The 121,896-nt window shown below is 39.3% G+C and overlaps 4 protein-coding genes and 1 long non-coding RNA gene across 6 annotated transcripts; 4 read left to right on the top strand and 1 right to left on the bottom strand.

Annotated features, from left to right (window-relative positions):
• Nucleotides 1-12,814: 12,814 nt before the first annotated feature.
• On the bottom strand, nucleotides 12,815-36,077 carry UBASH3A (ubiquitin associated and SH3 domain containing A). The gene is made up of 14 exons (XM_081952655.1): nucleotides 35,962-36,077; nucleotides 31,371-31,424; nucleotides 28,276-28,462; nucleotides 27,267-27,465; nucleotides 26,749-26,918; nucleotides 25,413-25,621; nucleotides 22,762-22,879; nucleotides 21,130-21,238; nucleotides 20,664-20,786; nucleotides 19,921-20,013; nucleotides 19,057-19,201; nucleotides 15,640-15,746; nucleotides 14,658-14,764; nucleotides 12,815-13,221 (listed from the first exon to the last, which is right to left on the bottom strand). The coding sequence occupies exons 1-14, from the start codon at nucleotides 36,072-36,074 to the stop codon at nucleotides 13,084-13,086; spliced, it is 1,872 nt and encodes a 623-aa protein (XP_081808781.1). The 5' UTR covers nucleotides 36,075-36,077; the 3' UTR covers nucleotides 12,815-13,083.
• A 2,851-nt stretch (nucleotides 36,078-38,928) lies between these two features.
• TMPRSS3 (transmembrane serine protease 3) lies at nucleotides 38,929-58,042 on the top strand (the record flags this gene model as incomplete). The annotated part of the gene is made up of 12 exons (XM_081953170.1): nucleotides 38,929-38,946; nucleotides 40,348-40,492; nucleotides 42,016-42,123; nucleotides 43,348-43,464; nucleotides 44,301-44,424; nucleotides 44,978-45,103; nucleotides 47,052-47,095; nucleotides 47,507-47,672; nucleotides 49,966-50,135; nucleotides 53,618-53,713; nucleotides 56,646-56,788; nucleotides 57,755-58,042. 12 exons carry the CDS (start codon nucleotides 38,929-38,931, stop codon nucleotides 58,040-58,042), a joined length of 1,545 nt encoding a protein of 514 aa, XP_081809296.1.
• Nucleotides 58,043-72,383: 14,341 nt separating this feature from the next.
• On the top strand, nucleotides 72,384-76,217 carry LOC309390832. Its single transcript, XR_014175183.1, has 3 exons — nucleotides 72,384-72,623; nucleotides 72,977-73,123; nucleotides 75,899-76,217. It is a non-coding gene; the product is annotated as an uncharacterized lncRNA (long non-coding RNA).
• A 3,850-nt stretch (nucleotides 76,218-80,067) lies between these two features.
• On the top strand, nucleotides 80,068-88,647 carry TFF2 (trefoil factor 2). 2 transcript variants are annotated; one of them, XM_081950167.1, is made up of 6 exons: nucleotides 80,068-80,215; nucleotides 80,339-80,453; nucleotides 83,650-83,802; nucleotides 86,215-86,370; nucleotides 87,119-87,265; nucleotides 88,159-88,647. In XM_081950167.1, the coding sequence occupies exons 2-6, from the start codon at nucleotides 80,372-80,374 to the stop codon at nucleotides 88,329-88,331; spliced, it is 711 nt and encodes a 236-aa protein (XP_081806293.1). In that variant the 5' UTR covers nucleotides 80,068-80,215; nucleotides 80,339-80,371; the 3' UTR covers nucleotides 88,332-88,647. The 2 variants fall into 2 exon arrangements, with proteins under 2 accessions (XP_081806293.1, XP_081806294.1); XM_081950168.1 differs by having other exon boundaries at nucleotides 88,098-88,647.
• Nucleotides 88,648-100,914: 12,267 nt separating this feature from the next.
• LOC309391854 (trefoil factor 3-like) lies at nucleotides 100,915-106,985 on the top strand. Its single transcript, XM_081952654.1, has 4 exons — nucleotides 100,915-100,945; nucleotides 104,583-104,764; nucleotides 106,068-106,200; nucleotides 106,611-106,985. Exons 2-4 carry the CDS (start codon nucleotides 104,647-104,649, stop codon nucleotides 106,612-106,614), a joined length of 255 nt encoding a protein of 84 aa, XP_081808780.1. The 5' UTR covers nucleotides 100,915-100,945; nucleotides 104,583-104,646; the 3' UTR covers nucleotides 106,615-106,985.
• Nucleotides 106,986-121,896: the final 14,911 nt, after the last annotated feature.

Genomic DNA, 121,896 nt, shown 5'->3' with positions numbered 1-121,896 from the left:
TGGAACTCAGACATGAGCAAACATGAGGATTCAATTGAAACGGGCCTGTAGCAATCTTCCAAAATAGCCCATATTTCTTGGGCAGTTGCATCAGGTGGAAAGATACCTTGGATCTCAATTTCCATTGACATGAGTAAAGTCGTGATTGCTCTGTTTTCGAGATCTCTTATCGCAGGTGTCCAGGGTTGACGGGGAGGATTAAAAACCATGGAATATGTGCCTTCTCTTCGAAGCAAGAGCGCAATTTCACTGACCCAGGCTTTATAATTCTCTCCTGACTCCTTTAATTTGGACTCACCAGTCAAGGGGGTGACTGTGAATACCTGCTGAGGAACAATTTGTTGCTCTGGTTGCAAAGCTGGTTGTTGAACCAGGGGATGCTGGGGTTGCATCATTGGCCTTTGCGTGGCAACATCAAATTGGCTTCCTTGAATTCGCCTTTGGCTTTGCCTTTTTCCATCTAGGGAGAATTCCGCACCGCCAGGGGGTGTTGAAGACTTAACCTTTGATGGCAAAGTTTGGGCTTCTGTAAAACTCATAGATAGATCTCTAAAAATCTGGTCCAATTGCTTTATCTTTTGTTGTAATAATTTTTCTCCGCCAGCAGATGGCAGTGCAGCTTCACTTTTTGGCTGCCTCTCCTTTCTATACGTATGCGGAAGTTCAATGGGCTCAAAGGGACCACGTGACCTCGGTGACGTGTACATGTCTCTTTGTTCTAATTGACCAATGAACTCTGTGGGGTGTGTCTTAGGCTGTTGTTTTGAAGACAAGATGGCGTCCTCAGACATTTTGGGAGTGGGGGAGCTTCTCCTACTTCGCCTTATCTCTTCAAAACACGCTCTCGCCTCCCTAGCATATTTTTCAAACAGCTTTATTTGATCAAGATAGCTTTGCATTTCTTGCTCATCATCTGGGGGAATTTCATAAAATCTGCTTTCTGCGTGGGAGGATTTTTCCTGTGCCGGCAGTTGCCATTCATCAATCGTTTGATAATCTGCGAGGGTCTGGGAATGGAGTGGCTCTGGCAGAGTGGGAAGTTTTGGCTTGGCCCCCAAAAATTCATAATCTCCTGGAGATATTTTAGAAGGAGGAACCACTGACCTCGTTTCGTGGATGTCGCGTCCTGTAGCTCCTTCTCCCATATTTGGCTCGGCACCTGAAGGAATTTGTTGTTCCTGAAGCACGTTTTGATCTTGCTTCTCTGTGTCCGAGGGAGCCTCCTTGTCAGAGGAAGCTGATCCATCTGTGCTCGCCCCGTCTTTCTTTTTCTTTTTTTTCGACATTGCTAATTAGGCTTAGTCGGTTATCTTTAGATAGCATGAAGGGAAAATACAGCCATAAATTGTAACCATCTCAGCTGGTATCATCAAAACCATCCTCTGCTACCAAGTTGTCAGGGGAAAAACAACCTGTTGGAGATCAATGGACCGTGGCTTATTCCCTTCCGCATATCTTTTGAGATATTGAGAAAAAATAAGTCTTTTAAAAATTCTAATTAATAAACAAACTTTAATAATAAAATAATAAAAGTAAATGAAACAGAAAATAACTAATTGGTTACATTTTGATAATGAAAGCTACGTTTGCCAAAGTTGGCTGCCGAACAAAGAAGAGAGGAATTTGGAATGTGTAACGCGTGCGCAATAAATCACTTTCAGATAAGAACCTTTTTTGTTTTATGACCTGCGCAATAAAGCTTTCTTAGTTTAACTCTTGAATGTCAGTTTAGGCAGTTCAGGCTTAGCAAACTTTTTAACATCGTGACACGGAGTGATGGTGATCACATAACAAGGAAGCAGAGAGAGAAAGCAGTTGAAATCGAGACATCTGTTATTATCATTGACAACCCAAAGAAAAGGAGAACAACGCGAAATTGACAGAGAGGGTGAGCTGGAAAGAAAGAGGTTCTGTGACGGAGAATGTTTTTGCAGTCCAGATTTTTGCCCCAAAGTAGTGAGAGCTGAGACACTGAGTTAGAATTGACAGCGTGAATAACTTGAACGGAAGTGGCCACAGTGAAAACTAAAACCCAGTGTGGACAACAGGAGTGGGATATAGTAGCTGCTGAGAAGACTTGGAAAGTACACAAAGGATTGTATAACAGTCGGGTTGGTTGTTGGTTTTTTTCCTGCTCTTCCTTCTACTCTTTTGTCTTTCCAAAGAATAGCTGAACTTTGAGTTTGAACAGTTTCAACCATGAACAATAAACTCAGGTAACGAAGGGAGCAAGTGCTCTTTTTCTTTTTGGAGGGGATACCTTATAAATATATAGCAAAACTGGCTCAAAATAAAAAAAAAACCACTATGTGAAAATCAGAACTGGCTATCACCGACAGAAAGGACGATCCATCCAAATTTTATAGATATGAATAAAATGCTAGGATACAGAGACTTAATTGATGGACAGGGAAATTTAAAAACAATTGAAGAATTGGTAGAACAAAACATGAAAGTTGACTAGCTAACCTACTTGCAAATCAAAACTAAACACAATAATGATACTAAATTATATGACATCGAAACAGAACCACATGAATTGGATCAAATAATTCAAAGCTCAGATAGAAAGATGATAGGGAGAATATACAAATTTCTCCTGAAGCATAAAATGGAAGAGGAAATCATGAAAGAATAAATGATAAAATGGGCACAGAACCTTGGCTATAATATTGAATTAGATAATGTTTTACAGATGGCACCTGGCACCAACAAGGTTAGCTAAAATCTCAACAAATACCTCCCCAAAATGTTGGAAATGTGAATCAATACATGGAACATACTACCACTTATGGTGGATCTGTGAGGAGGCTAAATTTTTTTGGAAAAGGATCAAAAAGTGGCTATAGGCAATAAGAGGTGTCAAATAGAATAGAAACCTGAAGTTTTTTTTTATTAGGAATAATGACTGCGAAATACAAAAAAGAAATCCAGTATTTAATATTACATATAATTACGGCGGCGAGAATTGCCTTTGCCCAGAAATGGAAAAACAAATTAATTCCAAGCAAAGATGAAATAATAAGAAAAGTTATGGACTGTGCTGAAATGGACAAATTAACAAAAGAAATCCAGGGAAAATAAGAAACAAAATATTACCAGATATGGGATAAAAGGTATACAGTAGGTGGATGGAGGAAAGAAACAAGGATCAATGAAGGAAGACAACAAAGCCCAAAAATAATAGTTAAGGAGAATTAACATATATATATATATATATATATATATATATATATATATGTATGTATGTATGTATGTATGTATGTATGTATGTATGTATATATGTATGTATATATGTATGTATATGTATGTATATGTATGTATATGTATGTATATGTATGTATATGTATGTATATGTATGTATATGTATATGTATATGTATATGTATATGTATATGTATATATGTATCCAAGTGGTTTAAATTTGCTAGAGGTAATCAGCCAATATAGCAGACAGATGAGTAAGATAAGAGGGTTAAGAATGATGAAATGCAAATGAAATATAATAGAAGGGGAAATAATATAAGGTGACAGATATCGATTGGCAATTGCTACTAGAAAGATCAGGAAGTTCCTGTTCGTATTGTATTGTGTAAATGTGGTGTACGTCTAAGTTTTGTGTCTGTGTATTTTACATATTTGTAAATAAAAAAATAATTTAAAAACCCCCACTAGATGTCACCCAAGACTGTTGTACTGCTATTACATTAGAACATTGGGAAGATAAAAATGGAAGCAAATTTAAAACTTACCTGCATTTTCTTTTATTCAACAATTATATTTATTTAAAAACTGAATTTTGGGAGTGTATACATGTGATATTCCCTTATTTCATTTGTAACACTCTAGTTCTCCATCTCTCCCTTCCTCTTCTTTTTTTTTAAAAAAACTGATAAGGCAAGGGTGGGGAACTTGGCCATGCTGGCTCAGGAATTCTGGGAGTTGAAGTCCATAAGTCATAAAGGGACTATTGTTTTGCACTTCTATCTTAAGGAGACAAATGCATAAAATCTTTTATTTGTAGTCCTAGAAAGCTTCAGACTGGAAGGACTTCTTTCCTAAAGCATTTCTCTACAGTCCTTCTTTTATACAGATTCCTCCAATCATCCAAGGAGGATAAATGTATATAAATTGCATTGTTATGATAGCCATACTCTATTTATCTTTTTATCAAGGCTGACCACTGTTGCTGCTCTTACAAATCTAACATAGGATGAATTAATAAAAATAATATGTGCGTTCCCCTGGTTTTGTCCCTTTAAAAAGGAGTTGTCTCAATGGTTCAAGAGTAATAGTAAATTGGTGTCACTCTCCCCTCCCCATAAGAACTGGGTTTTTTGTACCATGCATTGATTACTAATTGAAGCTGTTGATTTTGACCTCTAAAGCCCTTCATGGCTTGGCACCCAACCGTCTACAGATAGTTTTGCTCTAAGCAATTAGATTTAGGATGGAGAAACTGAATCCCATACTTTCAAGGTATTGGGGTGGGGGTGGGGAGCTGAGGCCAGGATAGCGCTATCATTGTTAGTTTTCTGCAAACCTTATGTGAGCCCGCTGAGAATCATTTTTTATTGCTCTGCAGTATAGAATACGTTTATTTACTGCATTTTTATGTCACCCATCTCCTCTATAAGATGACTCTGAGTGGCAAGCAAACAAACAAACAATAGAAAAAAAAAGGTCAATGAAACTCTGACTTGTAAAAGTGTCGGAAGAAATGTCCTTCTGGGTTCGGTTCCAAGTGGGGAAAAAAGACACTGGAGACATGGAGGGCTGCTTGGAAGGATGGTTTAATGGTGAACAGGACCACATGGCTTGAGTCCTGAACAGAAAAAGTGATCACAGGCTTCAATGCTGGTGGAGAAGAAGAGAAGGAAGGGCTGAAATGCTGAAAGTCCCTGGTTTTATGCCCTCTCTGGCCTTTGATCTTGAGCTTGCATTCTGATTGGTTATCAGACTCCCATGGGGCCATGCAGGGGCAACTCTCTAGGCCCGTGATGGCGAACCTATGGCACGCGTGCCACAAGTGGCACGCGGAGCCATTTGTCAGGGCACGCGAGGCGCTGCCCTGTCAGCTGGCCAGCGCGCATGTGCGCGCTGGCCAGCTGAGTTCACCATTTTTAAAAGCTATTTTTCGCCTTCCCCAGGCTCCAGAGGCTTTATAGGAGCCTGGGGAGGGCGAAAAGAGCCCCCCCCAGAGGCTTCAGGGACCATCCCTGAAGCCTTCGGAACGCTTAAAACCACGGTCCGAGCAACCCGGAAGTCACTTCCGGGTTACTCGGAGGGTCGTTTTAAGCGTTCCAAAGGCTTCAGGGACCGTCCGAGGCTTCCCTAACGCCTTCAGAGCGCTTAAAACCACGCACTGAGCAACCCGGAAGTCACTTCCGGTTTGCTCGGAGCGTGGTTTTAAGCGCTCAGAGGGAGAGAGAGAGAGAGAAGAAAACAAGAAAGAAAAAGCGCCGCAAAGAAAGACAAAAAGACGAGGGGTGAAAATGCCCAGGCCGCTACGAATCCCAGAGCGCCCTGTTTCTTCAAAGGATCCCACCGGCGGAGGGGGCAAGGGGGAGGCTCGGCTCGGCTCAGCCAGTTGCCGTGGCGGTGAGAGATGAAGCTGAGCCGCAATGGGGAGGTACAGGATGACAGCTGCCGCCGCTACCGAGCTTGTCCTGGGGGCTTCGATCGGACATTGGTGCTGCAGTCGGCTGCCGAGAGGCGGCTGGGTTGTCTGTGACTTGGTTCCCCCGCTTTTTCGCGCACATGTAGGCGCACACACACACACACACGCCTGCTCACGGACCTACATACATACACACACACAGACCCACACAGCCAGGATGGAAAGCACAAGGCGCCCCCTCTACCGGATCCCGCTGGATCACGGGATCCGCTTGGCTGGGAACTGACGAGGGGCTCGAGGAGAATTCACAATCATCCCCAGTTTAGCAGCACCCAGCCCGGCTCACTGCAGCTGGCCGTGATGTCAGAGGCACCACTCTTAAAGGGACCAACAGCCCAGCTGGCGGCCGCAGGTTTGCCCGCTCAGCCTGTGTCTGACTTGGTGTGTGTGTGTGCTCTGGTTCACATTCGCGCCTGCACGTGGAATTGGGGCGCGTGTTGGAACGCGAGTGGCGTTGGGAAGGGATGTAAAACGAGAGGGAAACGCAGACGACAGAGTGGCGTGGGGAGGGGAAAGAGATGAGAGCGGAGATCCCAAACTGAGAGAATCTCACCAGGTTTTGCCCAGCGACTTTCACGCTCGTTTTATGTATGCGTGTCTGCTCAGCTGGGTGGTTCAAGAACTACGCCGCCCCGAGTCCTACTTGGAAAGGGAGCGGCTAATAAATCCAAATTTATTATTATTATTATTATTATTATTACTGTTGTGGAAATGTAAACATCCGGGGATTCTGAATTATGCATATTATAGACTTCGTGCCTGTGTGTATTTGTGTCCTAGCTTGTCAGTCTCCGGAGGGCCTCCGGGGGGGGCGGGGAGGCTCTTTTCGCCCTCCCCAGGCTCCTATAAAGCCCCTGGAGCCTGGGAAGGGCAAAAAAAAGCATGTAAAAATGGGGGGGTCGCACGTTGTGCGCGCATGCGCACTGGGGGGGTCGCGCATTGCATTATGGGTGTGGCACGACCGCACTCGACCCCCCTGCGCTCCCCCCTTATGGCACGGGAGCAAAAAAAGGTTCGCCATCACTGCTCTAGGCTGTGTTTTGAATCCAGGTTTGGTTGAGTTCTCAGATGCTATGTGGTGAGTGGGTAAAGGCTAATCATGCCTTAATCCCATCCCCCTGGAGCTGAAGGGGAGAACTCTTTATTATGTAAAGGGACTGGTTTGGGCATCTTAATGGCCCATTGACAAAGGGGGTGGGCAGGAAGAGGGAGCTACTCTGTCTTTAAAACATGTTTCTTCCTTTTCACATTCAGGGAAATATTCTGCCTTTTCAATATTTCCTAGGATATTTCAATTTTCTGGGAGAGGGCTGGACGATAACTTCCTACAATAGCACACAAAAAGGTAACTTGATTTTTGGAATGACTAGCAACCCAAAGAAAGCAGAATTGAATCACCTTGTGATAATTCACCTAGGATTAGTGGTCTCTTCAGGGATTTCTTACATCAGCTTCAAGCCAATAGTTGCTGAGCAGTTCTCAGATTCTAAACTATTTGATTTTTTTAATGGTCAGCTAATTGTATATTATTTTCATAGTAATATATTATGAGCACTGTTCCCTTTAAAGTGTGCGCTGCGCGCCCGCGCAGGTGGCAAGAAAACACCGGGCAGCAGTTTCCAACTGCCGCGCAGTGTTTTGTACGGTCACAGGCGCCGGAGGCTGGGGAGGTCCTTTGCAGATGGCTAGAACTGGCCACCCGCAAAGGACCTCCCCGGACTTGTTTTGATAAGCGCGGGGCGACTGAGTTCAGGAAAGCAAGCCTGGGGAGGTCCTTTGTGGGCGGCCAATCCTAGCTGCTTGCGCCCGGCGCTGCAGCTAAAATAAACCCCCAAAGCCTTTTCAAAGCTCCCGCCGGCGCCCCCGCCCGTGGCAGCGGCGCCTCCCCCTCTGTTCGGAGCATCTGAGCTGAGCCTTGCGTTACCCCTGCTGCCCCCTCCTCCTCTGCTGTGCTTTTGAGGAGCCATGAGGCCACGGGAGCCAGTAGGAAGGCGGCGGAGGGGGGAGGGCGGGAGCAGGGGAAAAAAGCCTCATGGCTTCTCAAAAGCACGGCAGCGGAGGAGAAGGCAGCGGTGCCCAGCTCAGGTGCTCCGAGTGAAGGGGGGCGCCAGCGGGAGCTTTGGCAGCTTCACTCCAAATGTGGTGGTGCCGTTTGAGGAGGAGGAGGAGGAAGAGGCAGCTGTTATTCTATTCTGTTATTCGTTTGAGGAGGAGGAGGAGGGGCTCGTCGGCATCTTCAGCGGCAGCCCTCCCCCTGTGAAAAAAGCCGAAGATGGAGCAGATCCACGCAGATGATGTCGCCGCAACATGACTGGAGGAGGAATTCTGGGAGTTGAAGTCCACAAGTCTTCAAGCTGTCAGGTTTGAAGACCCTGGGTTTTTTTCCCCCCTAAAGGGTTAGTGGTGCCAGGATCTTGCAACTTGACAGCTTTAAGACTTGCATGCTTCAATAATAATAATAATAATAATAATAATAATAATAATAATAATAATAATAATAATAATAATAATAATAATAATAATAATAATAATAATAATAATAAATATTTATTTCTTAGCCGCACCCTCTCCCGAAGGACTCGGGGCGGCGTACAACAAAACATAGGAAATAAATATATCGACATATATATAACAAAACATATACCAAGACATATATACGACATATACAAGGAGGAGGTGAACTGATAGATAAAAACAAGTAAAAACACAATGTTTAAAAACCCCTAAATAAATTGAATGCAATTAAAATACCCCAAATAAAAAACCCGTCAGGAGCGATATAGTTGGATCAAAGTTGAGCCAGGCCAGCAACTTGAAAAAGGTGGGTCTTGAGCTTTACACGAAAGGAGCGGAGGTCAGAGGTATTCCTAATATCCGGGGGGAGGTCATTCCACAGGGCTGGGCCCGCCACAGAGAAGGCTCTACTCCTAGGCGCCGCCCCTCGACACTGTCTGGTGGACGGCACCTGGAGGAGGCCCTCTCTGTGCGAGCGGATTGGTCGCAGGGACGTATGGGGCAGAATACGATCCCGCAAGTAACTAGGTCCTAAGCCATGGAGCGCTTTAAAGATTGTTATCAAAACCTTGAAACGCACCCGATAGACCACAGGAAGCCAGTGCAGCTCGCGCAGGAATGGTGTCACATGGGAGTACCTAGTACTCCCCATAATTACCCGCGCGGCTGCGTTCTGGACCAACTGTAGCCTCCGGGTGCATTTCAAGGGAAGCCCCATGTAGAGAGCGTTACAGTAGTCCAAGCGAGACATCACCAGCGCATGAGTGACTGTGCGTAAGGCGTCCCGGTCCAGTAGGGGGCGCAATTGGCGCACCAGGCGAACCTGGTGGAACACCCCCCTTGCCACGGCTGTCACATGGTCATCCATGGACAGCCGGGCATCCAGGAGGACGCCCAAATTGCGCGCCCGCTCCACGGGGGCAAGTTGAATGCCCCCGATGGCCAATGATGGAATTAATTGGCTGAACCGGGGAGCCGGTACCCACAGCCACTCCGTCTTGGAGGGGTTGAGTTTGAGTCGGTTGTCATCCATCCAGATCCGTACGGCTTCCACACACCGGGACATCACTTCGATGGCCTCGTTGGGGTGGTTCGGGGTGGAAAAGTACAGCTGAGTATCATCAGCGTACAGATGGTATCCCACCCCGAAACCACGGATGATCTCACCCAGCGGCTTCATATATGTGTTGAACAGGAGTGGCGAGAGGACCGACCCCTGTGGCACCCCACAAGTAAGGGGGCGTAGGGTCGACCTCTCCTCCCCTGCCAACACACGCTGCGTCCAGCCAGAAAGGTAGGAGCCGAACCACCGCAAAACGGTGCCCCGGACCCCCAACCCCTCCAGCCGGCGCAGCAGGATACCATGGTCGATGGTATCAAAAGCCGCCGAGAGGTCTAATAGGACCAGGATAGAGGAACAACCTCTATCTCTGGCCCTCCAGAGATCATCCACCAACGCGACCAAGGCCGTCTCCGTGCTGTGACCGGGGCGGAAGCCGGACTGGCGCGGGTCTAGATAATCATTTTCCTCCAGATGCCGTGGAAACTGGTAGGCCACCACACTCTCTACAACCTTCGCCAAAAAGGGAAGGTTGGAGACAGGACGATAATTGGCCAGCTCCAAAGGATCCAGGGAAGGCTTCTTGAGCAAGGGTCTCACCACCGCCTCTTTCAAGGCGGCCGGGAGAGACCCCTCGCTCAGCGAGGCGTTCACTAGGTCCAGGAGCCAGTCTCGTGTAACCTCCCAGGATGCCAGTACAAGCCAGGAGGGGCACGGGTCCAATAAACATGTGGTGGGTCGCAGTCGTCCACGCATTCTGTCCAAATCCTCGATGGCAACCAAGTCAAACTCCTCCCAGGTCGATTCCTCAAGACTCGCCACGGACGTCTCCATTGGACCACTAACAGGGACCCAATCCTTCCGAATTTGAGCGATTTTATCCTGCAGATATTTCCCAAATTCCTCTGCTCTGCCCTGTAGAGGGGCCTCCCGCGGCCTCTGAAACAAGAGGGAGCGGGACACCCGAAACAGGGCGGCAGGGCGGTTCTCTGCGGATGCAATGAGAGTGGCACAATATTGGCGTTTGGCCACTCTCAATGCCACAAGGTACGTCCTTAAATGGGCTCGTGCCTGTGTTCGATCAAGTTCGGAACGAGAGGATCTCCAACGACTCTCTAGACGTCTCTTGCGGCATTTCATCACCCTCAGCTCCTCGGTAAACCAAGGGGCCAGGGTGGATCGTTGCCGCCGGAGAGGCCGCAAAGGCGCCACCCGGTTCAAGGCCCCGGAAGTCGTATTATTCCACGCGACCACCAGGTCCTCTACCCGGGGGCGGGTCAAGGTTACAGGAGGTGGCCCAAGCTCCGTCTGGAACCTATCTGGTTCCATCAGGCGCCTGGGGCGGAACCATCTAGTGCTTTCCGGTTCCGCCTCCCCGCAGCGGGAGGTAGCACCAGGGAAGTCAAGACGAAGGAGTGAGTGATCTGACCATGACAGGGGAGTGATGGTTAAGTCCCCTCCTCCCAGATCACTCAACCACTGGCCAGAGACAAAAACGAGGTCCAGAGTGTGTCCTCCCTCGTGTGTCGGGCCCTGAATCATTTGAGTCAGGTCCATGGCTGTCATGGAAGCCATGAACTCCCGAACCCCCTCTGATGCTTCTCCCATCGATGGCAGGTTAAAATCCCCCATCACTAAAAGTTTGGGGGTCTCAACCGCCACCGATGCGATCAGCTCGAGGAGTTCAGGCAGGGCCGCTGATGTATAGCGAGGAGCCAGGTATACTATCAGCAGGCCCAACTGTCTCCCAGGGCCCCATTTCACAACAAGGGATTCACATCCGGACGTCTGTGGCGCAGTAGACTCCCTCGCCTCTAAGTCCTCCCGAATAATTACTGCCACCCCACCGCCCCTTCCCTGGGCCCGGGGCTGATGCCAGAGTTCCTGAGCTAACATGACTGGAGGAGGAATTCTGGGAGTTGAAGTCCAGAAGTCTTAAAGCTGTCAAGTTTGAAGACCCCTTGGGTTTTTTTTTCCTAAAGGGTTAGGAAAATGCAAGGATCTTGTAACTTGACAGCTTTAAGACTTGCGTGCTTAAAATGCCAGAGTTTCTGACCCAACATTTTGGTTGCTAAGCAGGAGCGTTGTTAAGTGATACTATATAACACTTTTAATTAAGTGGGTACCTTGAATAAACATAACTTTGAGTTTCAAATAATACTGATTTTGTTGTTGTCTTAGGTGACACCTGTGAAAAAAATTCAGGTGCTGCTCAGGCATAAAAATGTGCCGCTCAAACACTATACTTTTCTGCTCACACTGAAAAAAAATTAGAGGGAACATTGATTATGAGCAGCTCAGAGTCAGGTGATGACTAAATTGAATTAAATAAATAAATCAAGGAAGCATTATAGATTATGTGAATAGCAGAAACTACTTTGTTAGAAGAGGGGAAAACTATATAAATTGGAACAGTTAGACAACTTTAAACTGCTTCAGTTGTGAGTAAGACCAAGGTTTACAAAGACACATCCTTTTAAAAACAGCTGGACAACTTTGTGCTATAGTAAGAAGGATGTGAAAATGACCCCTGGGCTAGTGGTATAACTACAAACTTTTATTGCAAATTTGACTATTGGCCTGTCTGAATCCTTATTTTTTCTTCCACAATGCAATGGATGTTGTGGCCAAAATCCATCCAGCTACAATTTGCTTTTTACAAAATATTTCAGAAAATTAATTGGTAAATCCACAAGAGAACAATTATTCTAGTACAAAAGAAGAACAATTTGTTTACTATGTACGCCGTTGGTATCTTAAGAAAATGAATGAGTAACATTTTAGACTGGAATTTGAAAATGCTGCTGTTGCCAAGGTTATGCATACTTATTCCCTGACCATCTAGAAAACGGTTTCAAATGTGTCAAGATCCAAAAAAGCTTGTCTGAATAGTGAGAGTTGTGTACATTAATCAAAAACACGTACATGTATTTTAAGTGCGTTTCCACTCATTTCCCTGCCAGTTTTCACCTACAGCAATCACTCCACCAGAGGGCGGTGTCCCGCTTCATTTAAGCTTTGCAGAAAGTCCAACTCCATTTGGCTCTCCCTTCCAAGTTTTCAATCCAGATGGACTGTATACTTTTACAACTACTGTACTGCCTGAATTTTCAGTTATTCATAAAAGGTTTTTAAAAGAGATTGGATAACCATTTGTCTGAAATGGTATAGGGTTTCCCACCTAAGTAGGGGATTGGACTAGAAGACCTCCAAGGTCCCTTCCAACTCTGATCCTATCCTATCCTATTCTGCTTTTGGCTAGAAAATTGTATGCAGGGATTTTCTTGTTTTTAGTTATGGTATGTAAATTAAATTATTGTAGGTGTCATATGAATTCCTATCACATCGGGAAATCTCCAGCAAATATTATATATCAGCTGAATTTTTATCAGGATCATGGATTTTAGAACAACAAAACAGTAAACAGTCATTGTTCAATTGTACTGCAAAATACTAACAACTTATCATTACTAAAATTATCTAGTTGAAACTAAGCCAATTAAAATGATATAAGCATCATTCTTCATTAATTCCAGACAACTTTATTTTATATTCATTATAGTTAAAAATGTGCATTCTAAACTTTAATTTAAAGTTCAAATATAGTTAAAAAGTAGATTTCATCCTTGTCAAGGAATTATTTTAAAAAGAATGGAAAAATCCTGTCAACATGGTTTACTTGAAGTTCCAAACAAAAATCTTAGTGAGGCCTTTTCTTTCTATTAAAGTCAGTTCCTGAGTTCAGAACAGATTTAGCTCTTAGCCCAAGAAAACAGACTGCAATGCAGTCTTTTTGGCTATGAGTCTCCAGATATACATTCAATCATTGTCTAATTGTCCAAAATGATGTGTTTCCAGTTAAATGCAATATTGGCTCCATGAGTTAACATTTCAACTGGTGGATTAACCATCTGCCACCTTTTCTCCTCTTTCATCTCTCTGCAGAAACACATGGCTAGAGATGGTACCTAATAAAATAGAAAATTCAAAATGTGCATGAGAAGGGATACAATAATTTGAAGAGAAACAAAAAGAAGCTCTATAGATGGCAACATCATAAGACATGGTATTCAGCCAGTTCGGACCGGTTCGCATGGGCATGGGCCTACCCCCTCGCCCTGGAGCTATGCCATCCTATTTAACTAAGTTTTTCAGACCGGGCGCATGTACAGAAGATGTGTGCATAAGCAAAGAGCATGTGTGGATGGACGGGCGCATGCACGGAAGGTGTACACATGTGTGAAGCTTATGTTCACGCTCGGGGCGAACCGGTAGTAAAAAAAGTGAAACCCACCACTGAACATCATAATACAATCAAGTAGTTTTCATTATTTTTCCATTTGAGTTAAGGATTAGGCTCTTGAGACTTTTTAAGGACCCCTGGAAGGAAGAGAGAAACTATAACCTTGTTTCTTGCCCAATAGTTAGGAAGAAGATTGAAAACAAGAAATTCAGAGTCCTCTGAGGTCTACACATGGATCATCAATGTGAAAAAGCAGCATCTGAGTGATTTGAGCCGATTACTCTCTCTCAGCACAATTCACCTTACAAGATCATTGTGGGGAAAATAGGAGGAGGAAGGAATATTAGGTTTGTTTTTCAACCTTGAGTTATTTATAAAAAAAACAAAGGAAGATTAAAAATAAGTAAATACATTTGAAAAACATGAACCAGGAACCTATGCCACCAATATAAGGCAGATCTGATCTTATACACTGGTCTCCTTGGTTTATTTTCATATGTAGCACTGTATTAAAGATGCTGCTAGCCAGCTTATTTTATTTCTACCCCCTTAACAAAAAGGGACTCTTTACTTCAGAAATTGCCAAGTGTAATGCCTGATATTTCCTAAAAGGTAAGATAAGACATCACAAGAAAAGCTCTACCTGAAATCCTTGAAATTTCTTGCAGGATGGGTAGGTACCCCAGTATAGTGCAAAGCAGTTGTTCATAATTTGAAAAATAAACAGATACACTGAAGTTCTCTTAGGCCTGGTTAAGGCACCAGGTTAGAAAGCAAGAGATCATTAATTCAAGTCCTGCCTTAGCCATAAAAGCCAGCTGGGTGACCTTGGGCTAGTCATTCTCTCTCACCCAAGCCATCTAACAGGGCTGTTGTGGAGGAGAAGGAACGTGTGTTGGATATGTGTCTCGCCCTCCCCCCCCCCCAATTGAGCTATTTGTAAAAATAATAAAGTTGGGATAGAAATAAATATGAACCTCTAGACTCCACGGGTATTAAGACTAGGAATGATGCAAACTCGAATAGTTCAAAACCTTTGAATGGTGCCTAGTTGGTGAAGTCAGAATAATAGATATAAAAAGGTTTGACTGACAATTATGAAGAACCAAGAAAAGGCAAAACTAAATAAGGCAGTTATAATGGCAATGTACAATGTCTTACCCTTTGAACAAACTTAGCAAATTCACTGCTTTCCCTGGCAGGCAAACCCAGTAATGGCCGAGGAAGGGAATCCAGAGAGGAGCAATGAGCAATAATCAGAATGGTGCCTGTAGACAGAAATGAGATTTCTTGAAGTGTCGTATTAAGGTACTGGATATGAACTCTTCTAGACCTGTTTTCTCCAATCTGTGGTGTAGAAAAATATTGGGTGTCTTGGCTAGACAATTTTGAAGTCCCTAATTCTGATACATTTACACCATTTTGGCAACCAAGGGTCATATTTATTTTTCAACGGCTGGAGGTTTAAATAGTGCAGTATCAGCCCCACTGAGCAGACTGGACTAGGGAATCAACTCAAGGAAGGCGAAACTACTTTTATTCAGATTGGCTGTAAAAGCAGAATCTTGCAAGTCTGATTGTGTTGCACCTCATCCCTTTCTTATACTCCTAGTGCAGTGCTGTCAAACTCACGGTCCACGGACCGGATGCATCACGCACTGGCCGCGCCCATGCCCAGTTTAGCGAAGGGGGAAAAAGCAATACATCACATGACACCACCATGATGATGTGAGTTTGACACCCCTGCTCTAGTGAATCAGGGTGAATGAAGTCTGCCTGGCCTACCGTTGAATGTTATCTTATTCTAGACCTTAAAAATGCTCCAGCCGCCCTATCTACAGGCAATGACTTAATGGGGCTTGTGAAAACTTGGAGGATTTTAACTCCTTTCTTTCTTGTTCTTGTTTTCTTTCTTCGTAGATATAGATATGTCAAGCTTATCATTCCAGCATTTCTTTCATTTTCTCCTATTAAAACTAGGAGGAAAACACACTGCTATCATTGAGGTAAACCAAATTTCAGTGGTGCCCAAAATTGAGCCACAGGAAATCAGAGATAGTTGCCTACCCCAACAAAGGAGAATTTCCTATAGCAAAGGTTTGCTTTCATTTTAATCACTGACTGAAGAATAATGAAGGTTTACCTTTTGATGAACAAGTATCAGTAATCTGTTTTATAGTTGAAGAGCATCTGTTAATATAGTCCTCATAGCTTTCAGACGGCATCAAAGTAGAAGAAGGAAAGTGACATCTGTTAAAAAACAATTATGTTAATAATTTAAGTGTAGTTGAAGTCTCGCATTATTACTATGTTTTTTCTTACTTGAAAGTTTTTAATCTGATTCAGAAGGATATTGTTCAGGTCTTTTGCTTGGATTGTTTATACCCTACAAATATATCTTTATATCTTCCTTCCCTATATTCTTACTCAAATGCTCCAACTATACCTTTTGTGCTCATAATTCTGAATCTCAAAAATTATGTGCACTTCCTTCATATATAAGGCTACTCTTTCTCCTCTTTTATCCAATCTATTCTTTTGATTAGTTATACACTTCATTCCTTACTTTTCATTCATGGGTTTGATATCTATTATGTGCCGGTTGCCTTTAGCCTCTTCACCCAGAGTAACAATCAGCCAAACCTTACAACATGTATAGTTCTTGTCTTGTATGTGCTGTCCTGCATTAAGATTCCCAGTTATTCCTGATATAAGTTGACATTTTCCTTATTATTCTTTACATGCTCATTATTGGGTGCCTCCACACTTTGCATAGGCCTCCCAGTTCCATTCCAAGTATTTGGTGTCATACTATTTTCAGAACTTTCTTCTTCCATCCCCAAGAATTCAGTTTAAAATCCTTTAGATTGTTTTGCAAATCACCTTCCAAATACGTTTTTTTTCTCTTCTTGTGAGGTGTAGTCCATCTCTTTTGAACCTCAACTGCCATCTCAGAAAGGATCTAAACCATTCTAATTGGCATCTTCTGACAAGCCATTTGTTCAGTTTGAATATTTTCTCTCCGGCTTGGTCATGTCCTTGCACAGGAAGGAGTAAAAAAAAAAAAAGCAATTGTATCACCTGTCACTTTTCTGCCCAGAGCTTCATAGGCTCTTGCAATATCCCCAATTGCCTTGTATTTGTTTCCAAATGGATCAATAGAAAGGACTATTTGATGAGCTTTGGGAATCTTTTTGATACACTGCAAATTGTCTGTTCCAGGAAGGAAGCAGGTTCCTTTTGATGGATTATCTTGCCAACAGATTGTGGCTTCAGCCTTTCTGAGCAGGGAGTCTCTGATTATTGCCATCCATTACTCCCTATTTCGGGTTTAGGGCAGGAATCCTTCCCTTTTCAAGCTTCTATTTTCAGTCCCTCAGGTCTGTGGCAGCTGCTCTTCATCCATGCATTCATAAACGTCATCAACAGGGAAGTCCTGAAAATTATCCTGAACCTCCAAAGTGTAAGAGCACTTCCTGACAGCTTTGAACCTTTCTGTCATGTTCCTCCATTTCTGTTACTTTCTCTATTTTCCTGGAGGTGTCTTGGTGTTCTTGTCTGTATAGAAGTGCCTCCTGTCTAATCCAAGAATTATCCATCTTCCTTGATAAACTAGGAGGTGAATCCTGTTGCCTTTAGCCTCTTCACCCTATCTCCAGAGTAACAATCAGCCAAACCTTACAACATGTATAGTTCTTGTCTTCAGGAAGGTTACAAAAGCAATTTCCTCCATCTCTAAGTTCCTGGGATGAACAACAAGAAGACAGATTCCTCCCCCTTGATCTCCCTTGCCAAATAGCTATTGAGCAAAAACACAACCAGCATGTAAACAATTAACACACAGTTTCGCTCTACAAAACATTATTGTAATACTTAAAAATTGCATATTTATAGATATATTTGGGGTGTGTGTGTTGAATATGTGACTGCTATGTGATTTAATATGTAGATGTTTTAAAAAAACAACGTGAAACCTTCCATTATTGGTTGCAATCATGATAAATATTTATTCACTGATACCTGCATATGCTTTGCAAGAAATATCCAATTGGTACATTAAAAAAAAACTACAAAGGAAATACAAGTATACTTTTAATGTCATGTATAAATTTGGCACTGAATTTTCAATGCTAATGACAAATTTCAAGAGAAGGTAACATTATTTTCAACGGTATCCTGTCTATTTCACATCCCTTATTTAATTTCAGAAGATCTAAAGATTATTGCAGAAAACATTTCAGGTGGTATCATTGTTAAAATACGATTTTGACCAAAATAAAAGCAAAATGATTCTGCTAACAACCTTGCTGAGGATCATAATTCATTGCAGAAGTTGTCTTTCCTTTGCAATGCACGTTTAAACCAACAAAACCTCAAGTCACTTCTGTCACCTAAGCATTTTTCACAATTTCAGCATCAATATAACAGATATTTCAAAATCTGAACTGTGCTTTGCTGCAATCAGTCAACCGCTAACATCACTTCCTGTTCTGTTTGTGGATTTGCAAATGTTAAAAAACTGTTCTGAACCACAGAACTAAGTTGCTATGGAAAATAAGGAAACCGTATGGCTAGAGTTGTAGAAAGCAAATAATTTCTGGCTGTCCATATCAACATATATGATAATGAGTTATTATTTATTTGAAAGTGTCTTAAACATAGAAGTTGTGTGATTTTCAACTTAAAAAATCTTGTTGCATTGTTCAGTGTGGCTCTCGGTTTTACTCCCAAAGTTGCTTCTTAATTGGTTTTAAAAAAAAATCCTCACAGAGACTACCCAAAATAGTGTAATAGTTTTGTATGCCCCAATGAGAATTATTGGCACGTGCCATTTTCAAATTGAACTTTGATTTAGGAACAATGCCATTCATTCCCTTGCACAAAGCAATTGCTTGCTTATCCAAATCATTGGCACTGCTGCTTTACCAGGAAGGCATTGCATTGGCTATTAGAATAAAAACTGTACGCATGGGAGTAGCATATATAAGCTCCAGAATCTAAGATTTGAGAGTTCAGATCAAATGCATTTTTTTACATAGCATCTGTTTCTAGCTATAACCAGTGCAATGCTTTCAAGAAACATGTAAGTAAGATATAAGGCCAGCCGCCTTCTTGTTTAACAGTTTACCCCTAACCTTCAGTTGCATAGAAACTAGGGATAATTCTGTCATTACCTTTTATACTTAAATACACAATCAGCAAAACTAGACTGGACTCAGCTTCTAATCAATGTTGTAACCATGACTGGTCAGGACATAAAACCAGGAAAATCCACTAAGGCGTCTCCCAGTTACTGACCATGACTGGCAGCTGATCAGAAGATTAGCAGGGCATCATTGTTCTAGAGGGCGGTGAGGATAAGCCAAGAGATAGCATTTAAAGTTAAATGTAAGATTTAGCTATTTGGATTTGTAACTCACCATAAGTAAAGTGACCCCACCCTGATTAGTTTTATTTGACAAGACTTCCGTAACTTTGGGTGGGTAATTTCCATTTAGTTACTCCCCATTACATTGACATAGCCAGCATATGAGAAACGTATTTGAACGGCAACACCTACTTGTATGTGGTATCTATACTGTAACCAAGCTCATTCAGTTCTTCTTCTGACGTAAAAGAGGGAGCAGTTGTGCTTGCCTCCCACTTAGTCCATTCAAACAGTCCAGGTTCTATCCGAATTTTAGCTTTCTGTTCTATCCGAAGCCCTGTAATTGGAAAACATTAAAAAAAAATAAGGAAGACCACTGTTCAGATCTGATTCCTTCATTCAATAAATATCTAGGCTTTTTAAGCTTCTAAATTCAAATTAAAAACAAACAAAGTAAACAGATGAAATCTAAGAAGGAAAGAAAATCATAGATGAGTATGAGACTTAAAAGGTGTAGACTTGACCTAAAATGGATTTTCTCTGAAGCAATAGAAAATAAAGCAAGACAGTTTTGAAAGTTCCTTTTTACTCAGAAAGGCAGGGAAAATTAGAAATAACTAGTGAAAAAGGATATACTTCTGTCCCCTTCCCCTCCCCAATAAAAGGAAAAGGGGAAAGGAGAAGGCGTAGTTTAAAGGCATTACAATGATTAATTGTAATCGTTGTAATTGTAATTAATTGATACAATTACAATGACTAGGAGGAGAAATGTTTAAATGATGTATCTAGAATGCTCTTTTATAAGCTGCTTTTATTGGCAGCCATATTATTGAAAGAGTAATGTGAATTTCTTGTCCAAACCAGAGGAATAATTTCCTTGAATTCCAATCCTTTGAATCCCAACATTAATATCTTTGGAGATGGCTGGGATGGTGGTACTTAAATTATGCTAGGTAGGAAAAAAGGAAATTATCTTGTAGAAACAGGAACAGAAAATTGGTAGGACAGTAAACCTGTGCTACTCAATAAACAACTGTTCATACTGAAAAGCCTTACCTTCTAATAGATGATAAGCTGTTTGAATACAGTGTAATGCTGGAGAAGAGTATACACAGCCAACAAACATTTCTTTTTCTAGCAAGGCTTCTCCTATTAGTAGAAAATATTACTTTTTCTTTTTTCCTCACAAAAAAGGGAATGGGTGCAAATTAATACATTTTCATGAATATCAGTTGAAATTTTTTCAAACAATCAAACTGGAAACATTTAAATGAGTTCTGTACAGTTTTAATGTGGTCTCTTTGTGGATTCCATCCTCTCCTTATATACAAACACCTTGATTCCCACAAGCACACCTCCATAACCCCTTTCAAAATGACAAGAAGCTATTGATAATTTGGATTTAATAAGAAGATCATTAAAATGTTGTACAGTGTAAAAATTAATTCATTACTTATATCTATGGAATATGAGCTTGATATAAAATCATGATGCCTTTACATTGTTTCTAAGGATGCTCCTAATGCTGTTCAGTCATTATTCTCCCAGAGCTAACTAAATATAGCATTAAAATACATTTCCCCAAAATATAATGACTTTTATGACCCAGTCTTTTCTCTAAGACTTAATGTCAGGTGCATCCAGTTTAAAGAGGCTTGCAATTATGATGTACTTGTTTAAAAAATACATTTGAATGTAAATTTGTATGGGTGTTATATCAAGAAAAGCCAAATAAGAATTTCTTTTAAAACTCCTCATTTTTCTTCCTCAGTTGCTGACTAATATACTAAAAATCTTACCAGTCAGTCTAGATTGAAATGTGCCACAGCATGATAAAGGAGGATCGTATTTATAGCGTTTAATATAATCATCTTGATTTGGTAAACTGGAGGGGAAATTGAGGTCTCGTCGATAATATTTTCCTGAAACAAGATGATATTAATCTTATTTAATTTAATTTTGTTAATTACCCATCTGATCTTAATATGCTGCTCTGGCTAATAAGATTATTGCTTAGTTTCTCTTCAGAATTATAATCCCAATCTTTTCTCCCAATGTAAACTATCATGAAAATCTCCTGGTGAGTGGATGTTTTATTTATTTACATGAAAACCATTTTAAATTCCCAGTACATTTGGGAACTGATGTCTCTTCTTTTAATGTAATACAAAATAGACGAGTCATTGTTCTTTTGTTCATTTCTGTTCACATAACCCACCGCTTTAGATCACACCTCCAATATCGGATCTCCAAACCTTTACTTACCATCTGGTCCAAAACATTGCTGTATCCAAGATTTCCCAAACACCTGGTCTACTCTTTCTCCATGGCAAATTACCAACATGTCTCTCTGGGTTGTGGTTTGTGCTGACAGCTGAAAGAAATTATTTTACAACTCTGCTTATTGAAATTATTGAAAGATTAGTAGTTCAGATGAACAAAAGTGAATTCATATAGCAACTAAATTGATGAGATCTGATCAGCCTTTTTCAACCTTTGCAACTTTGCTGGTTGGGGAATTTGGGGAGTTGAAATTCACACATCTTAAAGTTATCATGATTGAAGAATGCTGCATTTGACTGTATTATCATTTTATATTTATGCAGCAAATTTGTGAAACTTGTAATGTAGCACGTTTCATGAAGCAAAAACATTTGCTTGAATAAAGTCTATCAATAATAGCTTTCTGTCTCAAGAAAAAATGTTGCTTTGAGAAACTCATGAGTAGGATGTGATGTTTGGTTGTAGCTTCTACAAAGGGGCATCTACAGCAGGCTACAAAGGAGAGCAAGTGAAGAAGTCAGCCTCATGGCATTGCAATATTTGGTTACAAAGGGCAACTCTCCTTTGCGACAGATCATCTGCAGATACACTGAAGATTTAGGTAATATATTACATAGTTATTGAATATTTAAACATTCATTCACTATAATTAAACCATTAAGAATACAGTGTAGACTATCTTCTCCAAAATGCTGTCCCCCAAAAATATTAGATTACAGTATCCATCATTTTCAAACAAAGTACTATGCTATGTGGAAATGATGAGAATTAAAGGCAAATGCCTCTAGGAACATAAAAATCTAAAACCAGAAATATTTCTGTTGGGTATTTATATCAGAAAAATATAATAAAGAGACTATGTATTTAATATTACATGTATTAACAGCGGCTAGAATTGTATTTGTACAACATTGGAAAAGTGTGGAGATACCTACAGAAGAGAAGATAATAAAAAGATACTACAATGTACCAAAATTGATAGATTAACACTTGAAATTAAAAAGAAGGAAGACACAGAATTTTTAAAAGTATGGGATTCATTGATCAATGGTTAACTAACAGAAACAGAACTGAGAACGTTTAAAATTATTAGAGAAGGACTAATTTTACTATGAGGGCTTATTACAATATGTTTATTATTAATATGAATTAGTATTAATAATTAATAAGTATTAGTATTATGATGAGAAAACACTGTTATTATATGACCACTACTAAGGAACATTATTACTATCATGATTGCTCAAGCTAATTGTAACCAGACAATACACTGTTCATGTAGATGTTGAAATTGTTGCTCTTTCTTTATATAGCAAAAAAAACACACACACAAAAAATCTTTCTCAGAAGAATAGCAGGAAGAATTTACTTATGTGGATGCTGTAGATAGAATGAAATCTTTAGGGTAACTTTTTAAAAAGTTGGTTGACTTCTGAAAATAGATGTCATTGCCCTTTGGCAATTTTGATAATGTTACTCTTTCATCTAGAAATCCTGAACTAAAATGTGAAAACTGGATAAATGTTTTCTGTATCTAAATGTTTAATACCTAACTTGTCTTCCCCTTCATTCTTACACATATTCCATAGATCGAGATCCCTGAATTTCAGTTACCTGATGAGCAAGCATTTTGGCTACATTCCTTGGCACTGGACTTGGAATCTTTGTTTTAAAGCATGTTTTGATTTGGTTCTTAGGATGTTGGCCTGCATCTGCAGAGAAAATATATTCTCTGAAACATAAATAGCAAAGAACAAAACGGAAAACAGTGAGAACATTTGGAATCTCATATATCTTTGGACTGAATGTAAGACAACACATCACAGAAGAGTAATTTCCCTCATAAATGGAACACAGTGTTCTTACCAAGAAACCTGAGCCTACACAAAACTCTCTCCTGTGACTAAAGTGGGAAGTAGGAATTCTAGTACTCTCCAGATAATTGCAATGTTCATAACTCAGTATATAGTGAATAATGGGAGTTGTTTCTGAAATACCTTGGTGTTGGCAATAAGGAAATAAAAAGAAGGAGAATTATGGGCTCAATGTACTAATCAGTGAAACTGAACTATTTAGTGACAAATGAGCAATACTCCATTTTCTTAGCATTCCTTACTGGTATAATTAAACCTGCATTTTATGTAGAGTAAATGGCATTTTTCCCCTTCAGAGCACATCTATCTATTTTTGATGCTTTCTAGCATCTACAACCCAAAAATGCCTCCATAGCTATTTTAAGCAAAAACCATTTTTTAAAAAAAACATCCTTAGCTGTCAAAGACACAGAAACAGTTGTAAGATTATCTCTCAATTTAATGGCCATGACAATATATTCATTTTCATTCTGATTCCATGAGTCTGCCTTGCAATGCTAAAATAACAGATAGAAAGCTGAGACCCAATTCCATTCATTGGCTGGGTTACTCATATTCCTTGACGTGGAATGGGATATATCTTTTGGCTGTTATATGATTTCATGTTAAATTGCATTTAGATAGGGATAGCACTGGTAAAGGTCTCTCTCTCCTCTCTCTCTCACACACAAGCATGCACACATAAGTACACAAAGCTTTTAATTTAGCACGGGGAAGCCTTCACCCTATGAGCTGATCACCAGGCTAATCACTTGTGTTGCTGCAAGTGAGGTCCTGTCCAGTGGTGGGTTTCAAATTTTTTTACTACCTATTCTGTGGGGATGGCCTCTTTGTGGGTGTGGCTTAGCAGTCATGTGACCAGGTGGGCATGGCCAACTTATAAAATATGGTGAAACTCATTTAACAACGCTCTTGCTTAGCAACCAAAATTTTGGGCTCAATTGTGATCATAAGTTCTTTCTTTCTTTCTTTCTTTCTTTCTTTCTTTCTTTCTTTCTTTCTTTCTTTCTTTCTTTCTTTCTTTCTTTCTTGTGTCTCTCTCTACCTCTTTCTTTCTTTCCTTTCTCTTCCTCTTTCTTTCTTTCTTTCTTTCTTTCTTTCTTCCTTCCTTCCTTCCTTCTTTCCTTCATTCTTTCTTGTGTCCCTCCCCCACTTACTTACTTTCTTTCTTTCTTTCTTTCTTTCTTTCTTTCTTTCTTTCTTTCTTTCCTTCTTTCTTTCTTTTTTCCTCCCTCCCTTCTTTCTTGTGTCTCTCTCTCCAACTTTCTTTCTTTCTCTTTCCTTCTTTCTTTCTTTCTCTCTCTTTCTTTCTCTCTTTGTCTCTCTCTCTTTTTTCTCTCTCTCCCTTCCTTCCTTTCTCTTCCTTTCTCTCTTACTCTTTATCTTTCTTTCTCTCTCCTCCCCCCCTCTCTCTCACACACATCCCTTCCAGTTGGTGAAAATGTTTGTTTTGCCAGCTGGGGGAGGCTGGCAAATGAACCTTGCTATCCATTTAAAACTAACCCTATCACCCTAGGCACATTTAACTAGAGTGAGTGGGGTGGGGGTGATTTTCATGGGGGCAGAAGGGGGACTCAGCACTTGGCACAGAAGGCTTCACTTGCCACAGGCATTGAAAGCCTGAAAATTCCACCACATTTTCATGAAGGAAAGCAGCTCCACGAATTGCATTGGGGAGTTGGGCCAATTGGCAGCGATGACTGGAAAGGAGAGACGTTTCGCTTTGGGGGCTCCTGCTTCACTTGTCTCCCGGAAGGGCTTAGGCGGTGGTGGTGGCGGCGGTTCCTGGGGAGTGAAGTCATCATGGTCATTGTCTCCCCTGAGCTTCTGCTACAGACTGCCTTTCTTCCCTCTCTAACGCATGGATTTCTCCGTACCCTGTTGGAAACCAGGTGGCTGTCAAAGAGAAGGAAGCACGCATGGGCTTCTTCCAACAGCCAAGGAAGGAACAGGTCAGGAGCGGAGGACTCAGCTATTGGAAGAAGCCCGCGCAGCATGTGCTTCCTTCTCTTTGGAAGCCAGGCAGCTGTAAAAGGGAAGGTAAGTGTGCTTCTTCCAACAGCCGAATCCTCTGCTCTGGCAAAGGAAGTGGGTGGGTGGGGCAAGCATGGTGTGGACAGGTGGGGTGAGAGAGAGAGAGCGGTGACTGGGGAGGTGGGGGGGCAGGCCAGGGGCGGGACCGTACCAATAAGGGGCCTCCGGGGCCCCCGGTATGCAAACAAATGCCCAATTTCCGCTACCGATACGTGCATACCGGTACCGGTCAGAACCGGTACAGGTCAGAACTGGTACATGCATACCGGTACCAGTCAGGGCATACCGGTCAGAACCCACCTCTGGTCCTGTCTCTAAAATGATGAGTTAAGACATTTTCAACCAATTAATACTAACCTGTGTTTAACCCAGGTATCTGACTCATTGGCTTTTTCTGTGTAATTTTCAGGGAGAAATCCCCGGCATCCAGTTTGGTGAGATATACCAATTGTCCATCCATCACATATTTCATGTTGCCGTGACTGATCAACATATATAAGATCCCCTGAATTCAACATTAATTCATCAATATTTTGAGGCTTGTAGTGGAATAAGGCCCTTAAAACCTTAACAGAAGCCAGTTAAAAAAGTCAGTATTAAATTGAAAAATATTTTGTCAAATCCAAGAAAAGTTACATTTGCATATTTGCATCCATTAACCTGATTCATAATGTTGACATGTAATTGTAACCATAACCTTACATCATTAAGCATGTCCTCCACTTGGTTAAGAATATTTCCAAAATTCACTTCAGAATTAAATTCCATTGATTTCAATAGAATTTATTTAACAAAAGGAGATGGGATTTGACTGCTGGAAAATCAGCTACATTATATCAATAGTAGGAGAAAACATAGGGTGGACAAGGTGATGCTCTTGGACTTTCAAGAATGTGACAATCTGATTGTGTGAAATGTTATCATAGAAGGAACAGTTGTCTTCTGTAACACAATTATCAATGACAGCTAAAATAGTTGCTCAGTAATGCATAGTTATTATGGTTAAATCAAAGCCTTTTAAAATCTCTATGATTTTGCACCATACTTATTTTTATGTATAAGATTCAAATTTTAATTCAGTAAGAAATTCCTCAATAAATAAATTGACAAGTATAATGCTTTTGATTCATTTGGATTCTTTTTATCTACTTTTCACATTTGTGTGGTGAATGGTGATCATGTTTTGTTTATATTTATGCAGAAATATTGAAAATTTAAAAGGTTTCACAAACTTTTAAGCACTGCTCAAACACAGATGTTAATTTTAAGAGATTTAACAAACAGAGCATGCAAGTGTGATGGAAAAATTACTTTAGTTTACATTTTAGTGAAAGCTGATCAAATTTGTATTTTGTGAAGTAAAACTCAGTTCTGCTGTAAGTTCAACATATTCAAAATTGTATGATGCAGTCTTCCCATCAAAACTATGCATAAATTATAACAATTTGGGCAAAAAGTGTACAAGATTCATATATTAATGAAACAGTAGAAAATGGCATTCAAGAATATTGCTTTGAATAATTCTTTAACATGTTCAGAGCAGTTAGTCATACATATATGAGTATACTGTAAGTATGAAAATTAATATATCTTTCTGAGTGCCATTCTAAAAATCTATACAAAGATACAAAAATGGGTGAACCTAGAAACAGAGGAAGCGTGAAGTGGATGGATTCCAGGTAAGTACACCTACTTGATAGTGGACGAAGCGCATATCCCTAGAATAGAGAGTTGCCACCCACTGGCAATTTTGCTTAGGGTTGATTGATTTAGCCAGCTGTTCCAATGTCTTTTGATGATGAGGATAAAATTTGTGGGCTAAAGTGAGGTGGAGTTGCTTTATTGAAGGCTTCACACAGCAATCTGCAGACAAAACATAACCAAGCTGTATCTACAAGGCTGTATCAGGTATTACTGTATTATTCTCCGACTTGCATTTGAAAAAGTGTTGCAGCATTGAACTGATGCACAGAGAAATCATTTGGCCACTCCTTCAGAAAATACCCCCCTTGCTTTCAGTGGTATACATAGATCCCTGTATTCTTAGAAGTTAAATCCATACAGGCAAGCATTAGAACATATTCTAATACTCCCAAAGCTATACAGAAGGGGCTGTTATATAGAAGGAGAATGTAAAGGACGGCTCCCCCTCTCATAAACCTGCTTCTCTGCTTGTACCGGTAGACATCATGACCTCTGGATTATTGTTACCTGCTAAGACTGTGGCCTCTGCAGCAAAAGCAGCAGCAAATGATTTGATGACATTTTCAGGGCCATCACTAAGAAAGAAGCCAATGTAGCTGCTGGAAGAATGTAGTGACAGGGAAATCATCACAGGAAAACTGCTGGAGAATTGGCTACCGGCTTTTTCTAGTGCTTGATATAAGCCATCAACTTTTTGGTCTTCACACTGAGGGGGGGAAAAAATCTCTTGAGTTAGAGTGACAGACTAAAGAGCTGTGTTAACTGTTGAGTGTAGTATACAGTAATATATAAAACTAAAACCTTTAAAGTAAAGATGACACGGATATGATCAATTATAACAACTGAAATAAGTATAGGTCATTTCATCCAGCTACTGGCTTAATTTCTGAAATCCAAGATACTTTTCATGCCACCACAAGTCTCCTGACCATTTTCTCGCTGGCAGTTACTCAGTTCTTCTCAGGAACAAATTGGAACTCTTCCAGCGGGACACCAAGGTTGTACAAAAACCAGCATCCTGTCAGCATTCCATTCTATTCTACTCTATCCTACTTTCTCTGCTCCTCTTGCAGCATTTCCTCTTGCAGCATCTTGCAGCAAGAGAAAAAGCCACTCGGTTGAAAAAGCACAGGGAAACAGTGGTGTCTTGCAGGGGCTGTGGGGAGTCACTCAGCAGAAAATATGAAGGAGGCAAAAATGCTTGTCTATTAAATCACCTGCCCAACATCTCCAGGGCTAACACTGCACAATAAACTTCATAGTATTTCCTCCTGTACCACAGATGAGAATGAAGTTAATGAGCTCAGCTATGGAAAAGCGTCACTGGTGTTAAGAATAGCAAGTGTGACACAAATCCCAGAGGAACACACATGCAGAGTGAAATTACCTCTGAGCTTAATCTTTAGCTTAACCCAAATAGTGCATTAAGCTTTACACAGCGAGGTAAGATTGCAACAATAAGAGATACCAGAATGTTATTTAAGTCATTGTCGTCTCTCACACACAAGTAACTTACTGTGAAGAAGTCAGAAAGTGTAATGTGTGGAAAATTTTCATGGGCTTTGTTTTTTCCACACTGGCATTTGCTTTCTCTCCAAAACTTCAGCAGAATGTCATTCAAGGGGCCCGTTGGACACAAATAGAGGGCATATTCCTGAGGGATGGGATCTTCTAAAGAAGGATCATTGCAGTGAGAATGCAACCTGCAATTAAAAAGGAGAATGGCTTCCCTTCTGAGAATAGATAAGGTCAAAAAATAGGCAACTCTTTCTTGCATTTTAGAATACTTTAAAAGGAGAAAATAGCTGTTTTAAGCCTTGTAGATCCTGAAAGCACCCACTCCACTCCTTAAAAACTGGTTAATTTTCTCAGGATGTATGCTACTCCCACCTATTTTAAAGTATGGCCCTTCACATGTTGCATAAAGCCTAGTTAATTTCTCAACTTGTCTAAAATTACCCATAGAAATGTGGAATGGGAAAAGTGGTAACAATATTTTTTTTTGTTAATTCAGGGCAAGTTGTGCTGAAGCTTTTCAGACGGATGATTATCTGATGACTTCCACTGAAGGGAAACAAACCACTTTGTAAGTCAATTTCACTAGTTGATCATTTATTGTCATGTTTATGGAAATTCTCTATCATCCAGGTCATGGTTGTCCCAAAGGTGTTTTTTTATTGACATGAAAATCCTCCCAGTGCCTAATTTAAATCTATCATAGGTTCTGTTCCTGCCTTATGGAGCAATAGAGAAAAGCCAACTCACTCCTCTGCATGGCAACCATTTAGACTTCTGCTGTCATATCTTAGTCTTCTCCTCAGTAAAACAGATACGCCCATCTCCTCCATTGTTCCTCATAGGAATTGGTTTCCAGGTCTCTTATTAACTGAATAGCCTTTGTCTTTACTTGTGCCAATTGATCGATGTTCCTTCAAACTATGATACCAAAACTAAACACATCTCCAGAATAGAAATGTTAAAACTACAATTTTTGTTACAAAAAAATCCACTGAAATTATTCTAGTTTAAAAGCACCCTAGGTTCATCCTTCTCAAGATTAAATAGCAGCTAAGCCTACAATAATACAATACAATAGTAGAGTTGGAAGGGACCTTGGAGGTCTTCTAGTCCAACCCCCTGCCTAGGCAGGAAACCCTATACCGTTTCAGACAAATAGCTACCCAACATCTTCTTAAAGACTTCCAGTGTTGGGGCATTCACAACTTCTGGAGGCAAGCTGTTCCACTGATTAATTGTTCTAACTGTCAGGAAATTTCTCCTCTGTTCTAAGTTGCTTCTCTCCTTGATTAGTTTCCACTAATCAATAAGATCTTTGGGATAGATTTTCCTAAATAAGCCCCAATATCAGAAGCATATTTTGGTTGTATGTTGCTCACAATCATTTAACTGTGAGATGGGCCCTATAAATATTATGAAATAAATAATAAATACATACTTGTTCCCAGAACGGTAAATGTTACAACTTTTACACATTTAATAATCACATTTTTAAAGAATCTGATCATGTCAGTTTCTGATAGTTCTGATGACAAAGCAGACTTTCTCTCCACTGCCAAGTTAAATAATTGTCCACCCATCCATGAGTCACTAGAAAATAGTGCTAGCATAATGTTTGATTTTTCCTTGGCAGATTCCCACCCCACACTTGTTTCTATTGTGAATAGCCATGTCCATTTTTTGAGTGTGTGCTGCCTTTTGTTTAATTGTCTGGTGGTGTTGGCCTCTGTTATTTCTGAGGGATTCCAAGCTAGTGGGAAACAGTTACCAATCCCAATAATACTGGAGTGGGACAGGAGGGGGTTTGGGGAGATGATAAATTTAGACCGGTGGCATGATCCCCCTTTCCTGCTTTACCATGCAGAGCAAAGCCAGAGAAGATGAGATTACATCTTCATTTAGGAAGCCCACCTAACAGCTATTAGACTTGCTGAAACACCAGATTTTGAAAGAATGTCCATTCAAAACCATAGAAGCTGACTTGCCAAAGGCTGCGGTTTTGAAATATCACATTAGATATGGTCATATTGGCTGCTTTTGAAAGAGATACATTTTTCTCTTTTTCCCCACACATTTTCAAGTAGGTATTGTTCTTTCAAATCCATGTACTTCCTCACCTTTTTTAAATGGGGAGGAGAAAAATGACAACAGAGAAGATTGCCAAGAAAGTGAAAAGAAACATTATGCTCACACCACCTTGAAGTGGCCAATAGAAATTGAATTGATCCACCCCTTTTGGATCACTCGACTGAGCCGTGTCAACAGCATGGGCAGTGAAACGTGTCATTTTGAAATTCTTAGTGGTTACTGTCAATTTTGGAGGGGAAACAATACAGGAACAACTAAGAATGACTTAAGATTGCCTCAAGCTTGGGCTAAGGATGAGAAGACAATTCTCAAGGACCGAAAGAGCAAAGAGAAAGGCCGGGAATTTCATACCTTGATTAGATTTTAGTGGGAAAGGCTCCAAGATAGGTAGGCCGAGTGTTGAAAAACACTGTACTCCTTGCATATAGTTATGACACCAACACACTCTGAGAATCTCTTTATCAGCCATATTTCCCTGAGGCAACTCTAATGTATATCAAGATCCAAAGCTCTTCTTCCATATCGTTTTTGAATTATATGCGTGTTTGTGTGTTTTTTAATGTTGTGTGTTTTTTAATGTTGTACGCCGCCCTGAGTCCTTTTGGAGAAGGGCGGCATATAAATCCAAATAAACCAAACCAAACCAAACCATATGCAACTCTATTCCCTAGATCAATGTTTCTCAACTTTGGCTACTTTAAGATATGTGGACTTCAACGTCCAGAATTCTCTAGCCAGCACAGAATAGCTGGCTGGGGAATTCTGGGTGTTGAAGTCCGCAGGTCTTAAGTGACCAAGGTTGAGAAACACTGATCTAGATAACATAAATGAAAATCAGGGCTCTACACAATAGAGTTATTGAATCAGAAAAAAACATTCAAAATAAATTTCGCTGCAGCAACATGCCATACTACTTTATTTAAAACTTTTAAATTGTTATCCATTTTATATCAAATTCTGAGCAGCTCCCAATTTAATCGTAATTAAAATCACACCAAAACTTACCATTGTATTGCTGCTTCTGCTGTCTTTTGTCCAGTAGCTGCCAATGCCTTTAATCTAAGGAAAGAACAATATATTCATTTTGAGCAAAAAATGTGATAGATAATGTTTAAACAGTGTCACTAAAAATTTGGCTTTGCCATATGTATAGCTATTGCTCCAGTGGTTAAGACTCCAGGCTAGTAATCAGGAGATCAAGAGTTCTAATCCCTTCCTAGTTAGGTAGGAAAGCTGACTGGGGGACATTGTGCTAAAACCCTATGTAGGTAGTCCTCAACTTATAACAGTTCACTTAGTGACCGTTCAAAGTTACAACAGCATGACTTAGGACCACTTTTCACCCTTATGACATTGCCGCATCCCCCTGGTCATGTGATTTATATTCGCATGCTTGACAACTGACTCACATTTATGACAGCGGGAGTGTGGTGGGGGTCACATGATCCCCTTTGTGACCTTCTGACAAGTAAAGTCAATGGGGAAGCCAGACTCACTTTAACAACCGTGTTATGAATTAACAACTGCAATGATTCACATTTAACAAATGTGACAAGAAAAGTCGTAAAATGGGGGCAAAACTCACTTCACAAATTTCTCGCTCAGCAACATAAATGTGGGGAAAATAGGAGGAAGGCGATTGGGAAGATTGTTTACTGCCTTGGATTATTTATAAAAATAATAAAGGCAGGTTAAAAAAAGAAAAGAAAAATCACCAAGTTCAACCCCTGGTGCTAAAAATATTCTTGTACACGCAAGCGTTTCAGTGAGGCATTACCTTTTTCTATCTTTTCAACTGACTTGGTATAAGGATGTAAACTGTCTTGTTAGCTATAACAAAGTTAATGTGCATATAATGGTCTGTGAATCAGCAGCAATTCTCCAGTTCAGGTCCCCTAGGTTTAAAGATGGTTTTTACACATGATAGTAACCACCATTTAGACATTTCCTCTTGTAATCATCGGCATGCAAGAATTACAGCATACGTGAATTTTAGAAAACGGTGCCCTGGTTAATTGGAGAATTAGATTACCTCTTCTTAAGAAATATTGAATGAAGCAATCCTATCTGTGATTTTACAAAAGTCTGACATTTAGCCTTAGATAAAACTTAATACAGGTAGTCCTTGATTATAGATTATAGATTTATAGATTTATTAGATTTGTTAGCCGCTCCCTCTCCACGAAGGGACTCGGGGCGGCGTACAATAAATAAAAAGCACATATTATACAATTAAACATTTCACGGAGAAGGTATAAAAATCACACAACAATCATTACAATACACAAAAATAGTAATAATAAGGTTAAAAATTAAAATACCCCAATATAAAATTACAAGTTTAAAAGAATGCCAGGAGCATTAAAATGGAACTATGGTTGAGCCAGGCTGGCTAGTTGAAAAAGGTGGGTCTTGAGTTTTGAATGGAAGGAGCGGAGGTCAGTAGTAATCCTAATGTTGGGGGGGAGGTCATTCCAGAGGGCTGGGCCCATCACAGAGAAGGCCCTGCTCCTGGGCGCCGCCCTTTGGCATTGCTTAGTGGACGGCAACCGGAGAAGTCCCTCTCTGTGAGAGCGAATTGGTCGTAGGGATGTATGGGGTAGGATGCGATCCCGCAGGTAACTAGGTGACTTGACTTACATTAGTTCGTTTAATGACTCTTCTAAGTTACAATGGCACTAAAAAAAAGTGATTTATGACCATTTTCCACATTTATGACCATTGCAGCATCTCCATGGGCACATGATCATAATTTAGATGCCTGGCAACAGACTAATATTTATGATGGTTGCAGGACCCTCGGGTCAAATGATTACTGCCCCAATGGTTGGCAACAACTAGTGGAGTAAAATCCTCAGGGACTCTTTTACCTTTGACTTTTTATCAAAAATAAGTTATTATTAGTTTAGATTCACTCCTTAGCTGATATAGATTAGCAGCTCATTTGTAGGTGTGACTGGGAGAGAGAAGGATGCAATGGATCCATCAGTGTTCTTAGTATGTCCTTTGATATGCCTCTTTAGCCCTTGTTTGATGTTGGGCCCAATGTCAGAATGAAACTGCTTTAGAGGCTTTCATGCAGCTGAGTTTATCCCTCTGACGTTGGAGCTCTCTCCGCACCTTCAGAAGAGAAAAACCAAAGAAGCTTTTATTCCTTAGATACCTTTCCAGGAATATTAAGGTTGTGGCCCACATCAGTTGTCATTCAAATACTGCAGCCCTGTTGAATTGTGTTTATTTAGAATCACGGTGTATCCTGCCATTCTACTTCAAAAAGCTGAAGGTGACTAGCAGCAACTGTATTAATAAGCAAGCTGTTATATCCTATACAAAAATAATCACAGAAACCCAACAGAAACACATATCTAGAAAGAGTGCAGAGAAGAGCAACGAAGAGGATTAGGGGACTGGAGACTAAAACATATGAAGAATGGTTGCAAGAACTGGGTATGTCTAGTTTAATAGAAAGAAGGACTAGGGGAGACATGATAGCAGTGTTCCAATATCTCAGGGGTTGCCACAAAGAAGAGGGAGTCAATGTCACTGCGTTAATTGTTTGCTAGCTGAACTGAAGATTTATTGCGCAGGTCATAGGCCTTATCAGCAATGATTTACTCTGCATGCTTCTTAACACGTTTCTTAATACATCACACATTCCAGAGACTTCTTTACTTTTGATCTTCTGTTCATCTGCCAATAAGGTGGACGACAATTGCTCTTGCCAAAATGTAACAATTAGATAGTCAAACTATTTTCCAAGGCACCTGAGGGTAGAACAAGAAGCAATGGGTGGAAACTAATCAAGGAGAGAAGCAACTTAGAACTGAGGAGAAACTTCCTGACAGTTAGAACAATTAATCAGTGGAACAGCTTGCCTCCAGAAGTTGTGAATGCCCCAACACTGGAAGTCTTTAAGAAGATGTTGGATAGCCATTTGTCTGAAACGGTATAGGGTTTCCTGCCTAGGCAGGGGGTTGGGCTAGAAGACCTCCAAGATCCCTTCCAACTCTGCTATTGTATTGTATTGTATTGTATTGTATTGTATTGTATTGTATTGTATTATTGATTTTTAAAGAAACAATGGACATAGCCAATGGACAAACAAATGTTAGAAGCTAATTTAAATTGTAGTTAACTATAAGCTAACTAAACACGCTAAATAATATCTCCCTGCCAGGGAAAATAATCAGGAAATGTTTTTGTCGTCCCACTCAGAAAAGATATGACTCTATGAGGTTCTTAGTATATTTAAGTGAATGAGAAATGTAAATATTTCCCCCCCAAGCCTGCTCCTAAACCTTTGTATTGAAATTATTCCTAAAATGTTATTTGCTTTGTAAGAAGTAATTCATCAGAGCAAATTCATTTGAAAGCAGCTGGCAAATATTATTCGTATGTTTCATTCTTTAAATGCCTAGTATGCTACATAGCAATGTAAAAGCTAGCACTTTGGGATTTCAATGTTAGAAATTGGCTATCCAAGAACAAAAGGAAATTGTTCAAAGCACCCCTAGAATTCTAAAATCAGAACGCTGGAAGGGACATTGCACAATAGCTCATTTAACTTAGTCAGTTGCCTGTTTGTTGCAGGAAATTCAAAGCACCCCAAAAAAGTGGTTGCCCAGTTTTTACCTGTGAGGACTCTTAAAAGACTCTAAGAGTCTTCACAAAATTACACATTTAATAATTCATTTGCTTACAATCATAGAGTTTTAAAAGCTTCCAGAATTTTGTCTCCTTTAAGAATTTAACTTCAATAAATCCCAAACAATTTCCAGTTTTAGTATTGTATTTGCTTTGCTTTGGTTCAGGTATACTTTAGATGATTATATTGTGATTGAATTTAACAACACTGCCAAATAATCTTCTCCAGCAAATTGACCTAAAAAATGTAGGCATATCCTTTGCTTTATTCCCAAAGGAGACGCAATGCTACAAATGAATCACTGATGACTCCATGCGGTCTTTTAAATTGTTTATTTATTTATTAAATTTATATACCTCATTTGAACTTTGGTGCTTTCAATTATTGCATATATACCATAGAAAGCCAGGGCAACCAGCAGAGAGATGCTGAACTGTATAAAACCAGACAAATCACTTGAAGCCAAAATCACAAGACTACATCTGATTTACTTTGGCGATGACATGCGTGCAAATTCATTGCAGAAATCAGTGATGCTAAGGAATGGTTAATAGAGCAAAAAGAAGGGGCAAGCAAAGAACTTGCTGTCCCGATACCATCAAAGCTGTACAAAGATGAACATCCAACAACTGAAAGAAGCTGTGCTGGGCAGCATGGAGAGCACTTGCATTATAAAATTGCCAAGAGTCTGACACGACTGAATGGTTAAAACAATGATATATCACTCATCTCATGATTGAGTAATTCCATGTGGCTTACAGCACAATAAAAACAAAAATATATAAACATTAAAACATTGAGAAACATTAACACAAACAGGAATTGGGTAAACTGGGAACCAATACATAAACAGGGTGGGGTGGAGATGTTCTTCTCATAAGCTCTTTCCATGAGCTCTTTTAAACATAAAAGGATGGATTTCTGTGACAGTGTGAGAATAACTGTACTTACGCTGTATGTACAGAGAAGCCAGTGGCCAAGAGAGGCTCCAGTAAGGAATTGGTACTTCTGTTTTTTCTCTTGTTTAAGACCTTTGAATAGAGCTGAGTCTCAGCTGCCGCCATCTCTTCCTTTCCTTCTGTAAATGTGTGTATAGAGAAAGAGAGGCAGAGTCTGCTAAGATAAAATCAAACCCTCAAAACCTCCTTCAGTCTTTTTGTCACAAGCTGATATCCTGTTTCTACAGAATGCTGCGGTTCATACAATTATTACAATAGGCAGCCTACAAAGAGGGGGAAAAGGAAAGCAGATTTTTTATATACGTGGCTATGTACATGTATCAGCAGATTCAGTATGCTTTATATTGCCTTTGAGTTAGTCTTGGGTCCTGGAGACAGCCTGGATTAGTATCCGCATGATCCTTGGCAAGATTTTGGAATGGCTTGCCATTGCCTCCTTCCTAGGGCTGAAAGAGAGTGAATTGTCCAAAGTCACTCTCTTGTGCCTAAGACAAAATTAGAGGATGTGGTTGGTGGTATCTTTGGTGTCTGCACCCAACTGGCTCTCTTTTAGCAGGAATTACCAATGAATTAGCCACATTCCATATTACTACAAGTCAGTGTTTCCTGGTTTGTAATTCTTTTTATTGAACTCGATGGCAGTCCAGTTCTGACAATTCTTGGAAAATGGACAATTGATGTACTCATCAAAGCTAATGACAAGACTTCCTAGTAAAATTAGAATTAAGTCAATAATCTTTAAGGAAAAAAATAACTTCATCCAAAACCTTATATCCTCTTTCCAAAGTACGTAAGTGTTACGTATCTTGAGTTATAATCTTATCTGCATTGTTGTTGGTTTTTTGTTCTCTTCCCACTCTTTCACACTCTCCATTCTATGTTCAATCACCATTTGTAATTAAACTCAGAAAGTTAATTTATGGTAGATTGGAATCTGCATGTAGAATCTCCAGATGTTCTGGAGTACAGTAGATTCCTCATAATCTCCAACCACTAATTTTGCTGACTGCCACTAATGGAAATTCCTGGGCAAGACATATGGATAAACCCAAGTTGGAAAAGTTTAATATTCCCGGATATGACAAACTGCTGTCCAGGATTTAGAATGCAAGCAGGATACAGGACCTCCTGCTTGCATTCTATTGCTGAGCATAAGTTCTTTTGAAAATACTGAGTCAAAATCCCACTTATGAATTTCAGGAAAAATACTATACCATCCCTACTGATGTGCTATGGGTCATAACTTTCAATTAGTATGTGAGAAGTCAATTGAGCTCTTTCCTGGACAAGGAGACCTTGCTCGCTGTCACCTTATTCCTTGGTCATTTCCTTTTTGGATCACTGCATGTGTTCTATGTGGGCTGTCCTTGAAAACCACCCAGACACTTCAACTGCAGCATGCACAGTAATGGGGGGGGGCTACATTTGCCCATGTAACCCCTCTGTGGTATGAGGTGCACTGGCTTCCAGAGGTTTTTTTTGGTGTGCAATTCAACGTGCTGGTCATCACCTTTAAATCCCTATATGGTAAGGGTCAGGCTGTCTGTGGGACTGCCTTTTCCGAAGGATACCTACCCATTTTATCAGATCAGGGTGGGCATGCTCCTGGTCCTTTCTCCCAAATGTTGCCATCTGATCGGAGCTCGGAAGTGTGCCTTTTCCATGGCAGTCGTTGCCCTATGGAACACTCTGCGTCCTGAAATTCGGCAGGCTTCTACCTTCCTAGCTTTCGGTGAAGCTTTGAAGTTCTGGCTTTTCCCTGAAGTGCTGGGATAAGATTGGATGACAGCACATTAGAAGCCTGACGGTGCAAGATTTGTGTTGTTTTTAATGTTTTAAATGTGTTTAGCTTTATTGTTTTACTGTGATTTTACTTATCTTTTGGTCTTTTATTGGGAACCACCCAGAGTGGGCTGAAAGATGGGTGACTATATAAATGTTTTAGATAGATAGATAGATAGATAGATAGATAGATAGATAGATAGATAGATAGATAGATAGATAGATAGACAGACGATAAACAAACTACATCTTCGATTGCCAGAATCTCTTTATTTTTGTCTCTCATACTTGTGGGCTAATATAATCATCCTATAAAATAGAACACTTATCCAATTTGGTTCTGCAACTTTTGTTAAAGTAGTGCAAACAAAAACCTTATCACTTTTTATTGTCCACTTTAGTCATTGAACATTTCCGCTGGCACCTACCGAGGCAAATAATAAATGCCCTTTTCTGCAAGACCCATTGTCTCAAAAGGTGGCTTTTTTGGACAAAAGACAAAAACATACAGTCTCCAGCAGTATTTCAATTGTCCATTTATCTAAATATTTTAATTGGTGTGAAGCTTTTCATGCATACTTCATAATTCTTTAATTTCCTGTCCAAACTCAGGATTTACATGCATTGCAAAAGATCATGAAAGATCCTGGATATTGTTATAGGATTATGATAGGCAGGTGTTTTGCTTTTACTGACCACTGCTATCTTTTCAGTATCTCTGAAACTACATCTCCTCAATGTTGTTTGAGAGGCTATTTTTTACCAACAAATAATGTATTAGATGTTATTAGCTATCATATCAGTGGAATTTCTACTAAAGACAATCTGACCAACTAAATAATCAGTTTCAACTGTTTTGCCTGAAATGTAAAGACAACAGTTTCCAAGATTCTTGAACATATTTGCATCTACCTCAAATGCTCCCTTCTCTTGGTTACAATTAATTAATAGGACTGGTGCCTTTTTACCTTCCTGACCTTTGGAACAAAGCCATTCTAGGCCACCTAATATCCTTGGTCTGATTAAATTACATTAACGCCCAGTCATAGGATCATCTGTGCAAAAAAGTCCACTATCCATTCCTGAAGGGTCGGTGAACATATTTGCAAAGAATACAGTGGGAGTTTTGACTAGATAACCTTTATAATGAAAAGAGGGAACATTCAGGCTTTTCAAGATGAGTTCAGTGGAACAGGTAGGTGAAACACAGGAAAGAAGAAAGAGGGTTAAAATGTTTTCTTCTATTTTCCATTGCATGCCACATTTTGGAAACCTGTTTCTTTCACTATTGCGTGTTCTCTCAACTTCCCTAGAGAGAAGTAGACAGGAGCCAGATGAGGGCAAGTCTTTTTGAACTCACATGATGGTGTAGAAATCATTAGTCTAGCATACAATAGATTGTGTACCTGGTTAATTCTGATTGTAGACAACTCTTTGAAATCCAAATGCACTAAATGAGAGGGGTATAAGAGCACCTTCATTCATTTCCATAGTACCAGACTGTTGCAGGAAAATTATCACTTGTAAACTCAGCTGCATATTCAGCTCTCCACTGGATTTATTCAACCATAAGTTCAATAGATTCTAACACTGGGCAATTTTCAAATCAGTGAGGATTGTGGGTAGAGTATGAATTTATTTAGGAACAGGTTCACTTCTAGCCCAATACTAATTGTCATGGGTGTTACATGGTACCCACATGTGCAGAGGTGGATACATGTACACAAAGGTGGTGCATTAACTCTATGTGCACAATGGAAGAATTCTCCCCAAGAAAATTTCATGTACGCACCAAAATAACTAGTTCAGAGTAATGGAAATCGTGTTAGTGCTAAGGACTTGTTTTATTTAACAGTTCTTTTTTTTTTTGCAGAATTATAATCGTGCTATGAGCAGAATATCTTTTTCTTTCATCAATATGTTTCCAGAGAAAATATAATTATTGGGGGACATACAGTAAATTATATCTGCCCACAATACAATACAATACAATAGCAGAGTTGGAAGGGACCTTGGAGGTCTTCTAGTCCAACCCCCTGCCTAGGCAGGAAACCCTATACCGTTTCAGACAAATGGCTATCCAACATCTTCTACATTCATCCATGTAATGAATAGGGCACTAATTTTCAACAGTTATTCCTTCACCGGGCTGCATTCTTACTTCCTCCAAATCCAGTCCAAAAATATGGACCTGGTTTGAAAGATGTAACCTTCTTCAGGAGGAAGAGAAGTGACAGGGGAAATGAATAATAAATCCTTTGTCTTCCCATTTCAGATATACCTTTGTGTCAGCTATTTCCATTATTTCTATTATAGTTCCTAGAGACAATATTAAACTGAAATGTTATTTGTTCAAGAATAACTTTGAAAAGAAATGGCATGCATTTATTTAGGTCATATTTAAAATATTTGGACATAATTAATCTACTCCAGGGTGAGATTTGGTGTAGCATATACATATACCTAATGTTTATGCTCGGTTTTCATATGCATTACTAAGCCAGAATCCTTCCAACAACTCTGAAACATAAGATAAACTTACTGTGCTGCAGTTGACTATGGGACTCACAAGACATGCGTACCTATCCTGATCTAGGGCCCAAGAACAGATTCCAGTCTTGACACCACTGAAATTACATCAGCTGCAGAAAATGAACTGCCAGATTCTAATATTTGTTTCTGCTACAAAAGGATATTCTGTATACAGCAAGCAAAAGTGGATCACAGTGAACATGAAAATGGTAAGAAGCACAGAATTCTTTGATGCAATACAGTATAGGTTGTTGCCTCTCTAAATGTTTTTCAAGCCCTGTACTCTTCCTTTTTATACCAATGCTTGTTTGTTTTTTGTTTCTTTTAGCAAACATGTCTGACATATTTTAGCCTGTCTGGTTTTAGAAGAAGGATAGATACCAGGAAAACTGAAAAGACATAGTAGAGTTAAAAAGAGAATGGTATCAGTGAACATATTCATTACTATTCAGGGCCCTTCTTTCTGAGTTTGAATGAAAGAATGGAAATAATAGTAATAGTAATACAATTATTGACAGTTCTGTCTTGAATATCTGTGCCTTGAGTTCTACCTATGAACTGTAGTCAGTATAGTTTTCAAACCTGTCAAGTTAAGAATGGGTAGTAGCATCTTTGTTGGAATAAGTCTTCTACAAAACAAGCATGACATTTGTTTTGGGGACACAACCATGATGTAAATTTGGGGTCGCCTCTCCATCCTTGCTTTGTACTTAAGCTCTTGGTTGTTTTAAGATTATTTAAGTGATTTTTTTCTTTTCTCTTGCTTTCTTTTAATAAATGAATATTTTGACATTCATGATAGCCATTTTATGAATATTCAAAAGTTCCATCATATGTAAATTCATTTTTCGTTCCTGCTTCTGAGAATGTTCTGGATTATACAATTCACTGTAATCTGTTTTCTGTCACAACTTTTCAAAATTAAATCATACATACTTTGTTTAGAAATAAAGTATCAATGGGAGGTGAGAATGACATACTGTTAAAAATACTATAGAAAGAAACCCATGTCAGTGTATAGTATCCAAAAGTCAGAGGCTGCCTGTGAAGATATTAATCCTGCAACATTAACCCTTGCAACAAAACCAGGCATCTACTTTCCTCACACATTTATACCAACATTACCATCATAACAACTTTACACACTATCTTCATATGCTCTTTCTCTAATGGGATATATGCCATTATCTACCAGCAATGCCATTCTGATTCTACAATAGACAAATCTTGAGACAAAGAACTAATGAACGCAAATTTGATATCAGGATTCAAATAAGGACAAAGGTAATCCCAGGACACTCTAGGTTAAAGATCTCAGGGTTACTGTTTTGGAAGAAAGAAGCCATACCACAGAGTGAGAGGCTGTGGAGCTCACATACATCAAAAGGGTATTTTGAAAGGCCTTAAGAATGGCTTTTTCAACATATTACAATTGGTATTTTGAAGAGGTACTTGTAATTTGAATAATTCTTATCCCAACTTGAAATCCTATACCAATTTAACCACTCTATGCATGCCTTTTAATAACATTTACTGTTAAAAGATGCTCTCAGGCTCCTACTCATCATCAACAAAAACTTTTCCTTTTAAAAATATGTTTCAAGCTTTTGCATGTAAATTCATATGAAGGAAACTTGGGTCTTTTAAAATGTTATTTTGTTATACAGTAAAATCTTATAATTGCATGCCTTTGTAGACATTTTTATTTCTCACTTTTCTGTTTGATTCCCAGAAGAGATTGCAGCACCTCGATGTCATTTTTTAATCCCACTAAGGCTGCTTGCCTTTATCCTTGCCTTATTTCTCACTTTAATCATAGCAACAGCCATCGCCTTGAGTGGTGAGTACAAATTATTTATTAGGTTCTCAGTTAACCATCAAACAGTTTGCATTTTTCATGACTCTCCCACCAAGAATAATATAAATTGGATACTAAAAGTTGCATCTTGAATTATTGCTGTTGAAATAATGCTAATAAAAAAACTCTCATGAGCTTTGTAAAGTAAGACAGTCACTAATAGGTGTAGTCTGGTCTTCCCCCAACTTGATGCGCTCCAGAGATGTTGGACTTCAATCCTCAATGATTCCCAGGAAACCTGGCCAAAGTACAAATTGCCTGGGAGATCATTGAAACTGAAGTTCAGCTGCTTTGAAATGCAACCCTCAGCCCTGGAAACAGGTTATTGCAGAGAGTCAAATCCTTCTTGAGACCCATTATATCATTTCAAGTTTGTTGTACTCTCACTTTTCCTAAGTATTTCAGGTACCTGATAGCTTTCTTTCACAAAGTCAAGCACCTGAAAGTTTGCCAAACTTTCAATCATTTTTATTGTTTTGCAAAAGTCAACATACATAGATTACCTTTTGGGGGGCATGCAGTCACATTGAGTACACATAATACCACCTTTATTTATCTAAGTATCAGCAAAGTTGAACTGGCACTGGATTTTCCTCAATCTCTATTTTATTATGGAATAGTGTCTCATTTTAAGAGGCACCATAAACTACGAAAAACCAGGGGAAAATAATTAACCAAGCTTTATGGTTCACAAAAAGCTTTCAGTATAGAAGGACTGGGTTATAAAACATATGGGGAACAATAGACAGGCTCACAAATGTCTACGTAAACATTTTTTAATTGACAGTGAATGAGTGTTAGTTATTTCACATAATATAGCTGATTTTTGTCGCTGTATGAGGGCGTGGAGGAAAAGCAAATGGGAAAGAAGGAGAACTTGGATGGAGAAAGTTAGAGAAAGGAATGGGTTTCTATTTTAGCTTCCATCACAAAACAATTATAATATTTCCTTCTTTCCAATGTTCAGAGAAAGAGAGGAAGGTTGCGGACATAATTCCCATTCCAATTTGTGAGGGCCAATCAAATATCAAAATGTTGCTGTTTCATTGTCGATGGTATTTTGAATGAACAGCATAATAACATTTGTAACCACAGATAATTCTTCAATGTACCCTTTTTCATTTCTTCCTTATGCATCTCTTTCCTTGTGCATTTTAAAATAAATCTGGACCTTGTGTCGAATTTAATGCAATATGCTTTTTTCAGTTTATTTCAATTGCAACGGGAGGTTTCAGTGCCGATCTTCCTTTAAATGTATTGATCAAACAGCAAGGTGTGATGGCGTCTTCAATTGCAAAGATGGAGAAGATGAGTACAGCTGTGGTAACGTTCAGTTTTATTATGGATGTTACAGTAGGTGCTATTTCCCCTCAAGGCTTGTTTTGGAGTGAAAAAGAATGACTGCGCCAACATTACCCTGGAAATTTCCATATTATGTTTCGAGCTATAGATAATATTCCACACTACTAAAAGGAGAAAAGTATTAGCTCCCGGGGACCCTTTTGTGGAGGAAATAATAAAATGCATACAATGTTTCCTTCTCAGTGAGTCTTTTTTTAATTTTAAGAATTTAACATTCCTGCCAATATGAATACATTTCTTTATTGTGCACTCATCAAGAACTACAATGTTAACTGAGCCTGTGCAGAAAAGCTACCATTTTATACAATGATGAGAAAAGCTGTAGAGATGACCTTGAAGAAACTACGTGAAGGCAAAGTGATTTAAATTCAAGACAGGAAGAAAACATTATAAAAAACGGAGTCCACTCTTTCTTTACTCTCTTGAGTATAAAAGGAAAGGAGGACTAAAGCAGCTACTGTATATTTTCAAGTTTCTGTTATTTATTAATAAAGTAGTGTTCCAATATTAGTTGTGGAGCCTGTCTCCTTCATCCAGCTTCCGCCACAAAGGGGTGACAAATGTTAAGAGGGTTCATTTATTCCAGAAGCAGCATTGATTGCAAAAACTTATTTTAAAAAAATCATATAACAAAGTTATGCACAATATTATATTTTACTTCCTGAACTAGTCTACTGGAGGTCTTACCCAAAGAGTGTAAAGAGAGAAAAGCAAGAAGCACTTAGCCGCTGCAGTTGTCCTGTCCTTATAATACTTGTTATTAAACACCTGCTGACTTTTTTTGTGTGTCTCCCTAGTCAGACTGAGCGGCAAAAGGGCTGTGCTGCAGGTGTTCAGTTTTGGAACCTGGCGGACTGTGTGTTCCGATGGCTGGAAAGACCACTATGGAAATGTTACATGTAAATACTTAGGATTTTCAAGGTATTACTTAGCAAATTTTGTAAAGTCACAATGGAAACAAAATGAGTCAAAATGTAGTTTGAAAATTTTTGCTATACAGTGAATCAGCTTTTGCATTTGGTGTTTCTTTTTTAATCACTGATTTTGATAAGCAACAACACAATTTTTTGAAGATATTCAAAAGAAAAACTTTGCCAAAATGCAACAGGTTTAGTGTTGCTGACAATTATGTTAAATCTGCCAGGAATTTTAGACACAGTGTGGCACTGGAGAGGTAGGTCTTCTCTTTGCAATGTTTACAACTATGCAGAACAGGGCACACTATAAAGTAGCTGTTCTGTTGCAAAAGGAGGAATTGGATACTGATGCTGTAATATATATGGAGAAGATGCTGGGGATGCTGATAAAAATGAAACTCCAGCTTTCTGAGGAGGTCGTAAATTTGCTACCCTGCATTAGATTTGTTTTACAGTCTATCCCAGATTTCAAAAACTAGGTAATATAAGAAGTCTTAAATATAAGAGTTAAATAAAGATTGTACTGGAACATATTGGTTAATTCTTACCTTCTACAGTTTTGTAAGTTCATCTGACTTCCCAATGGCTGCCATTGAGAATGAGTTCCAGAAATATTTTGTTACTGCAAATCGTTGGTTATCAGCTGATCAACTCACATCACCACAGAATGCTACTGATTTACGGTATGTTTCAGATACCTAGCTTCAGAAAGACATGCAAACGCGCTCCATGGGCTTCCATGGAATTGCAGAATTTAAACCTATATTATCTTCATGTTTGAACCATCACATAATGCTGTTAGATAAGATGCCCTGTGTTGGTGGGCCTTCATCATTTCTCAATTGGCAAATTGGTAATATGCATTGATTCCTGTTCTAAAGGAAATGTTCAGTGATTTAAAATGCTTTCCCGTCTTCAATTGAATAGAACAACTAAAATAAAAGTCTTAATTCATTTCAATTCTCATTCCGAAGCCTTTGCAGGGGACAAGTAGCAATGAGTTTATTAAAATGGCCAGTCTCTTCTTGGAGTTAATTGTAACACGTGTCCATGTAAAGTAATGTGACCTCTCTCATATCCAAAATCATGTATATAGTTGACTCATGATCTGGACATTCTTAGGATCAGAACACTAAATAATTTACATCTGGGAGACTCCATTTTACCCTGTTGGGACTTTAATATGGAAAGGAAGTGCTCATATATTAAATTAAGTATCTCTTTTCATATATCTATGTGGAAATATGTATGGAAATTCAGACTTCCAGTGATGAACTCATATTGCTGTTGGTGAAGACCAGTGACGTGCGGTGAGGTTTATGACTGGTGAGGCACTGACACAGTGCTGAGTTTCAAATATTTTTAGACTTGTGGACTTCAACTCCCAGAATTCCACAGCCAGGCATGCTCAGTTCCAATTTAAAGCGACAGCATTTGTTTTTCTCCTTTGCTCCTTCTTTCTTTTTCTTTTTCTTCTCCTTCCCCTCCTTCCTCCCTCTCTCCCTTCCTCCCCACACACACAGAAGTTGGATTGGACTATCTCTCCTATCCCTTCCCTCTCTCACTCACTCTCAAACAAACCCCCCCACACACAAAAGCTGGATTGGATATCTTTTCCAGTGGCTTGAAAGCAGCTCCTCTGCCATCCCCCCCCCATTCCCCTGCTGCCTTTCCCAAACACCTCCACCATTGCAAATGCAGCCTGCTGTCTGGGTGGGAAATGCCTGGAACACAATAAAGCCCACCCACCACCTCCTGCTGGCAGGCTGGGGTGAGAGGAGAGGCAGAGAAGCCGGAGGGGAGCCGAGCTGAGCCTTCCAAAAGAAAGAGGCTGGGGGGAAGTGTGTGTACTACAGCATGGCTCTTTGCCTGGCTTCCTGCCTCCTCCTGTGGTCTCCTCAGTGCTCGCTTGTGCTCTCCCTCCCCAAGTGTAGTTTGATTGCAGGTGGAGCCACGTTGCCTTTTCAAACTTGTAATCAGTGAAGCTGGGCTAGATTTTTATATAGTTTTATCCAGCTGTGTGTGTGTGAGAGAGAAATGAATGGGGGCCTGGGGAGGAAGTCACTACACTTGGGGAGGGAGAGCACCAGTGAGGTTAAGCAGAGTCATCCATGGTGAGGCAGCAACTAGCTCAGCTTTTTCCTTTTACTTTTTTTTTCATGATGAGAGTGGTGAGGCTGTGCCTCACTTGCCTCACCTGACTGCACGTCACTGGTGAAGACGATGCTGACAAAATACTTACAAGATTGAGCCAATCATCTTTCTTGTTAAACCAATCATTGCCAATCTAGTCCCTTTCATATGTATTTTGAATCTATCTCCAAGGGAGATGGGCAATTAAGAAATGTGAAAAAGAAGGAAGAAAGGAAGAAAGAAAGAGAGAGAGAAAGAAAGAAAGAAAGAAAGAAAGAAAGAAAGAAAGAAAGAAAGAAAGAAAGATGGCAACTCTTAGAATTTCCAGCCAAAATAATGAAAGCTATCTGGGAATTCTGAGAGTTGTAGTCCTAATACATTCGGAAGGGATGAATTTAGGAAGGCTGGTTTAAACTTATAGACTGAACAAATGGTATTTTGATGAATAAAGCTGGCAGGGAAAGAACAAGTAATAGATTTTACTTTCTTCTGTTTCAGAGAAGAATGTATTTCAGGCAATGTAATTGTCTTAAAATGTTTAGGTAAGTGATTTGGAAAATGGTATAGAATGTTAACCCAATTTCCTCACATGAACTAGGGAAGAATGCAAATGTTCAAGTATAAAGACTGGAAAAAATCATTGTGTGCAAGTTTAGTTTTAATGAAGGTCAGCTATACAAAAGAAGATTATCAGTTTCAATTAATTTCTGTGAAACTTATGGAGGAGAACCTTCTGGTGGTAGCATGTTTGGTATAACTGCAGTCCCCTAAAATGATCCAGACAAAATAAGGATAACAGCAACAACAACTATTTACGTAAATAATTTCTAACTAATCCAATTCAGGATTATTCAGAACTAGAAAGATTTAATCTTTTCTATTAGATAAATTAAGAATGGGCATTTTATAGTGACCGGCATATGCCAGTGATTTTATTTTTTTCATTCTGACAGCATGTGGTACCAGGATTTGGTACTCCCCACGTATTGTCGGTGGAAATGTGTCCCTTCTCCAGCAATGGCCCTGGCAAGCCAGCCTTCAGTTTCAAGGCTATCATTTGTGTGGGGGGTCAGTCATTACCCCACGGTGGATTGTTACAGCAGCCCACTGTGTTTATGAGTAAGCATCCCATCTAGAATACTATTTTCTACACATTTTGTGATGTTATCTCCAGTTTCCTGTTCCAATTTCCTTGTTTCAAAATGCATCCATATGAACTCTCTCACTGGATATTATCTGAGTTTTATCTTTCTGGTCTTCGTGGGTTCAGCCTATGTACATGTTTGCCATTTTCTAAAAAGGTGGTCCCTCTATTGTTTTTTTTTAACCTGACCATGCTGCTTCACATTTGGTGTCACAATAGCAGCAAAACATTAATATTTATCATCTGGATATTTTATTTATTTATTTATTTATTTATTTATTTATTTATTTATTTACTTACTTACTTACTTACTTACTTACTTACTTACTTACTTACTTACTTACTTACTTACTTACTTATTTATTTATTTATTTATTTATTTATTTATTTATTTATTTATTTATTCATTACATTTATAAACCGCTCCCTCTCCCCGAAGGGACTCGGGGCGGTGTACAAAACACAGCTAAAAACCACATACAAAATACAATATCGGATCCCCATAAAACAAAACAATATAAAACCGTTCTAAAACAAAATTAAAAGCAATTTAAAAAATCTATCCCCAAGGATTAAAATACCGGCCAGAAGTGTTGGAAATTAAAACTACGGTTAGGCCAGGCCGGCTAAATGGAACAGGTGGGTCTTTAATTTCTTGCGGAAGGAGCGGAGATCGGTAGTTGTTCTAATATCGGGGGGGGAGGTCATTCCATAGGGTCGAGCCCATCACAGAGAAGGACCTACTCCTGGGCACCGCCCGCTGGTATTGTCTAGTGGACGGCACCCGGAGGAGCCCCTCTCTGTGAGAGCGAATTGGTCGCAGGGATGTATGGGGTAGGATGCGCTCCCGCAGATAACTAGGTCCTGTGCCATGGAGCGCTTTGAAGGTGATAATCAGCACCTTGAAATGCACCCGAAAAACCACAGGTAGCCAGTGCAGCTAGTTATAGGTACTTTTCATTACAGCAATGACATGGAAATCAACTTTCCTTGATTGTTTTCCAAAATGCTGGTGTGATATAGAGGCAACTAATTATCGCCACCTTATCCTGGTTGGGCCTGAATGGCTGGATGTGGGCTGTAAGAAACTTTTAAAAAGTGAATAGATATGATACAAAGTCATCTTTACTTAACAAAATGATGCAATTGTAATTTCATACTACACAGGAAATATCAATTTGGCTTTGTGCTCAAGCTGTAAACTTCTGCAACAGTGCCAATAGAAACCTTATATTTTCTTTCTATTTTTCTTACAGAATCACTCTGAGTTATATTTCAGTGGCTATCTTCAAGCACGATGGCTATGGAGATTCTCAGTCATCCAGGTCATGGTTTTCCCAAAGATGCTTTCTCAAGAGCAATGTTCTTTGTTTTTCCTCAAACACATTTCAAAGACATCAGAACTGAAGAAGCTATTTGGATGAGAAATGGAACGTCTTCAAGGAAAAACAAGGAAAGTCCAGTTGCCTCTTGAAAAAGCACCTTTGGGATCATCTTCAAGCATGGTTTTGATGTTTTAATTGAATTCTGGAACTGATCAGGAGGATGGAATTATTTGCCAAAATGTCCCTGAATGTTGCTATGAAAAGATGGTGATGATGGGAAATACAATATAAGACTTCTGCTGACACCACTTGCAGAGGTTTATACAAGTAGTCCTTGATTTACAACTGTAATTGAATTTGGAATTATGGTCATAAGTCTTTGCAGTTGTAAGCTGAGGCATCACATGACCAGACCTTATTTGTCATCATTTTTTTGTGGTATTGCTTAAGCAAATGCCATGGTGATTAAGTTAATGCCATGGTGATATGATATGATATAAGATATATGATTCATATGATTCTATATATTTAATAATTAATAATAATTTATTAAATTTCTAGACCGCCCCCTCTCCCCGGAGGGACTCGGGGCGGTGTACAGGAATAAATCTAAAAACATGCAAAGAATCATATACAAAGCTAAAATCAAATTAAACAACCCCTGTACGAATTTATAAAAATTAAAAAACATTATAAAACAGACCCTAAACTAACCCTAAGAATTTAGAAATAAAACTGAGGTGGGAAGATGGAATTAGGCCAAGCCAGCTAGTTGGAATAGGTGGGTTTTAAGTTTCTGACGGAAGGAAATGAAATCTTATACATCAAAACTTATTGAACATAAAGTTCAAAACTCTACACACGTCCAATTTTAAATGTTGAAAGATATTTAAATGTTTAAATGTTGAATTTCTTTTTATTTGTAATGTTTTTGCTGAAACAGTTTGTACCTACCAGAAGCATGGACTGTTCGTGTGGGTTTAGTAATCCTGGAAGAAAGTCCTGTTAACCCATACTTAGTGGACAAAATTATATACCATAAAAATTATAAGCCTAAAACAATGAAGAATGATATAGCATTGATTAAGCTGGCGACTCCACTTGCACTAAATGGTAATTTTGACTCCCTTGATTTTCTTTTTCTCTTGTTTTGTATTTAAAATTCATATTGAGAAGGGTAGCCTAGATTTCTCATATGTATTATTTGCTACAGAGTTAGTATTCACTTTTGGAAAGAATATTATATGACCATGAGAAGGTGAGACCTGTATGAAGTTGGAATAGTCTTTTTATGCTTTTCATTTCTCTTAAATACTGTGTACTGTATTTGCCATGGAAAGGAAGAGTAACCATTTCCAGAAGGCTTCTGTGCAGGTTTCTGATGATGTGTGATCTGATGCTCATTTTGCAGAAGCAGTTATGATAAAAAGGAAGGAAGGAAAGGTGTGGGTTATGATTCTTATCTCAGCACAGCTGTCCTGTGTGAGAGACTACCAAAACCCAATTTGCAGAGAGAGACTGTTTCATAATCTGTACAATTTTAAGAGTGGTTGAAGACAAGCCAAGAAGACCAAGAAACATGCCTTTTGTTCTTCCTTTTTTGATAAGTTTTTGGTGATTGAGAGTTTGTTATATCTTCAAAATAAAATCCAAAAAGAGAAGTCACCTTCTGATGGTGATTCAATCGTAAGCAGTGATGGGTTTCAAATTTTTTTAGAACCTCTTCTGTGGGTGTGGCCTGCTTTGTGGGGGTGGCTTGCCGGCCATGTGACTGGGTGGACAAGGCCAACTTGTAAAATGTGGTGAAACTCACTTAACAATGCTCTTGCTTAGCAACCAAAATGTTGGCTCAGAAACTCTGGCATTTGAAGCACGCAAGTCTTAAAGCTGTCAAGTTACAAGACCCTTGCACCCCTAGCCCTTTAGAAAAAACCCCAGGGGTTTTCAAACTTGACAGCTTTAAGACTTGTGGACTACAACTCCCAGAATTCCTCCTCCAGTCATGTTGGCTCAGGAACTCTGGCATTGAAGTGTGCAAGTCTTAAAGCTGTCAGGTTACAAGACCCTTGTACCCCTAACCCTTTAGAAAAAAAACACCAGGGGTGTTCAAACTTGACAGCTTTAAGACTTGTGGACTTCATCTCCCAGAATTCCTCCTCTCGCTCTTCATCTTGATGATGTGCAAATGGGTGGGGGGAGGGAGCTGGAACCAGTTCTAAATGGTACTGTAGATTTGTGGAACCTCTTCTATAGAAGAGGTTAGAACTGGCAGGAACCCACCCCTGGTAGAGATATAGTTATTTCTTATATATAGTGCAACTCTACCTCCTCTTTTATTTGGTCTATCTCTTTTAAATAATTTAAATTCTTCTAGCTGTATGTTCCATTTGTGGGTCATTCATCCCACCAAGTTTCCGTAATAGCAACAATATCGTATCTGCCCTCTTTTACTTGAATTTCTAATTCGCCCTGTTTATTCCTCATACTCTGTGCATTGGTGTATAGACATTTGAGTCCATTTTGAACAATGATGAGAACTATCTTGAATGCATTTGGGTCAATATTAAAGGGGGGGGGGAATATGACATTGCCATAGGTCTATACTATAGGCCACCCAACCAAGCAGAGGAAGAAGATGAACTTTTTGCTAGTCAGCTAACTAAGGTATGTAGGAAGCACACCACAATAGCAATGGGAGATTTTAACTACCCTGACATCAACTGGGAAACAAACTCTGCACCAAGTGGAAGATCCAACAGGTTCCTAACAAACCTAGCAGATAACTTTGTTCCCCAAAAAGTAGAGAAGGGAATGAGGGGATCAGCCATATTGGACTTAATTCTCACTAACAGAGAGGAAATGATAGAAGGTGTTGAAGCCACAGGAACCCTGGGGGCAAGTGACCATGCAATATTGGAATTCAACATTATGCAAACACAAGTAGTAGAACAAAGTCAAACTAGAGTGTTGGACTTTAAGAGAGCTAATTTCAATAAACTTAGAGAGAGCTTGGGAAGAATTCCATGGATGAGAATTCTCAAGGGGAAAACAAATCAAGAAGCTGGGGAAATTTTGAAAAATGAGATTACAAAAGCCCAGTCTAGCACAATACCAATGAAGAAGAAAAATAACAGCTCCCAAAAGAAACCAGCATGGCTGCATAAAGAACTCTCTGACAAATTGAAGACAAAAAAGATAACTATAAAAAGTGGAAAGAGGGGGACATAATTAAGGCAGAATATCAGCAAATAGCCCGAGCCTGTAAAGATGAAGTGAGGAAAGCTAAGGCTCACAATTAAGAAATGCTTACCACAAAAGTAAAAAATAACAAAAAAAAGCTTCTTCCAAAATGTTAAAAACAAGGAAAAAGTTAAGGAAACAATTGGTCCATTGCTGGGAGAAAGTGGCAAGAAGGTGACAAGCAACAGGGAGAAAACAGAACTATTTAACTCATTTTTTGCATATGTCTTTACACAAAGGGAAAAAAAACAATCCAACCTATCAAAAACAGCACCACAAAAATCAGATTAGGAACACAAGTTGAAATAGGGAAGAAAATGTTAATGCCTTGGTAAGGCCACATTTGGAATACTGCATTCACTTTTGGCCGCCACGATGCAAAAAAGATGTGGAGACTCTAGAAAGAGTGCAGAGAAGAGCAACAAAGATGATTAGGGGACTGGAGGCTAAAAGATATGAAGAACGGTTGCAGGAACTGGGTATGTCTAGTTTAATGAAAAGAAGGATTAGGGGAGACATGATAGCAGTGTTCCAATATCTCAGAGGTTCTCTCAAAGAAGAGAGAGTCAAACTATTTTCCAAGGCACCTGAGGGTAGAACAAGAAGCAATGGGTGGAAACTAATCAAGGAGAGAAGCAACTTAGAACTGCGGAGAAATTTCCTGACAGTTAGAACAATTAATCAGTGGAACAGCTTGCCTCTAGAAGTTGTGAGTGCCCCAACACTGGAAGTCTTTAAGAAGATGTTGGAGAGCCATTTGTCTGAAATGGTATAGGGTTTCCTGCCTAGGCAGGGGGTTGGACTAGAAGACCTCCAAGGTCCCTTCCAACTCTGCAAAAATATATATATCCAAATTTTAGAAGTTATGCAAAGTATGCATTTTCTCCCATTAGTAGTATCATTTTATATTTTACTCTTTCATCATGTTCAGTGAAATTGTTTTATTTTATTAAATTATACTGTTCTATCTTTGTTGTATGTTATTATGGCACAATCAGCCAGATGTTTAGAATGGATTTGGCATTTTTATTCTACCTTCAAGTGCTTCCCAAGGATCTGGGCTAGGCAGATGTTGTTTAATGGTGTTAAAGATATTGTTGTTATTGTTATTTAAGGGTTCATGGATTTCTGTAGATTCAGAATTGGATTTTTAGTTCAAATAATTTAAAAACTGGATGTTCAATTCAATAATAGGCAGTCTCTTGTCACGTTTCCAACCCTCTATAATCTCCCAATGCTGTAGTTTTACAAAAGAAGTATTAAAAAAATCTGTATTTAAATTTTTTTAAAGTTCTGAATCTTTAGAAAAGAGATGATGGCTATGATCTCAGAGTGGATGTTGTTTGCTTAAACAGGTCTTATACAGCCAATTTGCCTTCCTAATTTTGGAGAACATTTTCCAGAAGGAAAAATGTGCTGGATATCAGGATGGGGAGCGACAGAAGAAGGAGGTATTCATTTAAGTCTTTGAAATCTTCTCAATCAAACTGTCACAAGACATTCTCATAAATATCTTTCTATAAACTTCCCAATAAACCCTAACCCTTTATTTCTAAAACAGAAAATAAATTTATAAACACAAAATAGAAATACAAATTACTATGAGCTGTTAATTATTGCTTTGTGTACAGGTAATCCTTAACTTACAACCCTAATTGAGCCCAAAATTTATGTTGCTAAGTGAGAAATATGTTGTGAGTTTTGCCCCATTTTATGACTTTTCTTGCCACTTTTATTAAGTGAATCACTGCAATCTTAAATTAGTAACCCGGTTGTTAAGTGACTCTGGTTTCTCTATTGATTTTGCTTGTCAGAAGGTCGCAAAAGGGAATCATAAGACTCTGGGACACTGCAACCGTCATAAATGTGAGTCAGTTGTCAGGCATCCAAATCACATGACCATGAAGATGCTGCAATGGTCATAATGTGAAAAATGGTCATAAGTCACTTTTTTCAGTGCTGTTGTAACTTTGGTCACTAGATGAGCTGCTGTAAGTTGAGGAGTACCTCTACCAACAAATAAATAACTAGAAATGTGAAGATCATCTCCTATCTCCTGCTTTATCTAAGGTAAAAGACTGCAGGAGATGTTCCAAACATCTGACAATACCAAATTGTCTACTTTCTAAGTTTAAATACCACACATTATTTTTGCAATATATGGAAATTTGATTAGGTTGATCTGAATGTGATTAATTTTTGACTTTGCACTCCTCTGAATTTTACATTGAAATTCCTGCTTAAAAATTACACACACTTTTTTTTAAATTGATTTAAAAAAAAAATTATCCCACCATTTTATGTTGCTAAGGTGGTAAATATACATACTCCTTCTCCTCCTCTTTTTCCCAAACAGCCCTGTGGAGTGAATTGGGTTAAGGGAGAGTGACTGGCTCAGAGGTGGTATTCGGCAGGTTCTGACCAGTTCTGCAGAACCAGTAGTGAAAATTTTGAGTAGTTCGGAGAACTGGTAAATACCACTCTGACTGCCCCTGCCCCCATCTGTTCTCTGCCTCCCGAGTCCCAGCTGATCAGGAAGAAATGGGGATTTTGCAGTAACCTTCCCCTGGAGTGGGGAGGGAATGGAGATTTTACAGTATCCTTCCCCTGCCACGCCCACCAAGCCACACCCACAGAACTGGTAGTAAAAAAAAAATGAAATTCACCACCGGACTGACTCATGCCTAAGGCAGGACTAGAACTCACAATTTCCTGATTACTGGACCACACCTTAACTACTAAACCAAGCTAGCTCAGAATTGCATTATATTAGGACAAATCACAAAATGTGCATAGCAGAAAATGCTGTACACAAAAAATGCTTATCATGAAAAAACATATACAACATGACACTGAATTCATTTTTTTTAATTGCAAAAATTATACAGTAATTACTATAGTTGATCATACACAAAATAAGTCAGATTTGGGAAGACTGCTCCATTCCTGGTCCTAATTTTCATCCACTGGAAAGTAGTTGGAATTAACTTCACCTCTCTAGTTGAGATTCATAATGTAATGTTTTTCTCGTCGAATGTCAAACATTACTAAATTGTTTTGAATTAATTCTTTTTGGATATTAAAATTCCTTCTAAACAAATAAACAAAAATAGTTGATACATATGATCCAATATCTTATAAAACAGCAATATATAAAGGTAGTTAATGAATATATGTATGTATGTATGTATGTATGTATGTATGTATGTATGTGTGTTACAACCCCTGGTATGCCCAAGTCTCCCTTTATTTATTTATCAGCACAAATACAACACACATATACAACATATATATAACACACAAATACAACATATATATATATATATATATATATATATATATATATATATATATATATATATATATGTGTGTGTGTGTGTGTGTGTGTGTGTGTGTGTGTGTGTGTGTATGTATGTATGTATTTGTGTGTTATATATATGTTGTATATGTGTGTTGTATTTGTGCTGATAAATAAATAAAGGGAGACTAGTATGGATCCATTTCAAGCTATTTAGCTCTCATCAGCTAGCCATACCCTTACTGGGATTTGAACCTGGGATGTGTTACATATTAGGCAGATTTGTTAGCCACTAAGCCACAGGCTCTCCTCCTTATCAGCTGAGCCAGGGAAATAGGTATGTATTTGTGTTACAACCGCTGGTATGCCCAAATATGGGAGGGAGCTCACTCCTCCCTCTTTCTGTCCTTCGGCTCATCACAGAAACCATCCAGGCAGAAACCCATATTTTTATTTTTAGTGTTGCCTTTTTATATTTGTGTTGTATTTGTCCTGAAATATATATATAGTTAATGAATATATATATATATATATATATATATATATATATATATATATATATATATATATATATATATATATATATATATATATATATATATATATATATATATATATATATATATATATATATATATATATATATATATATATATATATATATATTCATTAACTATCTTTATATATTGCTGTTTTATAAGATATTGGATCATATGTATCAACTATATATATGCTGGTTTTGTTGTCTTCGGGTCTTTTCCCGTGTAAGATTGAGATTGAGATTGTTTGGGCTTAAGCCCAAAGCCTGAAGATGGCAAGTGAGATCTTGCTGAAACATTGCCAAGACAATCTCAATCTTACACGGGAAAAGACCAGAAGACAACAAAACCAGCATACCTACACCCATGAAAATCTACGAAAACAAATATATATATATATGACTATTAGACTAATAACATATATTAAATTGTAGGAAATCATCTTAGGTTATAGTGTATATTTTATCACTGCTTATAGCTTTTTTTTTTTTACAAAGTCATCTTATCACAGAAATGGAAAAGCTAATTATTGTCTTGGGATCTCAGGTGATACTTCAGAAACCATGAAATATGCTGGTGTCCCTCTAATTTCTAACCAAGTGTGCAATCACGGAGAGATCTATGGAGGAATTGTAGCATCATCAATGCTCTGTGCAGGTTATTTAAAAGGAGGCATAGACACCTGTCAGGTAAGAACATTTCTTATTGCTACATGTCTAAATTTTATTGTTGATTAAATGTTCATTTAAAATATGAATTCTGCTGTCAGTCTTATACAAACATATTACCTTTTAAAGAAGACCTCTAAGTGGCATTTGATGACAAATTTTCTTTATCTCAGCCATAGGAAAAAGCCCATGGGTCACATCATCCTGTGGTCAAATTATAAATGCATGCAAATAAAAATGATATAGGAGATGTGCAGAAACATCACTGGGAATATTGTAAATTAAGAAATTCACCCACTATGTTTTGTTTAGGAGAACATAAGAAAAGGAAGAATGACAAGAATTCAAAGCTTAGATGTTAAATATAGAAGAACTCAGTTTAAGTTTTTGGCAAAGATCTGCTCCTGCTTCTTACAGAAATATCCCTCTTCCTATATGTTGCCTCTGGAGATGGTGGTTTGGGATTCTGGATGTTGTTTCCTACTCTTTTATGGAGAAGCCCAAGTTGAGGGAGACAGTAGAGAATAGCCATGATCAGCCTGATAGGCTATAATAAACTGTATCAGTGTTTCTCAACCATGTCTGCTTGAAGATGTGTGGACTTCAACTCACAGAATTCCCCGGCAGCAAAGCTATGAATTTTGGGAGTTGAAGTCCACTCATCTTCAAGTGGCCAAGGTTGAGAAAATACTGAGCTATATGAAAAGGACAAAAGTTTCTTTTTTCATAAAAATTTTGTCAGTCTCTCAGAAAAGTCATGCTGTGAACTCATCACAGAGACAGTCTTCCTCTTCATTTGCAATTGCTAAGCAGCTTGAATAAAAGCTTACAATTGCTTCTTTAATTAATTGCTCTACTGTTTTCTAAGATGGCAGTCCTTAAAGTATGGTGTAGTTAAAAAGTCGCAAATGTTCTCCAGACTATATATGCTCAGGTAGTGCAATATTTTTCAGGCATGGCCACATTATGTTTTTCTGTCTCTTTCAGGGAGACAGCGGGGGGCCACTGGCATGCAAAGATATGAATACCTGGAAGTTGGTGGGAACAACTAGTTTTGGGGTGGGCTGCGCAGAAGAAAACAAACCTGGAGTCTACAGTCGCATCACCTCATATCTGGATTGGATACATGAACAAATGGAGGTTTACTCTTTTGATAGTTTCTTTTCTGGGCTTAAGCGTATTGTATCCTGTGGGAGCAGGCAGGCAATTATGTTTCCTTTTGCTCATTTGCAACCTTTTCTCTGCCCCCCTGGGAACATCAGTAGTGGGGGATAAAATAGTCAAGATGGCGGCCTCAGACTCCAACCCTTTTTGGCATCCATCAGTGTAAAAGGAAATGGACTTCAATGAGGTGGTTGTGTTTGCCATCTTAATCCCTTTTTCCCTGCAGATGTTTGTGTTTTCCTCTGTTGCAAGTATGTGAATGGCACAACAGAAAGGGATTTTGCTTCATCTGCAGCTGATTTTATGCTATATTAAGTTGGCAATTGTAGGTGCAATCGTTGAAATCCAGTTGAAATTGTTTATCATGTGGGTGGGAAGAAACCAAACCTAAGTCTTCATTTCCAGTAGTAGGAAGAAAGACTGATAAAATGCAAATATTTATGCCATAAGGCTGAGTGCCAATTGAACTTTGATTGTATGATAGCCCTGCCACACTCTAGTATGCTTCTATTTATCCAGGGATAGAATAGGAGAAAGATTAGATTTGCAGAGTTATGCTTAATCATTTCCTGCTTGGTTTTGCATTGCCAATCAGAGGCAATTATTTCAGGAACATGAGCACATATTCTTAAGAGAGAAGCAGGCTTCAAGCGAGGCACCTCCCAATGTAATATTTTACTAATCTGCAGGGTGGCAAACAGCCTAAGATTGATCTAGTCATCCGACTGATGCTATCACTCTTTTATCACTCTTTCTCAGCAGTCCTTGCTCAATCCTTAGACTATGCAATGGGTGCAGTAAAGGAATGAACAAGCTCTATTGTAAATGAAACAGAATCAAAAATTATATGGAAGTGTAATAAAACAATGTAAAGACTAAATGTGGGTATCATGATTAATGTGCCCCTGGAAACTGTGATCCTTGAGTTACATAACAGCTGTTAGCTCCTTATCAGTGAATTGTGGATGAACAAACAGCTACAATTTTAATAAGGCCATTGAAAGAGGTTTAGAATGCAATGACAATTTAGGAAGAACATTTGTTGTACATGAAAGCTGCATCAGTGTTAGCCTAGCACCTTTCCCAGGGTTTGTCTATGTATAGATCTTCTGATTCTGAGTCAATATCTTTTACATAAACTTTGGAGATGCTGATTTTGCAGATCTATGTGATTATGTTCACTAGTATTATCTCCATATGAATTCGCCACATGCGTTTGACAGTAAATTGCATTAACAATGACAGCACCCCTTCTGTAATGAAGAACATAGTTATCAAATATGAGGATTCATAACTTTTAGTTTTTTCAACAACAGACAAAGGCACAAGGGGTCAATTGATTCCCATGAATTACAGTAAGTACGATATTTTAAGTACTTGGACAAAGTATTTCAAGCCTCTAGGACAGTGTTTCTCAAACTTGGTGACTTTAAGTCCTGTGGACTTCAACTCCCAGAATCCCCCAGCCAGCATAGCTGGCTGGGGAATTCTGGGAGTTGAAGTCCACAGGACTTAAAGTCACCAAGTTTGAGAAACACTGCTCTAGGAAATTAACGGCCCAAGTAAATTCTGCCACTTCTGCTGCCCAAAAGAGCACACTATAAACTAAATTTTATAGGCAACAGGGCAAATTACATTCCCGCATCAGTCAAGGTATTTATGGCCAAAATAGTTGCACAAATTTCATGTGGGATGCAACTTGGCACATATACAAACCTATGGGTTTATGAAAGCACTTAATTTTCTTAGGACTTTGTTCAGTATCCCAAAATGGTCTCCTAATGCAATCTTGATTTTTATCCATAGAGAGAAGAGTGGAAGGGAGACGGTTAGCGTCGTTGTCATCATCATCATCATCATCATCATCATCATCATCATCATCATCATCATCATCATGCATTCATCAAGATGCTCTGCAATTAATTTTCAGCTTTGATCATTTTTGTACTTTTTAACAAAGGTGCTGCAACGTTTCCTTTTTCCTGTAACTACCCAATATACTTTTTCAATAGAGACTTTTAAAACCTTCTTTGGATGACTTTGTGCAGTCTGGAAATGAAAGCTTATTTGCAAACCATTCGTCCTTTAAAAAAAATATCCTATCCATAATCTGATTGCTTTAAAATGAAACCAGAATGTAAGATCTGGCCAAACTGAGCAGAACAAACTAAAGACATGTTTAAAGAATGAGCTAAGGTTCTATATCAAGAATGGAAGGAATACATATAAAAGGGGAGAAGAGACTACTGTATGCTACTGTATACTATATATGGAATTCTGATAGAAATACAGTTAGATATCAGTTGAATGTTGAACTTATTTAAATATATAAGTTCACTTATTTACAGATTTGAACACAGCTTGGCTTTGGTACTTGCTAGCTGGGACAGAGACACAGAAAATCTGTGCTCTAATTACGGTTGGTCATGCAGTTACTCAGATATTTCAATTGTTCAGCATTATTATCCACCTATAGAGTCCTTCCCAAGGGCATGGTTTAACACCATCAACATCTGCCCATCCCGAGATCACTTCTGGTTCCTGTAGGTGACGGACGTGTTGTCCGCTGCTCGTCTCCCCAGTGGGCTCTTTTCAGGAGCACAGGGGGCCCTGGAGGAGTCTCCTGCCACAGGGCAGCTTGCTGGAATCCCCCAGACTCGGGGGCAGCCAGCAGGGGTGTTTCCAGCCTCGCCCCAGGAGCTGGGGAGCAGAGGGGGGGCATGAAACAGCTGCTGGTTGTCTGCCCTTTCACCGAATAGGCTCCAGGAGGAAAGAGTTAAGCGAAAGAAGAGCGGCTGATGTGCCGGTGGGGAGAGATCCGCCCTAACCTCCTTAATCATCGTTAACAGATAAGCAGCAGACTATTGTAAGTTTTTGTTCAATCCATTTGAAACTAGAAGATTAGAGGGGGGTGTTTCTTTCTCTTCCCCCCCCCCTCAGACAAAGCGGCATTTGAACTATCTCTCTCTATATCGGAATGGAGAGAGAATAAAGGCTGACTTGCCACTTGTACTAACTATGTGAGAAAGACTGATATCACAGCTGCAAGAGGTGATTGCTGAGCTATTTTCTTAAAAGGAAAAAACTTTATGGAACTCCTTGTTCTTCTCCCTGCGAAAGGAGGAGCCAAGATGGCGCCCCTCCATCTTCGTCTTTGTACTTATAAATGAAGCCTGCCTTTTGAAACTACCTTTGAAAAAAAATCTGGTAATTGTCTTAATATCCCCTCTGAAGGTGCTCTGGACCTCTCCTGTTATGTGGGCTTCCTGATTAATTTTGACTATTTGACTTTTGCTCTTTCTGGTGTACCTCTGTGCCTTGGAACTGTGAAGGAGAACTAACTTTTCACTTTTGGATTTGCCTGCCGCCTTGGACCGGCACAGCTGCGCACTTCTCTGACGCCATTTTCTTCTTAAAAGACTTATCATCCCCGAACCAGATAAATGGGGCCCAAAAAACCACCAACGGGCAAGTCATTCTCGGCTCCTGCTTCTGCCACCTCCAGTCCAAGCATGCAGCAGACGAAAATTACTTCATTGTTACAACAAGAAGGGACTGGAGAGAGCTCAAAAGAACTATCTGTTAACCAAATGTTTCAGGAAATTATGAGGGGTCAAAATGAGTTGAAAAAAGAGGTGACAGATCTCAAAGATGAACTCAGAGGTGTACAACATCATATAACAGAAAACAAACAAAGAATTGGGGTGTTGGAGGAGGGGGCAGCTGGATTGGGGGAGGAGGTTAAGGCAGTCCGGAAGGGAAATTTAGAACTGGAAAATTTTATGGCAAAAATAGAATTTGAAAGAATGTCCTTTTTTCTCAGATTCCAGAACCTACCAGAGACAGAAACTGAAGATCTTAAGGATATTATGAGTACAATTTTAGCAGAATATATTAAGAGAAATAAAGAACAGTTGTGGTGGGATATGGATCTGGTTTACAGGATTAATTCAGCATATGCTAGAACAGAAAATGTTCCAAGGGAGGTACATGTTAAGTTTCTTAGGAGGACCACGAGGGATGAGGTGCTAGGGGCTCAAAGGGAGGGACCATTAAAATATAAAGATAAAGAAATTACCATCCTTAAGCAAATTCCGAAAAAAATAAGGGAAAAAAGGAGGAAGTATTCCTCCTTATCAAAGAAATTATACAATAAAGGAGTTTGGTTTAGATGGTTATTGCCAGAGGGAATGTTGATTTTTGGGGAGGGAAACAGAATTAGAATTAATACAGTGGAGGAGGCAGAAGCCTTCATTAAAAAACATAGTTCTCTCCTAGAGGACGAAAATAGGGGAGGTGGTGAAAAAGGTAGTAATGTGCAAGATATGAAGGAGGGGGGGGGCTGTGGCTCCATCTGGGGACAGGGAGGAGGGAGCAATATCAAAAAGGCTCAGGTCACAAAAATAAATGTATTTGAAATACTATGGTAATTGTTGATATACTAGAAAGTGACAAAGAAAGAGATGATTGAACATATAGTTGATATAATGTAAAACAAGATTCTGTTTATGCTTATCTTTCATACGTTATTTTTAACATTGTAAAAATTGTAAGATTTGGGGGCATTTCTACCACTAACACAGGAGCTGCCAAATTTTTCTATGTACCTTTTTTACCTTTCCCTATAAATGTTTAAAAACCAATAAAATTCTTTAAAAAAAACATCTGCCCATCCCAGGCCCTTTAGAAAGACTTGCTAAGTGGATAAAGATGCCAAACTCAGTCTAAATATCTGGGTGACTGTGCAGCCAACCTTAATTAGAGAACACAGATTATGTGGTCCCTGCTAACAAATACCACAGTCAAACTGTATTCAGATAATTTGCTTGTTACACAGTGAGACAGATGTCCAGACTGAATTTGGCATTTTTATCTACCTATTGAATCCTTCTCAAGGACCTAGGATAGACAGATGTGGATCTTTGATGGTGTTGAAAGATATCATCACAGGATTTAAGCTGCCTTTTGCAATTGACTAATGGTGAATTTGTCAATGTCGATGGTATTCAAATGGTGCCCCAATTGTTTTGGGATTGCACGTAAGCTATCCATGACTATGGTACTAGCTTTGCTTTCTTTTGCCACAGTCATTCTATTTCTATTTGCAGGTCATAACATTTTGTTATCTTCTGCAGTTCTTTCCCTTCTAGTCTACTTCTCCAGGTATTGCCATGCCCTCTATCCAGAATTTTTTGTCTTTCTTATCAACAAGGGTGTTATGCGTCAGATGCTATTTGAATTCTAAAGTCCCAAAGCACTTTAACTTCTTTGTTTTTTATTACTGTATTTTTTGGAATATAAGACACACCTTTCCCCCCAAAAAAGGAGGGTGGAAATCTGGGTGCATCTTATACACTGAATACTGCATTTTTGGCCTCCTAAAACCCCACCCCGCACATCCCGTTTTTCACAAACATGGATGTGCAGAGGGTTTGGGAGGCCTGCACAGTGCTCCCATAGGCTGTGAAGGGCAAAAACTAGTGAAAATGGACCAATTTTTCACACAAATGGGGGTGTTTTTGCCCTCCCCAGCCCCCAGGAGCACTCTGCAGGCCTTCCAAACCCTCTGCATGCCCTGTTTTTTGTTTTGCAAAAAAACCAGGCCTGTTTTCAAGAAAAATGGGCCCATTTTTTTGCTCAATTTTGCCCTCCCCAGCCCCCAGGAGCACTTTGCAGGCCTCTCAAACTCTCTGCATGCCCAGTTTTTCACACAAAATGAGACATGCAGAGGGTTTGGGAGGCCTGCAGAGTGATCCTGGGGGCCGGGGAAGGCAAAAACTTCCCAAATTCCTCTTCAAAATCTTGGTGCATCTTATATTCCAGTGCAATTTTTAGTCCGAAAAATTTGGTACTTTCCAGTGGTGGGTTGCAGGCAGTACGCCCTGGTACGGGCGTACCAGAGCCTGCCTGGAGCATCGGGTACCGTTCCGGTATGGTGCTCCGGAAGGCCCACCTGCCCACCCATGCTCCTTACCTGTCTTTAAAGTCTTTGGCGCTTCCGCATATGCGCACGACATGTACAGCGCCTGTGTGACGCTCCGCCGAGCAACTGGAGCATCACGAAGGCTCGTGGAGGCATCACTGGATGGTAATATGTATGCGCACGTACTGCGCGCATCCATGTAGACGACGCCGGACCCGTTCCAACCGTACCAGTTGGAACAGGATCCGAAACCCACCACTGGTACTTTCTGTATTTTATAGTCCCACCAGTTCTGCTTGCAAGCAAATGGTACTTCTTGCAGATCTTCCAATGCACCATTATTGCTACTTTGTTGTGCCTTTGTCATCAGTCTGGGCAATCTTTCTGCAGCAGCTAACCAGGTGATTGACTGTTTCTTCAGCTTTTTTACAGAGGTGGCACTTGTTGCTGTCTTCTCAATTCTGAGTTTGTATGCATTTGTTCTTAAGGCTTGGTGTTGTACAGACAGAATTAGCCCCTCTGTCTCTTCAATTTTCCTGCTCTTAATCATTGCCATGTCTTCTTATTATCTGTTTTGCCTGATATTTTTTTTAAAAAATGCACTGGCCCTGTTATAATTTGTCTTCCAATGTCTCTTTTCTGTTCTTCATTTGTTCTTCCTTGGAGGTCAGTTTGACCTCCTCGATAGTTAGTAAGCCTTCCTGGCACACTAGCTTCAGTGCACCTGATTCTCTGTGTTTCAGATATTCCTCCAATGGTCTTTTTTCTCCTTCAACTGTCTGATTTACTTGCAACATTTCAAGCCCTCCTATTTTCCTTCATAAATATAGTCTGTCAACACAGCTGTAAGGATGAAGATCATGATTCATTGTCATTATTTCTTCTGGTCTTCCTATCCAGGGCCTTTAGTTCCTCTTGAGTCGAGCCCACTCTTCTAGCTGTGTATCTAATGATTGGAATTGCCCATGTTTTAATTGCCTTGATGGTGTTTCCTTCACTGAGTTTGGACTTCTCCACTCTTTTGATGTATTCACTTCTAACCTTCTCTTGACTTCAGTATGTTTAATGTTGTCAGCTTGAAAGATGCTCAGGTATTTGCAGTCATCATCTCCATCCAGTCTCTTGGGATCTTGATTCTTTTAGTCATCATCTCCATCCAGTCTCTTGGGATCTTGATTCTTTCACTATTTTCCCCTGTTTGATGCTGAGTCTGGCACATTTGTCCAGTCCCAACTCCACTGTTATATCTGGACCACATATACAGGCAGTGTTGAGCAGTGATTCTGTTTCAGATGGTGTTTTCCCATAGTTTCAGATCATCCATGAAAACGAGATGGGAGAGCCTGGTAGATGTTTTTGATGTTTAATAGTTAGGCCCAGAATTATTCAGTATTGTTAACAGAGGAATCAATGCAACGACACACAGTAATGGTGAAAGTGAGTCTCCTTGAAAGATTCCTCTCTTGATAGTAATTTCTCCCAGTCTTTCACCATTAACCAGCGACTGTGTCTTCCATTGTACCATTGATCTTTGCACAAATCACCTGATATTTCTTACTGTTATTTGTAGGCACTTCATTATCCAATCGTATAGAAGAGAATCAAATGCCTTCTTGTAATCATTCCACCCTACATACAAGTTGGTTTTGCTCCTCTGGCAGTTTTTCAGAATCATCTTGTCAATTAGTTGTTGGTCTTTTGTTTTTCTGTTGTTTGGGTCTGCTCAGGTGGAGAAAGCTTGTTTTCCACTAGATGTTGTTGGACTGCATCAGCTGCCACAACAGTTAGCAATTTAAAAGTTGTTTGTAAGCAAGTAATTGGCCTGTAGTTGCTTGGTGCTGCCCCTTTTGTTGGATCTTTCGTTATCAGGTACATTTTGCCAGATGTTAGCCACTCTTCAGTTTCACCTCTTTGCAGTATGTTTTAAAACTGCTTGACAATGAATAGGTGTAGAGCAATCAGATGTTTCAACCAAAAACCATGCAGTTCATCTTCACCCAGTGCTGATCAATTCTTGATATTCCTTGCCCTTTTCTCCATCATTTCTGCTGTTGTTACCAGTTCTTTTATTTCCATTTCTTTTTTTATTCTTATCCACCTCCTTTAGCCAATCTCCGTTCTTGTTGTATTTCTTTGGGTTATTCCATATCTGTGTCCAGAATTTCACTGTTTCTTCCTTGTCAGGTATTAAGTTATCCACTGCAGTTTCGCTATTGATGGAATGGTAGAAACATTTCTGATTAGTTTGAATTTGGAGATTCTGCCTATAACTTGCAACTCAAGTTTTGTATCTGTTGATCTTCTCGGCTATAGCTGTTATTTGCAGTTTTATTATTTCCAGTGCTTTCTTAATCTTCCTCTTTTCTAAGTAGTATTTCTTGATTACCGTATTTTTTTGGACTATAAGACGCACCAAGGTTTTGAAGAGGTAAATTTAAAAAAAAAAGTTTTTGTACTCTACAAACTTCCCAAAAATGGCCCGTTTTTCACAAAAATGGGCCCATTTCCCCCCCCAAAAAGGCATGAATAGCCTCTAGGGGGCTTGCAGAGTACTCCTGGGGGGGTGGGGCCTCCCAAAAATGAGCAAAAGATGGTCCGTTTTTTGTGAAAACGGGCCCATTTTTTGTAAAAAGAAATTGCACGCATAGCCGTTAGGAGGCTTATAGAGTACTCCTGGGGGCTGGGGGAGGGCACAATTGAGCAAAAAACGGTCAGTTTTTCACTCATTTCTGCCTTCCCCAGCCCCCAGGAGCTCTCTGAAAGCCTTCTACAGGCTCTGCACAGCCATTTTGGTGAAGGGGCGGGGTTTTTTGAGGCAAAAAATGCTGTATTCAGTGTATATTCAGTGCACCCAGATTTTCAGCCTCTTTTTTGAGGGAAAAAGGTGCATCTTATACTCCGAAAAATATGGTAGGTATTTTTTGGGTCGTCTTGTTCAACAATTTCTTACAGTATTGGCATCTTTTAATGCTTGTGTTAGCTGTTTCTTTGGAACAAACATCAATGCAGGCAATCTTATTCTGTTGTTTTTGTACTGTTCTAGATGTTCAAGTATTCTTTCTTTCAATTTTTCTTCTTCTTTGGTGATAGAGCTGGTTTCTGAATGAAAACAATTCAAATCTGTGTTGGCTTCTGCTATTGCCAACTCCCTCTGAGTTGCCTCTACAGTCTGAGTTACATATGGCAAGGCTTTGATTTCTTTGCCTTGTGTAGACTTTTATAGCTTTTCCAATGCTGCTTTTGTCAATACTTTATTTTGTATTATAAATCATTGATCTGCTAATTTTTATTTTGTTATTTCTGATTCTGGATGTTGTTTTTCCAGACTTGGTGCATTCATTTCAAATATTCTCTTCTTGTTGGACTTGATCTGTAACAATAGATTATTATTTCTTTGTTTTCTGCTATTGTATATTTGTGATAAGTTAACACCCAGTAGTTCTGCAGCTGATGGCCCTGGTTGCTCAGCGAACATTCCTGAGTCCTGTAGCCTATTTTTCACCAAATGTCCAGGAACCCCAATACTTAACATGGTCCTTGTTGACCTGGGCGATGACCAAGCCAGTATAGGTTTCAGTACTTTACATCTCACCATAATTTTTATGGGAGAGACACTCTTTGTCTGACTGATGAGAACTAATTGAACCTCTGGTATAACTCTCACCTTCCTCAAAGCACACAAGATCCACAACCATGTCAAAACAGTGCCTCTGTGGGTGTTAGGGTAGCCCATAATTGGTCAGATAACACAGATTGTGTTGTCTTTGCTAGGAAGCACCAGAGTCAAGCTGTGTTCAAATCAGTATTATTATATGATTGCCACATAGTCAGAGAGATGTTCAGACTGGATTTGGCATTTCTGTTTGCCAATCAAGTTATTTCCAAGGACTTGGGATAAGCAGATATGGATGATTGATGGTGTAAACCACCCAATGGGGTACTGTGGCTGCTGGTAGACTTGAAGCTGTTATTCCAAATGTCGATCCAGTGGCTTAACTATTACATCACATAAAGAGAAAGTCTATTCTGTCCTACAATAGAGAACAGAAGTAATCCTCTCCTGGGGAAAGGAATACCAGTCTCTGGGATGATCTCACTTTCTGGTCCTCAATATTGACTAGATCCTCAGTAGTCCTGGTCTTTGGTTGTTGCTGCTAAATGCTAGTTTGGTGTATAGTAAGGCCGCCCTCATCCATGATTTGGTGTTGGATGAGGCAGCTAATCAGGCATGTGCAACCAGGTTGGGTCCAGTGGGGAATGTTTCCATTTCTGAAATATACCTACCTGGGGTTTGAGTCTGACCAATTGCAGTCTTGGGCCAGGGAGGGTGGGACTGTCTTCTGAGAAGACCTAATGATTTTTAGAGACACTGTGCCATATATTAGCCAAATATGAAGTATCATGATTGAAGTTGACCCCTAGGAAGCAGTTGGATTTGTTGCTGCTATACCAGCCTTCTTACTTGAATTGTCTTACTTTGTTGTGGAGTTGATAGTGGAATCTCCTAGACCAGTAGTTCTCAACCTTTTCTTCATCATGGAAGAAAATACCTTTTGTGGCTATAGACCATAACCATGGATCCCCAAGACTTAACTCAAGATTTAAATCATAACATTTCTTCAAGCCTTTGTGGACCCCCTCCCTGTGACAACATCCCAGCCTCCCAGGGGTCCACGGACCTCAGGTTGAGAACCACTGTCCTAGACTGTTGGGTTTGTGAGACTTCAATCTGCTGTTCTGGGCCACTGAACTGGAGGTGGCTTGAGAGTTCACAGTCAACATGACATGACAACTGCAAACATAACTTACACAGATGTTACACACAAGGTCTTTTTCCTTTTTTGGGACAGTCTCAATGGGATTTGAAAACAGGGAATGTTGCAGTTAGTCCTTTGTCGTGGTATGGTCACACTGCGGTCTGCATGCATTCCCTTTTGAGAAATTGATAACACAACAATTTAAGAACTGCCAACAGAGTAAAGCACCTGTATTGCCACAGATTGCATTACAACCACAAGACATACAGTATTTAGAAATAGGAAACTTGCTTTTCATCTAGCATTTAAGAGAACTAGATTTCACAAGTAGTAATGTGCTTTAAAGGATCCTAGCACAAAGAAAAGGACAATAACAATTTCATACCATGGTTGCACATTGGGAACATGAAGTAATCCTTGCTTAATATTTAATGATATTTAGGGATGTGCAATACTACTACTAATAATAATAATTTCTTGGCCTGTCTAGAAAAAGTCAGAATATGTGGTATAAAAATTTCATCATTGGTGAAGTTCCATAAGAAAAGCGCTTTAAATAACACCAACACCAACATAATATTTTGTGGCTTCTAGAAAAAGTATCTCAAGCTTAGCAAACCTTAGTGCTTCAAGAAGAACAGTTCATGAAAGCAGAAGTTCCATCTTAGCCATAAGCTGGATGACACTCTGTCATTCTCACCCCTAGAAATAAGAAAACAATGGGAAGGCACTTCCGAAAAACTTTGCCAAGAAAACTGCAGAGACTTGTCCAGGCAGTCACCAGCAGTCAAAATGAAACTTGAAGAGACAAGAAAAGAGTATATCTTAAAAAAAAACAGGATATAAGACAGTGGAAAAAGTTTGCTCTTAAGAATATAAGGACATAAGGAAGTGAACTGCCACTGCCCTGGCAGCAGAGAAACAACTTTGTCTCTGGTAACTACTCTACCGTCCTGAAGGGTCATCAGAAGGATACTCCATTGAAAGTACAGTATATGCATGGTTAGGTACATAATGGATCTAGCTGATCATTCAAACATCCGGTCCTGGATTGTGAAGTTTTTTAAAACTCAAAATGAATACTTTGAATTGGACAATATACTAAATGGGAACCAGTCACCTTCTCAAAACTATTCTGCACCGTAAGTGTATGTAATGTTATTAATGCACATAGATTGAGAATAATGAATACTTTGTGACTTAAATAACAAACCTGTATTTGTGAAATAACTCATGAATGATTAGCGCTGCTCCCATACTAGAAGGAAACTTCATCATAATGTCTAAATAATCTTCAGAGGCAACCCCACATTATATATATCTCAAATTTGATGTATAGATTATATACATACAGTATATGCAGTATTTCTTCATAATAATTTCAGTTACCTTAAAATAAGCTTCTGGATGGAATATTTATAATTGGTTCTGTACTGTTTAACCCTGCCTGCTTTAACTTTTGAAAAATATTGCAAGAATTGTATAATAACGGTTTGTACTGTAAAACAAAATAAACAAAAGCAAAAATAGAAGACAAGAAATTCTAAGGAGAGCTAAGAGGGATTCTGTAATAAAGTATGGACAAGTCTCCAGGGTCAGCCCAATTAGATCTCTGAATTTCAAATGAGCTTGCAGATGTCATTATAAAGTCCTTTTCTCTATTCCTTGTAGAAACACAAAAAATGGCCATAGTGCTAGAAAATTGGAGGTCAAATGCTTTTATCTTCAAAGAGAATTCCAAGATAATTATGACCTATCAGCTTAGCTGACCTTGGGAGAATGGTGGATGTAGCATATCCTGTAGAATACCTTATAGAAGGCACAGCAAATAGTCTTGAAGGACAGGAGGAAGAGCTCCTACTAAAGCAATGATCCTACTGAAGCATAGCTCAAGTACTTTCCAAGAAGCTAATTTGAAAAGAACATTCTCAGACAGATCCCTCTCTCATTCATATGAAAATACAATGAGGGAGAGGAGCCGCACAATCAGAGGATTCTGTTATTATATATCAGGCCCAAGCAACAGACCAACATGTGAAGAGTTCAGGTTGATTATTGAAATTCTACGTAGAATACCGGGATTTCTCCAGACTGCTTGACTTCCCTTGGGAACAAACGGATAAGGTTCCATGGAGCCTTCGGGGGGGAGGGGCGTGTATCAGTCCTGGATCTCTTGACAATTCAAGGTTTACTCCCCACTTGATTCTTCCTCTCTGCATGGCTGGGCATTTCCCAACAGCACAGCTATACCAATAAAAGTAGTTTTAGCCCTATAATGATATTGGTTTCTTAGTCTGTCTACCCTATAGGGCTGACATACTTTGACTTCAGCAAAACATTCAGTAAAGCATTCAAAGTAGATGCAAAGCTTTGGGCTGGAGTTGCATTACAGAACTAGTTGAACAATTTATTTATAAAATTTATTGCCTGGCCATTTTCCACTGGATAACTCTGGGCAGTAAAGTCATAAAAACATGTCTATACATGTACAATTAATTAATAATTAAAATCAACATTAAAACCTGGGGAGGATGGGGACAGAGTGGGGCGAGGTGAGATCTGTTATTACGCAATCAACCACCTCCATTGCGCTGTCCCCCACTGGGGCTCCCACCTACTGGCAGAGACACGTCTTTATGTTATGCCAGTTCTGAGGTAAAATATAGACAAAAACCCCAGAAGTTGCCTTTAAGCTTACGTGTTTATTCAGCTGAACAAAGACAGGCCCCTTTAAAAGAAAGGAAGCCCCGAGTATCAAGAAATGCTTGCATATATAATCTTTTAGTACATACGTAATCCACCCAGCAAAGCTAGCACACAAGAGATACCGAAGTCACCCAGCAAAGTTGGAACATGATAAATAACAGAAAGAAGAATAGAAATAGTCATCTGCTGCCCATGGAGGTCCTCCAAGGACATTGGGTGTCACCCTAGGGATATTGGGTGTTTCCTGAAGAGCTTTCCATGGCCTTGAAGGTGTGCAGCAGTGGTGGGTTCCGGATCCCATTGCAACTGGTACGGTGCAACGGAGCCGGGCGTCCACCACATTCACGCGCGTGCGCAACACGCATGCAGCGCACACATGCATACTTACCACCCGCGACACTCCACAATGCTCCAGCTGCTTGGCAGAGCGTTGCGCAAGCACCATACGCTCCGTGCGCATGTGCGGAAGCCCCGATCTGCTCAAATACAGGTAAGGATGGCATGCGTATGGGTGGGCCCTCCAGAGCATTGTACCAGAATGGTACCTGGTGCTCCCAGCAGGCACCAGTACGCCCGTACCGGGGCGTACCGGTCGTATCCCACCACTGGTGTGCAGAGATAATGGAGCCATCTACATGTACAAGCTTCTATGCTTTCTCCAGATTCCTGGTCAATATTTAGGCTCTTACGAAAAGATAGGAAGGTTGGGGTCAACCTCACATAGATGTTCCAGAGGGCAAGAGCAACCGCAGAGAAACCCTCCTCCTGGATCCCGCCAGCCAAGGTTTATGTTCTGGAGAGAGGGGACTACTGGTTTGAAAGAGGAATCAAAGAGGCTATCTGTATTAAAATTCATCAGTCTTCTCCCAACAGAGGGAGAGGGATTCAACATTACCTATTTCCTGTTTACAATGCAATCCTTTCAGCAGTCCCAAGAGAGTTTCACAGCTGTTTGTACTCTTTCAGGTGATTTTGAGGATACAGATTAGCTCCCAGGTGGTTTCAATGATTCTCAAAATGTTAAGGACTAGCTGATGCAAAGAGTATAAATCCTTTCCATTCCCCACCACTTAGTTAGTACTGAAACAGTTTCTTGGATGAGAAGTGAAAGAACTTCAAGAAAAATCAAGAAAATCTAGTTACTGTTTGAAAAAAGGACCTTTGGGTCATTGTCCTGGGCAGATTTCTCCAACAGAGTCTCCATCTTCTTTCTAGGAGTGACAGTGCATAGAAATTTCAACAGAAATGAAAATGTTCTGGTTTTTGACTTTTTGCCTAACCACAGGGTTCAGTAGTGCCGGTTCTTGTAAGTGTACACATTTTCATTATTTCTCTATGGTGTGTGTAAGGCGAAAGATCAAACAGTAAGAGATTAAAATATGAATAGTAGAAGCAAAGGCAAAACTGCTGAATAGTAAGCCAAAAAGGAGGAACTGAGAATTTGGAAAATGAAAATAAAACAAGAGAAGAAATATTAGAATATGTAAGAAACAGTTCACTGGACAGCAATTATTTTAGGATTTTTAAAAATATTGCAGCTAAGATTATAATTAATGGAATTATTGCCACATGTTAAATAATTTTGTATTTGTTATTTGTAGAGACAATGACATATGATAAATAAATCAGCCTGTTAATACTGTGCTCTGTTTCCAATAGCTACCGAGCAATGCAATGTTCCAGCAACAGCAAGATTAAATTGTGGCCCTGGTGGCATTACTGAAGCTCAGTGCAAAGCCAAACATTGCTGTTTTGATTCAAATGTACTTAATGTCCCCTGGTGTTTCCATCCTGCTTCAGTACAAGGTTTGTATCAGTTTCATCAAAGTGACTTTATCTGTATGACGTGAATGTGAAAATGAATAATTTCAGGGGCTTGCTACATTGGAGCCTAAATCATTTATATATCCCGTGAGCCTGCTTTAGGTGCCATGAATTCTGCGTGTTATGCTACGACCATTTGACCCTTTGGAGAGTGCCAAACAGTATAAACATGAAACTCAGCACTCATATTGCTGCAGAAATCACTGTGCTCCATCCATCCAGTGCTATCCATGCATAGAGAAAGTCATCCTTCCACTTGCAAGGGTGAGCATGATTTTTTTTTAAAAAAAAATCTCATTCAACTTGAAGGCATTGCTGGAGTCTGGAATCTCTTAATATTTGCACCTCCCCTTCCCTGGGGAATGCCTGATGAAGGTTTACAGCTCTGCCTAAACCAAACCGATACCCAAACCCAAATCTGGTAACTTCAAAGTTTAATAACCAGAGGCTGAAAACTTTTGCAAGCAATAAGATGCAACTTTATCTTCATCAGATTAGAGACAGCAACCCGTCTCATATAAGAGAGCAACACTGCCCCATGTTTTTGGCTGCTGGAGCATAAGATTCCCACTTTCTGTTCTATATACGGAAGACAGCTGGATTTTCATTCAGTGCTGCAGATAGGTTAGCAGCCATCCCTCCTTTCCATTCATTCTAGTAATGACCATGTGTAAATCCAATTTATGTTGCAACAGGAATGTCACAGCACCTGGTATCTGAACCAGTTAGCTTACTCTCCCTAATGGCAGGTCTAACAATAGCTAGGATTGGCAAAGAAGAGAATGAAAGGAAGGGAGGGATTTCACTTTTTTAAACTTTACGTAGAATCATGGGGTTGGAAGGGACTTGGGAGGGTGTCTTCTAGTTCAACCCCCTGCAGGCAGGAATCCTTATACCAGGGGTATCCAAACATGCTGGCTGGGGAATTCTGGGAGTTGAAGTCCACAAGTCTTAAAGTTCCCAAGTTTGGACACCCCTGCCTTATACCATCCAAGACAAATGGATGTCGAATCTTTTCTTGAAAACTTACAGCGATGGAACACCCACAACTCTGGGAAGCAAGCTTCTCCCTTTTGGTTCTTTGCCAAATTTCAGTGGACATTCTTTATTACCTATTATATGCTTCCCCATTAGAACTGCTGCTTTTAAGTCATTCACAATAACAGAAGTAGTAAAAAAAAATAGGTTGTGCTTTCATACAATCTCTTCCACTGCTTAAAACAGGCCTTTGTTTCTAGTAGTGTGGATAGAAACCACACCGCCTGGTTCTCCTTCATAGAGAATGAGTTTTTCTCAATCTTGTTTTTCAGAATATGTTTCAATTGCTGTTCTTTAAAAATATAGAATCTTGTTGTAAGGTCCCAGAAGTTTCCCCGAGTCACTGAGATGCCAAAGAGAGCGAGACTCGAGATGAGTCTTGCACAAAACAGGTTTTTTTTTTTATGGCTGAAGTAAAAAGTCTGGGTGACAAAACTATATCCAAAACATACAGACAAAGTGCATGTAAGGAATAGCCACACCCCTGCAAGAGTGGCTCAGAGCAGGGACGTGCGGTCAGGGGAGGCAGGGAGGCATTTTATTTATCATGAAAATAAAAAAAGGGAAAAGGGAAAACACACTGAGGAGTCTTCTGCACACATGGTCCGGGAATGGGACCACGTGTGCAGGAGGCTCCTCTAGCCTCAGCCTCACTCCTGCACAAGTGGTCCCATTCCCCGCCTTCCTGAGTCAACATGAAGGGGACCGCGGAGCGTGAGACACAGTCCCGCGGAGCACGCTCCGTGGTCCTCTTCATGTTGACTCAGGAGTCAGGAAGGAGGGGAATGGGACCATGTGTACAGGAGGCTGAGGCAGCTTCAGCCTCCTGCATACGTGGTCCCATTCCCAGCCTTCCTGAGTCAACATGATGACATCACCAGCCTCACCAGCTATAAACCTCACCGCACGTCACTGGCTCAGAGTATTATATACATTTTACCCTGTTAGAAACAAAGTTTACTCAATCAAAGACAAAGACAATGTAGTCTTTAAAACGTTCTTTGTTCAGGGACCTGTTTCTGTCCACCTTATCTATGGAGCATTCCTATAGCCTTGTGTAGGGGAGGTTTCCCTCCCTGGTCAAGTTTTTTTATTCAGCAGAATGCTTTCAGGATTCACAATATTTGAGGCAAACTCCCCACTCTGGTTCCTTTATCTATGGGGCCTGATATTCCTGGGTAACAGTTTCTTCTATATTTTCAAGGATGTGCCTCACTTTGAAACCAAGAACAGAAACGAGACACAGAAGCGAGATACCAATCTTTGCACTAATGCCAACCAGTATTAAGTTTACAATTGATTAAGCTAGAATTAGTTCCTAACAACTAATTTCTGACAGTATACAATAATATAAGCAGAAGCCAATGAAAACGTTTAATTCCTAATACATGATTTCTAGCAGAATATCATATCAGAAGCAAACAGCAAATCTTGGTTTGATCACTATGTTCCTTCAAAACCAAACGGGTAAGGTAATATTGTTATAATGACAATTTTACAAAGGAAGACATTTCAATAACATCACAAGACAGATTGGGAATTACTGGAGACAGACCCTTGCAAGACAAGTAACAAGTACTGTAAATTGCATCAGTCTATTTAAAGTTTGCTTCTTTTTTCACAGTTTGTGGTGAGAAGTGCTATGATGAATCTACTACATTGTAGTTTTATTGTTGTTTTTCATTCTATTCAGCATTATCTATTTTGTTTTTATTCTAGCGTGTGTCTTATAAAGTGTTTTCCACCAACCCGACACTTTTAACAGGAAATAATTCAATGATAGGAGGTACTTCTCTGCATGAAGAGCTGTTCACCCAATTCCTTTCATGACTGTGCATTTCCTTATGACTCTATACTTTATGAAATCCTGCAGAAAAATCCTGTTGAATAAACTAATTAAATTCTTTTCCCCTGATCTAAGGGGAAGTACTAACAAACTATGACTGTGGAATGCTTCTTTTCTGAATCCTGGTGCCCAACAATATTTGCACTCTCTGAAAAATAAAGCAATGCAAACCATGTGATGTGTTTAACTTCATCTTAAGTCTGTCTCTCTCTTTTTCTCCTTGGAAATCAACAAATTCTGCCACTACCACATTATGGAGAACAACTCCAGCCCCAGGCAATGCAAAGTACTTATTTGGATATATCCCACCTTTCTGTTCAAGTGTTTGGTTGTGTGTGTGTGTGTGTGTGCGCGCGTGTGTGTGTGTGGGGGAAGCGGGGGGGGGGGGAGACCTCCCTTTATTTACTCCTGCATGAATCTTTGTATTTGCTCTGTTTCTCCAGCAATTCAAAGAGATTTTAGTTCAATAATCTTGCTCTACTTCAGTCTCATATTCAAGAGACCCATTTGCAGGACCCAGATTATTAGTGCAGTTATACCTTTAAAATAGTCCTACTTAACCCCAGGTTTTCCCAATTGTATGGAGTTCAAACTCCCAAAATTCTTAACAATGGTCTTGCAGGCTGGGGAATTCTGGACAACCTCCAGAATTCCCTAATTTTTAAAGCCATTGCTGAAAATTTTGGAAGTTTGAATTCTGCAGAATTGGAAAAATCCAGGTCCATGCATCTGGATTCTGGAAGATTAAGTATCTGGGGATTCTGCAGGTACAATTAAATCCACCTAGATCAACATGCTTCCTCCAATTGAGAAAGGCTACAGAATTCAAACTACTGCCAAAGGTATTTAATATATTACATATTTAAAGATACTAAAATTCTTTCCAATAGTTACTTCTATTTAAAAGTATCAGAATTTCTGCCTAACTAATATTTAATTATGTAGTGCATCATTTGCAATTCCATATGCAAACCTTTAGAATGTGGGTAGGTATAATTCTTTCGTTTCAACATTCAACAAATGCTTGAAGGGGTTCATGAGGCCACCTAAAGAGCAATGCCAATCATTACCACGAAGTAATGGTCGCTGGTGAGCATCTATTAACTGGACGTAATTTTCTATATGTCCAGGTCGTGGTGGGTTTCAAAATTGTTTAGAACCTTTTCTGTAGGTGTGGCCTGCTTTGTGGGAGTGGCTTGCTGGCCATGTGACTGGGTGGGAGTGGCTTGCCAATCACATGACCGAATGGGAGTGGCTTGGCAGTCTTGTGACTGGGTGGGCATGGCCAACTTGTAAAATGTGGTAAAACTCACTTAACACGCTTGCTTAGCAACCAAAATGTTGGCTCAGAAACTGGCATTTGAAGCACGCAAGTCTTAAAGCTGTCAAGTTACAAGACCCTTGCACCCCTAACCCTTTAGAAAAAAACCCAGGGGTGTTCAAACTTGACAGCTTTAAGACTTGTGGACTTCAACTCCCAGAATTCCTCCTCCAGTCATGTTGGCTCAGGAACTCTGGCATTGAAGTGTGCAAGTCTTAAAGCTGTCAAGTTACAAGACCCTTGTACCCCTAACCCTTTAGAAAAAAATACCCCAGGGGTGTTCAAACTTGACAGCTGTAAGACTTTAAGGTTTAGATAGGACTCTTAGAAGCAGGCAGGGAGATTGGTAAGCCAGCCAATCAGTGAGCGGCAAGTGTGGTGCGGATGGGCGGGGGGAGGAAGCTGGAACCAGTTTTAAGTGGCACAGTAGATTTGTGGAACCTCTTCTATAGAAGAGATTAGAACTGGCAGGAACCCACCCCTGGTCCAGGTATATGCATATAGTGTTTCTGTCTTCCCAAAATATATCTAGGTATATATCTAACAGGCTCTGTTAATGCATGATGTAACTTCACAGTCATTAAACTATGATTTCACAGAATAAGAGGCATTATGCTGTTGAAAGAAATATCCTTCTGGGTTCGGCTCCAAGTGGGGAAAAAGACACTGGAGACATGGAGGCTGCTTGGAAAGATGGTTTTAATGGTGGACAGGACCACATGGCTTGAGTCCTGAACAGAAAAGGTGATCATATGCTTCAATGTTGGTGGAGAAGAAGAGAAGGAAGGAAGAGAAGCTGGGTCCCTGGTTTTATGCCCTCTCTGGCCTTTGATCTTGATGTTGTATTCTGATTGGTTTTCAGACTCCCATGGGGCCATGCAGAAGCAACTCTGTAGGCTGCGTTTTGAATCCAGGTTTGGTTGAGTTCTCAGATGCCATGTGGCGAGTTGGGTAAAGGGCCAATACTATCACGCCTTAATCCCATCATTCTGGAGTTGGAGGGGAGAACCCTTTATTATGTAAAGTGAACTAGCTCAGGCTTTAATGGCTCATTGACAAAGGAGGATGGGCAGGAAGCTGCATGCAGCTATTCTGTCTTTTAAAACATGTTTCTTCCTTTTCACATCCAGGGAAATGTAATATTCTGCCTTTTCAAAATTTCCTAGGAGATTTCATTTTTCAGGGAGAAGGCTGGGTGATAACTTTCCACAATGCAAAATTAATAGTTGGGCCTCAAGTAGACAGGAAATGCAGTATTATTCCAGGATCCATATCTACAGTCACTATAGTCAAGTCAGATATTTCTAGCTTCTCAGCAGTTCAAATAAGATTAAAATCTTTATGTTTCTTTGACTTGTTCTGTTTCCTTTTTGTAAGTGCCTTGTAGTATCAAATGATCTTTAAAATAATTAGGCTTTTAAATGTGCTTTTAAATTATGGGATAAGGTGGGGTCAGATGAATTTGTTTTGGAAAGGGTAGGGGCAGGTGCAGTGATTTTATATGTGGATATGGAAATATTAAGATTTTCCCACAGGTATTAACTCTCAAGATGGAAACCTGTAGCGATACAATTTCATAAACCACTTGCTGCAGAAACAATAGTTTCACTTTATGCTGTACTAAGATCGTTAGTTAAGATTGATTAGGATGGGGAAAGTGGAAGCAATTCCAGGCAGAAGGCCCCAATTCAAGAATAATAAAGACAAAATTGAATGGTTCCACGGGACAATAAAGATACTAAGAAGTTTGGCAAAGGATCCCTGGGCAAAGGTTAAAACAGCTGGCTAGATTTAGCCTGGAAAAGGGAAGTTAGGGAGAGTCATGATAGCACTGTTTAAATATTAAATAGCTTGCCATACAAAAGTTAAATAACTTTCTATATTTTCTAATGTTCCTGAAGACAGAATTAAATTTAAAGGCCTAAATTACAGATGGTGGGGATAAATTTCCCCTGAATATTAGAAAGAACTTCATAATGATAGGAGGTGAACTGTGGAAATACCTGGGATGATACTTTGGTGAAAGTTTACAAGAGGTGTTGGACAACCAACCGTGATATTTTAACGTTGGCCTTAACTAGATTATCTACAAAGGTGCCTCTTACTCTATGTAATATTCAGCAATGGTATGAATGCAAGCAAACTCCAGTTTGTTGAATTTCATGTTGCCAATCATACAAAAGCTATTTGTGTTCAAGACGGCAGCTCTCTTCAGACTTTGGTACACAAAGCCAGTGCCGGAAAGTATTGGCATACACCACAGGCAGAGCAAAGAACTGTGGCAATTCCTCTATCTTACACAGCTTGACCTGCCTTCTTCAAAAACTAAGCCCAAAAGGACTATTTTGTCATAATAAATAGTTAAAAGAACTTATGAGATACATTGTAGATACATTGTACAAATACTTTTAAAAGATAATATTTTTTTAGTACCTCCACATTAAGTAGAAGGAAGATAAAAATCAGAAGTACTGCTCCATTATTTCATTTCTTTTTAAGGGTCATGCTTAAAGTCAGGCTGTAGTCTATAAAATACAAGATCTTGCTCTGAAACAGCTAAAATTGGAACTTTAATGTGAACAAAATATAATCCAAACGTCTCTGAAGCTCACCCAAAAGACTGAAACTGTCAGAAGAGCCCAGGGTCTTCAATGGGAGTAGTATCACTACCGCACTCTCCACGGCAGGCAAAGGGCAAAAAATACTGGCAGGAGAAGTGAAACTCTTGGCTGCAAAATGTTTTCCTGTTATTGTTATGAATCTAGCGGAAGTTATTTTGCTATGTGATTAAAAAAGCTTAGGGTATTTAAGGACTGAAGTGTTTTATGGTTTGTACAGTTGGGTAATTGTTATAGAATCCCAACCACAAGTGAGTATTTAAAATTAATCTTAACTGTGCTGCAACATTTTTGAAGAAGAAAGACTGATTTAATATTTCTATTATAGTAACTTACAATTATAAATTATGATCATGTGGATTTGTATATTTAAGGAACATTGAAGAGCACAGATACAGGATAAAGGAATGGAGTATAAGACCTGTTTAGTACTAACTACGGCTTTGTGTTTTGGATTTGTTTGCCCTCAAAAGGATAGTCGCCCACCATGTAAGTATATAATATTTATTAATAACTTAAGCAAGGCGAATGGATGATAAAGTCATGGGTTAACTCTTAATGGGTTAATAAGCAAGCAAACTGGTTGCTTGTTTTTATTTTCTATATTATAATACATTCATATGAATACATTATAATCATACTAATATACAAGAGTGTAGAGAGGGGCGTGATGGCTCAGCAGTTAAAGACACTGAGCTTGTCAACTGGAAAGTTGGACAGCCTGGGTTTGAGGCCTGAGTGCCATGCGATGGGGTGAGCTCCCATTACTTTCCCCAGGTCCTGCCAACCTAGCAGTTTTAAATCAGGCAAATGAGAATACATAAATAAGTACCATTTTGATGGGAAAGTAACAGCATTCTATGTGCTTTGGCGTATAGCCATGCTGGCTAGGTGACCAAGGAAATGTCTGCTTAATGTTAGTTCCCTTGACTAACCAATGAGATGAGCACGTCCCCCTAGAGCAAAAGATAGAAATCGATGGGGACCTGACAGCTGGAAAGGGCAAAGCTTTATCTTTATCTTTGTGACTGTATGTCTACGTGATATAGTTCATAACCCAAATATATGCTTGCCCCAACTAAAGAATGTGGGAATTCTAAAGTCAACTGGTCTCATTAGCACATATTGTGAGTAGACATAGATATGATTGTTCTCCAGTTTAGAAGATCGAGGGATAGACGAGACGTGAGGCGTCTGAGGTAAGCTAAACAGTGTTTATTCAAAGCAGAGAGCAATAACAAGTAACAAGCAGCAAAGAATCACTCCTCACCCTATTTATACCCAGCTGTCAAGCAGGCGCCCAATAGGAGTGCTTCTGGCAGCCCGTGCTCAACCAGCTGCGCTTTAGCCAAGCAGGCACGGCTTGGCTGTTGCCGGCTGTCAGTCGTAAGTCGAGGACCTGCGGCTGGTCGTAAGTCAAGGACTTTAGTACCGGTCGCAGGTCGAGGACTTAGTATCCAGGACATTATTTTCCCCTTTGGGTCAGGCTCTCTTATTATATCTCTTCAGGCATTAGAGAACCATCCAAAAACATTGGAATAATGGGTGCATTATCAGTTATCTGAATAGATAAGAAGGACATGGGAAATTGGAAAAAAGATCAAATGGGAGAAAAAGGAAGACCCACTAGCATCCTTTTTTTTTTTAACTCCACAGTGAAAAATGCAGTGAAAAATAACAAAAAACCCACCCCATGTATAGAACTACATTTATATCAGGGGTGTCCAAACTTGGGAACTTTAAGACGTGGACTTCAACTCCCAGAATTCCCCAGCCAGCTGGCTGGGGAATTCTGGGAGTTGAAGTCCACAAGTCTTAAAATTCCCAAGTTTGGACACCCCTGATTTATATGAAAGTACTTTTTCCGGCACCAGAAAGACTAGCTTTTCAATCAGGAATGTGCTAGAGCAAGTGAGGAGGCAATAGCTGCATCATCCTGAGTGATTAAGGTCCTGTCAGTTTCAGGCAGAAGGCAGTCTGGAGGTTACTAGTCAACCTGAGACAATGGTCGCCAAGCTTTGAGGCTTGGCGGCCCAGCACAGGGGGAGAGGGGAACTAGACCACACAAACAACAGACTGGTGTGCGCGCACAGGTCAACTTGTGCAAGCGGCAGGACAGCGTGCATGTGCATGCATGCACAGCACATGTGTATGGACACTGGCCTGTTGCTCACGCAAGTCAAGCCACTCCTGGCGCTGCCCAGTTGCGAATAGGCCGTGGCCTGGTAGTGAGCACTATGATACGGTATATAAACCTAAGTGCTATTGCTACTGAAGATACTCTTCATTTGAGTCAGAAGAACTTCTGATTTCTGAGCTGAAGTAGCCTGGCAAATAGTGTGAAGGATTTGTCCCAGTGGTACTCGGGGGACATTACAAGCAGGGATGTTGGCAGGGGAGAGGAGGAGAGAGGTGGCAAATGGGGATATATGTGTAGTCACCCGAGTGTTGTGATTAAGAATTTTTGTTAGGATATCTAATGCAGCTATGTGAGTCACGGCATTTGTGTGAATACTTCATTGAGTGTACATTATTTTTTGTGCTGTCACATTTTCTCAACAAGAGGTTACTGCAGGTTGGAATGCTTAGATTTAGTGTGCACTATCCCAGAAAATAAGCCATCAGAATTCTAGGCCCCTAAAAAACATAATCCTGGTGTATTTCCTACAACCAGAAAAACCTTTTGGAGAATTTTGAATCTAGATTTAATACATTCTATTAAAAGTCTAAGGGAATCAATGAGGGATTCAGGTGTTCAGACACTGTATATCTGTGTAGGGAACCTGCCAACATATATTGATATTATGGCTACATGATATATTTTTGCTTAGTATATTAAACAATATATGTTGTGTGGTATGTTTAATAGACTGGATTTATTTATTTATATTCTCACTAAAAGCACCAATAGTTAATATAAAAGAGAATATTTGCATCAATACATATGTTAAGAAAATGTAAAACCATATAGAGACGGAGCTGCTATTAATAATCATGGGATAGTTTGAACACAACTCATAATTAAGATTCTACGATCCACTCTATCGGCAGAGAATTAACAATTGTAGATGTTCCAAATGTATTATTAATGAACATTAGTACAGAATGATTCTTACCTCTAAATCAAGGGTGTCAAACTCAATTTCGTTGAGGGCCACATCAGGGTTGTGTTTGACCTTGGTGTGTGGCCAGAGGGGGCGTGGCCAGCTCATCGTCACTTGTGTCAGGGGCTCCTGTGGGGCACGAGTGCTCTGCCAGCAGAAATGGGCTTCTGAGCTCCATTTTCAGCTGCGATGGCCTCCTGAAACCTTCTGCCAATGAAAATGAAGCTTGGGAGGGCCACGTGCAGCCTTCCCAACCTCTGGTTTTGCTGGTAAAGGCCCCACTATTTCCAGGTTGGCCCTGCAGGCCAGATCTAAGCCCCCCCGCAGACCAAATCCAGGCCCTGGGCCTTGAGTTTGACACCTCTGCTGTCAATAATCGGTTATTACCATCAGTATTGCGAGTCTTGTATTTTCCATTCCAAAATAAAAATAAAAATGAAATGAGTAAGAGAAGAGCATATCAGAAAAAGAGCCCTGCTAGATATGCCTAGTCAGAAATACTGACTACTGAATTAGAGAAAAATGTATTCACAAAGAAGAAAAGATTGCAGGCAACTGCTCAATTCTTTTCTTCCCAACAGATGCCTGCCAATGTCTAATGGAAACCAGTGAAAGAGAGGAATGTGAATTTTCTTCAGAAAACATTACTGCAGAGCAGTGCACAGAAAATGGATGCTGCTTTGATGCATCAGTGCCTGATGTCCCCTGGTGCTTCAAACCTTCAGGTGAAAGAGGTAATGACAGGTGGGCAGAAGAAAGGGAGATTCTCAGTCATCCAGGTCATGGTTGTCCCACAGGTGCTTTTCAAAAGGCAATGGACTGTCTTTGTTTTTTCCTTGAAGATGCTTTGCTTTTCATCTGAGAAGCTTCTCTGGTTCTCCTTTACCTCTTCAAAACTGAAGAAGTTTCTCCTTTCTCCTTTGGGAGAAAGAGATCGTAACGCTTGGATTTTATTTTAGATTAGATTAGATTAACAGAATTGGAAGGGATCTTGTAGGTCATCTACTCCAACCCCCTGCCCAAGCAGGAGACCCTACACCATTTCTGACAAATGGCAGTCCAATCTTTTCTTGAAAGCCTCCAGTGATGAAGCTCCCACAACTTCTGAAGGCAAGCTGTTCCATTGGTTGATTGTTCTCACTGTCATAAAAAATTTCCTTCTTTCTAGGTTGAATCTCGCCTTGTTCAGTTTCCATCCATTATTCCTTGTCTGGCCTTCAGATGCCTTGGAAAACAGCTTGACCCTTTCCTCTCTGTTGCAGTCCCCCAAAAATATTGGAATCACTGATATCATGGTCCTTCTCTTCATTAGCCATGTCCAATTCCTGTAACCGTTCTTCATATGTTTTAGCCTCCTGTCTCCTAATCATCTTGATTGCTCTTCTCTGCACTCTTTCTAGAGTCTCAACATCTTTTTTATAGTGTGGTAACCAAAACTGAACACAGTATTCTAGGTGTGGTCTTACTAAGGCTTTATAAAGTGGTATTAGTACCTCACTTGATCTTGATTGTATCCCTCTGTTAATACAATTTAGGATTGCACTGGCTTTTTTGGCTTCTGCTGCACACTGTTGACTCATATTTAATTGGTTGTCCACTAAGACTCCAAGATTCCTCTCACAGTTACTGCTATTAAGCGTGGTTTCACCCAGTCTGTATGTGTACTCTTGGTTTTTCTTGCTTAAGTGTAAAACTTTACTTTTCCACAAATGTGCTTCGCAAAAATACTCCTTCTGTCATTTTTCATTGGGCCTTCAGACCTGCAGCATTTAATGCTGTGTGAAAATGGGAGGGGGGATTATTTGGAGTATGGGAGAGATATAGTCATAATAACAGCCTTTCTCAGAGAGTCAAGGACATCTTGCCCTGCACCTCAGATGACTGCAAGGAATATAAATCCTTCTGTTCTTCACCATTCAATCAGAACTGAAGAAGCTTGTTGGATGAGAAACAAAATGTTTTCAAGGAAGAACAAAGCCCACTTGCCTTTTGAAAAAGCACCTTTGGGTCGACCACGACCTGGATGACTTCATAGTGATTAAATAAATATTTTGTAGCTTTAAATAATCTCAATCAAATATATTTTCAATGCATATGGTTGTTTAAGTGGAAAATCTACATCCATAGACCAACATCCTGTAAGAAAGTGTTAGTATGGGAAATGTTACCATGAAATGCATTGATTGAAGTAATTGTGGAAATATTGAGATAATTTTTTTTATTACTCCAAAAACTATATTGCTTCCAAGTACAATTTAAGGTGCTGATTGCCAGTTCTAAGTTCTACATGATTTAGGCTTGTATATTTATGGAACTCCCCTTTTCAGGGGCCATGCAGTCAAGCCTTTTTAATTATAGCTCAGCTTCTTTTGAAAAGCATCTTACAAAATCAAATTAAGTTTTAGTACATTTTAACAACACCATTAAAGCATGTGTGTATATGTGTGTAAAAGCTTTGTAAGTGGAATTGCTAGTAGTGAGCTCAGCATCACTGCCACCAAGAGCCGTGTTGGTGCAATGGTTAGAGTACAATATTGCAGACTAACACACTGCCAGGAGTTCGATCCTCACTGGCTCAAGGTTGACTCAGCCTTCCATTCTTCAGAGGTAGGTAAAATGAGGACCCAGATTGTTGAGGGCAATGTGCTGACTTTGTAAACCGCTTAGAGAGGGCTGTAAAGCATTGTGAAGCAGTATATAAGTTTAATTGCTATGGCTGTTGCTGTCATGACTTTTGCATGTTCACTTTAAAATTGTTCCTCATTTGCTGGGTGCTTGCAATTGTAGTTTGAGTTTACCATTTGTTTAGAATTAATATAGTCTCATTCTTACTCTAAGAGAGAAATAAAAGGCACTCAGAGCTCTTTTGGATCAGATTGGATCAGTCTATAAGGAGTAAAAAAATGAACAAATAATTAAATAAAATCTGTGTGATCAGCTTCTCTGGCATTAAACTGTTATGATAGTGGAGCCACACTGTCAGACTTACTAATGAAACAAACCTAAAACCTTAGACCAGACACTAGTCAAATTCAAGCCATTAGTAATAAACATTAATTCAGGCAGCATGCAACTTTATTTTTTAAGCCATAGCCAAGCTTATTATCTGGAAAATATAGTGACCTGAATATTATTTACAATAACAGCTTCAGTAACCTATGCAAGGAAAATGATTCCATCTCAAGAAAGAAAGGAGTGTGGTTATCAAGGGATCACCCGCAAAAGGTGCAAACGGATTGGATGCTGCTTTGATCTAAAGGCATCTGGTGCAGCAACTTGTTTTCATCCCCCAGTAAACGATGGTAGGTAATTTTTTGAACTCGTTAAGAGCTAAAGAAAGAAAGAAAAGCAATAAAATGTATATCCACTTTCCCCCATTGTCTATAAAATCTATTCTTTCCCTCTCTTATTTTATCCAATATTCTAAAGCATTATATCTAATCTTGGCGATTTTAAGACTTGTATACTTCAACTCCTAGAATTCCCTAGCCATCATGGCTGGCTGAGGAATTCTGGAAGTTGAAGTTCATGAGTCTTAAAATTGCCAAAGTTGAACCCCCCCTTTCCGTAAAGTGTCTAAATAAATAACATTAATAATGTTAGCATATTATATAAATATCATTGCACTGAAATAAAGTAAGGTGTCAAGATTTATATTAACATAATAAAACGTGGGGGGGGGGAGGGGGGAGAAGCAAAACCAGCTCACAAGTCTACTACTTCAATTTCTGGTAAAAATATGCTGACACACTCAAAGAAGTTACATGTATATAAGAGCTTCATTGCAAAAGCCAAAACAGCCATCTCTTTAGTTTGTTATGTTGGCTGGAGAAAAACCAGAATTTACAGCCCATCCAGAAGAGGACTTCTGTTACTTGAATTCTTGGGTTTGGGGTTTTTTTAAGTTTAAATTTTCTCAAGTTTTCTCACTAAGCATTTATTCATATAATGTTTTCAAAGATTGCCTACTCTACACTTATCCCTGATTTTTTAAAAATATATAAAGAAGAATGATTTTATTTATGTAACGTGATTCATTTTTCTGAATAGTTTCTCAACACTGTGTAATGGAAGGGAGTGCAAGGCTAGAGTGTGGTTACCCAGGCATCACCGCTGAGGAATGTCAAGCAAAGGGATGTTGCTTCAATTCATATGACATTAATACCCGGTGGTGCTTTCATCCTCTGTCGGACACAGGCAAGTATCCACCCATGGGAGCCATATTTACCTGAAACTGAGAGAGAGAAAATCAATCTGAGATGAGAATACATTTAGGAGTGGCTAGAAGGTGTGAGAGATGGAGTTGAGACGGTGGAGAACAAACCCCCTGGGATCAGAGAGGGCCCATTTTGTAAACAAAAACCAGATGCCATCAACAAGTGAGTGTGATCAATGGACTGCAAACAGTTTGCTCCAACCAAGGGGTGACAGAAATTCAGTAATTATACTTTGGGGTAAATGTAGATGTGGGGGAGGGGAGGAGGAAAGAGAGATGGGTGGTGTGTTTTTTTTATAGTTTTTAGGCTGTTCAGAAGTGAATTTTTGTTGTGCTAGTGTCCGTCATATTTGCAATTAAACATCTTATCTAATCAAACTGAGTCTTGACTTTCCTGGAAGCATGCTCAGTTCCATGAGGAAGTAATATTTTTGTAGTGGCTTGTTAACAATTTTAATTGTTATCTTATCAGCATTGTTTGCCTATTATTTATAGTATGACTCTGTAATAAAATGGTTTTATCCCTGAAAGCTGCCATAGCAGACTTCTGTCTTAAAGGGAGCAAATAAATATTATCAATAAACATATAAATTAATTCATAATAGAATACTTTATTAGTCCAAGCATGATTAGACACACAAGGAATTTGCTTCCTGTGCAGAAGCTCTCAATGTACATGCAAAGCAACAGAATAATGATAATCATAATAATAATACCAATAAGAAGTAAGCCTTTGTTTGAGATGGGGGATCTTTCCACTAAAATGAATTGTATTGTTTTTCTACATTCATTGTTCTTATACTGCTTTATCAGCAAGAGAATATATTCCAAGACATCAAGATTATACTTCTTTATGCTATAATTTTGTTTTAAGTACCTGCAAGGCTATGTGGAATGGCACCCAAGAAACGAGTGTCGTGTGGAGCTCCTGGCATTTCTGCTGATGAATGCATGGCGAAAGGATGCTGCTATGAACATTACCAGTATGCCAACTTGGTTCCCTGGTGTTTCCATCCACATGAAAAACAAGGAAATTATTCTCTGTGAAGAACAACATTGAAAGAAATGTGGCTTGTTTAAAGAAATGCTTGCAGAGTGAAGGCCAATAGACATAATGTTAGTATGTAGATTTGCTCATATTCCTTGTATTATGTAAATGTTTACTGTTTGATATTTTGAGAATATTCTGCTTCTCGTCTCACTTTTTCAGAAGGAAGAACTGTTGCATCATTACTAGAATGATCAAGGAATAAATCACCAACGATTTCATATTTTTGCACAATTCCAAATGATAAATAATAGACAGTTCACTAAATGTAGTACATCTTTGATCTAAATATTCAAAATAAACAATTTGAAAGTACATTAAGGTTTGCATTCAATACACAGATTTAAAGACATTATTTCAGCTTTGGTTGTTGGATTAAATAGGGCCATTTCTATAACACACTGATGATAGACTCTTGCCACTTCTTTGATAGATAGCTGTAAAGGCAGGTACACAAAAGTATCCTTTGATATCTTAGCGGCCCAAAATATGGGAACTAAGTTTTTAAATAAGAACAGAGCAAATACAAGCATGCTACTCGTTCCAAACATCTTTCCAATTCTAGGTGCAATTTTCTATATTTTGAAGCTCTATGGGTAGCCCACATTTAGCCTCGTACAGTGACTGTTTCCAGTTATGACAGTGATGAAAAAGTAATTCTGTGACCAATCCTCACATTTATGACACTTCTCAATTTCTAAAACAAAGAAAGCTGAATTAAAACCATAAGCACAGTCATGTTTTCACTTAGCAACCATTTTGTTTAACAACTGACAACTAACAACAACAATTTAACAATTGTGATCACTAAATAAGGATAACCTGTAATTAGCTTGAATTCTAAGTATTTAAAGGTCATCCATGCCGGAATGTTTAGCTTTTAAGAAAATCAAAATAAAAATTTGAACAAAAAAGAAAGAAAATCAAAGCTGGTTTTCTTCCAGATTAGTATCAGCATAAAAGTAAGACTTCATGGGCACTTCATACCATCTGAAGCTTGTCATGTCCCAATTCTTTCAGTATCCAGACTTAAAGACCCAGATTTTCCCATGGCTTTTATTGCTTTATTTAGCTGAATTTTAATTGGTTCTGATATTGGGATTAGTGTTTAAGGATATATATTTTTCCTCTTAGATTTAAATTAACTTTTAAAGAAATGCTTCCTAATTTTTGTGAGTGCATTTGAGGAGGAAAATGTATTTTGAATAAACAAATGAAAAATGGGATGTTACTCAATCTACATTCATACCTGAGAGGTCAATTTCCATATTGCTCAACAATGGGGAGAAGTATTAGCCAGCAGAAAGTACTAGAAAGTACCGAGTAGAAAGTTTTGTAAAGAAGCATCTGGATTGAAACACAAATGGAGTAAAAGCTCTTTTTAGCAAGTATGTATTGGTGATGAAGCAGGGGATGTTTGTTTTTTTAAAAAAAGGCATGCCTTCTTAATTTTCTAAAATTCATTTCTTCTGAAACTGTTCAATATTTGACAGTTGGCTAATGGCCCAATCTTGGCTAATATAAACAATTGACTGACATCATTTATTATTTTCCCTTTGCAAATATTATCCAGATACCTCCACCACATACCTAGTAAATCTGAATTACATTTTCTAATTACTTGAGGTGGAGCTTTACAGGGAATTTGTTATCTGAATGAAGTACACAAACATAATGATATAAAATAAGCTCCATTTATGCCACATAATACTCTCTTTGATCCAAATCCAAGGGTTGTATGCTATGAAGAATCAGAAAAGGGTCTGGTTATGCCTAGTTATTTTAATTCTAGGTTGCAGCGTATTACTTGAAGGGGTAACAGCTCCACGTAAGTACTTTACTTTAGCACTAGCATTTTGCTGCAATATTTCAGTACACGGACGACACTAAATATATTTAACTCATCTAATATTTACACAGTTTTAACTCATTGCTGATATTTTGAATTTTCTAGATAATTTTATTTCTGCTATTTCTAAGCCTTATAGATTAGACAGTCATTAATCAGTTAGGAAGGGGTCCCCAACCCCTGGGTTGCAGATTGCTACCAGTCTGCGGTCTGTTGGGAACCAGGCTGAGCAAGTGACAGGTGAATGAGCATACTTGCTCACTTGCCAAAGGTTTAAGTGAGGAGACACTTTTTCTGTATTTATAAAGTTCTGCATCTTTATAAAAATAAGGCTCCAGTGTTCTTTTTGTGATACACATGATGCTGGCTTCCATAATGGTAGCTAAAAAAAAATCATTTGCCATACATTGGTAATATGGGATAACCAGGAATTTTGTCTTTTGACAGCGAAATGCCGATGTGACGTTGATCCCCACAAACGATCCAACTGTGGACCCCCTGGCATTACTTCCCAGAAATGCGAAAATTCAGGATGTTGCTTCAATTCAACAGTGCCAGGAGTCCCTTGGTGCTTTAAACCAACCCCTCCAAAATGTAATTGATCTCTGTGATTAAAAAAAAATACTTTTCCACTTCTTAAATGATAACCAAATTAATGGAATAGATAAGGCCTCTCATCAGGAAGAACTTTGTAACAGATATCTTGCTGGTGGTAGTAGTGAGACAATATCACAGGTTCTTTATTTTTTTAATTGTATCCAATTAGAGAAACCCAGACTCAAGCAAAACAGAGAAGTATTGGACCGTGGATAGATGGTTTCTTTATATCTTATAACTATATTATAACTATAAGAGTTGGAGAGATGTTTCATTTTAGCAAAACAAACACAGGAAATTTTTCTAATGTGTGCCAAACCCCCAAATTCATGTTTTATACAGTATATAGAAAGGTATTATCTAAATATGATATTTAACTCATCTAATATTTACACAGTTTTAACTCATTGCTGATATTTTGAATTTTCTAGATAATTTTATTTCTGCTATTTCTAAGCCTTATAGATTAGACAGTCATTAATCAGTTAGGAAGGGGTCCTTGGGTTGCAGATTGCTACCAGTCTGCAGTCTGTTGGGAACCAGGCTGAGCAAGTGACAGGTGAATGAACAAAGCTTCATTTGTGCAGGCACACGAGGTAGGTTGCACATGTGAAACCATCCCCTCCCCCCTCCCCCCACTGCCTCTGCAGACCGTTGAGCCAGAAAGGTTGGGGATCTCTGAGTTAAGGATTAAATTATGCATGCATGCTTTACAGTATAAAAATTTTAAACATAAGTTACAAAGGACTATCCAGCTGTTCTTGGTCCAAGAATTCATATTAAAGCATCCCCAACTGATGAGTCTATAGCCTGTCATTCAACATATTCAGTGAAAAAGAACTTATTGTTTCTGCAGGTGACAACTTCATTCTAGGTTAAAATTGAACATGAACAATTCCAATAGAATCTAGTTATTATCTCTCTACAGGATGAATAGGAAAACATCATAAAGGAACCCCAATGTCTGTCCCTTATGTTAATGCAGAGATTCCAGCGCTTGATCCTTTGAGTTGTTGCTTCCTCCACAGAGAACTTCTTATGATCCAACATCTCTTTTAATTTGGATTCATAGGTTTGTTCTCATAGGTTGGTTTGGTATAATATTGCTTTTGGTTTAAGAGATTTCCAGCATGATTGAATCCAAAAAGATGAAGCTGAAGAGGCAACACCGATGTTCTTAAAACTTACATTTTTTGTTGAGTATGTCAATGGCAAAACATTCAAAATATCACCCAACTATTAAAGTATTTCAGCAACAAGCAATTAGCTCATAACAAGTTTCCATGGTTTGGATTGATTCTGCTAACAGACTGGAGCAATGTGCCATTCGCAAGGTGTCTTTTAAAAGAAATTAACCATGAAGTAGCCAATCATTATATTAATATTTCACAGCAGCATTTAAAAATGGGAAATGTGGGCAGTGGGCAGCATACTTGCTCACTTGCCAAAGGTTTAAGTGAGGAGACACTTTTTCTGTATTTATAAAGTTCTGCATCTTTATAAAAATAAGGCTCCAATGTTCTTTTTGTGATACACATGATGCTGGCTTCCATAATGGTAGCTAAAAAAAATCATTTGCCATACATTGGTAATATGGGATAACCAGGAATTTTGTCTTTTGACAGCGAAATGCCGATGTGACGTTGATCCCCACAAACGATCCAACTGTGGACCCCCTGGCATCACTCCCCAGAAATGCGAAAATTCAGGATGTTGCTTCAATTCAACAGTGCCAGGAGTCCCTTGGTGCTTTAAACCAACCCCTCCAAAATGTAATTGATCTCTGTGATAAAAAAATGATATCCAAATTAATGGAATAGATAAGGCCTCTCATCAGGAAGAACTTTGTAACAGATATCTTGTTGGTGGTAGTAGTGAGACAATATCACAGGTTCTTTATTTTTTTTATTGTATCCAATTAGAGTAACCCAGACTCAAGAGAAACAGAGAAGTATTGGACCCTGGATAGATGGTTTCTTTATATCTTATAACTATCTTATAACTATCAGGGTTTGAGAGATGTTTCATTTTATCAAAACAAACAAAGAAAATTTCTCTCAATGTGTGCCAAACCCCCAAATTCATGTTTTCTACAGTATATAGAAAGGTATTATCTAAAGTTAATATCTATCTTCAGTGATAGTAGAGGCAAATTTGAAAGCCAGTTGGAGTACTGAAAGGTTATCCAAATTATACAGTATATGTAAATCAATATTCCAATCTATTCTTAATTGGAAGTATATCGAGTATTGAGGTCACAAATAAAGGCAGCTGAATTTTAGAAAGGTAAATAGATCTAAATAGAAAGGTAAATAGATCTAAATAGATGTACATAAGCAAATTTGTGATAATTGATGCTGCCTGCTTGAGCAAAAACTCTTCAGCAAAAAATGTGATCTGTGTAATACTTCTGATTCAACTCCAGGAGTTTCAGTGGAAAACTGCAAATGTAACGCCTGTTTGTATCTCTTTAATGTAGCCACATCTTTTCTTGCACTATACAGCTATTTCTGCCACATATCTGCTTTAAAGAGTTACAAACAGGTATTACATTCCTACACCTTCATTTTCAAAGTTCTCATTTGGAATAAATCTGAACCACTGTACAGGACAATCAAATTTAGTTAAAATTGAATCGTTACAATCAGGATCCATCAAGAGAACTCTTAAAAGCTATACATTACATTTTGAATGCTACTGAAACATGCACCGCTGATTTTACCATTTGAAAGAGAAATGAGGCAGGAGACCTATGAGATTAATTTATATTATGCATTGGGCCATGGGCAGTTCTACTACTTAAATTTGAGTCAGTATCTTAAAAGTATTGTAATGCATTTTGAACTATAGGCATTATTATGTCAGGCCACTGTAATTTTCATTACAATTTTAATTACTAGTACACACTGCTTACTAGGTCTTGTCTGAATACAGTATATGTTCTTACACTATTATTTCATGTACGTTAGAGGTTATTGTCTGCTAAAAAAAGTAATTTTTTTGGCTGTTAGTAATTTCTGGATAAGAGGTATTCTTTTGAAACATTGCTTAAAAGTAACACAACTATATGATAAAGTCTTTTGGGGAAGTAACTGAACTCATACTGCTTTTGACAATCATTACAACACAAGCCCAGTTAGATGAGTTATTAATCGGTGGTTCCTTAAGGTGAGACATTTAAATGCTTCAACACATTTCTGAAATGATTTCCTAAACAACACAGCATAGTTTTCAACACATGTTATGAAGAATATAAAGTTTTGTTTTGAATTTTTCAGTGATTTGATACATATTTTATTAAACTTATTACTTCTAACTGCTACAATATTTTTAGTTCTTATTCCTTCTGCTCAGATGAGTTGAGAATTATCATGATGGAGCACAAAAAAATATAAGTTTAATGATGTCCTCTTTAATGGATTTTGTCACAGTGCGCACAGCGTGACTACTATTTTGAGACAACCCAAGAGCAAAATACAGTACACAGAGGTTTGTCTTTTAAACAGTGGTTTACATACAAGACACACACACACACACACACACACACACACACGGCAAATACCAAGCAAGTAATCAATCTTCAACTCTACATGGAGAACTACAGTGGAGAGAGATACATGAGGAGAGAGATGCCATCACATGGCGTCCCTTAAATATACAGCTTCTTAAAGTGACAATAATCCAGCTTCTTAAAGTGGCAATACCTCTGCTGACTCATCCTCATTTCATCATCTTAAGTTGCAGCCTTACATTGGCTGGTCAACTTTAAATCATCATTACCTGGACAAATTCTGAATGCAGCAGACAAAAATTCCATCCAGGCAACTCTCTGAAATAATGGATAGTCCATTATATCTGAATAATCTAGACAAGGTACTCACATTTATAAACATTTTGTTAAATTTTTACATCATTTCTGTCAACCTATGTGATTTTAGTTATGACATATTAGACAAATAATATACATTGACACAAAAGGTATAATTTTCACTTGCAAAATTAATACACAAATAATGTAAATTATTTCTTTTTCAGATTTAATGGACATTTCAGAACTAATGAAGATTTCTCCTTCTGAATGGTACATTAAATTGAGTTTTTAAATCAGTCTCTGTTACGGTCAGAGAAATCCATAGTAAATATGTTCATGGAATCCGAATTTTAATAAAATAGGGGGCAACACTTATCTGTCTATGGAAACACAGTACCTCCTGATGGTTTCACCCAACACTTTGATGGCTTCATCCCAATTGTTGTTATCAAGATAGACAGCATGTACAGCTATAGTATATAGAATCTACTATATATAGCATATTCTGACCCAAATTACAGCTAGCCCTGACCTACTAATTCTATTTTCAAAACAGATATAAAGGTATGTCCTACAGATGTGAAATTACGGAAGAATTGTGGCTACCCCGGAATTCCTGCCAATGAATGTGCAATGAGAAAGTGCTGTTTTGAGAGCAAACCACGTGGTGTCCCATGGTGCTTTTTTCATATCAGTGTGGAAGAGGGTAAGAACAAGTATTGGTTTTGTCCTTTTGATAAATGCATGAATCTTTTATAGGAGACACATGCTAAGATACTTTCTGGCATATAGTACAGTGTAGCTTTCCACTGTGAGTAGAATTCCTCATTTAATTGCATTTGCTTACAGTAGCTTAGAATTAAAATGATACATGTACATTTAATTTTTAGATCAATGTTTTTCCCTGTTTCCTAGTTTATGATTAGTTAGGATTTTTGGGGGGAGGAGGTGTTTTGTCTTACTATTGGGGGAAGGAAATTATTTTTATTATTTATTATCATTTTTATACTATTTTAAGTCTGTCTTAGGGCTTATGCTACAATATGGGTAGAGATTCCCATCTCAAAATGACCAGACACAATGTCACCAACTTTAATCATTGTAGCCTGGAAATTGCACATAAAAAATAACAAAGCAAAATAAAAACAGGGTCTGCATTGGATTCCTAGGCATTTTGTCTTCTCAAAATACAGGTTTCAGATTATTCTAGGAGAAGAAAAAAGAGGAAAAACATTTTGTTTCATTTTTATTTTATTCAGAAACTGCTATGTAGTCTACAATATATGATCCATTTCCTTAAAACATGGTAGACCAGGGATCTCCAAACTTGACAACTTCAAGACTTGTGGACTTCAACTCCCAGAATTCCTCAGCCAGCTGGCAGGGGAATTCTAGGAACTGCAGTCTACAAGTCTTAAAGTTGCCAAATTTGGAGACCCTTGACATAGACCATTGGTTGCTTTCATTAAAAAGCAATGGGTGGTGATTCTGAATGCAGCTAGATTCACTTAAAACCATCAATTTTATGTCTACATTTTGAGAGCAACCCCAGCATTGCAGGCAGCAATATATGTCTTACTAAGGTGGAATTATGGGTGGGATTGAATGGGAAACTGATACTTGGCTAAGGATCATAGTGGTAAAATATCAATAAGACCACTATCTTTGATTATGCTTTTGGTGTTCCAAATGCTGTGAACCATTACAGATGAGTGACATGTGTCTGGGACAAATTTTGATGACAAAATGTAACATAAGGTGTACTGCAATGGGAGGATCTGGACCCCAATCTTTTGTATTTGCATCTTAACTTTATAGGCTACTATGTACAGATTGTCTTCAATTTACAACCACAATTAAGTCCAAAATTTCCATTCAAGTTCCAAGGCACTTGTTAAGTGATTTCCCCTATTTTATGACTTTTTTGCCACAGTTGTTAAGTGAATCATGTGGTCTTTAAGTGAATGTGGCTTCCCCCATTGACTTTGTTTATCGGAAGCAAATAGTGATCACATGATCCTGGGAAAGTGCAACTCTCTGGGGTCATGTAATCACCATCTGCTAAATACTGTGATCACCATGTGGTAAATATATGCCAGTTGCTAAGTGCCCAAATTTTGATCATGTGGCTATGAAGATGCTACAATGATTGCAGATGTGAAAACCAATCATAAGTCACTTGTTTCACTGCCGTTGTCATTTTGAAGAGTCACTAAACAAATGGTTGTATGTTGAGGACTATCAGTAAATCATGGGGTTTGTGTTATGATGTCAGGATTCATATTTGACCTTTGAACATATACACATGACTTCCCATGTAAGTGCCTGACACAACACTGGAAAATACTAAGTAATGTAAAGCCAATCATAGGGCACCATCATTAAGTTGTTGTGATGTCAATAAATTTGATATAAGCCAATTCTCAATATTGCAGACAAAAGAGGGTCTAACTTACTGGGGCTGGAACCAGCATCAGAGTAATAATGTGATAAATAATCCATACAAAACTTGCAATTATAATCCTAGTAGAATATTTGTTGTTATTTTGGGGGGAGTTGATAGACATAGAAAAAAGAGAAAAGCTGAAATTTTTTATTCTTTTTCTTTCTTTTCAGAGTGTTAAAATGATGCTTCAGGAAGAACTCTCACAAAGAGCATGCCTTCGACAAAACTATTCAAGCACAATGTTATCCCATGTGGTGTAGTCATTTTGGCTTCCATGATACATTAATGCACCTTTATAATAATTAATTACAGATTTTTTCACTTCTTTACATCTGCTAAAGGCAATCGTGATGATAAACAAGCAATATATTTATCTTTATGAATGCATTATAAATTTGCCTCTTGTGCTGATATCCAGATAGTAACCTACACATGAGATATTAGCTTTTTGTAATTGAAAATTTCATTTGTGAGGTGCTCCTGTGATTAGAAATATACCATCTGAATAATATGCTATTAAATCATGCAAAACAAATTGAACATAACTGTTTGTGCTAATAGAAAACCTAGTTTGCTTTATAAGCTTTACTATAAATCCTTCTTAATAATAAAAAGCTTCGGACATCTCTACATTCTGTAACTGAATGAATGAATGAATGAATGAATGAATGAATGAATGAATGAATGAACGAACGAACGAACGAATGAATGAATTTCCAAACTCTCTCTGCTTTGGGGTGGCAATTTCACCCAATGTGGAAGTCAAGAGGCAAGGAGGAAGTTTCTCCTGTACTTCTTCAATTACCCAACCTGCAACGTCTTTCCCACCTACCAAGTTCCTCTTTTTCTCAGTGTTAGTTACCACCTGCAGAAGACTTATTGGGCAATCATATAAGCAGTGTGGGTTTGTGAAGATGCTGAAAGTAGAAATGATAAAGCAGTGATCTGAATATATCAGGCGCTGAGTAGCAAGCCCATACTTAGATACAGACAACCATCCACAAGCAACAAAAAAGAACATGACCATGATGCCAAATGGAAACCAGATTCTTCAACAGACCCAGATGTCTACTTTGTCCCCACATCTACACCAACAGCACTATCACAAGCCCCAATAATATATATTCAAGATTGCAAACACGTTTCCATGCTTTTCCTCAAATGTGATATCTGTCATCAGTTGCCAGCAGTGCCATTCTGATTATACATACAGCAAAAGGGTAACATTTGCACAAAAGAATTAATAAACATAAGTTTGACATCAGGACTCAAATATAAACAAAATAATTTCAGAACCTTCTAATCTCCCAGAATATTCTATAGCAAAGTTATTGCTTTAGAAAGCAGGGCTTTAAGAACAGAGTGTGAAATTGTTGAACTCACATACATCAATAAAGTTCAGACAATCTTAGAAGGTCCCAACATAATTTTATAAACATGCTACAAATGTTAATTGCTGCGTACTAACAATCTGTCCCCCAGGTAAATGGCATTTACATACCAACTTATCTTCCCATTTCTTCTCCTCCATCCCTCCCAATTTAAATCCTACAGCAGTTCAGCCATTTTATGAAGTAGACTGCCTTAAATAAATCATTGTTTAATAAAGTTATTAGAAAAGGTACTGCCAGACTCCTGAGTTTTTTGCCTGCAATCTTTGGTATGTGAATAGCTTTTTCAAAGAAGCAAATTCTCAAACTAATTCCTCCAGGACTGAGAGTCCAGAAATGCTCTACCTCAAAATTTTCCCACCTCCTACCAGGAAGGGAGGATAGGGTAGGGCCATGATGGCAAACCTAAGGCAGATGCACCACAGGTGCAGTGGTGGGTTTCAATTTTTTTAGAACCTCTTCTATAGGTGTGGCCTGCTTTGTGGGAGTGGCTTGCCAGCCATGTGACTGGGTGGGCATGGCCAACTTGTTAAATGTGGTGAAACTCACTTAATAACGCTCTTGCTTAGAAACCAAAATGTTGGCTCAGAAACTCTGGCATTTGAAGCACGCAAGTCTTAAAGCTGTCAAGTTTCAAGACCCTTGCACCCCTAGCCCTTTAGAAAAAAATTCCAGGGGTGTTTAAACTTGACAGCTTTAAAACGTGTGGACTTCAACTCCCAGAATTCCTCCTCCAATCATGTTGCCTCAGGAACTCTGGCACTGAAGTGTGCAAGTCTTAAAGCTGTCAAGTTACAAGACCCTTGCACCCCTAGCCCTTTAGAAAAAAATTCCAGGGGTGTTCAAACTTGACAGCTTTAAAACGTGTGGACTTCAACTCCCAGAATTCCTCCTCCAATCATGTTGCCTCAGGAACTCTGGCACTGAAGTGTGCAAGTCTTAAAGCTGTCAAGCTACAAGACCCTTGCACCTCTAGCCCTTTAGGAAAAAAAAACCCAGGGGTGTTCAAACTTGACAGTTTTAACACTTGTGGACTTCAACTCCCAGAATTCCTCCTTTTGCTCTTCATCTTGATAATGTGTGGAGGGGGGGAGGGAGCTGGAATGGCATTAAATGGCACTGTTGACTTGTGGAACCTCTTCTATAGAAGTGGTTAGAACTGGCAGGAACCCACCCCTGCACAGGTGGCATGCATAGCCCTTTTTGCAAGCACGCCAACCATTGCCCCATCCCAGCTCCACTGTGCATGTGCAGGGACAGGGCGCATGGGGGGACACATGTGTGTATGCGTGGGGGGTGCATGCATGGGGGAGCACTCACATTGAATTTTGGGGCCTTGCGCAGCATCCCCATGCCCTATTTTTGCTTCCAGGTTGGTGCAGGAGGCCTTCCAGGCCCAAAATGGGATGCGAGGGCGGGTGCTGTGTGAAGCTACAGTTTAAAAGATAAAGGATTTATTTTGCTGTCATGTGAATGGTCCAAATAATCCCCTTCAAATTCAGTTCTTACAGGGCCATATAAAAGGGAGAAACCTGGTAGATGTGCTCTCCAGAAGTGATTGGATGGCCTATCTTTCCTTTTGGTTTTTTTGAACTTTTTAAATACTTTATCTTCTTCTTTAAAATACATATAAATAGTGTATTGTCTGGATTAGTTTGTTTATATAAAGTAATAGCGAGAGTTACTTATTGTAAATAATCCTTTACTTAGAATATATGTGATTGTGGAAAATAATTACCACAAGAAGAACCTGAAAGGTGAAATGGTGATAGGCACATTCAGAGCTACAGAAAGACAATGGATGAATGATAAAATAACATGTAACATGTTTGAACATTTTGCGGTTATATAAGAATGACGTTCAGAATTTCTAGAAACCCGCCTCTTGTTGCCAGAGAGAGCATTGCTTTAAAAGATGAGATGAATAAAGACCTTCTAAAGCTTTCAAGTCCTTCTCAAGAAGCACTCAAAATAATTGTCATGTAAACAAAACAAGCAAAGCTAATATGAGAGAGCAATGCAAACAGATTTCTTAGGCTGGTTGTTCTTCATTGGGGGAAGTTGCAAGTGAAGAGTAATTTTATTATAAAACTTTCAAGTCCTTCTCAGAAAGCACTCAAAATATTTGTCATGTAAACAAAACAAGCAAAGGTAATAAGAAAAAGCAATGCATACATATTTCTTCAGCTGCTTCTTCCTCTCCTGTGGAACGTGCAAGTGAAGAGCAGTTTTCAGGCCTTGTTCATGGAGAAATAAAATAAGGGGAACAATGGGACCACAAACATATTGGAAATTATCTAAGATGTTAAACAAGATGTAAGATGTCAACAGAAATGTTGCTGCAATAATCTATTCCATATGATTTTCTTTTTGGTAATCTATGTCTCTCTTTTTTTGGCCAATTAGTGGAACTAGAACAGGAAGAAGGAGGGCTTTCTGAACCATATAAATGAGCATGTCTACTTTCATTCTGGGGTATGAAGCTCTCCCTGAATTTCTGAAGCCCTACATCAAGAGAGGTAAGTTATATACAATCCAACAATGAATTAGGTGAGCATTTTATAACACATTTGATTTGCATTGGCAGTTTAATCCAACTCAATCCGTTTTATATCAAGAAATTAGTTATCATGGGTATCTTAAATAGGCTATGACATTTGTGAGGACCTGATGCTGTTGTTCAAATATTTAATATATGCATCCCATAATTTTTCACATATTTGTAACATAAATTAGTTCTTCTTTTCAGATATATTTTTGTCCTGAATTCCCAAAAGACTATGTACTTGTGAACTTTATTCTATTTCCAGTTTTTATTCTTGCCATTAAGAAAGCGCAAGTGCCAAGAAAAAAAAAACCTGCTTTTCTTTGTTTATTCTTTGGCCTTGCTGGATTAAATCAAAAGTATACACATACTTTTGTATACTTTTACTTACAAGTATTTTTGGGGGGTTTAATTCAGAAATTGGTTTGCTCCTGTTCTTATGCAATCATCCTATGTTCTTCTTGTTCATCTTCTCCCTTTTTTCTTTAGTTTCATTTTTTTATATGAAGTTTTTTTATTTTTTTCATTTTCATAACATATAACCACATATATGCTCTTACATAGACAACGTCATATTATGTTCCTAAATGTTTACATCAATTCATCTTACCATCAACTCTCTAATTGTCTGATTTTTTCCTAGTAAGTCTTTTGTCCCATTTCTCTATTCCTGTCTTCTCCCTTTTCTTTGTTTTGACACATCCACCCTCTTCAATTTCCCCCAAGCCACTGTCAAACCCAAAGAAATCTTTCATATTTCCCTTTGTTGGGGTGTAACCCTCTTCTTCAGTTTTCCCTATGCCACTGTCAACCTCGGTAAGATCTTTTGTCTGCTTTTTATTTCCTTTTGTTGGGACACATCCCCCCTTTTCAATTTTCCCTATACCACTGTTGAACCCAATGAAGTTTTTTGTCTGCTTTTTATTTCCCACCATTTCTACCCCTTCATTATCCCTCCACCCTTTTTCCTTCACTTCTTCATTTAGTTCCTGCTTCTCTGAGTTCAAAATTCTGTTTAGACTTGATTTTAATGATTTATGTATATTTTTTATAATTTCACATAGTTCTTCAAATTCCCACCTTTCCATAATGTCCAGTTCCAAAATTACAATTAGCTATACAGTTCTTATTTCAAAGTTCTGGTCCACCTTAAATTTAGCTAATTCAGCTAATGTGAAGCGGAAGAGAAGCGGGAGCCATCTTGATCTTTTGCAAAGAAAAAAAACTTCGTATTTTCCCAGTTCTTGATTTTGTTATTATTGTTTCCCTTGTTACCTTCCACCTCTCATTGGTTATAGTTGCTCAAAGTATATTAATTGGAACAAACTTGCATACAGCCAAACTCGGGTATGTTTCTCTTCGCCTCCTGCTTTTCCAAGTTCTGATTTATGGCAGTTGGTTTTTATTAAATCTTCCCACACAGGCAAGATTAGGTTATCAGTTATCAGTGAGAAAATAGTGCTTTTTTCTTGATTTTTTTCCCCTTGTTACATTCCACCTCTCATTAATTGGAGTTGCTTAAGATATATTCATTAGAAGAAATTTGGACGAAGCAAATCTCCACAGTATGTTTGGTTTCCATTTCAAATCCAAAACCAAATTTAGAGTTTATATTTGAGTGAGTTTGTCACTTCTCTACTTTCTCCTTTTCTGTCCAAATTATTTCAAGCAAATTGTTTTTTTTTGGGGGGGGGGGAGTGATTCAACCCTCCATTTTCCCCTTTCTTTCTTTCTTTTTGCCAAAATCCAGATCTGTCCATTAATATTATTTATACTCTCAAGATTCTTTGCCTTTTCCAAGTTTTGATTTATGACTGTGGGTTAATAGATCTTCTTACCAGGCTTTCATCTCGTCCTGTTCAGCTGCTTTGACCTGAAGCCAGCTTCTTGTGCGGCCATGTTGCCATGCTGCCGCCCCGACTCCCATTCAGAGAGCAAATCTCCAACCTGCAAGGGACCTGTTGCCTCCCTCTGGGTCTGATGAGATACTGCCCCTTCTTTTCCCCCGCTCCAGGGGGGTGTGTGTTCTGATCTAAAAAGGATCTCAGAATTGGTTTGTCAGACAGGGTTCATGTGAGGCTCTTCAGAGCTCACACACCCCACGTCTGTTCAACTGGAGAACTTCCAGTCGAATCCCATCTTCTCCCTGATGAATTAGGAGGTCCATTGTTTAACTCTGATCTCTGCACTGACAATCATGTCTTTCTTAGTTCTTCCATCAGAGAAAAATGTAACTGAATTTTTAAAAATAGAAATCTTACAAGGGTTACAGTTAGTAGAGTATGAAGCACGTCAAAATTAATACTTTATTAAGACAGCTGAAGTTAGATTTATTTTGCACATTTTTATCTGCAATTACTATATTTGGTATTTAAATCATAGAAGATGCTTCCCTCAGTTCTTCCCTCCCTCTCTTTCCCTTCATTGCAATCACATAAGTACCACAAAGTCCACATTACCCTAAAGCCTATTTATATGCACATTTTCATATGGTTTCCTTTCTTGTATTCAGAGGACACATAGAGGAATCTTTTAACTCTAAAGTGTTTAAGATGTTGTTGAGAGCAGTGACGTGCAGTCAGGTGAGGCAGGTGAGGCACAGCCTCACCACTCTCATCATGAAAAAAAAGTAAAAGGAAAAAGCTGAGCTAGTTGCTGCCTCACCGTGGATGACTCTGCTTAACCTCACTGGTGCTCTCCCTCCCCAAGTGTAGTAACTTCCTCCCCAGGCCCCCATTCATTTCTCTCTCTCACACACACAGCTGGATAAAACTATATAAAAATCTAGCCCAGCTTCACTGATTACAAGTTTGAAAAGGCAACGTGGCTCCACCTGCAATCAAACTACACTTGGGGAGGGAGAGCACAAGCGAGCACTGAGGAGACCACAGGAGGAGGCAGGAAGCCAGGCAAAGAGCCATGCTGTAGTACACACACTTCCCCCCAGCCTCTTTCTTTTGGAAGGCTCGGCTCGGCTCTCCCCCCCCCGCTTCTCTGCCTCTCCTCTCACCCCAGCCTGCCAGCAGGAGGTTGTGGGTGGGCTTTATTGTGTTCCAGGCATTTCCCACCCAGACAACAGGCTGCATTTGCAATGGTGGAGGTGTTTGGGAAAGGCAGCAGGGGACTGGGGGGGGGGGGGAATGGCAGAGGAGCTGCTTTCAAGCCACTGGAAAAGATATCCAATCCAACTTTTGTGTGTGTGGGGGTTTGTTTGAGAGTGAGTGAGAGAGAGAAGGGGTAGGAGAGATAGTCCAATCCAACTTCTGTGTGTGTGTGTGTGTGTGTGTGTGTGTTTGAGAGAGGGGGAGGAAGGGAGAGAGGGAGGAAGGAGGGGAAGGAAAAGAAAAAGAAAAAGAAAGAAGGAGCAAAGGAGAAAAACAAATGCTGTCGCTTTAAATTGGAACTGAGCATGCCTGGCTGTGGAATTCTGGGAGTTGAAGTCCACAAGTCTAAAAATATTTGAAACCCAGCACTGTGTCAGTGCCTCACCAGTCATAAACCTCACTGCACGTCACTGGTTGAGAGTAACTACTTGGGCATTAGACTATGTCCCTCCCTCTGGAGTTCCAGTAGTAGAAAAGTGCTTGAATATTTTGCAACTCTCTTTGCAGGAATCAGATCACACACAGAGATCAATACTCTTGAATTCTTCAATAAACTTGACTGACATTCAAAATGAACTGCAAATGGCTCTGGTTCCTGACCATTGCTCTGATATTTGGATTCAGCTCTCTGACAGATGCTAGAATACCCTTTAGACCTAGACCACCACCACGTAGACCACCACGTAAAGGTAAAGGAGTCCTTGCAGATTTTATCCCATTAGTTGTTGCTGACTCTGGGAGAGGGGCTTATCAAGGGCCAATGAGCCGGCACTGTCCAAAGATGTTTCTGTGGTTATGTGGCCAGCATGACATCACAGAATGCTGCTACCTCTCCACTGAAGTGGTACCTATTTATCTGCTTGCATTTACATGCTTGCGAATGGCTAAATTGGTAGGAGCTAGAGCAAGGATGGGAGCTCACCCCATTGCATGACACTCAGGTCTCAAACCAGTATCTTAACCACTGAGCCATTGCACAACCCTAGACCACCACATAAGCCAGCCATCAATTCTAGATGTTTTTATAGCTTTGAGACTATTAAGGTGACCCCAATAGCTCATTCTCCAATTATGTTCCTCTTTCTTAGCGTTTGAAAGCCATATGCCTATATGAACATATTGTCTCTTATAGTCAGAGAACAAATATGCCTGGAAAGAAGAATGACAGAATTGAATGTCGTTCTTTATAGAAGAGTAAGAAAGCAGGGTCGTTTTATCACATTTGCTTATGTGACATTGGTACTTCTGGAACTCAAAGAATTCAGCATTTGGCCTGTTGAATATCCTAATTGCTGACTAGTTATTTCAACATTCATGACGGTACAACTGAAGGCCAATTTGGGAATTAGTTCCTTTGAGCTTAAAAGGTAGAACAGCATAACTTCATTTGTCCAAGAGCTGTCTCATACAGTAAATGTCGAGGACCACACTCCAAAAATATGTAGACGCGGGACCAGGTGTGTAATTCTTTTTTAGTGTGTTTGGGTGAAATTTGTGCTTTAAGCTTCTTATAGCAGTGAAAAACTAAAATTTTTACTTCACCCACTCTGGATAGGCTCTGGAGGCAGCAAACCAGATGCTGACGTCTATTTTGCATTTAACATTAAGGTTTCAAGAAGAAAAGTCAAATCAGTCAATTAGATGTCAGGTTTAGATTTATTTATTTGTTTTGCTTAATTTGGTAAAAATTAAGAGTGATACGATTGAACATTAGAGGCATTAGCTGTATTACTGTTTAATTTGAAATGTAAGTCTAAATATTTCTTCTCCAGCCTGATGCCCCTGAGGTGTGTCAATTCAGATGTGGCATTAGGTTCGAGGAGAATGCTCAAGGCTTGGGATGCCTATAAAGAATTTTCATCTGGAAGTCAAAGAAATATTTTACTGGTATGACTGCTTGCCCATGCTTTTTTAAACTTATAGTTCCACATTGATTTGTACTCAATACAAATTAAACCATCTCTATATACTTGAATTCTATACTTTTCTTAGGTGGGAATTGCAATGTACCTCCAAGACGTAGAACTGATTGTGGATATCCTGGAATATCAAGACAAACATGTGTAAATAAAGGATGTTGTTTTGATAGCAGGTACAAGAATGCAAATTGGTGTTTTTATCGCAGGTGAGTAATACATTTTTATGGGACATTTATAGCCTTCTTGAAAAAAAAAGTATTTGCCAAAAGACGAGAGCAAGAAGAATGAAAACGAATGCAATTAAAGACTTTGTTAGAGTGATCTCCTGCTACTGCCACCTGGTTCTCATGAGTCTGAGTGAGCTGATGCAGCTGACTAGACATGGATCCTCTTTGTCTCTCTTGAAATGTTTAAGCAAATGGAAGAAAGACATAGAAGTAGCTTCATACATTTTCAAAGAGACAGCATAAGCTGTAAACCACCCAGAGCCATTCTGAAATCAGATTGACAACAGGATAGATAGATAGATAGATGGATGGATGGATGGATGGATGGATGGATGGATGGATGGATATGCAACAACTTAACTGATTTCTTGTTTGTTCCTCTCCTTCAGATAATTATAACAAAATGGAAACTGGAATCAAAAATAATTTGAATGGAATGGAAATGGAAACAAGATGGACATGTTAATGGTGTGACATATTATCTGCTGTTTATCTAATGTCTTGTAGCTTTTCTTGCAGGAGATGAGATATAATAGGCATCTCCTATTCAATAAATCATGTTGCAGGAAATGCAGTTATTCTGCCAAGATATTTGGATGGGGACATATTGAAGAAGTATGGATACTTTCATGTGGGTTCAATATTTTCCATATTTCAAGTATTTGGAATACCTATTTGTTTACTGCAGCTTGGCTAAGCATTTCTGACAATCTCAGCTCCACGCCTTTATTGTTAAGCTTTGCTACCCCTGTAAAATCTAGAAAAATGTCATACACAGCTTATCTTTTCAGCAATATATGCATGAAACATATATGTGAAAGGTATTAAAACATGATTGGAAAAAGTCATTTGCTGCATTTTTCTATCTTTTTTTAAACCTACTGCTGATAACTGTTCTTCATTTTCCTCTGGCATTGCCCCCATCTAGCTTAAAAATTATTAATAACTTTCAAAAAGTAACTTAGCTATCAGGAGATTCAAAATGGACTCAAATGTCTATACACCAATGCACAGAGTATGAGGAATAAACAGGGCGAATTAGAAATCCAAGTAAAAGTGTGCAGATATGATATTGTTGCCATTACAGAAACTTGGTGGGATGAAACCAACAAATGGAACATACAGCTAAAAGGATTTAAATTATTTAAAAGAAATAGACCAAATAAAAGAGGAGGTGGAGTTGCACTATATATAAGAAATAATTACCTCTCTACAGAAATAGAGCACAACAATGATGAAAACTATCTTGAATGCATTTGGGTCAATATTAAAGGTTGGGGGGGGGGAATGACATTGCCCTAGGTCTATACTACAGGCCACCCAACCAAGCAGAGGAAGTAGATGAACTTTTTGCTAGTCAGCTAACTAAGTTATGTAGGAAGCGCACCACAATAGTTGTGGGGGATTTTAACTACCCTGACATCAACTGGTGTTGAAGCCACAGGAACCCTGGGGACAAGTGACCATGCAATATTGGAATTCAACATTATGCAAACACAAGTAGTAGAGCAAAGTGAAACTAGAGTCTTGGACTTTAAGAGAGCTAATTTCAATAAACTTAGAGAGAACTTGGGAAAAATTCCATGGATAAGAAACCTCAAGGGGAAAACAACTCAAGAAGCTTGGGAAATTTTGAAAAATGAGATTACAAAAGCCCAGTCTAGCACAATACCAATGAAGAAGAAAAATAACAGCTCCCAAAAGAAACCAGCATTTATTTATTTATTTTTTATTTATTTATTTCTTGGATTTCTAAACCGCCCCCTCTCCCAAAAAGGGACTCGGGGCGGTGTACAGCCAAATGCAGATAAAAATACAATAATATAAAACAGTTAAATACGTTTGGGTGGAGGAGATAAGGCTGTAGAAGAAATAAATATACCATAAAAACCCTAAAAACATCCCCAATTAAAATACCCAAACCCAATTAAAATATATCCCCAGGAGGTAAAACTAAGAGAGTGCCAGGCCAGCTGATTGAAATAGGTGAGTCTTTAATTTTTGACGGAAGGAACGGAGGTCGGTGGTAGTGCGAATATCAGGGGGGAGGTCATTCCAGAGGGTTGGGCCCATCACAGAGAAGGACCTACTCCTAGGTGTCGCCCGCTGGCATTGCCTAGCGGACGGCACCAGAAGGAGTCCCTCCCTGTGTGAGCGGATAGGTCGCAGGGACGTGTGTGGTAGGATGCGATCCTGCAGATAACTAGGTCCTATGCCATGGAGCGCTTTAAAGATGGTAATCAATACCTTGAAACGCACCCGAGAGGCCACAGGTAGCCAGTGCAGCTCGCGCAGGAGAGGTGTTACGTGGGAGTAACGTGTACTCCCCATGATAACCCGCGCGGCTGCGTTCTGAACTAACTGCAGTCTCCGGATGCGTCCCAAGGGAAGCCCCATGTAGAGGGCATTGCAGTAGTCCAGGCGAGACGTCACCAGCGCATGAGTGACCGTGCGCAGGGCACTCCGGTCCAGTAGGGGGCGCAATTGGCGCACCAGGCGAACCTGGTGGAACGCCCCCCTTGCCACGGCTGCCACATGGTCCTCCATTGACAGCCGGGCATCAAGGAGGACGCCCAAATTGCGCGCCCGCTCCACAGGGGACAGTTGTTCGCCCCCTATGGCCAGCGATGGTGTCAGCTGACTGAATCGAGGTGCCGGTACCCACAGCCACTCGGTCTTGGAGGGGTTGAGTTTGAGTCTGTTGTCCCCCATCCAGACCCCGACGGCTTCCAAACACCGGGACATCACTTCGACAGCCTCGTTGGGGTGGTTTGGGGTTGAAATGTACAGCTGAGTATCATCAGCATACAGGTGGTACTCAACCCCAAAACCACGGATGATCTCACCCAGCGGCTTCACATATGCGTTGAACAGGAGAGGCGAGAGGACCGACCCCTGTGGCACACCACAAGTGAGTGGCCTCAGGGATGACCTCTGCCCCCCTGTCAACACACATTGCTTCCGGTCGGAGAGGTAGGAGCCGAACCACCGCAAAACGGTGCCTCCGACTCCCATCCCCTCCAACCGGCGCAATAGGATACCATGGTCGATGGTATCAAAAGCCGCCGAGAGGTCTAATAGGACCAGGATAGAGGAACAACCCCTATCTCTGGCCCTCCAGAGATCATCAACCAACGCGACCAAGGCTGTCTCTGTGCTGTGCCCGGGTCGGAAGCCGGACTGGCATGGGTCTAGATAGTCGGATTCGTCCAGGTGTCGTGGGAGCTGCTGCGCCACCACATTCTCAACAACCTTCGCCAAGAAGGGGAGGTTGGAGACTGGACGGTAATTAGCTAGCTCCATTGGGTCGAGCGAAGGTCTCTTGAGCAAGGGTCTCACCACTGCCTCTTTCAAGGCGGTTGGTAAGTATCCCTCACCCAATGAGGCGTTCACCAGGCCCAAAAGCCAGCCTCGTGTCACCTCCCAGGCTGCCAGTACCAGCCAGGAGGGGCACGGGTCCATTGAACATGTGGTGGGCCGCAGCCGTCCACGCAACCTGTCCAAATCCTCGGGGGCAACAGAGTCAAACTCCTCCCAGAATGGTCTCTCAAGACTCGCTGCATAAAGAACTCTCTGACAAATTGAAAGACAAAAAAGATAAGTACAAAAAGTGGAAAGGAGGGACATAACTAAGGCAGAATATCAGCAAATAGCCGAACATGTAAAGATGAAGTGAGGAAAGCTAAGGCTCACAATGAAGAAAGGCTTGCCACAAAAGTAAAAAATAACAAAAAAAGCTTCTTCCAACATGTTAAAAACAAGAAAAGAGTTAAGGAAACAATTGGTCCATTGCTGGGAGAAAGTGGCAAGAAGATGACAAGCAACAGGGAGAAAGCAGAACTATTTAACTCATGTATTGCATCTGTCTTTACACAAAGGGATAAAACAGTCCAACCTATCAAAAACACCACAAAAATCAGATTAGGAACACGAAATAGGGAAGAAAATGGTAAGTGAGCACCTGTCTACTCTAGACGAGTTCAAATCACCAGGACCGGATGGATTACACCCCAGGGTTCTGAAGGAACTGGAAGACGAGATCTCAGAACCACTGAACTATATCTTTCAGAGATCCTGGAGCACCGGGGAACTACCAGAGGACTGGAAAAGAGCTGATGTGGTTCCCATTTTCAAAAAAGGGGAAAAAACAGATCCAGGAAACTACAGACCTATCAGCCTGACCTCAATACCAGGAAAGATTCTGGAAAAGATAATCAAGCAACAAATTAGCAAACACCTAGAAGCAAACAAAGTAATAGCCAAAAGCCAACATGGGTTTGTCAAAACAGATCATGCCAGACTAATCTTATTGCATTCTTTGACAAAGTGACAAAATTAATGGACCAGAGGAATGCTGTTGATATAGTTTACTTGGACTTCAGTAAGGCATTTGATAAGGTAGACCATAACCTACTACTAGATAAAGTAGAAGAATGTGAGTTGGACAGCATCACCACCAGATGGATTCGTAACTGGCTGACCAACCGCACTCAACGTGTAGTCCTCAATGGAACTGCATCTACATGGAGGGAGATATGCAATGGAGTACCCCAAGGCTCTGTTTTGGACCCAGTACTCTTCAACATCTTCATCAATGATTTGGATGAGGGAATAAATGGGGAAGTCTTCAAATTTGCAGATGACACCAAGCTGGCAGGAATAGCCAACACTCCAGAAGATAGGCTAAAGATACAGAAGGATCTTGACAAACTTGAACATTGGGCACTATCTAATAAAATGCAATTCAATGGTGAAAAGAGTAAAGTTCTACATTTAGGCAACAAAAATGAAATGCACAGTATAGGTGGTACCTTGCTCAACAGTAGTAACTGTGAAAGGGATCTTGGAGTCCTGGTGGACAACCATTTAAATATGAGCCAGCAGTGTGCAGCAGCTGCCAAAAAAGCTAACACAGTTCTAGGCTGCATCAACAGAGGGATAGAATCAAGATCACATGAAGTGTTAATACCACTTTATAATGCCTTGGTAAGTCCACACTTGGAATACTGCATTCAGTTTTGGTCACCACGATCTAGAAAGAGTGCAGAGAAGAGCAACAAAGATGATTAGGGGACTGGAGACTAAAACATATGAAGAACGATTACAGGAACTGGGTATGTCTAGTTTAATAGAAAAAAGAACTAGGGGAGACATGATAGCCGTATTCCAATATCTCAGGGGTTGCCACAAAGAAGAGGGAGTCAAACTATTCTCCAAGGCACCTGAGGGTAGAACAAGAAGCAATGGGTGGAAACTAATCAAGGAGAGAAGCAACTTAGAACTGAGGAGAAACTTCCTGACAGTTAGAACAATTAATTAGTGGAACAGAAGTTGCCTCCAGAAGTTGTGAATGCCCCAACACTGGAAGTCTTTAAGAAGATGTTGGATAGCCATTTGTCTGAAACGGTATAGGGTTTCCTGCCTAGGCAGGGGGTTGGACTAGAAGACCTCCAAGGTCCCTTCCAACTCTGCTATTGTATTGTAAGCTCACCAAAAGTATTTTCCATATGATTGGGACATGGTCATTTCTCACAACAAGTAAAAAGTTACCTTGTAGTTCCTGTTTCACCCAGTTAAGCTTTGTTATAATTGGTTGAATTTGTCTCTTGTTGATATTCCTAATGTTTGTTCTACTCTTGGTTCTTACTGCCACTTAGGCATAATCCCACCATATGTTGTTTTAAACAGGCAGCTAGCAGGAACTAGCTATATTTTTTTCAATTTTCTTTCAACTAGCACTTATCTGAGTCATAGAATCATAGGCCTGGAAGGGACCTTGGAAGTCTTCTACTCCAAATCCTGCCAAGACAGGAGTCCTTTTCCAAGTGCTTTTGATTTTTTTCCCCAGGCCTCAAGACCTTTGTAATCAGTACAACTATAAGTTAAAGAACTAACTTGAATCAGAACAATTTCTGATTCAGAAATTTACTCACATTCACCTTACCAAGAGATAAAGAAAAGATCAGTTGTGATTGAGGTACTAATAAATCATATTGTTCAAAAATTGGGTAGAAGAAGATTGAGTGAAATCTAAATCAAATGGACTTTCACAATTGGCTCACTCTTAAATAATGTAATTTATTGCTCTTGAATAGATCAGAAAATTTGTTGGTGGTATAGGCTTGTGCAGATAACCTATAATCAAATAAAATCAGTGATTCAAATTAAATTGATTAGAATGGAATCACAATTCAAATTCTAAAGAAGATATTTTGAAACAAATATTAAAATATCACATAAATTATTCTGGGAAATGAAGGAAAGAGTTCTGGATTCTTCCTGGATGACCACTATTGGATGGTCTTGCTAAATTTAATTTGGTTTAAGAAGCTGGAAGTTTGCTATATCTCAAAAATATTGTTGTAATCTGAAACAGACACAAAAGATTCACCAATATTAGTTCATTTAGGATTTGGTTTTTTTTATTTAGCATGACTAAATCAGAAGTAAAGTTTTAAAATATATATGTGTAAAAACAAGAGCCTTTCTAGTAGAGCCCAGCTCCTGGTGTCTGGATTGATGCAATATTCTTGAAAGAATGACAGAAGTGATTTACTACTGCTTTCTTCTGGAATTTTTAAAAATTATTATTTCATAGTTCAGCCTATATCTCTGGATACCAAGGAAATATTCCCTACAAATAATGACCAGGAAGAACTTTGCAATACTTTCAGCTCCACCCTTGGCCAATTAATTAATCATAATAAATCATCAACTGCCATTTTATTTGTATTAGACATCCCAAATATATTTGCCACTTATTACACCATTTTAAATACATATTTCCACTGAGTATAAATGTATATAATTTAAACTGTGTTCATTACTATCTCATTAAATAATCCTAAATCTATACTTTGCTTCTAGAACAAAATTAGACTTGCTTTAGTTTAATTCTAGAGAGAGAGAAGTACAAATAATTAGCTTTATAACTTTAGGGTTTAAGCTTTTTCTTTTGAGTTCTGTTGAATAAAGGCCATAATAAACTTGATTTAATTTTTCCTTCTGGTTCTTCCTTCTGTTTTTCCATTTATAGAAAGCTAATATAGTCCTTCCAATCTTCTCCACAATCTTTCTACACCACATTGTTTTCCATCTGCAATTAGCACTTTCTTGTTGTTATTTTCAGTATGCTTCCTACTATAGTGATGCAATGCCACTGTGGTTTTACTGATGGAGAACAGCCAATTGAACTCAGCATGTGTGGACATTCAGTTGAAACTATTAGATACTGTGTTTCTCAGGAAAAAGTTAGCATTCATCTTCCTGTTTCCCGTTTACTTGCAGGTAAGACCTAAATTGCTTACTTGATTTGGTGGTTAATTTTTAATATGGTTTGTTTTCATAACTATAACACAAATTTTGTCTTTTGCTTGTTATCTTTGTGGGTGGAAAATGAAGTGAATTCACTTTACAACAAAGACATGAGTTAGTAAGTTGTATGAAACTGTGTTTCTTTGATATTGTCAGGTTCAGATTCAACTGTTCTTACCATTATAGAAACATCACTGTTGTGTAAACCCTCCCCTTTGGGGAGAGGGTGCGGTCTATAAATTTAATAAATTAAATTAAATTAATAACAACTTTGGTTTCTATCTCAGTAATAAAAGATGACTTACATTGGGGGGAGTCCAGGAAGGTATACAGTCCAGATGAGATGCCAATGACTAAATTCAAGACATTGACAAGATCATAGGAAATAGATAGGGTCAAGAGAAATAGGTGGGCTATGCAATATTTTGAATGACTAAGGGAAATTTTCAGCCTTTGGCAAAGGTTACCCTTTCAAAAGATCCGAAAAGAGCACAAGCTCAGCAAATAAGAAAGAATAGTATTATTTATGCATTTGCCATCAGAAGAGAGGCTGATATCTCTTGCTACGCAATCTTCCTACTAAAAGTAAATCCATCATCACCACATTTTGATACTGTATCTGGGTATGCATTGAAATCTTGGTATCAAAACAAAGGTGGAGTTATGAGGACATAAAAAGTCCTCCTTAGACAAACATTACCTTAAAAAATTGGACAAACAGGCTAGTATAAAAATTAATTTGAGCAAATCTTTTGCCTAGACCTTGCATAGTCAATTTCTTGTGGAACACTAAAGCTTCCTGACAGAAGAAAGGAAGCTGCCATGGAACAGAAGAAGTTATGTTTACTGGTGATGGTCCTTTTCTTAGGATTCAGCAGCCTGGCTAATGGTTTTTTCCTGAAATTACGTGAGTGGAACTTTAAAAAAAAGTTTACTGGGAATTATTAATTCAGTTTATATAAAAGCTGCCTATCCTACATTTTCTGCAGCAGCCTTTTGCCATCAATATTAATTTTGTCATCATTTGATAACATGTGAAGGGGAGGCAGAATCTTCCTGGGATTCCTAGTACATAATTTTTGCTACAATATTTTTACAGACGTTTCTCCTAAGGTGCCAAAATTTCTTCACATAGTACCTTGAATCTGAGGAAAGGGGTTGCATTTGCTGCCTTGTCTAAAACATCAACATATCTAAGGACAATTCTAAACTTGATCAATCTGTTTTTAACCCAAATGTGCTTTTTCAGGAAACAACTTTCTTTTTTTTTGTTGTGAAGGCATTTTGCTTCTCATTCAAGAAGCTTCTTCAGCTCTGACAGGATAGTGGGGAATGGACGGATTTATATTCCTTATCCGTTTTTAAGAATATTTAGCATTCAGACTTGAGCATAGAATCTTTTTTTACAAATCAAATACCCTAATGGTGTTGCCTTTCTGAAATACATTAATCTCCTGGATTAATTTAGACTGTATTTAACAGTTCCAGAACAATGCCAAGTGCAAGCAAATGCCAGAGTGAACTGCGGATACCCCTACATCAGTGCTCAGGAATGCTATAATAGAGGATGCTGTTTTGATTCAAGTGTTGTTGGAGTCATCTGGTGTTTCTTTCCACGACATAATTCAGGTATTGATTCAGTGATTGATGCTACTGGTTAAGGAAAGATCTTTACAAAATGATTCTCATAATCATATAAATGCAACTAATGTACCAACACTAAAGACACCTGCCATCTGGAATGGGACAACATGTTGCAGTCAATTTGCCACAGCCAACTTACCATGGACACCTCACCATAGGGCAACTCACCACAAGACAATTTAATTATTTAAAATAATTTAAAATTTATTTTAATTTTTGTCATTCACATTTCATTTTTGTCCCTCCCTCTGCATTCTTTCTTTAATAACTCTATCCCACCATTCGTTTGATATCAGTGTAATTCTTTTCCTATGGCAAGTTGTACCATGGCAGGTTAGTCATGGCGAGTTGTCTGTGGTGAGTTGTGATAGACCTCTACTATTACCCCTCAAAGCCAAAAAAAACCATAATTAGAAAACATGATAATCTCACAATAAAAGTAACGTAGTAATTGGCATGGAATCAACCCATGATTTAATGTACTGTTGGGGGAAAAGGAGTGCCTGTTTTATTTTTTTATGTATTGAATTTGGGCTCTATCTCACTCTGGGTTCCCCAGGCCCACTGGCAGAACCAGGTCTTCAGTGCCTTCCAGAAGAGTATTAGAATGGGGGCCATTCTAATCTCTGGGGAAATGATGTTCCAGAGAAAGGGTGCCACCATGGAGAAGGCCCTTCTTCTGGGTCCCACGAGGTGTACTTTACTTTACTTTACTTTATTCACACTTATAGACCGCCCCCTCTCCCAAAAGGGACTCGGGGCGGTGTACAGTCAATACATAAAAAATACATAGAATACATAAATAGTTAAAGACTTAGATACTTAGATGGAGGAGGTTAAAAGAACTGTACATTAAAGTAAAGTATTTAAAATACAATCTTTAAAAACCCCTAAAACCCCTAAAAAATAGTTAAATTTAAAATGGTTCCCCTAAAATACCAGTTAAAATATATCTGCCAGGAGATAAAAGTTATGAGTGTGCCAGGCCAGCTAATCGAAACAGGTGAGTCTTTAGTTTTTGTCGGAAGGAGCGGAAGTCGGTGGTGGTTCTAATGTCGGGGGGGAGGTCATTCCAGAGGGTTGGGCCCATCACAGAGAAGGCCCTATTTATTTATTTATTTATTTATTTATTTATTTATTTATTTATTTATTTATTTATTTATTTATTTATTTATTCACATTTCTAAACCGCCCCCTCTCCCAAAAAGGGACTCGGGGCGGTGTACAGTCCACAATAAATCACAGATAAATACAAATATAAATAGAACTATAAATATATGTATGTATGTGGAGGAGGTTAAAATTAAGAGTACTGTACAGAAGAATAAATATGAGGCTAAAAGCCCTAAAAACAATTAAAACTAAAACATTACCCTTAAAATAACCAGATGAGAATATACTACCAGGAGTTCATAGATGTAACATTTATAATCATGCCAGGCCAGCTAGTCGGAACAGGTGAGTCTTCAATTTTTGTCGGAAGGAGCGGAAGTCCGAGGTGGTTCTAATGTCGGGGGGGGGAGGTCATTCCAGAGGGTTGGGCCCATCACAGAGAAGGGTCTACTCCTTGGCGCCGCCCGCTGGCATTGCCTAGTGGACGGCAGTTGGAGAAGGCCCTCCATGTGAGAGCGGATTGGCCGCAGGGATGTATGTGGGAGGATGCGATCCCGCAGGTAGCTAGGTCCTGTGCCATGGAGCGCTTTGAAGATGGTAATCAACACCTTGAAACGCACCCGAAAAACCACAGGCAGCCAGTGCAGCTCGCGCAGGAGAGGTGTTACGTGGGAGTACCTAGTACTCCCCATGATAGCCCGTGTGGCTGCATTCTGGACTAGCTGTAGTCTTCGGGCGCGTCCCAAGGGAAGCCCCGTGTATCTCCCTTGGGGATGGGACCACAGCATTCCCTGCTTTCCCGCTCTGATGGGTTGGGTAGATGTGACTGGCAAGAGATGGACCCTCAGATAACCTGGTCCCAAGCCAAATATTCATTCAATCTTAATTGGCCTAACTAATTTTCATCTAAATGTGTCATTTGACATCGTTATGAAGTAATATAAATTAACATGAATGATGTTGAAGCAATATGTATGCACAGTATGTATATACGTAGCTTATAGGTGGTTCACTTTCACAAAGGACTAAAATAGTTTACAGTCAGAGAATTACAGCAAAGACAAAAGCAATGTATTCATCTAATCTGGTTTATCCAACCTAAAACAGCTATTGTATCATCGGCACTTTATTTTATATGTAATAAGAAACTGAGCATTTGTTCTTACATCAAAATGATAAAATCAGTTATCTCTACTGATTTTCTCAAATCTCTATAGGGGGGCAATTTCACTTGACAATTCGCAGTGAGAAATTAATTAACCAGAAAAACAAATTGAAATTTTTAATAGGGATCATTTGTACATTCTGAAAAATTCTACATAAATCCAGCTCTTAAGCAGAATACATATTATTTTGCAAGCCACTGTCAGCATCTATTGATCTTCAGGGATCAACCTAATAAGCTGAACTTGAACTTGGTGACCTGTATAATATGGTGTCAAGGACAACTTCAGATTCTATGCATGGTCAGCTATTCATCACAAGCATATAACAACCTCAGCCTGAAGAAAACACCTCACATTTCTGGATTTTGGTGTATGCTTGTTAGCCGTGGTGGGCTCCGGATCCCGTTCCAACCGCACAGCGTGCGCATGCTTCTTAGTGCCTCCGCGATGCTCCAGCTGCTCCACGGAACATCGCACAGGCGCTGTACGTGCCGTGCTTGTGTGCGGAAATGCGGAAGGCTTAAAAGACAGGTAAGGAGCTCGGGCGGACGGGCCCTCCGGAGCACCATACCGGAACGGTATCCGGTGCTCTGGGCAGGTTCCGGTATGCCTGTAGCAGGGCATACCGCCTGCAACCCACCACTGCTTGTTGGGTATGTGCACACAAGAATATACATGGACAGGTACATATGAATGCAATCCTTGAGCATTCATTGAGAAAGATGATGGAAAGTAAATGGGAGACACAAAGTTATTCCTATCTTTTAATGAAAGTTTAGTTCAGACATTTAACTCTGACCAAACTCCTAATGATTTGAGAACCAAGTCTAAGTATGAGGAATTTAAGCCAAACCAAATAATCTTTTAACCTACCAACAAAAGAAAAATTGCTAATGGATTGAAATGTCTAGATTTACAGTTTCATGAAGGTATATGTATTTGTCACTCTAGTTATGCAGTCTAGATGCAGTTTCTGCATCTCTTTCTCTCTTTTTTTCCCCAGATCAATTTTTAAAATTAGTTTATAAAATAAAATACAAAACACAAAAGAAAATAATAGAACACAAAGGAGGGGACAAAGAGAGGGGGGGGGAGAAAAAAAGTGTTGACTTCCTATTGCCTCTGTTGCGGTACTTTTCCATAATAGTATAAACTAGCCATTTCTATAACAAGAAGTCAATCTAATCAGTAAAACCCAAAGTCAATGTTTCATTTTTTTCCCACCTTAAGCACAAAATCCAGAAACGGTCTCTAAGTAAAAACAAATATATTTATATTCTTTTCTTTGATCAAAACAGTCAATTTAGCCAAACTCCATCAGCTTCTGTAGCCATTGTCCATGGTGGGAATCGATATGTCCTTCTATTTTTGTGCATACAATAGTTTTGCTGCCATCAACAAATATAAGTTCAGAGTTCTAAATTTTTTCTCCATTAAGCCCAAAAGAAAAATTTCTGGTTTCATCCTTATCCTTCTTGTTTTTCCCCATGCAATGCAAATTAATGTAGATTAATAGATGTAAAGCCCACTTATGGCCACCATTTTGATGTTTTTGACCCCCTTTGAGGATGCCCCTACTTTGGCCAAGTTTTATACATAGCTATTTGTGCTTATTTTGACAAACATTCATTCTTTGCAATAGACAGCATACTGTCTACAACCTTTCCATGATGATTTGCCTATTAGTATTTCTCTTGACTATTTTTCCCATATTTAGTAGTAGTTAAGTATTTAGTAGTAGTTTAGTACATATTTTACTTGATCATTAAACTCCTTGGATGGGAGATCTAGAAATATGAAATATAAATAAACAAACAAATAAATAAAAACCTATGTTCCTCATTTCAGATATCTAGTTGAGGTCAGTAGGCCTATGCTATAATGGGAATATTTGGCAATGCAATTTGATGAAAGTACTCATTGTTTTTAATTATTTTTTCTTTCCAGAATGCTCCATCTAAAATAAATGGGATCCCAGAATCTGCCTCCTTCTTCTAGAGCTCCTGAGGAATTAAAATAAAGATATTTTTGAATCTTTAAACTTACATGTGCTCTCTTCTATTAAAATAAATATTAGCCTTTGAAAACATGTTAGCCTTATCTTAAAAATTAAATAGAATATTTAAACACAATGATTTTTCCAGTCTATTGTTCTGTCAAATATAAGCCTTGATCTTTCGTAACTTTTAAATCTATGTCATTTTTCATATTACATTGTATTCTTCTGTTTTGCAAATCTTTTTGGTTTTCCCAAAAGTAAATGTCTATTAATACTTCAAATCAGAGTCCATAGTTAATACAGCAGTGTTGTATTAACTACAAATATTCTAAATTAGTTATATTCATCATTCAAGCCTAGTGCATTATTTGGTAGGCATTACACTCTGTTGGCCCAACTCTGAGCTTTGGCAGAGTAGCATGTTAAAGAAGACATTTCCTTTTCCAGAAATCATTAGAGTAACCTATTAGTCTGGCAGCAATCATGTCAAGGGGAGATGGTGGCTCAGTGGCTAAGGCGTTGAGCTTGTCAATCAGAATGTTTGGCAGTTTGGTGGTTCGAATCCCTAGTGCCACGTAACAGAGTGAGCTCCCGTTACTTGTCCAAGTTTCTGCCAACCTAGCAGTTCGAAAGCATGTAAAAACTGCAAGTAGAAAAATAGGAACCACCTTTGGTGGGAAGGTAACAGCGTTCTGTGTGCCTTCGGCATTTAGTCATGCCAGTCACATGACCACAGAGACGTCTTCGGACAGCGTTGGCTCTTTGCCTTTGAAACGGAGATGAGCACTGCCTCCTACAGTCAGGAATGACTAGCACATATGTGCAAGGGGAAACTTTACCTTTACATACAATCATGTCAAGAAACCTTGGTGTGAGATGTAAAGTTTAAATCTCACACTTGGCAACTTTTAGTTATATGGATTTCAATCCCCAGAATTCCCCAGCTAGTATAAACATTGTTGTAAATTTAGGGAACAAGTACAGGTACAGATAACAGATACAGATACATGAGCCATGGTGGGGCAGTGGTTTGAATGCAGCATTTCAGGCTAACTCACTGCTGACTCTAGGAGTTCAATCCTAACCCGCTCAAGGTTGATTCAGCCTTCCATCCTTCTGAGGATGGTAAAATGAGGACCCAGGTTGTTGGGAGCAATATGCTGACTCTGGGCATATGCTCTATGGTTGTGGGCCAGCTGCCAGCAGAGCATACTTACTTACTTACTTTACTTTACTTTATTTAAATTTATAAACCGCTCCCTCTCCCCAAAGGGACTCGGGGCGGTTTACAGTCAGGGTAAAAAACACCATACATACATATAGATAGAGGAGGCAATATACAAACTGTACAATAAAATACAATTAAGAACAACGTTAAAATCAACCCCTAAAATCTACCCCAAAATTAAAAATGATTAAAAATTAAAAATAACTGCCAGGAGGATAAAAATAGAACTATAGATGGGCTAGGCCAGCTAATTGGAACAGGTGCAACCATAGAGCGTATGCCCAGAGTGGCCACTGCCAGAAGACTCAGGTTGGAAGCAGCCGAAAAAACCATGATGGGATGGCGGCGGCAGCGGCGGCGGCAGAGGTGCCCTCGCTCTGCAGGGAGAGCTGGGCCAGGGCATCGTGAGGCTGGGAGGCGTGTGAGTGAGAGCAGAACAGCTGCTCGTGCAACCTCCCTCTCCAGCCTTGCAGAGTGCCATTCACTGGCATTTCAAAGGCGCCAAGCCGCGTGAGCCGGAGGGCAGTGAACAGGCGCTCACGCGGCTTGGCAATACCCCTAGGTCAGTGAATGGTGCTGTGCCTGGCTGGAAAGGGGGTTTGCCGGGTGGCTGCTCGTGAGCGTGGTCACTTCATGGCTGTTGTGTGGTGCTGCTGCAACAGCGCAACACAGCCATTCGCCCATGAGGCTGTGCCCGGCTCTTTGGGAGCCTGCTCGGAAGAGAGCAGCCGCCCGGCAACCCCCCTCTTCAGCTGGGCATAGGGGTGCTCACCAACCTAGCGGTATCCCAAAGGCACCAAGCAACACGATCACCTTTGCCTCCCCCCCCGGTTCTTGTGGCTTGGCACCTTCAGGATACCGCTAGGTTGGTGAGTGGCGTTCTGCCTGGCCGGAGGTGGGGGGATTGTCCAGGGGGCTTATTTGTGGGGGAGGGCTTATATTTTTGCCCACCAGAAAAATGTGGCATGGCCTTATTATCAGGACATGTCGTATTTTCGGGGAAACACAATGTGTGTGTGTGTGTGTGTGTGTGTGTGTATGTGTGTGTGTGTGTGTATCGGATCACTGCAGGAGACCATCCAGGCAGAAAACCATTTTTTTAATGTTGTCTTTTTATATTTGTGTTGTATTTGTGTTGATAAATAAATAAAGGGAGACTAGTATAGATCTATTTCAAGCTATTTAGCTCTCATCAGCTAGCCATACCCTTA

Source organism: Natrix helvetica (assembly GCF_964273705.1).
Source record: "Natrix helvetica genome assembly, chromosome: 4".
Lineage (NCBI taxonomy): Eukaryota > Metazoa > Chordata > Lepidosauria > Squamata > Natricidae > Natrix > Natrix helvetica.
The sequence above is the reverse complement of the archived record's forward strand: the minus strand, read 5'-3'. Positions and strand labels throughout refer to the sequence as shown.

What these genes read in the sequence shown, in the direction of transcription:
- TFF2 (XM_081950167.1), top strand. Translation starts at nt 80,372, where the DNA reads ATGGAGTATAAGACCTGTTTAGTACTAACTACGGCTTTGTGTTTTGGA. An exon ending in AAAGGATAGTCGCCCACCAT is followed by an intron (nt 80,454 to 83,649) that starts GTAAGTATATAA and finishes TCTTCCCAACAG; the next exon opens with ATGCCTGCCAATGTCTAATG. An exon ending in TCATCCCCCAGTAAACGATG is followed by an intron (nt 86,371 to 87,118) that starts GTAGGTAATTTT and finishes TTTTCTGAATAG; the next exon opens with TTTCTCAACACTGTGTAATG.
- UBASH3A (XM_081952655.1), bottom strand. Translation starts at nt 36,074, where the DNA reads ATGGCGGCAGCTGAGACTCAGCTCTATTCAAAGGTCTTAAACAAGAGA. An exon ending in GGCTTCTCTGTACATACAGC is followed by an intron (nt 31,425 to 35,961) that starts GTAAGTACAGTT and finishes TTCTTTCCTTAG; the next exon opens with ATTAAAGGCATTGGCAGCTA. An exon ending in AGCTTATCATCTATTAGAAG is followed by an intron (nt 19,202 to 19,920) that starts GTAAGGCTTTTC and finishes TTCCAATTACAG; the next exon opens with GGCTTCGGATAGAACAGAAA.
- LOC309391854 (XM_081952654.1), top strand. Translation starts at nt 104,647, where the DNA reads ATGAACTGCAAATGGCTCTGGTTCCTGACCATTGCTCTGATATTTGGA. An exon ending in ACGTAGACCACCACGTAAAG is followed by an intron (nt 104,765 to 106,067) that starts GTAAAGGAGTCC and finishes TACTTTTCTTAG; the next exon opens with GTGGGAATTGCAATGTACCT.